Genomic DNA, 102907 nt, shown 5'->3' with positions numbered 1-102907 from the left:
TGGAGGGGGGAGGAGGGGGGCACCTCTGTAGGTTGTGATTGCATCACTACCCTCGTCGCACTTTGAAATGTGCTGGAACAAGCACTGTTCCAGAAGAGCTGTTTAGTCTATCATTAGATGTTGCTGGGAGGCTCCCGACAGGACTTTGCGATCCATTTTTTGCAAGTGTTTAAATTTCCTTTAAACTCCTTTCTCTTGTCTTTTGGCGCTTTCCCCTCCCCTGCGACAATACCTAGCATTTCATTTGTTATTATTCATGATGTAATTATTTCATTGCGTTGTGTCTTCCAAGGCATTTGCTGCTCAGTGGCCTGCATCACTGACCCTAAGGTGGTCGGCTCTTGACAACGGGGCCTCAAAGTGATCCTCGACTGCGGCACCGCATGTTGCGCATCAGTCAACATCGAGCAGGGTGACGTGAATGCCGTTCTCCTGCAATATCAATATCGCAGTGTTGCGCGACACCGGGATGATCGTTTTTCCCACGCAGACTACAAACCGAGTTACATTTTAATCTCGCCCGGCAATCTAACGGCGCTGACTTCAAGTGCATCGAGATGCAATGAAGTGTTACATTCCCACTTTGGTGACGCAAGCACGTCTGACACAGAAGTAACTCAATGCTGAGCAGCGTTATTTATTGTGAATAAAACAAATGCAATTACTCTGAAGAAGTGGGGGTGAGGGGCGGGGTGGGGGGTGGAGAATTGGTGCACCTGAGGGACTTGGACTTAACCACAACAGCTTTTCATGAACTGTTGAATCACAGATAAGCTGTTCTTTAATTGAGTGGGATGCCGCTCCTGCTTATTTGCTCATACAGTACTTGATAATCTGCTCACTAAGTGTTTATCTGTGCTTGCTTAATTCACTAACAATCCTCCGTGGTCATTTAATGGATGTTTTGAAATGGTAAGAAAGTCACCAATGAGTGCCCTCTGCATCTAACTTTGATCATTAGCTTGTGTAAGTCAACACATCGGATGAAAATCATGACAGCAATGGAAGAAGTAGCCGTGATTAAATAAAAGCCAGTCATACAAAAATACGGTATTATTTGAATAGACGCAAATGATTTTAAAGAGGCTCACTACTGTATACACTTCATGCGATGAAAGAGCATAAGATACCGACTACCGACTACCGACTGCTGTCAGGCTGATGAATAAAAAATAACAATCATAATAATAATAATAATTAAATGATGTGAAGGAAAATTGTAAATACTACTGCGATTTATCCATTTGTGTTCATATTGTATTTAATTGAAAAATGTTTGTTGTTTTTTTTTTCTCTTTCTCCTTTCTTCTTTCTACATACATTCTTGCTGCTGGAGGCTGTAAATTTCCCCAGTGTAGGACGAATAAAGGATATCTTATAATTTCCTGTACTGATAAATTGTTAACAGAAAAAAAATATTCAAAAGTTACACATCACTAATATTCTATGACTGAGAGAAGTGGCTCAATATGATATATTTTACAGAGGCAAAAGTGAAGGAAATATGCCATCAGCATGGTTTTAAGGATGGCTTTTTGCATCTACAAACATGTAGAAACTTCAATTTAAATCAAGAATAGTGTACAATAGACACATATTTTAATCTTGAAAAAAGTTAGAGTCATAGAAACATTTTCATTCATCTTTCATCCATCTTCCGAGCCGCTTGATCCTCACTAGGGTCGCGGGGGGTGCTGGAGCCTATCCCAGCTGTCTTCGGGCAGTAGGCGGGGGACACCCTGAATCGGTTGCCAGCCAATCGCAGGGCACACAGAAACGAACAACCATTCGCACTCACACTCACACCTAGGGACAATTCAGAGTGTTCAATCAGCCTGCCACGCATGTTTTTGGAATGTGGGAGGAAACCGGAGCACCCGGAGAAAACCCACGCAGACCCGGGGAGAACATGCAAACTCCACACAGGGAGGCCGGAGCTGGAATCGAACCCGGTACCTCTGCACTGTGAAGCCAACGTGCTAACCACTGGACTACCGGGCCGCCTCATAGAAACATGATATTCTATAATCCTGGCTTTAGGACACAGCAAGCCTTCAAAAAGAGTTCATGCTCTCTCTCTCTCTCTCTCTCACGCACACGCGTATGCACTTGAGCTAGACTTTGGTTGTCAGCAGAGTCATGAGGGCTGTGATGATGGATGTGCTGCATCTCTTCCAGACAGTCTTCTCTGTGGAGTGGACACAGAGACATCGAAGGTCGCGGGTCATCACACATTTTAGCCCCTATTCTACCTTGAATGCGTGTGTGTGTTTATGAGCGTGCTCATCCTGGCCTCCGTCCCGCCTCCCTACCTCAGACTGGCGCTGAAGGAGGATACTATGGTCTCGTCCTCCCTTCCCATCTGCCCCGGCACTGCCCCCCCCCCCCCAAGTTTGCGGCCCTGACAGGCCGGGTTGCCACGGTGATGGATGACCGTGCACACAGTTCTGGTGTCACAGTCCTACACCTTTTCTGCCTGCCACGTGGGTCCACCGGCCCAGACTTCCTTTCGGGTAAGCCACAGTGCTGTCTTGTTTTCTCTTCTTTTGCTTATATGTCCTGTTGCCTGACATCCCGTTTCTTCTTTTTTTTTTTTTTAGCTCGCAAGTGTGACGAAAACTCTGAGAAGAGTCGCAAAATTCTCCCAAGCAAACGTTCATTCTTCTTTTTTTCCTTCCACTTTCATTCTTCTATGTTTTGGCACCCTTGCATTGGTATCAAAAAATGAGCGGTGTTTCCAAATGGGTAGGTTGATGGTTTAAAGATCTTGAAAAGAGACAAGAAGAAACGTAAAAACACAGCATAAGAGAAGATTTTTGTTAACAAGCCTGTCAAATGTAAGTGATTCTAAAAAAAAAAAAAATATGGAAGCTGCCTTCCAGTTTTAGAATATGACTATGACTGTAATCAGCCAATTAGTCCGTTCTTTATTGGAAAGCAACATCTTCCGCTACCGGGGACTCGTTAGTGTCTTCTAATGAGCCTTTAGCTTGCCACCAGAAGCCTCGTCAAGCATTATTAATTAAGAGGCCATTTTCTGTGCAGGCCTCCTAATCTGAACACATTGACATGTATCTATAAGACTATGAAGCGCCCTGCTGTTAATTCAGCCGCGCGCGCAATCTGGCTAAGGCACGTTTGTTGTTGTTTTCCACTAGATCTATCTGCAATATGTAGTAATAAGTCACGCTTGTGCGGCGCGCTGTAAATGTCTTTGGGCTGCTTTTAAAAATCACATCTTCCTAACTGGATTTATCACACTATTAACGTGTCGCTGGGAACAAGGCACATTTAATCGCTTATTCTTTATGAGGAGAGCAGAGGGAGCATATTTAGCACTCGATCAGCACGCCGTAGAAATCCCTGTTTGAGCATCAGCGAATGACTGGGGGAAAAAAAAAAAAACGTGACAGGTCGCTTTAATTGGTGCACAAATTCCCTCAATACTTACAGGAACAAAGTGATGGTGGTGGGGTGAAAAGCACAAGCTGTCAAATAAAAAAAAAATGTTAAACACAAATAGGGGACAAGTGATCCCGCGCATAACAGCCCACAGATCAACACAGATGTAAATATTTGCCTGAGGTGTCGCCTCATGGAACAAAGATCATTTAAACTTGCACTATAATGCACTGAATGGATAAAATAATTTGGAAAACTTACTTTTCAATTGTTCATAAACTAACATGATATATGTGTGAATGTCATCATGGGTCACCAATTGGAGCTTTGAATTTTTCCTTCATGATTTCCTGAAAAACTCACATATCAGGCCAAAACCATGTCTAAATATATTGCTTTCCTTTCGTAGAACCTTTGGGCCAAGGAACTAGATTTATGTCAAGCCATAGCTTCGTCTAATCAAAAATATATATACAAATAAAATGCAATCTGATTCTGAACCTGCAGGTGAAAGGAACATGATTGGATGTCCTAAATAGTACTACAGAAAAGACTGTCAGACTGCCTAGTTGCATCGTAGGTACCTCATGATGGAGAGACTGGGAATCAAACATCCAACTTTGGGTTTGCAGAACATGTTTGGCTTTATGGAGCTCGCTCATCGACGACAGTGTGCTTACCATTTCAGCGTCAAAAGAACACATCTCTGCCGATCGATTAGCCAGTCCCATCGTGTTAATTCCTAGTCTAGTTTTTGAATCAATTTATGACCCCTCCATGCATTTTATCTCTTCAAAACTTTTCTATTCGACTTATACCACAATACAATACAATTAGTGAATAACAGGATGGAGCGGTTTAATCTCATAGAGAAACTTCCAGCTGTTCCCCGCGGCAGATTGGCGTCAAGTATTCCGACTGTATGGAAATTCCGCCTAACAGCAGTCAAGACCTCGGCTTATCTCCGATGCACAACTGTTTAAGGCACCTGAGACTCTTTCACAACCACCCTTCTCCCTCCTTCCCTTCTTGCGCTCACAGCGCAAGCGTGACTGATTCCGTCTCATCGTTGGCGCAGTGCGAATGCCGTCAACACCTCGGCGAGAGCAAGGGAAGACAAACTAGGAGTAACAATGGCAGACGACAAACGGTGACAGTACAGTGTCTCTGACATTGTTTGCAATGATGGCAGTGAACGTAGGAGGCAAATTCACAACGGGATGTGTTGACTGCTTGGAGTCAGAGGAGACACTTCGACTGGAGGCTAAGCTGCTTTTCATCGTAAAATGACAAACCTCCACCTGGGAAGTCCTAAGTTGGATCATTACTAACCTTCCTCTTGCATTGCAGTATTCATTAAAGATGCATGCATTATTACCTGCAAAATTAAGGACACTGATGTCTTCTACTTTCTAATAAACTTCTACAAGAACTAAGGAGAATGAAGAAAATGATAAGCTTTACAAGAGTACATTGACAAATGTTATTAGAGCACAAAAAAAAAGAACTATTACATTAAATCACCAGAGGAGTTTAATTATGATGTAAAGGACCTGGAAGATGATGAATCATAAAAGAGAAGTTTAAGAACGTTATTAGGATAACAGGCTATCAGAGTTGGCTTGTTCATGTGTAACCAGAATGTTTCCTTGACTCACAGAACAACAATAAGGACAGTAAACTGACAAGCGAGCAGTCAGAAAGATGGAGATGAACTTTTGGACAAAAGACATCAAGAAACAATCACAATGGGAATGTATGAACGACACAAAAGAAAGGCTGACAAGCCAAGTGTGCCAGCCTGATATTATTGGCATTGTGTTCTGTGGTAGGATGATGACAGCCCTTGTTTGAGCCCTACAAGCTCTTGCACCCCCACCTATGTCTGCACAATAGCCATCTGATGACTGAGTGATTGGAGGAGGAATGAAGTGAAATGCAAAAGAAAAACAAAAAAAGAAGAACATCTGGTGATGGAGGAGAAAAGGGTGATGAGGAGGCGTGAAGAACACAGCCTTGATGCAGCTGCAATTAAGGCGGCCATTTTGTTCCTTGAATATGGTAATTTGTCCCTTTTTTGTGAGGGCTTGATTGGCCTTTGCAGTGCGCATCACGCCGGCCTGGAAGTTTGCATAATCACAGCGAGATTTTAAGAAAAAATCCATTTTTAAAAATTTTTTGCAGCTACATCTTCTTCACATGCATGACTGACTCATTCACTAAGCAAACACCAGTGAGCTTTACAGCTCTTCCTTTATATGTACACATATGACCTTTAAATACAAGAGAAGAAATTTAGACCTTTATTAGGGTCAGTCATAGCTAGCTGTGACGTTGCTAAAGATAAATAACGATGATTAATCACACACATTATTATCATATCAGTCCCAGTCAGACACAAAATCACTCCCATGGGAAGTTTCATTACATTGCATTGACACACCTGAACTGTTTTTTTTTTTAAGTGGATGAACATGAATGGCCAGTACAGTTTAACCAATTGAAAATATTTTACAGGACACACGCCTACACTACTTTCGTTATTGTATTTAGGCGCTCATATGGACAGCTAGGGGTCCTTTTAGGACGATTGTTTCAGAGTGTCGGAATCTTTTTTAACGATATAGAAAGTGCGTTTTATTTTAGAGTTACTTCAAACACATCTATTTTAAACCAATTAGAAAATATTTTACTGTACATAAACATACACTACTTTTGTTATTTTATTTAGGCGCCGTTATGGACAGCTTGGGGTCCTTTATGGACGATTTTTTCAAAATGGGGCGTGAAAACCCCTGTTAGACCTTAATAGAGAGTGCCATTTTTTAGAGGTGGGTACCTGACACACGACTGTTTTAAAAATACTGTTGTCATATTGAGGTCTGTTTTCTGTATTTTAACAATAGGTGTTGCAATGACTATGTACACTGCTGTTCTTTGCCATTTCAGTGCAAACTAAGCTATTTGTTTTAACTGATGGATATGGATTCCTATTTTTTCTGTTGAATCTGCAGCAATGCTGAAATACGTTAAATTAAGACACATTGATTCAATGAACCAAATATTCAGCTTCAACAGTCCCCACCACATGTACACATTCACGGCCTGTGAAGTAGACCACTCCATTCTGACGCAGAGACAAGTGCAGATTGCTATTGGCAATGGTGGATGTAAACAGGTGATCAGTAGCAAGAAGCTAAATTTTCAATGTAAGGAAGTTCAAAATAAAGGGCTCCAATTTCGTGACCAGTGCAAGTCTTGCGTGAGACTCGCTCTAAATCTGAGCAGTGGCAGGCAAGTCTTTGTCTTGGTGTTTTCACAGATGTACGCAGCTTGGCTCCTCTCATTGCTTTGAAAATCAGTGAACAAGGGAGGCGCACAGTTCTTGACATGGCAAGAGAAACTGATGACATACATTATGTCTACAGTCACCATTATATGTAAATGAATAGCTGTCATGACAAACAAATGTGCCAGTTTGACCCCGATGTACTCGATCAATTAGGACTGAATATGATTAAAATCAATAACTTCCTTGCCCTGACACAGAATAACAAGTGATCTTGTCAATGGGGCTAAGCATGTAGCTGCGAAAAAGCCATATATGCCCCTTGATAGAGAGCTAAAACAGTGATTTGAGAGCTAAAACAGAGCCGAGGGAGGACAGTTCTATTGGACTTCGTGGAGTGACACTTAATCCACACTGAACCGACAACTCAGCATTTTTCATTTCTTGTTGAGGGCGCACAAAAAGTCAGCAATTATAAAGTAATGAGGAACAAGCTAAGACCCACTCAGCAGGATTGGAGCAGACGCATAAATGCCAGGTGATGGAGGAATGATTGTAAAATAATGAGGCAATTCCCAGTGACTACTTATCACCAAGGGTGTGCAAAACGAGTCTAAATCTTGTTTATATACAAGCATGAAAGATTGATTAGTAAGTTTTACTGTTAGTTTTGTATTGTTGTTCTTTTTGTGTGTGTGTGGTTAAGGGGAATGTCCCAGATAGTCCATTCCCAGATTTATGAGCATGTCATTTCTGAAAGCTTCACTTGATGGTAACAATTTGTACGACATCTGCTAGTTCTCAGGCGGCCTTTTAGCACTTAGCCTGCTTAATGCTTTGCATTATGAACATTAATGTGAGTCTTAAAACTTGCTTGGGTTACCTGAAGTGCTTGTGTGCACAGGCTAATAACACGCAATTGGTGCTTATGTTTAATGTTCGGGGTCAAAGTATAGAGTGTGTTATAGTTGTTCGACTGCAGACCCTCAGAGCTCTGAGGGAGACCTGCTTCCCGCTGGGCCACCGTGCAAACGACGAGGCCACGTGGTTTTCATAGCATCGAGTATAATGGAATGAGTCACGTGCTAAAAGCTTTATTAAATAGGCGCACAAGTAACATTGTAAGATTTTAACCATGGTGCTAAGCAAAAAAAAAAAAGGTAATATGGTAAAACACATCGATCCGTTTTCTATGATACTTATTCGGTTCAGGATCCTGGCTGAGCTGGAGTCTAACCCAAGTGACTCTGGGACGAAAGGAGGACCCCACCCTAGAATGGTCAGCGGTCAAGACATAAGGAGACTTACCGAAACAGACTCACAATCACACCATCACTGAGTGCCTACAGACCCCATGATGCCTGTCACTCATGTTCGGTAAGTGGACCACGGCACTATCCGTGTTAAACACCGAAGTTTGTAAAGTTCTCCTTTTTAAAGCTATATAATGAAGCCAGTTGGGAGGGAGGGCAAAGAAAAAGCTAACTTTGGGGTCATTGAAGTGTGCTATCATTTTTTGCTGACATCATGTTTGAAATGGGGACCTTCAATATTTTTTCTTTTTACAAGCAATGCTTAGGTGAGCGATAAAAGTTGTTCAAGGGGAAATGGAACCCCCCCCCCCCCACCCCCCAGAAAATTGTCAATAATTTCAGGGGGGAAAAACTATTATAATTGGCGGCCATTGATACAATGCATTAGGGGCGGAGTATTTTATGCATTTGATATTTTTTAAATTCATCAGCCAATGAATCTGTAATACTTTTTCTGACCAAAATCGACATGAGCCTCAAAAATTCATTTTGTTTGAGCCCTTTTGTGTGACTTACAGGTGACTAGAAGTGCACTTTTCTCTAAAATATGTTAAATTTGAAAGTGTAAGTCCTTAGGAGCTCCTTTAAGGGTCCCACTTTAGTTCTACTTAAGGATGAGCACAGGAGAGGATTAATTGATAGTGAATAATTGCGTCCATAAATTGTGATGAATTGACACAATTAAGGCCAAATGGAGAGCACTGTATGACTGCCACCAAGAGAAGTGCTGCCCTTTCTCAAATAGTTTTTCTTGATTTCTGCAGACAGCAATGTCACTCTTGGGAACTGAACTGCATCAACGCCGTGAGAACAATTTCGGGAAGCATTATTCTGCTCTGTATGACATGAGCATGACAACAGTAGGTCAGAACGGGGGTTCTCCCATGTAATCAATTGATTATTTGAGGGGGGAGTTAAACGCCCATCAATGATTTGTTTAAAAAAAAATAATAATAAAAAAAGAGAAATGGAATTAGGGATGTTTGAGCTCTCTGTTTAAAGACATGCTAACAAGAATTGGGCGCTGCGGCTTTCTCCATCTCCATCTGACAACCAGAGGAAGGAGTCACAGCAGAGGCCTCACGATGCACACCCACTCCACTCTCACCACGCATGCACAGTCACGAACACACACACACACACACATAATCTCAGACTTTGACGTCTTAACTTGAAACGTACTCGAAGTGCTACACTGAAAAAAAAACGTACCGCAAACTAAGCCTGATCAGTCAATTGAAATTAACCAAAAGGTCATTTGCCTTTCATCCTGTCGACAAGACGAGTTGTTTATGGTTGCACATTGCGATCGACTGCCAGCCAATCCGTGTGGTCTTCTTTTTGCTCAAAGTCATCTAAAATAGGCATCAGCTCTCCACAATCCTGAAGAGAATGAGCCGCAATGAAAATGGACGGCCACTTCATTCAGAGAATCCTATGAGCAAACCAAACCTTTGATCGTTTAAGATCAAGAATTTGCAAAATGATATCCGTAAACAAAATGCCTCCCGATTGTTTCGCCAATAAGTGGCACACAAGAAAAGACGTACGTGAACAGCTGTTCCTGTTGCTTCACTCTCACATCAATCTAATTGGAACGCTTAAAAAGCAAAGCGAGGGTATCGGGGATTGCAAATGGAAGAGCGTCCACATTCAACGACGGCCGTTTCACCCTCCGGCTCGCTAAATTAACTCTCAATCCATTTACCAGCATTGCAGCTTAAGTCCTCCGGTTTGGCCGTCGTCTTCCTCCTAATCGAGTTTCTCGTAATTCCCACAAGGCGAAAGCCTTGTAAGAGCCTCCTAATTCAGGGGTGTAAAGATTTTGTTTCAGTGTACAACTGCACCTTGTGATCACGCGCGACAGGATGAAAACAACCTTCATAAATCCAGAGACAAATCTTCCTTCCAAATAAATCAGCCTTGTATCGCTCTTATCTTTCCTTTTGAAACCGAAACTTTGATGCTGGATGTCGAGCGGCGGTAACCTCTCTGAAACCCTTGTTCCGAGCGCTTTGATTCTGGACGTGTGGGCTGCTTGGATAAACACGCGCGCGTGCGCACACAGCCGCTAACCTTGAGGTGAGAGGCGAGGAAGAATGAACTTTTCGAGCCTTTCATGATGCATTTTCCACCTCGACGTTGTTGTGTTGGTCCGTGGAGATCCAGGGAGATCTTTGAAAGGCACAAATAAGCAGCCTCGTCTGAAGACTCCTTTAATTAGGCTTTAATTGCCTTATTAGCTCCTGCTATCGACGGCAAAGGGAGGTGAGGGAATGGGTCAGGCAATGGAGGGAAGCCAGTAGGTAACGAGGTCGAAAATGCACGCAGTGTAAACATCTCGGTTCAAGGGTTGTGCCGTGTATGTCTCGCGCAACAGAGTTGTCTGGTGATAAAAAACATTCGGGTGCAGTGCCGCTGATACAGTGAAGCTCCTCTACAACGAAATCATGTTTGCAGCAAGACATTTTTCACAACAGGGGGGTTTTCACTGTAGCAAATGTGATCTCAGATGTAAACACACACACACAAACGTCTGTGTACACGCACACACAAATTGGAATACGCTTTATTTTTATTCCAATAGTGCATAAGTATGAGCATACACATATTTGACCACTTCATACAGTCAGTGTAGAAAGAAAAAAAGTGAAAGAAATTGCGAAATTTACGATCAGCATTCATTTTCACTTCTTGGATAATGTCTTTTATGTTGTTTCCTCAGTCTTTCATTTTTGATCACTTTTACCCTCTCACTTTTATCTAACCATAACAAATACTTCCTGGACTACTGTGCATGTGTAAACCAGTGTGGTGGTTGATGTTGCCGTTTCCGAACGAAGCAGTAGAGGTCGCTGTTGTATTCGACTTCGTTGTAGTGAATCTCGTCACGAGGCAAGAGCAGAGAAAACGATTTTGTATAAAACAACAGGGTTTTTTTTTGTTGTATGGGGGGGCAGGAAAGTGGGAATGGTGTTAATGCATGAAGATTTTTTACACACTAGGGGGTATTTTCGCCTATGTAGGTTTCATTGTATAGGAGTTTCACTGTAATGACGACACCTATAGATGCGGAATGTGTGGTTGACACAAGATGGACAGTCAATGGTAAGGCGATTTTGAGTGGGCTGGAATAATGCCACCCGAGCTGCAAATGTCTATTGGTTGGCCACAAATAGTAAGATAAGTTACTCTTTGTTCAGCCTGGTAAGCATTAGAGCGTTTTGCCTTTAGATATCACTGCGCAGGAAGGACTAATCCTACGATGACGGGTGTTGGCAAAACAGTTGGCTTGGGAGCAAGTCGCGGGTGGGTCGCTGTTTTACGCTCACTTGAAGAGTGGCGGGGGTGGGGAGTTGAGCTCGAGGGACTAAGATGAAGTGATGACTTATTTCCTTCCTCGGATTGTATTTGTGTTCGCGCAGAAAGGACGACAGTCTTGTTTTTAAATTCCTCATTAAATGAAAAAAAAAGAGGGAGAAAAAAAGAGCATTCCAGTAACAAGTTTTTCCACATGTGTGTGAGACCTGCAGGGTAAAAGTTACAGCTGGCTACCATTGTGGACTGAATGGGTGGCAACATTTTGGCGTGGTTCGCAAATGAGCACCAGAGGTTGTTGTTTGGTGCCCATTTTTTTTCCCCTCCACTGTCCCACCAACCTCATGGAGCAACTTGGTCTTATGGCACATCTGGCCAATGTTTCACGTTAATATGTGTAGGTATGTCATTTTTTTATGGAAACGTGGAGTAAAAATATTTTCACTGGCAAATACGTACTTGGAGTCAAAATGCTACAATTGTAGGCATTGATTTGCACATTGCGCTATGGGGAAAAAATGCCGAACGTAAATCACGTACCGCTGCCATAATAAAACCATAAAATTAAGAATTAACAATCTTTACTTACTGAATTAGGATACGGAACTGAACTGAACTCCTTCACGTTCAAATTTGCAAAATGAACGTTCAGCAAGTTTGCATAGAAATTGAACTTAACCAACACTGGTGTCACAATTCTTGAATTTCCGTCCACACCAGTGCTGTCCCACCTTTGATGATACCGAAGACAGAAAATGGCGACATGACCTTTTTCCTGTCCATTTTAAGTCTGAGCTGTTTATACACAACAGCGAAACGGTGTGTTTTCCAAACACTGATTGTTTTAGGAAAGCGACCGGGCGCTCTGGGCCCGCATCAAACACCGCTCTAGTTTTCCGCGTACATTTTACTGACAATGATCTCGCAAAAGGGTGTCACACACACACAGAAATGGATTTTTTCATGATTAGTCTGTGGCTTTCATAGACAAGTCGGAATGTAATAAAATGATGATTAAAAAAAACAAAAAGGCACCGGCAACAATAACTTTGAAGACGTGAATCTCAATGGAGTCAAAGCGTAGTGAGTAACACATCACAGGACCCAAACTAACATCTGTTGTCGAGGCCCGTCGTTAACATAATGCGCCTTTGTCCCCGTGGATTTTTTTGTTTTTGGGGGTTTTTTTTTGGAAGCAAACCCATCTGTTTTCTATACAACTCCATCTAGTGAAGTGATACTACAAAATGAGGCAAGTAGGAGTGCGGCTTTCTCCTACCAGGAGACGGTATACAGTTTCCACTGCAATGTCGCCACTTCATCTTCCACCCACTACAACAGCACACTGTTTATATTTAGTGTGAGAATCAGCACGCAAGGTTTTCTCCGTTCCATGCATGGTAATGTGATTGCACACCTTTGCACTGTTAAAAGCTCACCAGAACGCGTTTGTACTTTAACGTGTTCGTGTGTGTGTTAGTTTGGCGCCGGTGATTCAATCCATCAATTGGAGTCAGCCGGCGTCGCCCCCTATGTTGTTCGCCAGTGCTCGTTAGAAGCCATTCAGTCAATCAAGCGTGAGTCCCCCAACAGAATGACATGCAAAGTGCTTTGTCGGGGTGTAATTGGCCTTGCTGGAGCTGATTTTTCTCTTTTTGTTGTTGTTTTCTCCATTTGTGCCTGCATCACTTACCTCTCATGGACAGGTGTACCGCTCAAGAAGCTGGAGTTGGCTAAAGGAAGTGGACGCTGAGATAGATTCAAACAAAGAGGGACGGAATTGATAGATTAGACTATTGATTGCACAGCGGGACTTTACTTGTTTGTGCAACTGAATTGAAATGCGTAACAGCGGGGGGGGGGGGGGGGGAATAGATCCACAAATTTGAATACAACTGCAGCCGTACAATTACACATTCAAGCAAACTACTCTATATCCCCTGAAAGACAAACCAAAATTCTTATTTCTGACTTTAGCGGTCCATTTATCTTATGTTACTGTGTGAATCAATATCATATCAAGGTGCCTTCTCGACTTTCCCACTTCACCCTCCAAAAGGTCGAGATTTTGCACAGCACTTCTTCCTCGTCATCAGTACTGTAGATGTCATGATGTTAGAAATGCGTCTGGGTCAAGCAATTTAACTAGAAGCGGACAGTTCTAAAATTTCAAAAGAAAAAGAAGTCCTGGGTATCAGCCGATCTCACTCATGGATGATCGTATCGGAATCGGGAGCCTAAAACCCTGATGAGAGCACCCCGAGTTAGCGGAGCATCCTCTGATCCTCCTACTGCCGTTTAAAGCTTCACATCACCTACGGACTGTACCAGATTAATCATTCCCTTTGAGTGTTGTTTGACAGGCACCGAAATTACCAAAAAAAAAAAAAGACACGGAGAGTAAAAGTCTTGTCCAGTTTAACGTGAATTAAAGTAGCTTCATTTTGAATCAAGCAGATGTGTTGAGATGAATATTAGACTTTGAAAGTTCTCCTCTCCAACTTCTATTTTGCATTTTTTGCACCTGATTTATTCCACTGTCGAGCGGCAGTGAGGATACTGATAAGGACACCAAGTCTTGTCCACTAGAGGGAGCCATTTATTCCTCAAAATTTAACTTGAGGGCGTTGAGCCGCTCATGTAGATAATACTCAATGAAAATTGTCCCCAAATATTTCAAAAACGGCCAATGAAGAGGGAATTGTTCACACGGAAACCGTAAAATGAGCAAAATGCTACTCATCAGATGTTCTGGTTCACTTTGACTCGGGCAATTAATATCATAAAGTGTTTAAATTTGACTTGCATATATTCTCACGACATTTTGTTTGTGCATTAGTCCAGTGTGCGTGTGTGTGTGTGTACACAATACCTGTGTATTTTTGTCTTCTTGGTGTGGCAGTTATTGACATTCCACTTCTTATATTCTGCACATTTTCTTTTGGTGGAAATACCGTGACTCGTCCACACAAGGGTAACACGAGGATATAAAAAAAAAAAAAAACACACACACACACACACAGTAACACACACACAAGCATGTTTTGGGAAAGGAAGTAGTCTCTTTAAAAAACGGCTGTTTGTGCTTGTCATCTAGCAAAGGCACTTTTGTGAGGGCACTGGGATCAAAGTGGCCGTGGAGGGAGGCAGGGAATATAATGAACGGAAAATGTCTGACTTGGCACTTTCAATGATGAAAACCAGCCGAACACGCCAAACTCCTTTTCCGCAGTCAAATGGCGCCATCTAGCGAGAGTCATGCGTTGTTGCAATGGGTGGTGGTTAAAATGTAGTTCTAAGTCGAGAAAATATTCAAAAAGTAAAACAAATGTTCAAAGTCAGTGAGTATTTCCACCAAAAAAACTTTCTAATGTCAGTTTAAAAATGAACGCTTCAACTGCGGACACTTTTTAATGTTCTAGTTTGCAAATTGTACTTTCTTGTTTTGGGTGTGTGGTTTGTTGAGTTTACTGTATTTTGCAATCTGTATCCCTGTCAGTGAAATTTGGACAGAAGCTTCTACCACCCACCGCTTATACTTACCACCCAGTGCTTTCACTTCAGCCTTTCAAAAAATGTGACATTGCGTATTTCTGTGTTCTCAACGTAACCTTATACACACTTGGGTTTGATAGCAGGCGGTAAAATCAAAGGCACATCAGCTCGATTGGCCATGCCAAATGAGTTGAATCCTTTCAGGCTTTGCAGTTTTATTTGTGGAAATTTAATGGAGCACAGATGAGTGACGCCACACGGGATGTACAGTGAGAATAAGAAGTTTTAGTGACGCTCACCGGTCGAATTACCCATAAAAGAGCCTTGAGCTATTTTACAAGTAACATATTATTTTATACACATTTGAAGGATGTGGCATCTGAATGCTACTTTTTGTGCCACAGCACAATATCAAAATGTGTGATATTTATCAATCTTGTAAATCGAAGTGGATGAAGAGCTAAGATTGTAACTTTTCTTTCTCTTTGAAACAGTCTTTACTCATTAATCACAATAAATCAATACCAAAATCAATACTCATAAGTCACCAAGCAATAAAATTCTACCTTTGAGAAAATAGTTGTTTAAATCCTGTGTTTGTTTGTTTTTCCTAGCAATATATTTCAAGTTTGATGGCCTCTGTGGTTACAGTATTCATAAGTCTGTATTTTCCAACCATTTTTAAGTGATGGTAAAATATGGTTGGTATGTCTGAGATATGTAACGATAGTGACATTTCACCAAATAATGCAACTTCATAAGAGGAAATGATGGAGTCATCAGGTAATCAATTTTAAAAACAGACACATGAACCACATTTCTCTTTATATTTATAAATTATCTGGTTATATTGCATCTACTTACAACTTCCCTTTCAAAAAGTCTGAATATACAGAAATAGAAGTTTGTTATTAAATGTATTGTATTGTAAATCAAATAGTGCCTAATGTCATAGTTCAGTTTTTCCTCGTCCACTGGCTCTGACTCATTCCAACACTCCAGAGTTAATGAAAAAATAGAATTGGTTTTCCCGCAAATTCGTTCACACTAAGGGGTAGCTTGCTGCCGTCGCAATTCCGCACTGGTTGCGTTTGTTCCTGCTCATCATGATGTAGCCTTTGTCTCCCCACTGTAGACCCCAGCTGTAAGAAAAACATTTCTCAATCACAGCGACGCTTTTGTCGGCCAAACGGGATCGTAGTCATTGAGTTCACATTGCTTCCAAAGCGAAACGAGATGCAGTTTGTTCATCGTAAAAAAAAAAAAATCAAAATGCGCTTGTGTTCGACGTCCTTCTTTTTGTTGCCAAGTACACACTTTACATTGACTCAACGTTTCAACCAAAGAATAACAATGTCAGAAAGTTTACCTGTTCTTGATCAGCCAGTAGTCACGTCCATTGTCCGTGCCGTAACCTACAGCCAGCACTCCGTGGTCCAACTCAGAGCTGCTGCACTCTGGCTCATCGTAGAGGCCTGTCAACAATTGCAAAAAAAAAAAAAATAAATCTCAGATCGAAGTTTCAGATTTTTTATTTATTTATTTATTTTTAGATCGCTTCGATCGCACTAATGTCTGTCACCTGATTCGTATAGCTGGAAGGACTCATGTGAAGCGTCAATGGCAACAGACACAGGTCCGACTGTAGCCACCGCCTGCTTCAGGGCGCGTTCGTCGCCGGTTTTCACGTCGACGTAACCTGTGCATGTGGCACCGATGTTGGCTGGGTTGTAGCGGCACTTTCCGTCCTATTTTGGAGAAGGAACAAATGACGACTGGTAGATCCCCACGCACCAAGCCCCACTTTGCATAATACGCGGCGATGGTGAGTCGTATTTTTCATGCACTTTGTATTTGCAGTGTATCTTATTTTGAAGGCACGTTTAAATGTTACCATAGTGACCAGAGAGTATTGCGGCCAGATAGGACGTTCCTCGGGTCATGATTCGTGTTTATGGTTGTTTCAAAAACACCAAAGTTTTCATGCAGGTCATATCAAATTATTTTGTCGTATTTATCCGTCACACCTTCACGGCCGGTCCCTGATATTATTGTCTGACATTAAAACGGTCCGTGGGATGAAAAAGGTTGGGGACCGCTGCTTTCAGAGACTATTTCGATTTACCTGAGCCTCATAAGGATAGGACTCCTCTGTGTCGATTCCCCCGTTTTTCTGGATGTACTTGAAGGCGTCATCCATGAGCCCTCCCATGCAGCCCATGTTGCCGAAGTCGCCAGAGCAGTCCACCAACTGCTGCTCGCTCAGAGTCACCAGCTTACCCGTCTTCTTGAAGGTCTGACCCTCCAAAGAGCCCGTCTGGGCAAGGCGGAAAACATTGAAGAGTAAAGTTAATCATCAATGAGGCGACACGAGGGAATTACGGGAGGCACCCGCACGTACTGTGCTGAAGGCCCAACAGGATCCGCACTCCTTCTGATCCTTGACGTTGGTGACGTAGCCCTTGTTCCTCCAGTCCACAGTGTGTGGTAGGTCAGCTCCGAGGGTCAATGGCAGGAACGTGGAACCGCTCCGCGGCGCGGAAGCGTTGAAGTGCAGCAGACATCCCCGGGAAACCAACTGATTGTACTCTTTGTTTTCCTAATCAGGGGGGACACTATTGGCGGTCTCTAAATTTAGTTGTAAGAGTGGCAAAATGGTTTTCTTACCAGATCGGCAAAGAAGGTCATGCCGAGGCGGTAGGACTTCATGCCCTGATCGGCCATGATGTTGTGCACGAGCACCAGTCTTCGATTGTTCAGCCAGATGTTCTTGCGATCAGACTCTTCTGACGGAGAGCTGTAGGACTTCCCTGTCAATCAGAACAGAAAAACGATGAATCCAGCCATGACCTTGAAAAACATGGCTGTTTTTATACAGCAGCCTCTTGTTGCGGATGAAGAGGCTGCTCAACTGTTGCTATGTCCTGATTTTAAATTAAGGGCAAAGATAAATTGCGTTACCCTGGTACTGGTTTTTAATAGTAAATGTCGGAAAAGTTTAGGTGATATTTTTCTGTTTGTATTCTATTGTACAATTTACAGAAAAATATTATATCATTTCCCAATTGAAATAATGGCCAGTCTTTTTTTTTTTTTTTTTTTTTTTTTTTTTTTTTTTTTTTGGAAAGCAGGATAAACATAATCAGAATCAGAATCATCTTTATTGGCCAAGTATGTAGAACACACAAGGAATTTGTCTCCGGTATAACACGCTGCATTAGTATCATCGTAAACAACAAAATCATTGAACCATTCAATAAACCATTAAGCACATTTTGATTCTATTTTCTTTATAAATGAATGTTTTATGTTTGTTAATTTGAAATAAATCTATTGAACTTTAATGTTTGGGGCAAAATAGGCTGTTATATGAAGATACATCAAATAAAGACCAATTGGCGCCTCACCAAACTTGAGCTTCCATGCGTGGAACTCCAGATCCTCCAGAGAGATGCTCGCACAGCTGGCCACAGCCAGAAAGGCAGCAGCAAGCAGCAGCTTCATCCTGTCTGTTATTGGGGGGGAAAAAATCAAACATATTATTTATTTATTTCCTTAAGCTGCTTCAGCTTGCACCACAATTTGGAAACGATTTTATTAGTGCAGCGGTCAGTGGGCCACGGGCACCAGGTTGCCTCCAAAGACCACGTCAGTCGCCCATGCACCGTTTTCTAAAAATGTTACACAAGTAAAATTTCAACTCCCAACATCAGAAAAATAATTAAATCATTGTTGATACTGATTGCAAATGCTCCGATACCACTTTTTTTTTTTTAGAACTACAAATATTTCAGTACTTGCCAATACCAATACTGTCCGACACTTTTTACAGTAAAAAACATACAACTGGCATTTTAACATCCAACTGCATGTTTTTTTTTTGGTTTAAGTCAAACACTTCACTTGAATGAAGCCTGGAACACAAGGCAATGAAATTACGAAGTAAAACAGTTTGCTGGAGAACCGAAAGGCTTCTTTTCTTTTTACTTGATGTGCCACCCCGCGATGCATTTACCACGTGACGGGGGGGGGGAAAACTCACTGCTTGCAGGGTGGCCTACCGCCACAACGCGCGGGAGCAAGCGCAGTTCATCATCCATTTTGCAGAGTATACTTTGCAGTCAGTCGCTCCTGCAAAGTGGACGCTGAACTTCACGGGGGGGATTGACGGGGGTGGCGGCGACTTGCAGCGGTCTGGCAAGCATCAAGTGTTGTCATCCGTGTTTAGCTTCAAGTATGTCCGCACCCGCTTCATGTCAGGCTCGTGAAACGGTATCGGTTTCATCATATTGAATACCATTAATTCATAAAAACATTTCTTTTGTACCAAAAGCTCCCCAAATTCCCTAAACAAGAAACGGCATCAATTTAAATCAAAATTTTGAATCGTCTTATGTTCATTTCATCTTTGTGATTGACAGCACATGAGCTGCTTACCTGCGTCGGAGTTGTGTCGTCGGTGTGTGTGTGTGTGTGTGCGTGCGTGTGTGTGTGTGTGTGTCGCGGGTATGCACCTGTGGATGATGCAGTGCTCGATCTCAGATCTTTGTCTTATATAGCTCCCTCCATATATGGCCTGCATTGTGTCCAGTCAGGTGGCTGTCAGCAGCCTATAAAATGTTGTGCAGTCAATCATTGAAATGGGGAAGTGATGAATCATGACTGGTTTTTATGATGCAATTCGTTTGGGAATCTGGAGTAGTTTCTTAGAAAGTCAGCAGATCTTGAACTCATTGCGGCTATTGATGACTCCTGACTTGTCCTTTTTTTTTGTCTTTTTAAATGTGGTCGGCTAGCGATTATTTTAGCTGGTAGCCCCTCTCATAGGCTAACTCTTCTCTTTAAGGCATCTGTCTTCTTCAGTCAGTTGTATTTTCCTGAATGATTATCATTCAGTTCCTTTGTATTTTTCAATCACAGAGTCCATTACTCCACGACCACAAACGGCAGGAGTTTTTCCCTCTCTGTAATGTCAGGTGTCAACTTTCAGCGAGTAGATTTACTTTATTTTAGTTCGTTATTTTTAATATGTATTGGTTAACTTCTCATATGGGCCATTCCACCAAATTTGTGGATTTTGCTGGGTTGGAACTTTCCAAACTTCAAGTCTTTTGTCAATGTAAAGTTTGATAATACACATTTTAGACTACGGGGAAAGAAGAATCGACATTGGTCCATCGCAGACATCTTTTTTTTGTGTCATTGTTTGACGGAAACGCCTCGTCTGAGTAACAGAATTCAAGAGGGAGATTTTACCACAGAATTTGCAAATAACTACATGAAAAATAGCCATGCAGCATTTTTGCGAATCAAATATTGGCCCTAGGCATATTGCAAATACCAGTAAAATATATAAAATAATAATATTAAAAAATATATAATTTTAATAATTTAGTTTAACATGACCATGCTGAAATTTTAACCTCTCAAGCCACAGTAAAAAAAAATTATTCAACATCGTTTCGGCCTTCACAGTATCCGAATGATGCAACTTCCTGTGCATCATGGACCTCTTGCAATGCTCCAAATTTTTTAGAAGGGATGACGTGTCAGGGTAAACGGGACTGTGTAAAAACTGCAAAGACATGATGAAAGTGTAAATCTAAATTAAACTTTTTTTTAAGACAATAAACTCAAGATATTGGTTGGGATAAAATAATTACATTAATAATAACACAAATGTTAAATCTAAAGCAAATGTAAATCTAAAGGATTTTGGTCCAATTCTTCAGGGGGATTTGAATCCAGTCAAAGGAATTAAAATAAGTGATCATAGAACATGGAAGAGGAAAGTTAAACGGCCATCGGCAATATAGTTTATACTATATTTGTGATGGCACACTGTAAAGTCTTTACCAGCATGGAAAAGTCAAATCAGCAGTTAAATTGAGTCCTAAAACGGGTAACTTTTAGTTTTAGTTTTTCTGAAGGAAAAAAAAAAGAATATGAGCTATGTAGAAAAATTGCAAGATTCACCAAACGTTCCAACCTGATGCTCAATGGTGTGCAATCCCCCCCTAGCCCCCCCTCTATGTTTCTTTTTATTTCTCAGTAAGTTAGTAAGTATAAGTAAGTGTTTCTTCCCACTTGCACATGACAGTCATGGGAACTGAATCATGAGTGTGAAAATGAAACATTAACTTTGTCTGATTTGAGTCGCTAGGCCATTTATGCAATCCTTCTACCCAGAAATGAATCCAGCCAATTTAACGAGCATTGCCGCGGTCCTGATACAGCGTATGTATTGTTTTGTGTTTTTTGTTATTGTAAAGTGTCCTTGGGTGTCTTGAAAGGCGCTTATAAATAAAATGTATTATTATTATTATTGTACATATGCATTTCCACAGCAAATATTGACGGCAATACTAACATTTACTACATAAAAAAACAACAACACTGTTCTAATTTCTCTTTTTTATTTAAAATACACACGCAGTTGCTCACCAACTCGAAAACCACCCATCCTCTTGGAGCTTATTTGAGGCCGGCATGCGCCACTGCAAAATTTAGCAACAGAGGGCAGCATTTTAATGTTGAGCAGAATGCCCCATTCATCATTTAATTTTCAAACGAGTATGACAACCTGCTGTGAGTTTGCAGGGCAATCTCAATCAAAATATTAGTTTTCATCCTTTAGTTTCCATTGGATTGTCTAATAAACATAGCTGCTATGGATGCCATGTTGTGTTTATGGCTATAATGTGATAATAGTCATGGCCGCATAGTAAGCAAAGTACATCCTGGTGTATACAGTACGAACCTCAAGCGCCATGTCAAGTGTGAAACGGCACTAAAAATGCTTGGCCCGAGATAGTTAATTCTTTTAATTTCATTACTGAATGTATTTGCCCATCTTAGAGCCAATCACAAAGTTGGCTGAGTCTTATATGCATGTTAGTGAGCGGGTTAGGATTCACACATAGCAGCCGCTAAATTGTGACAGTGGCCCAGGCGGGCATACCTCAGTGCATAATCTGATTATCGGATCAATAACACAACAACATTGAGCGCATAGCCATCATGCTCGGCGTCCTCTCCAGTTGCGCATTGCTGGCATTCAGCGCTCGTTGCCACTTTATAGGTGACAAAGTGTGAATGCAAGCAGGAATTCAAAATGGAAGGCCTTTTTAAACGAGACTAGTCACATGGCAACTTTCATCAGGTCCACCGGTGCCACTTGTGTGTTGAGAGTTGTCGTCGCTCTTCAAATAGCAGTGTCAATCCACATTTGGAGGACAATTTAGCATTTTTGAACCACGGACCTTTTTTTTTCTTTTAGTTATGTTTTCAGGAAAAGCATGGGTGGGAGGGGGGCATGATCTAATTTGATTTGTCTTGTGTGTTTGGCACAATCCTGTCACAGATACTCAGTTCTCCCAAAAACAATTAAAAAAAATATATTGCAGAGCTGATTTTACAATTAACAACATGAAACTTTTATTTGGCCTCTAATTCAATTTCAGTACTACGCTAATAACTGGTGTTACAATCCGCTCAAGTGTGCATGCTAGCTGTGTTAGCGGCAATGCTATCATTTATTTCATGGAGGTGATATATATTTTCTTGCTTTTAATTGAACACAAATTTGAAGTGAAGGCTTTCTTTTGCAATGTTCCATTTCTGTGCTTATACTGTGATTATAAAGTTCAGTGAACCCCATTTACACACGGTCTGTTTTTTGCCAACTTTTTGAGGGAAACTGTCCCCCTTTATTTGCTTCAAAACTCACATACGTGGTGTTTTTCTGCTTGGAATCTAATCTAAAAACATTGCGTTAGCACCATCTCATGGCATTTATAGACAATTACCAAACTCGTTTGTGGAGTTTCATTGCTGGTCCACATTTGCATTACATTTAACATTTGGGATGCAAATTTTACTGCATTACCCTGATCGACTTAATGGGAAAAGTCCACTACTAAATTTCCATAACAGACGATGGCAAAAGTTAATTCATTGTTATTTTTAAAATATTTTTAATTGTAATGTTCTGAACTCACGTTTCACTGCAAGTCTATATTGAGCAGCATGTAAGGAATTGTGTTCCATTTTGCGTTTTTGTATTCAAGGCTATGAAGTGTTTTCATACAAATATTGACAGGAATTATAACTATGCCTCAGTACTCCATTGTGTTTCAACTTTGGTACTAAATTTAATTCATTTGTTGGAACAAATCTTAAACCAAAAACAAAGGATGAGTGCACTCCATTTTGCCTTGTGATTTAACTGATCAATAAATTGCTGATCATACCCCTCCCCGATTCAACACGCTTGAGAAATGTGGCGCTTTAAAAAAAAATATTTATTGACATCACAATATTTTTGGACACAAAATAAATGGAGAAAGAAATAATACACACGAAAGAGACAGTCCTGATTCAAACAAGGGAGAATTAAAAGCAATCAATCCAGCGAAAGTAATCCCCTGCCCCCCCCCCCTCCAAAAAAAATGTAATTTCTCCCAGAAATGGATAATAAGTGCCACAAAAAAAGTCTTGTGTGGTCACTTTTGTCACATACCTTTGGAAAAAACACAAGAAACCCAACCACAATCATTGCAGAAACACTGGCCTATATAGCAAACAATTCATAAAGTAAACACCAATAAATAGAAACACCATCTTATCAATAACAAAATCTCCATTTTATCGTACTTTTTTGGTGGACGAAGTGACAAACACAAGGCTTGAAATGAAGATAACCAGGCACAATTGAAGTGATTTCCTCCCCAAAATCCATCCCGCGATGAGGTAAAGTCTGTTTTTCTGGGTCCAACATGGCGCGCCCCCCCCCCCCCCTCCATGCCAGGGTCTTCCCCGGGGGAGGGACATGGCGAAGACGGTCCAGATTATTTGTTATCTCCATGGTGCACTCGCATCCACCTGGAGCCAGGCTGTATCCTGTCAGGGGAGGCCAGGAGTGTGTATGTGTCTGTGTGTCGATCTGAATGCGTGTTTGTCTGCGTGCATGCATGGGATAAAGGGGACACACTTTTTCAAAAGCGGAGAAGGTCCAGGGACTAATTGGCTGTGGTCAATGTGACTGCGGGCCTCGTTAGAACCAGTAGAGCTCCTTCCCTTTCTTGTGCTGCTGCAGGCCTGAGAATGCACAATAAAGAAAGAGTGATTAGGAGCACGTCGGCAAACAGCAGAGCGCACGTTGTCATGGAACATGTTTTAGCCAAACGTTCTCTTTATATGAACTGGTGAATTGAAGGTGGTAGTGGGGGTGTTCGCAATGGTGCAGGGACGGGGTATTCGCCACCACAAACAAGTACCATGTGTCAATGTGTGGAATGAGATGGACAGTCACCGCAGAGTGTGTATAAAAGTGTGCGCCTAGAGCCCGAGAAATGTTAATATTAAGGAAAACATCTGTTTAAAAAAGGGGAGTGATGCTCAAAACTCATATACTGCACTTGATGTCTATAACATAACATGAATTAGAAAATAAAAATAAAAATGTGTGACCTTGAACAAACCCTGATGAGAACGCAACGTTCGCTGCTCTTGAAAATCTCCCAATTGTTCACCACTTGTATCTTAAGAGTGCATTTGTGTGTGTGTGTGTGTGTGGGGGGGGGGGGGGGGTTCTTGTGAAGAGGTTTTTTTTGCCATCCTTGAATGGAAATTTTTATGCAAGAGAGCCTTTTGCACTGAAAATAATGGGTGGTTTTATTTTGTTGTTTGTTTTAAACACTTTGTTGTTGGGTTAGGATAGTGGTTCTTTGTCCATATTTAAAATAGCATTTTTGTCATACATCTGGTTGGGAAGTGTGTGGTCCGACATGGCCCGCCACGAGCAGTGATAAAAATTGTGGCTCTCTTCAGCATTGAAGTTGCTCATTCTTGGGCTACATTTTCGGAGAGAAAAACTGTCATTTCATTTACCTGCGTCCATGTTGAGGGCCAATGTCTGGCCGACGTCCCCCGGAGGTAGCAGGCCGGGCCAGGAGGCCGTGGGCTCCAGCTTGCTGACTTCGTAGTGGCTCGGCAAGGTGGGCAGGTGGGCCGGCCGAACAGTGGGCATGAGCAGGGGCCCGTAGTGGGGCTCCAAAGTGGAGGGTGAGTACAGTTCATGGAGGGGCCTCGGGGGACCGTAGGCCTGAGCCTGTGTGTAGCCCCAACTCTCCGCCGGGTGAGGGTGAGGATGCGAGTGAGGGTGAGCGTGCGGGTGCGCGTGCGGGTGCGGCAGACCCGGGTGTAGCCCCGAGGCGTAGGGGTCCATGGAATAGGAAGGAGCCGCCGTCTCGCAGTGCGCACGGCTTTGAGGTGACGAGTAGTTACTGTCCCAGAAGGATGGAGGGAAGCTTCGTCGGCTGCTCGGTGAAGGCGTGTCTGATGGAGAGAACACAGTGGAATGCTAGTGAATGACATCAAGTACAATGACTCAATGGCTCGTGGAGCGTTACTCACGCCACGTGGCTCGGGTGGTGACGAGATCATGTCTCAACCAGAAATATCATCAGTGTGTGAATGAGGCGTTACTTTCCTATCGTCTCTACGTATACAAGTATTTCTTTTCATCTTTGTATAAGGGCGAATGAGGTTACCGTGTAAAACTACTTGAAACTGGATAGAGCAAGTGAAGCCTGTTTAGAATTTTTAAAGGGGAAGTCAACCCACAAATTTTCTTTGCACAAATATGTTCCACGCCGCCCTAATAGTCTCAACATGGCAATCTGATAAATATTGGCTCCGCTCTCGAAAACAGGTGAGCCGTGCTTGGTTGTTACCGGAGCATCTGTGATGTCATTTTCAGTTGCCAGAAAGTGACACAAGAGCCACAAACGGTTGGCTTTGAAAACTTGTTTATTGGTTTGCTACGGTTCGGTCAACAGTGAAAGCTACCGAGCAAGATGACACAAAACCAACATAATGGGTTTTTTACAAAAGTTCAAAAATACATTTTCCCTTTGTACTGGGGCCAAGCTACAATCAGACAGACCTGCAGTTGGGGGGAAAATGGATCAGTTGGCACCCAGTTTGGAATTTGCATTGCGCTCCCCCAAAGGACAGGACAGAAGAAGAATGTTGATTGGACTTTTGTGAAGGTCTGCACCAAATTGTCAAATGTTGCATCATATTTTTTTTTCCGTAAATTTTCTGTTGCGCTTGGATCAGTAGAACGTTCCCCACCCATGATTTGGTGCCTTGCTCAAGGGCACATCTCTTCAACAAGCAATTCCAACTGTCATGCAAGTCAAGTGCTTATGTTTGAACTACAGCCAGTGATTTTCCTCCCATTTACGAACAGCGGAAACGCAGAAAATAGCTGCGTACCAAACTGGACTGTACCGCCTGGTGGAAACGGGGCTTAAAAACGGCAGCGAGCGCGTAGCGAATTGTAGATGGCAGTCACATGACGGCTTAGCCCTCTTGCCCAGATATCTTCCCCATTGGATCATGCTGTCACACTGTGCTAGCTCCAACAAGATACAGAAATAAACACAACCGCATGTAGTGCCGAGAGAGAGAAAAGAGTGGGGCGGAAAGATAGCGCGAGACGTTATATCCCAGAATGCCATCTATTTAAGGCCGACGCTGTGACCTAGAGGCAGCCCAAAGAGTCTTAAATCACTGCCTGCGGTGACATCTCTCACTATCGTGTCGATTCGGCCCTCGTGAAAGTCTTAAAACACACTCGTGTGCGAACACAACAGTGACCCTGTGCGAGAGCTGGCTGCCCCTCTCTTCAGTACCCCGCACCCCCACCTGTTGTTTTTTTTTTTTTTTTTTTGTGCGCCCCTCCCAACCTCCTCCTGCTCCTCCTCGCCCTTGACAGAATGTCAGCAGGCCATTATACGTTTTCAGCAGCAGACTTTTATTTTTAGATATTCTTTTGGAAAAGAGACACCGCATGGCGCACCAAGGGGTAGTGTCTGATCACATGGCGTATAAATCTGACAGCAGCCATTGTGGGTGGTGTGGGGCGGGGGGCGTCTTTGAAGAAGGATACGCCCGCCACGAGGCTGTGTGCTGAGTGCCGTGTACAAACATAGCTTCTGTTGTGAGGCAGGGCGTGTGTTGTACTGACATGACGCGTTTCAAAAGTGTGGTTAGAGAGACCGCATGCAGGTGGACCGATTGGCTTTTTGACGTTGCACCAGTGATGCAATAACGAGCGTGATTTTCAACGTCATTTGGATGTTTGGAAAGGCACAGTTGACTCCCTTGAGAAGAATCTGCATGCGTTGCAGATTTAGAGCATCATGACGAGGAGCTAGAAATTCACAAGGGATCAGGATTCATTGAAGTTGTTTTAGTGATAATATATTTGTTCAATTAGGCCGTGCTAAGTTTTCAATTCTGGGGTATTTTTTTAATGATCATTGATTCTAAAATGATGACCCATTTTAAAGTTTCATTTTGCAATGAAAACTTTGCTTTTTTTTTGGTTGAAAAATAATGCTGTGAAAAAAGATGTTTTCCTTGATGTGATGAATAATAGGGACCAATAATCATGATTACAGTATTGATCAAAATAATTATGATGATCATTTCGGCCATAATCGTGCAGCTGTAATACGAGTGAACTCAACTCAGCTCATCAGGCAGCAGTTTGGCAGATCATTCCTCAAAAAAACAGGCTCCGGGCTGTTTATTGCAACTCCCAGTTGAAGTTTAATGTCAAACTACTAAAGTATATATTCTTTATCAACTGAACTCAACAAAGTGACCCTTGGACTTATATAGCTCACAAGAACTTCATTACCCCCTACTCCTTACACCCAGATGTCTGATGCTCATCCTGCTTGCCTCAAAAGATCTCACAAAGGCAACTCTGCCACCTTTCAAACGCAGCATCAGTTGTGATGTGCCATGTCAAACTGACATTACGCGTTGCAAAAGTGAGATCAGAAAGACCCCATGCAGACTGACCAGCATGATAATATTGCCTCAGTGATACAATTTTAAGATTTGCTTCAAACCTTTGGAAGTTTTTCAGGTACAGTGCCTCAAAATTTGAATGCACTTAAGGTTCTAAAATTTTGAACTGATCAATATTTTGGGGCTAACTATGCTCACAGTCCCTGCAAAGCAAAATGAATCTAAACAATAAAAATAATCATCGAATAAATCCGTTTTCAAAATTCAACACACCATAGAACACCAATAGTGCTGTTGACAACCCTGCCACATTTTAATGATTTAAAAACATATATATCTTCATCTATATAAAACAAAGCTTAAAAAAACGTTGAAAAATCATGTCCGTGTCTCCGCTCACAAAGGTTGTGGGTGTGTCCACCTAGTACGTTGGAACCACACTGCTCTCAGCTGTTGACAGTCAATCAAATGTTTTAACCGTTTTAGCCATGACCACACAAAAAAAAAAACCACAAGCACAAATGGTGAAAAACAGATCGCCACAATTCGGTACTGCATATAGTTCTCAGTCTTTACTTGTTTTCAGCAGTTACTTTCAAGCTTGTTTATTGTGGTGTCCGACAATGGGGAAACATGTCAAGTCCCTGCACTCGCTCAAAGGTACAAATTCCTGCTGAATGTGTCTCTCCATTGTGGGTAACCACACAGATTCGAATCTATCACAAGCGGTCAAAATGGCCGCTATTTGTTGTTTAACCCGTAGGTTTTGGTGTGGCGAGTAAAAGGGACACAACTGTCAATCTACTGACTCCTATTCTCATTATATACCACATCTCCACAGGTTGTATTTAGAAACAAATCTAAATATTTACTTTACAGGGACTTGAATTATATAATTGAAGATTGTGTACATATCGCTCAGCTCTACCGTAAATGTCGAGGTGCATTTTAAGTTCGTTCTGAAATTTGACGCAGATTTTTTTTTTGTGAGTCGTGTGTAATCCGCACGTAGCAAATGACCACCATACCTGGGGTACCAGCCGCCTGTTGCTCCGAAACTTGCCGCTTGCCTTCCCCGTCCATATAGGAGCTGAGGGCCCGAGAGAAGTGCTCATCCACCACGCTGCTGATGTCCCCCTGGTAGTAGGTGAAAAGCACACAGCGCGAGCTCAGGTACTCGGCCTCGGGGCCCTCCTGCTTGTCCTTGGGGCCCTCGTCAGGCCGGGAGGCCGCGGGCGTGTAAGAGGAAGATGAGGAGGCAGAAGAAGAAGATGATGATGATGACGATGCGGACGAAGATGACGAGGTCGTCGATCCGCCAACGGAGCCCTGAACGGCGGACATTCCCTCTGGAGCCCTGGGAGTGTCCATAAAATCCCGGCACAGAGGCGAGGTACTACTCACACCAGTGGGAGTCTGGCAACAAGGAAGAGAGTTGAGGCAGGTGTCATAAATATAGATTGGTAGATAGATTTATATACCGACTATGTTGAAATTGAAGGGAGATAGACTCTGGATGTAGGTTGTTTGGAATTGAAATTGGAAGGCATGATTGTAGATATGAAGATATACTGTACTCTCTACAAGGCTCCAAAAATGAGTTTTGCATCACAGTTTGCTAGGCAAAATTTGCATCTCATCAAAATACATTGAACAGCAAAGCTGAGAATCAACCGCCAAGACTGTCCCGAGAAGCTTGGCTGTGCCGGACTCGCACACATCGCTCACATCACCCGCCACGGGTAGTCGGAGTGTGTGGCAAGCTGGCAACGAGCTTCTGCTTGCTAATAGTGTGATGAAACACCAAGCTAATTTTCTGACTTCTCGTGAAGGAGTGACGAGGAAAGACTGACAGGTCATGCTAATTACTAAGATAACCCAAGATTTAAATGGAATCCAAGACACTGGAATTGAGCGATTGAGTAGCCCTGCAAATTGGCTGACAACCAGTTCAGGGTGTACCCGGCCTACTGCCTGAAGTCAGCTAGGGTAGGCTCCAGCGCGCCCGCGGCCCCTATGAGGAAAAGTGGCTCAGATATTGGATGGCTAGATGCATGGATGGATGAATGGAGTGATCAACGACACTTTTCACAGAGGTCTGGCTCGAACTCGACTGTATTTATAGAGCACTTTAAAAACAACCGCCGCTGTATACAAAGTGCTATACATGGAGCACAAAGAGCAGGCAATTAAAAAGTAGTCTAACTATGTCTTCTTAATTATGCTACACAGCTAACAGGACCTAAACCGGAAATTAATTCTATTTTACGTCAGCCAGGTAGTGCAGCATATAAGATGAAAAATATTAGTTTAAAATATTTTAATATCAGTTGATGTTAGTTGACTTTATTTGTCTGTTTTGACAAAGTTTTGATTTGGAAGTTTTGAGGTCTGCACAGCAAACACAGCTAGGTATCTTTTGAGGTTTGCTAAAACACCATTCAACCCAATCACAAATACGAAGTTCAAACTGAAATTTATAGTTGTGTTTGAAATTGCTGCACTGAAAATATAGTTCGCTGCTGTACACAATGTGAATTGAAGAAAATCAAACAATTGATTTTACATAAAAGAAAACCAATTGCTCATTTGTCATATTGTCACGTTTTTATTGTTTCATAATAATACCTTTGCTTCGGGTCGCTGAGATTAACCTGCAAAAAAAAATTTCCTCATAATTAGGAAGTTGCTCCTCAAATCTAGTCGACGATTAGATGCGGATGAAGATGCAGATGTTCATATATATGATGATTTAAGTACAGATACGTAGCTCAATATATAACATCGAGATATGTTTGTATAACACTGACATTTTTTTTTCTAACATGGTTTTGATTCCAAAGTGTATTTTGTTAATACTCAACATTGTTCTCAGGGTCACCTGCAAAACTAGATTTGAAACTTGGGGGGGTGGGTCATATTTTTTCATCCTTAATACAATCCAGCCTGAAAATACAATAGTGATAAATCACTGCCATTTTATAATGATAATAATAATAATAAAATGAATTGCGTCCTACCTGTAGTGTGTTGATGAAAGCAGGAGCGCTAGCTGCGTATGAGGCGTAATGTCCATAGGCTGGGTACATAACATCCAAACAGCTCATGGTAAATGAGCGCAGTCTTCTTCACTCTTGTGCTGAGTGCCACTTTTCCCAGCAAGACGGCAACAGCATTCCACTTTGCGTGCGTCTGTGTGCGCGTGTGCAGGCCGGCGAGGCAACCCGAGTAGACGTTGGTGGAGCAGAGAGCAGCAGCAGCAGCAGCAGCAGCCTGAATGGACATGAAGTCACCACACAAGGAGCACCCTTAAGTGTGTGCAAATGCGCGTGGGTGTGTGCGGGTGCCGCAACAGCTGCGGCAGCGAAATGTGTTGGGTGCCGAGGGTAAGTAGGACTGCCCTGTACATCTCTGTGTCAACCCCTCCCACTTGGTGGACCACCAACCAACCACCACCACTGATCCGATCCCATTACAAATACCTTGTCCTCATCTTTAATATGGACTGTAATGTCAATTGGTTATGATAACAGTGTGAAATCCAGTATGCAAATTCACCCGTCAACAAATGATACTTTCTTTTTAAAGCAGGGGTCCTAGTAGACTTCTCCAGGTTCATTTTTTGCGCTTCTGAGAATCTTTTTTTTTCTTCATTATAATGAGCAATGCATAAACACTTATCTTCATTAAAAATGTAAGTGTTCTCAATAATCAATGTTCTCTTCAATTCCATCCATCCATCTTCTCTACCGCTTATCCTCACGAGGGCCGCAGGTGTGCTGAGTGATAGGGCACACCCTGGACTGGAAAAATGTATAGAAAGCAACCATTCACACTCACACATAAGGATGATTTTGACTCTTCATTGAACCTAAAATGCAAGTTTCTAGATTGTGAGCGGAAATCTACTTATGCAAAGTCCTCATAGGAAGGTTGTAGCCCAAACTCAAACCGTCAGCCTCAGAACTGTAAGCCGGATGTGCATATTGTTGGTGTTTTGTTTTGGGAAGCTGTTTTTGATAGCACTCCCACCTGGCCTGCCTGCTTCCTTTCAATTAGGTCCTCCTGAGTTAGAAAATTGTTGCCCAAACTCGACCAAGCGTACCGCTTATCATGACATTTCGAGAGTAACTGAAACTTCAAGTCAATTGATATAAATGTTCCCTTTGAACCAATGAAGGGAATATCGATCATGACGCTAAAGACTGTCTGCCTTTTTGTCCCTAGCTTCTCTGCAATCTTGAACTGGGTTAACCGAAAGAAAATGGTTGGATGGACGGTTAAGGGTGAGGTCCGTGTTTTATCAGTCAGGCTCCACTTTTTATACGTGTGACCCTGAAGAGGGCTTTAGCAAAGGGAAGTAGTGTTACATGCTTCACAAGGAACACTTGCACGTTTGTGGCAAAATCATTTTCTCCCTTTTCTTTATGTTGAGGAAATTGAACAACTATATTGTCATGTTTAACATTGGGCAAAATGTAAATTTTAGTCCCCAAAAAATCTGGTTAAATTAATCGGAATTTATAGCTGTCATTTCATCTATTTTAGGTTATGAATGAATATAAAACATCCTCACTTATTACAAGGCAGTATTAATACTAGCACACCACTGATTATGACAAGGACTGCACGGATCAAGCCCTTTATTTCCTTCCGTGCACCCTGGCCACTCTGTTCAAGCTGAAAGTGTATCCACACTCTTAAAACAGCCTATCGGTTGCCAGGTAAACCTTTGAGCCATCTCAAGTATTTAGTGTGTTCCCAGAACAGCACGTAGGTGTCAACTATAGGTTGCATACACTGCTTGTACTGTACCGATACAGAAGGCAAAGGCACTCTGCACTAATCTGCGGCAAATTATAACCCATTAGCAGCACACATTAAATCAGTTTGACCACACACACACACACACACGCACACACACAAACGTGCATGTGTTATGTCAGTGTTGAAATGTATTGCTCAGTTATAAAAATCTCATAAAAAAGCAGCAAGCAGCAGATTTTTGTTGTTGTTGTTGTTGTTGTTGAAAGGGCAACTTTATTAGATAGAGGTCCATCTCCCTTATTTTAACACCGCTGCTTGGGCACGCCAGTCTATTTGACAGGCACTTTAGAATGCCTCGGAGAACAGTGCGGAAAATGTGCAGAATTCCATGGACGAGTGTCAGATGAGGTGGAATGTCTCTGATGTGTGCCAGTGGACAAGCTTCCTTGGGAAGTTACATCGTCCCCCTGCTTGCTTTCCCCGCACTGGAGAACATAACCAACATCTCGCTATGTCCGCGACATGGATTGTATGAATAGCTGGTAGCAGGTTGTCACCACGCTAAGGGAGCAGAATGTGCTCCCAAGACAAATCGTGCACCCAAATCCGATTTTGCTGTGCGTGGTTACAACAGCTAAGGTTTGCTAACCGTAGCCTGATGTACTAAAGGGGCTCCAAATAAGTGCAGACTAAGTGCGAGCATGGCGCTGAAGTCAGGCGAAGTGATGCAATGCTGAAACGCTCAATGTTGTACCAGCGTGATCAACAGCTGCAGCTGACGGAAGACAAGAGACGCCACTAATAGTATACATGGCAATGAGCGTATTACTCACTGTCTCGCTCACTGCCATTTCCTGACCTAGTCCTTGTTACCAACAAGCTCTGTGTCTGGATGGTCAGTCTTTTCATCCGGAAGACACCTTTCCCTAATCTGTTTGCATCTCTGCTGTTTGTTATCAAAAGATCCCAAACCACAATGGCACTTATTCGTGATGGGACAATGAAGCTTCAAAATTGCTTCATGAAGCAGTAGTTATATTTTTCACTCCTCTAGATGGCACTAGTGGTTTAAATAAGGGGCTTTAAGAAGTGGCAAGTCAAAATATACCAGAGGTGTCAAAATATATAACTGGTTAACGCAGCAAATGTGAGCCTTCATTTTTCCATTACTCGTGCTTAGCAAGATCGATCCATCCATGCTGAGTTATCACCGTGCTTTTTAATTTATTTTGTTGATTTTTTTGTATTTCGGACCTCTGTGCGTTTTTCAGACAAATATTTCCTGTCGTCATGTCTTTACTACAGCATTGGTTCCAGTGCCTTCCGATTTCCAACAGATGCAGCTGTTCCGTTTACGGTCTAGGCCTGCCTAAAGAACCAACCCTTGAACAAAAGCGACAAAATTATAGCATGCCGTATTTGTTTGTGTCTGTGTATTTGTACGTTATCACGCTACTTTCTGAGTCATGGAGGTTTAGTTTAGTTATCTGTTTGTTAGATGGCTGGCTGCTCTGTTTCTGGGGGGTTGTTTGCTTGCCTGTTTGTTCATGAGCAAGCAACTTTTGTTCATAATATTCAGAATGGCAGATAGAAGTCTCCCATTTGAATTCTGGGCTGGGGAGGGGGGAATGGATCCAACGTTTGCTAAAAGAAAATTACTGCTGGCTTCAATTTTGTTTGGATTTACAAAATGTTATCCTTTCTTCATACGGCCCCCTCCTCCATAAGGTTTAGTGGAAATCATCGGCGTGCTTGTTGCATGATTCTGCTATAACTTATCAAAACAATGACTTTGGCCTTTAGTTGAGGTAATTTCATCTACAGTTATTGCAGGTAAAGAACGCTATGTTCAACGGTCTGGGTGAGTGTGTGCTCACTTGCGTGTGTCTACATTTACACCTATATGCTGAAAATAAACAGAGGTTGCATCACTCCCAATGACCCCGCCGCACATCTTGGCCCCGCCCCTCTTAAAAGTAGTCTGAACGAACAAACGCTCCCATTGGCTGACGAGTCGCAGGCCAGCTGACACATTAATGGCAACCCGGTTTTATTTAGACCTCCATTTTCATTACGACACCACCATCAATAGTTTAGAATAGAAATGCCGGACGGTGTCAAATACATAGTCAGTTATAGAGACTTGACAAGCATCATAACAATACTGTAAATCCGAAGTCAAAATAACACTAATGGCTAGTGCACTGCAGAGATGAGTTTGCAAGAGACCTGAACTCGAAACCGAGCAGCTAGCTCCTGAAACAACAAGGCCTTTATTAAGGTCTCAGTCCGGCTTAGTCTCAAGGGGGTCAGACGTTGGGATTCCACTGCGTTTTGTGTGCGCGTTTGTGCGTGCGTGCGTGTATGTGTGTAGATATATATGTCCAAGACCGAGATGTACAGCTGCCCGCTTCCACACAAACTCATTTCAGCTGTTCAAAATCATCTCCCGCAGTGTCATCGGAAACACACACATGCGGGACCACCACATATGGACAGGTCTGGCCTCTCTCATGGTTATACACAAATGTTGGTGATAAATCCTCCATGATGTGCAAGTGTGTGGGTATTTTCTTCCCAAGACAACTTCACCATTGTCCACACAGGACATTGGGAAGTCATGGGCTTCAATGAAAGAAAAAAAAAACTAAAGAAGTGTGTGACTGTAATTTTGTTGCATGCTTGAAATATAACGTGCATTTCAGAGGACTTGTGGATTGATGGGGTCCATGTTGTCATTATAAACGCCACGCATTTAACTAACGTAGAATGACTCCTCTTTCACAAAAGGAGTTTTTCAGTCTTGTTGTAAAGATTTCTCCGGAAAGGATTTCTGTGTTTCTTTTTTTGTTTGTTTGTTTTGTTTTAATTCTTATGATAATTAAGCATATAATGGAAAGAAGGAAAAGTGTGCCGACGACCATGGAATCCGAAATAGAAATTACGCTGCTCACTACAATATGGCTAAAGCAGCAAGAATAATAAGAGAGCCAGGGAATTATGAAATGCAGAGTTTAGTCACAAGTCTTTTTCACACAGAGATTTTGCAAAATGACTTCCGAAGACCCGTAACGGAACATCCGCTGTGATTGCCTGTATCGTTTACATAGAAACAGGATATCGCTGCAACTCTTCCACGCAGGCAGTGCCGCACCGCTGTCCCAGGCTTTAATATGCCTCTCGCCCAAAGTTGGCTAGTATCTTCCCCAGCTCACGTACATGCTCTCTGTCTAGAAAGAGCACTGAGTGAAGACGGAGACTTCTACGTGAGCCTCACACGCAAGAATGTGGTTAACTTCTACATTCAATTTGACAGCCTTTGTATAATTCTGTTACCTAATTATCTCATTTTTTTCCCCTTTGTACTCTTTGCAAGTAAAAGAAGCTAAGGAATGCTAAACACACAGACGGCACACACAGTCCTTTTTAAACATCCGGAATGCTTGCAGTTTATTAAAGACTAACCCTTTGAAACGAACAGAATGTGAATTAACAGCATCCTCCGGGAGGCTGACAAGTGCCACATTCCTGACATCTCCTAACCAAAGGTGTACTACCGCCAAAGCGGAGCTGGGTCACTCCAGTCATGCGCGCACACAATCGCAAATTCCCACAAATGCACACCAGGATATCATGGATACACGACCAAGAGGGGAACATATTCAGGCGCATGGACGACATGCACAGAAAAAGCAATCGAGACATGTGGAATTGTCGCCCTCCCGCCTGACATTTGTGCTCAGTGTGCCAGGGGGATCGGGGTGGGGTTGGGTGAGTTGACGGAGATTCGGCATGTCACATGGTCAAAAGAGGGAAGATTTACGACGGATCAGGTTCCGCATGGGCGGCATGGTGTTGTGGCTTCAGAATGCTCGGTATGGCAGTGAGATCAGACTCCGGCTTTAGTTTGCACACGCTTTTTGGCAACTGGCTAAGGATGTGAATGGCCAAAGTGGTCTGTCCGGTTCTATCAATGCAATCGCTGGTGGGCAGAAGTGGCCGCAAAAACAACACAATACTTGGAAAAGTGACTCCAATTCTAGGTGAAAACACAATGCAGATTGACTTATCATGTAAACAGCCATCTATCTGGCACAAATGGCCAAATGACTACTTTCAGGCAACGATCTTGCAAAAATTATATATCAAAGCTGTAAAAAACATTGGGCACTATTTTTGTAAACGGCCCACTTGCGCCGTGGCACGAATACCGGCCTAAATACCCAGTTTTTTGTAACATCGGACCAGTCTGGGGTGAGGGTCGGTCTTCAAGTGCTCATCTCCCGGCGCAGATCTGCTTCTGCCATGTGGAGACTGGCGTGTGTGTGAGACGATTGCACAGCTTTTGATGAAAGGAGCCATTTTGATTGGTGGCGATTGAAATAGACGGCGACTACTCCTACAGCGGCGCAGCCCTCCCTCTTACATGCCCTCATCTGCGAAATTGGGCCTAACCCGCAGTGCAGAGATACACTGCATCCACATCGAATTTACGCTCATCACGAAAATAGAGCCCCTGGTATTTATTCGATTAAGCTTTTTCAATCAAACCTAGCAGAATGGGATAGCTCTGCCACTATGTAACAGTTCACTCACGGCTCTCGGTTTGGTAATGATGAACTTCACGACTAATTGGGCCATGCTGTCTATTAGAGGCGACAACACTATGTAAGTATGAACATTAAAAAAAAAAGTGATTTATTTAGTTCTCCTGAGCTATGGTTTGCTCATGGGTGACATCATGGAGCCCTGCAGTTATTTTTATTGGCTGGTGGCAATCCCGCTCTTCTCTGGGCCATGCCACCTGTCCCACTCCCTAGCAGGCAGCTGCCCTCTAGGGAGGGAGCACAAGTCAAGCACTCAAAAGTGATTGAGAGTTGAAAGGATGAATATGATACATGCATGTCGTGCTCGTGCTTCTTAGTATGTTTAGGAGTCGTAATGTGCAGCAGCAAATTTTGTCGTTCCTCTTTTCCCAAACAAAACCAATAGCCCCACCTGCTATACAATGTAATTTTCAAACGCTTGTTCACTCTTTCAAGGGGGGGTTGAAGCGTGTTTATGTGACTCTGAGGGTGGGGTTATTCCTGGCCCGTGTCATGTGTTCTTAGGTACAATTTACTCGCATGCCATCTGACCAACCTTTGGCCTCGAGCAACGCTTAATAGAGAAGCTACCAGGGGAATAAAGTAACATCATAGCAACAACATTTTGTTCCACATTTCGCCTTTGATGATACCGGTGTCACAGCAGCATAATTCATATCATTTTGTGACCGACATCAATATGGATTGTGGTACCTTAACTTGCGCGTGACCCAGCTTTACAACTTTTCAAGATACAGGTCATTTGAGGACGTAGGGAACAAGCAATACTTATTCAAAACGAAGACTAAGTGCAAGCACACAATTTTGAACAAAAAGAATAAAGTGTTGTCCGTTCAAGCAAACCAAACCTTTCCCTTATAAAAGTCTGCTTACGTAATACTAACACATACTGCTAAATGCAATAAAAGATGTTTAAAAATGTGTTTTGAGTGATATTGCAACTGTCTTCTTCTGTGTTTTTTCCTGTCATGTTTACATTTGGTTTGTCCACATAAAATATGCTGCCCCCTGGTGGCCAAGGCGCGCACACCAGACACCTAAAGCCCATTACTGGATAGTCACCTCATGTGGGTGAAGAAATGAGGCCAGTTTTCTATTTGTGACGGCGATGTACATGTTGCTGGTGCTTTTTGGTCTCTCAAACACTAGCTGAACAACTATGGGCCTTTATTTGATGGAGCCTTGTGCACCTGTGATCTGAAATGAAGGTTCGCAGGGGGGATGAATTCTCACATATTGCCGCGGAGGCACAAAATTGTAGGCTGAGTTTTAAAGTACCGTAGTCAGCTCATTGAATATGATACTTTTACAGGGAGTGGCATGAAAAAATAAGCAACACAGTTTTTTGTATTTTTATTTTGTTTTTATTCTCTATTATCTTTATCTCGGTTAGTGGCTGAAATAAATCAATGTGCATTTTGATTAATTATTATATGTACAATTTGGCATGAAAAGGCCATATGTACAGTACTGCCGTGGCAGACACAGTGACTGTTTTGTGGTGGCCTGTCACGTCCATCGCCCACCGTCATTGTCTGATTCAACGTTTGCTTATTAGCCATAACATGAATGACTGTTAATCTACACCCGCACTGTGGGAGTCAACGATCAAGAACAAAACAAAGTTAACCATGACATGCTGTATGTACTACCATCATAATGAGGAGTAGTGTTCCACCCTGTGGAAAGGACGTGCCATTACAATAAAATTGTTTTGGGTTTACTTAATGAGGTGTCTGATTAGTTTCAGGTTGGCGTTAAATGAATAGAACCCAAGGACAACAATCCCACAAACCTCATATGACATATACAGTACCTAAGGTTTAGTATTTTTGCATTTACGCGCTACGATGTTACTTGACAGTTTCTGAGTAAATGAACTTGCCCTGTGACCAAATCTAAAAATAAAAAAACTAAGAGAAACCAATGTTTTAAAATAATTCTTAAAATATCAAATAAGTCTAGAAATTGCATTTTAAGGGGTACTCTAGACTCTGGAGTACTCCTTAAAATGCAATTTTCTCTTGTCCCACTCATCACCCCTCAATGACCAAATAGCACAATTTTCGACCTTGAATAAAAAGGGGGAGTTCTTTTTTTTTTTTGTTATTTTAAAATGATGTATTGAAAAGTGTCAAATACAATATTGTTTTGCAGAATCTTCCAAAGAGGGCCATCTTGGCCGAAAGACTCCTACAGTACTAGTTCTTCCGCGACTACAGGGGGCGCTCGCCTGTTGTTTCTTAATGTCATCTGCAGGCTGACGAGGCCGTCCAGCCATGTTGAGAAGTCTGTCAAGCAAAGTGCAGCCCGCCATTGTGTAGACACCAAGCAGGCTGTGTAGGGAGATAGGGGCGCTCGGCTCAACATTTCATCCGTCGCGACGCGAAATTCTCCAGCCTGCCGCTCGTAATATATTTAGGCACTCAGCCGGGGGGAATATAACAAAGACATGTCAGCTAGCAGCCTCCTCGAACAGGTAAAGAGAGGTATTTTCTGAAGCAAATTGTCAGCATCGCGCGGCGGCTACGGCTAGTGAGTGATAGCTTAGCTTCGAGAGGCAAAAAGCGGCTGTGGCTAAGTAGTGCAGCAGTAGGCCTTGACCACCTGCTAAACGGAACTGACTGCTCAGCCTAGTATCGGTTCATCAATTTTTTCCCCTTCCTCTTTCCTCATAAATCAAACCTTCATGAATCACCTGGACCCAATCCAGAGACCGAAAGGCCAAGCAAATAAAGGTAAGAGACCCCTTTCGCTTCCGATCACTTATTTGGCACTTGAAAGCTCGGGTTAACGTGTGCTGGTCGCTTTGAAGCGCCGTAGCCACTGGTTGTCGTCCAACACGCCTGCCATGTACGTCGGGGGTGCTAAATGAGGCCTACGGTGAGTCGACTGTAACGCGGGTCCCCACGTTTAAGCCCGAAAGTTGGTTACATGATGCCCGTCCGGATCCCCCTTTTCCTCGCTAACCCGCTTTGTATCGCGATGACACGTGTGCGAGGGAATAGTCCCCCACACGTTCCCCATCCCCTAGCTCACTTTTCGGACATTGAGCTTGTTTGAAAATGTCCGGCAGACTATCTGGTAGCTCGCCGGCTGGGTGAAGTTCATGCGGAAAGCAGCCTTGGCGCTCATTCTGGACACTTGTTTGCTTAGCCTGCTAGCCGCTAGCTGGTTGCTAGGTTAACCCCGAATGACACGTCTTCCGGACATGGTCTTCAAGGAGCACTTTTAGATAGTGAGATAAAAAGATGGACATTTTATTCATCCCCCAAGGGGTAATAAAATGCTACGGCAGCACTACTCGCACGCATAAACTAGTATTTATCCATCAGAAACAAAGTCCAAACAAGAGCAGCATTGGGTAGCAATTAAAAGACATTGAAAACTAATCAGTTCAACATTAACAGTGGCACGGTAGCCCGCGGCCACTGCTTGAATGTGGGGGGCTTGACTGAGCCTGGGCAGATTTTCTAAAAGGGGGCGGGGGTCAACATTTTTTAGCATGTATTGTTCTGTCACCAAATTTGGCATTCATTCACAATTAAAACCAGCAAATAACAATCGTCTTGCACAGAGCAAAAGGTAGAAGGGACCCACTCAAATGACCCTCCGTGTTCGCTGTTAAGTACATACGGACACTTGACATAAATCGTCTTTTAGAACATTATCTGACCATATTTAGCATTTCAAAATTATCATTGGATAATATAGCAGAGCTTTTGAAAATGTATGAGCAGCGCGCACCTCACCGGTCAATTTAATTGAATGCACTGGTGGTCGCAAGGCACGTCTATGTTGACTGCCACTATCTTTTTGTTTTATTAATAAAAAGTCATACCGTGTAACATATTGCATAGGGAGACTCAAAACGCAATCAGGCTGGCATAGTTCATATTGCTGGGGAGTTTACACAGCCCATCGCAATGTAATGTATTAATGTATAGACAACCAACATCATGTGCTAGGCTGAAGAACACATCTATCCACTTTCTGAACCGCTTATCCTTACTACGGTTGTGCATGGACAATTTGGTACAGAACACACAAGTCGATGCCGTTAAAACACACATTTATCATCAAACACCATTGCAGTACATTGTGAATTTTAATTATTTTTAATTTCATGACTGACTGTCAGTGTTTGTAAGACCAGTTTTTTTTCTTGATGCATGTACATGCACAACTTTTGCTGGCTTTTCTACACTGCGACGCTTGCCCCCTGCTGTCACTCAATATTTTCCCAGATTATAGGAGTCGGTCAGTTTGACACCTGATGCCTATGGCATGTTTTAGTTTTATCAACAAAAGTTTGGGTGGAACACTCTACATTCATTTAACAAAACAAATCAAACCAAAGTATTGAGATGTAGAAAACACTTAATTTGTAACATCTTTTGCTTGTCCGCCATGTGTTTTTTTTTTTTTAAAAGACTGTCTGCACGGGTCACAAATTTTCATAGATGTGTGGTGCGGAAAATGTGGGCAATGTGGAAGCCGTGCAGAGGATTTGGTTACTGAAATGACGTACATTTTCCTTTTTCATGGAGCCATGGAGACGCGTCGGCATAAGCGAAGTTGAAAAAGGGCACTCAATCCAGGAATCTAACAAGACCTTAGTTGTTTTGACTTTTAAAAGTCTTACATTTATGGTTTTATGATTGTGAAGGGTCTTAAATCTCAACATTAAGTAACGGTAAATAATTTCTTGAATGAATTGCGGTATCGCGCAACTACAACAGCGGAACCAACAACACAGTGGTGGTTTTAGTCGGGTCACTTGTAGGCAGAGGCATGTTATTTATGGGGCTAGCTTTGGACAACATGGGACATTGGGATCATTCTGAAGTTGGTATTATATTTTAATTTTGAATGTAATTGCATTTAACTTGCCTTAAGATGTAAGAACCCTACATAAAGAAAGATCCAAGCCAGCAAATGTCAAATCTTAAGTATTATTTAATAGTCCCAAAAACCCGGAACATGCAAGAGAAACGGGAATGAGATAGAAGTAATATTTTCTTAGGGTTTAAATCATGTGGTATCAAGACACGAAATATGAAATAATCATTGAAACCTATCATGTTATGTCGTGAATACGCAGGGTTAGTGGCAGGGCAAAAACAATTTGGCTCATGGTGGCCCAGCCCGACAGGGCCACTGCCCAAGAAGGCTTCATGTAGGACCTTGCAAATTAAAGCAGGAAGACAAATGACCCTGAATAAGTAAGTCAAAAATAAAGTGTGGTCATTTTGTGCCAGGTGTTGACTATGATTGAACGTCATTGTCATTTACGATTCCTGATTATAACCCAGCCATTCTTTTTCCTTACCGCTCATCTTCATTTGGGTCAGCTGACTGGTGCCTCTCCCGGCGATGTGCGCCCTGGGCTCGTCTGCAGCCAGTCGCGTGGCGCGTTTTAGGCAACCGCTCACACTAACACGTACACAGAATTGAGAGCAAGGGATGGGCAATTAATTTTCCAAAGTTGTCATGTTAGAAACTGGTTGACGAGCGCCATGCCAACATGCCAATGTCAATTGTGTTCCATATTCATTTAATGTTTATTAGAAGCATTAAATTGTATTGTTTCATGGAGATGTGCCTTGGGTTGTTTTTGCAGGGGTCGCCGTGGGTGCTTAAACGGTTGTAAAAGGCATTGAAACTTGTGAACTTAGTCTTAAGAATGGAACTTAAAAATTTGGGTTTTAACTTGCCTTGATGTTTGGAAAATGCATAATATCAAAATAACAATGGTAAACAAACTTAAAAGCAGTCAATAATAATTGCTTGACCATTACCACTCAAGTTACTCACCCAAAAAGAATCCACAATGTGCACATTTTTTTTCCTCTATTTTTAAAGCAGAGAGTGGCGTCCCGAATACCGCATGGCAAACAAGGAGACCTTTTCTTAAGACCTGGGTGACTTTTTAGGGCGGTAAAGAAAGCATAAAAATATGTAGTGAGGCGTAAATGGATCTATTTTTGGCACATTGAAAAATTTGCCACTAGGCATAATAAGCAATTATTTTGATTGTTATTATGAATGATGAATGCACCTAAAATGTTCTATATTTAGATTATATGTGATGGCCCCTACTTTTGCTGTTCTTTCGATGCACAGATCTGGTGCTGATCAGAAGATAACCAATTCCAAAATTATTATTATTTTTTTTTTTGGTTTGTTTTTGCTCTAGATGCCATAATTCATTCCAGTTGTCACATTATTAATGCTAATATTAATAATGTCTTCAATGCTTAAATGTTGACATTTACCTCTGTTTTATTTGCAGTACAAAACGGAGCTGTGACCCAAAAGGATTCCTTGAATGATGATGAGTTTGAGCCTTATCTGAACACTCAGGCCAGACAGGTAAGCGTTGCCTCTCCTTGTTGAACTTTGACAGCTCATTTAAGAAACTTAAGTGCTCGGAAACACGCGTTGTGTAGCTTCGGATAATCTAACGTCACACCTCGCATGTGGGAAGCTGACGCTCCACAAGAATGGCGATCCCTTTTGCGAATGTAAATCATCAAAAGATTTTCGGAACTCCTGCAGCATTTCCTCCAATAATAGTTTACTGTTTATCTTTGCAATGATATTGGACACATTATACCAATACAGTGGTATCCTGACTTTAGGACCGACTCCCAGCCCCATATTTGCAGTTAGAATCTGCTGCTCATCGATTTTTAAAATTATTATTATTATATACCAAGAAAATTTGCAATATGGGCTCTTGCGGGTGACGGTGAACTTTAACACGTACATTTTGATACGAGTATGCCAGACCGCTGCCTCTACATTTCCTTTCTTTCGTAACTTCCATTATATCCTGTACATGTTGATAATTGCAGAATTGGTGTAAAGCAATACAGTATTCCAACCACTTCAGTTCATGGTAAATGACATGCTTGTCATATTGTTAGAATTTATTTAGATTTTTTTTCCCCCTTTCACTATTGACTGTGGAAGGCTTTGAGGTGGAATATCTTGGACTTCCCAGAACTTTTGATTGCAGGACTCAAATTGAAATGAGGTGGTGTAAGTCACCCATTGAAGTTTTTATTTGCAGGTAACCAAAGGGTGTGGTGGAGACACATTTCATTGACTTTAATGGTTACTAACCAGCCTTCTGCATTTTAAAGATGAGCTAAATTTTCAGGTTGGGGTTGCATTTATTGGCCTCGGATTATTTGTATGTAAAACTATGCTCAATAGGGTTGTGAACTGTGTGTGTGTGTGTGTGTGTGGGGGGGGGGGGGCTCAGCATTGCGCGTTAACAGGGTTCTTAGTTTTTGTATGTAGTTGTTGAGCTATGAATTTCACTAGTGTTTTCTGTACAGTACATTTGATTTGTGCGGCAAGTCCTCGCACAGTAGCAAATGAAATGTTGCCCCGACTAAAACACCTTTGTCTCCCCGTAGAGCAATGCCTATACGGCCATGTCGGACTCCTACATGCCCAGCTATTACAGCCCCTCCATAGGATTTTCCTACTCCCTAAATGAGGCAGCGTGGTCTACCGGCGGGGACCCTCCTATGCCTTACCTGGCCTCCTATGGACAGCTAAGCAACGGGGAGCCCCACTACCTCCCAGATGCCATGTTCGGGCAGCCGGGCCCCTTGGGAAGCAACCCTTTCTTGGGCCAGCACGGTTTCAACTTCTTCCCCAGCGGCATCGACTTCTCGGCATGGGGGAACAGCAGCTCTCAGGGACAGTCGGGTACGCCGCAGAGCTCCGGCTACAGCAGCAGCTATGCGTATGCTCCCAGTTCCCTGGGAGGGGCCATGATTGACGGACAGTCCCCTTTTGCATCTGCTGCCAATGAACCCCTAAACAAGGCGCCCGGTATGAACAGCCTGGACCAGGGCATGGCCGGCTTAAAGATCGGGGCCGTGTCTCCCGGGGGCAACGGGGACATGGCTCCGAAGGTGGTGGGCTCTGGCTTACCAGGAGGGGGTCCTCTGGGACCCGTGTCTTCTGTAGGACCCCCCAGCATGCCGCCCGTCTCGATCACCCCCGCCAAGCCTGCCTCCTGGGCGGACATCGCCAGCAAGCCAGCCAAGCCTCAGCCCAAGCTGAAAACCAAGGGCGGCATGGCCGGGGCGTTTTTGCCGCCTCCGCCCATTAAACACAACATGGACATCGGCACGTGGGACAACAAAGGCTCCGTGCCAAAAGCGGTCACGCCTCAGCAGGTGCTCCCAATTCCGAGCAACGGGCAGCAACCCAATCAGGCGTCCCCCCAGCCTGGAAGTACGGCGGCAGGGAACCCACAGATGCCCCTGAGCAATGGACAGCTGGTACCCCCGGTTTCCCAGATGGGGCACCATCAGCTCCCACCCGGCGGGCAGCCCGGCATCGCTCAAATGCCCCAGCCGCCGCTCTCCCAGGGCCCCCCGCCGCCGAGTCAACAGCAGCAGGCCGCCCAACCCACCCGCTGGGTGCCCCCGCGGAACCGGGCCAACGGATTCGCGGACAGCGGCGGGACCGGAGTGGGCCAGTCGCCTCCCGCCTCCTCCGGGGTGGGTATGGTTGCCGGGGTGTCCTCTGAGCCTCACCCAGTCTTAGAGAAGTTGCGTATGGTCAACAACTACAACCCCAAGGACTTTGACTGGAACCCCAAGCAGGGTCGCGTGTTCATCATCAAGAGCTACTCGGAGGACGACATCCACCGCTCCATTAAGTACAACATCTGGTGCAGTACGGAGCACGGCAACAAGAGGCTGGACGCCGCCTACCGCTCACTGGGCGCCAAGGGGCCGCTCTACCTGCTGTTCAGCGTCAACGGCAGCGGGCACTTCTGCGGCGTGGCCGAGATGCGTTCGGCAGTGGACTACAACACGTCCGCCGGCGTGTGGTCGCAGGACAAGTGGAAGGGGCGCTTTGACGTGCGCTGGATTTTTGTCAAAGACGTTCCCAACAGTCAGCTGAGACACATCAGGCTAGAGAACAACGAGAACAAGCCGGTGACCAACTCTCGGGACACGCAGGAGGTGCCGCTTGACAAGGCCTGGCTGGTGCTCAAGATCATCGCCGGCTACAAACACACCACCTCCATCTTTGATGACTTTTCACACTACGAGAAGCGTCAGGAGGAGGAGGAGTGTGTGAAAAAGGTAATGTTGACCCCTGGAAAACACTGAAACGTGAACTTATGTGGAAGCTTAGCTGTTAGAAGCAGGTGTGTGCAAGTGTAGCATGTTACCTCGCATTGGCTAATCGGTACTCCTCAGTCGTTTGAGCGGTCAGTCATTATGATCAAGTCCAATCTTTGTCAATGAAATAAAAGGTACTCGGATCATTTTTAAATTTGTATGTCAAATGAACTCCAGTGAAACCTCGCTTGTTCACTCTTTGAGAATTTCCCTATTCACCTGTCTACCTGGAAGCGTAGCCTGGGTTGTTGACACGATGGATCGTGTTCACGGCATGTGCATGCAGATTTGCGGTGCATTTTAAATCAAGTCATCAGTTTGTTTTTCAGGCTTATGTTATGGGTTTGTAATGATAGTGTTTTGGTGTCATAGTTTGTAAAAAATATTTCCCATAATGTCAACTACTACAGACAGCAGTACTGTACATCCATATAGTAACAGACTCATAATTGGAGCCCCTATGTTCGAATGCAGTGGAAATGTTTGAACATAGGAAACAAAGTTCATAAAGCATACCTGAGTTCTGAATAGTTTATAATAGGCAGGGTTGTCAAACTCAACTTATGTGCTTGCCGCTGGAGTTATTCTGGGCTGCATTGAATCATGCCCCCCCCCCTTTTTTTGGTTGCATTATTAAATAAAGTCATTAGGGTTGCAACTATCATGTTTTGGAAAATCAACTTTTTTTTTAAAGTCACGTTTTCTTCAGAGACTGAGATTTTGGGCTATTTTATGAGACAAAATGATGTCACAACCGCAGTAACGAGTTTGTCAGCTTGAAACAGCATATTTGAGTAAGCCCGGTTTGTTGGGGGGGGGGAAAGTCAGGACTGCAGCGGTGTCAGACTCTCGGTGCAGAGTAATTTTTGGCTATTAACCAGACTTTGAAATTGAAAAGATGTCCAACTTTTCTTGCTTGCCTATATTAGGTACTTGATTAGCGGCTAAACGCTAACACTGGCAGCCAGCACTGTATGTCACTGTCGGTGTTTATTTATTTACGAGTGCCCTTAATTAGCAATTGAACATGATTTTGTGTTGACATCGGTGTGCAACAGTGTTTGACGTCAATATTAGCTACTGTCGGGAATATGAGTCAAGACGGCAGCCACGCCAGCATTCGCTACCAGGCACAACTTCAAAATAAAAGCTTACCAAGACATTGATGTCCATGTATTCCTTGGTGAGCTCAGATTTATTTTGAAGTTATCCTCATCGCATGCTTCCGTCATGCATAGCAAAAACAAATAATGACTGCCTTCCCGAAGGTGGCCACAAAATAAACGGATTCGTGGGAGGCAATGGAAAAAAAAATTGCGAGCATTTGTTTTCATTGAGGGACTCGACAATTGCACATTTCACCGCTACAGTTAATCCGGTCTTCTCAATTCTTTCAGAACAGTTTAAACATTGGTTGAAGAAGATTGGTGACCCAGTTCTCTCGCTCATCTCCCCGATACTTTGCATACTCCTAGTCGAGTGATGGCATCCAATTTCTTGAGCACTGCAACTTCCTCTGTTCATTCAAGACACGTTGAGGAGCCAATGTACTCCACAAGCACTCTTGTCCTCTTTGCCACCAACCACGTCATGGCATGTTTTGAACAAGACATGACTGGGGATTGAGTGACAGAATAACTTTTTCTGCCACATGGTGTCACTTCAGAATTATGTTTCGCAAAGTTGTCATGAGCCCGAGCTATAGTATCCTATAAGGGGGGGGGGGGCAAATGTTCCCCAGGCTGGCAGTGGCAGTCGGCTGAAAGTATGAAACTTATACAGTTGGCATCAGTTGATCCAAGTTCCTTGCAGCTGACATTTTGAGGTTACAAAATGTGCGCAATGAGTAACTTGGCACATTGGCGTAAGAATGTCCTCACGAGGCATACGTTCCAAGTGACTTTTTGAATGGGCTAGGAGTGCTCTTCACACAAAATATTTACTGTAATTATGACTTGACTACTTTGTTCCCGATCGAAATTCAGGTTTCGCTGCTGTTGTAATAGCAGGGCTTCTTTGGAAATTGCAGACACATTTTTCAATGAAATATTCCATTTTTACATCACAACTTCATAATTAGCATCTTGGAGATGGTTCGGGGACAAAGGCATACTGTCAATGTTGCTTGGTGCTATTTTGACACTTCAAGGGGTGATGTCAAGTTTAAATATTAAGTGGCCTTGAGTGAAAACCAGAAATGGCTTGCGGTGTTCATTTCAGGCTCAAAAATGAAAATGGGGGGTAAAAAGAAAACATTGATGGAAATTGTTTTGGTTATGTTGTGAATCACTCGGCATTAGCTTCACATTAACCAAGGAGTCGTGGTTCCACTCGTCATATTTTGTCCATCCCGCAATGTTTCTTCCGGGCAGCTTCATGATGCAGATTTAGTACGCCATTTTGATATCATAAAGTAATGCTCAATGGAGTTTTGTATCTGTTTGTTTCTCGATAACGCTTGAAGGCCATAAATCAACAATATGAGGCTTCAATTTTCAAATACAAAAGTTTTATTTGTATTTTCTGGTGAACGTCGCCGCCCCAAAGCAAATGCAGTGACCGAATTCGTTCCATACACACTCCACAATTCAACATCTACAAGTTGACATCCAGCACAAATGGTCAACTAATGCTACATTTCATTTTGGATTGCTGATATGATTGGCAACATAATCGAAACCGCCCTCATGAAGCGTTGCAAACTCACCCCACCACCACTATTAAAATAGCACCTTGCATCAAAATGTTTAATTGTGGTTTGTCTAAAATATTATGAGATGTGGCTTTTGTTGAAAAAAATTTTTTGGGGTATATTCGAGCGGTATGTTACTGATGCATGCTACCAATTTTATTGTGAATGTATTGATGACATGCTTGAAGAGTTCCTCAGTTTTATTGTGATTGGCATTTATCGTCAAAGTCTAGCATTTTCAGGTTTAAAAATAGGAGCAATTTTTTGAAAGATTTGAATTCACATCCTAAATTTGCACAAATTACTAACGCTTTTAGTCGAGCTTTGTCGAATGTGCGCTGGAGTTTTATTTATTTATCATCCCCTGGAAGTTTGGCTTACTTCAAATATGATGGGATACGAATTTACTGGACACATCAAGCTTTGCTCGGTTTCATTGAGTTTTGAATTGTGAGCCAGTGATCAAAGTGGTCATCTGTTTTCCACTTGGTGTGTTTTTATGGCAGGTGGAGGTCCAAGGCAGCGAGCCATATCCCAGCAACCCAAACAGGAGTCATTACAGGCTGCAGGTAAAATCATTGGCTGATGTTACACTTGTCCCAGAAGAACTGTTGAAACGATACGTTCCGAGAGGCTGCTCAACCTCAACTTTTTGTCCTCTGTGGAAATAAAAGCAAGAATTCAAACCGTCGCCATCATTTTGTTGTGCCATCAACGTTACATCATTGAAGAGAACACAATTTCAGTACTTTTCTTATTATTTTTATTATTTTGTATGTAAAAATGCCGTGTTTGGCCTGACCAATAGTACAGATTTGTGAACATCCAGCCATCCCATTTTCTGAGCCGCTTAGAAAATGGATGGATGGATATTTACAGACTTTTGCCACTAGTGGTTTTGCCTAACTCCAGCAATATATTGACTGCCGGTATGACCTGAAGTTTACGTGCGATTTTAGGCATATTTTTCATGACAAATTGTGTGGCAACATTAGAAGTTGACGTTTTGTTTGTCCTTCCAGGATCGCCAGGGACGGATCAAGTAACAGTTGGTGCTTTTGTCAAAAGACTGCAAAGCCCCCCTCCCCTCGCCCCCCCCCCCATCCATCCCCCCTCACGCACCTCCCCGCAAGCCCCCACCTTCCCCTCCCTTCCCGCCAGCCATTGCATCATCACATCCAACATGTCTCTTTAAGAAATTCTGAAACTGAAGAAGGCTGAAGAATTAACAGAGGATGAGAATTAAAAACACAATGAAGACTTTCTTGATTTCTTTTGACTTTAAAGACTTACTTGGAACTTGTAGTTTAAAAAAACAAAACGAAACTAAAAGAGACAAACTATTATTCCTAGGACTACAACTTAATGCATAGCATCCTTAGGTGAACTCTTGTTTTGCCATTCCACTGCATATGCTTCTCTGACCTTTTTTTTTTTTTTTTAACGAAAGCATCATCTTTTTGTTTTTGTTTTTTTTTTTTTTACGGTCCAAGAGCAGGTCTGTCACATTTAAATCAACATTTGCTTAAAATGGTCTCGCAAGTGGGACTTCTCCTGTCATTTTTGCATCATGTTTTCTGAGGACACATGGAGACACACGCACATTTTTCCCCCCTATTCAGGAGGTCTTTCGTCACAGACGACCATTTTCTTAAAATGTCTGCCTCCCCCCTCCTTTTTTGGGAGGGGGGCTACCGTCCCTCTTCATCTATCTTATCCCTTGTTCTTTCTCCAGGAGGTGACGTACAGAATAGCTCTCATCTGTTTTGCATGCGTCAGGATGAATTGTGTCGAGGATGTTGTAAAGGGAGATGACAAAATGGGGGAGTGTGAAAGCAGCAGAAGAAAACCCGTTAAGTTGAGCTTTGCTCAGAGTATCTTTTAAAAGGGGCCCCGCTAACAGCCTTCATTGGATTTAATTTGCCCGCCTTTTCTTTCCCTTGGACAGCTTGATTCATTGTTGCAATGGGCTGCTTTCTTTTTGGGGTTGTTTTGTTTGTTTTTGTTTTCTCCCTTTTCTAACGACAGTGATGCGAGTGGCTTTGCCGCCACTCTTTCTATTAATCAGTTCCAAAGTAATAAATGTGGTATATTAAGCAGAACTGGTGTGGATTCCCCTTGTTTAATTCTTAAAAACTGAAGAATGTCTTTGATCTACTATACCCGTGCAGCCCAAACATGACTTTTACCACCTTTCTCTACTTACCTGACCTACAGTATCTATACCACAACATTCTCCGCTTTCCATTTCTGACTGCTTACATAAGCCAATCGTAATGAAATTAGATTGTATTGTTTTGTTTTTTCTTCAGAATGGCGGTTTTGGGGAAGTTTCAACACAAAAAGCCAACATGCAAAGGTCCTCTTTCAAAACTACTGGCTTTTATTTGTGGTCTAAATAAAGATGCTCCACAAAATGTGTACCTTTTTGATTTCTTCACTCTCTTACCTTTTGACTTGGCTCATAACATACTGACGGGCCTGCTATCGCGCAAACGCCGGTAATTTAATCCACAGAAATGTCTGTTCCTCTGCAATCCTCCATATTTTTCCTGCCATTAAAGTTGCAGTTCATAAACTCACCTCAAGGTGGCAATATAGTATCAGACTATTGAAGCTCTCAAATGGACTTCAGCCTCAAACAACTTTAAGCTAATTTGACAATGCTTGTTCTGTATTTGGGCCATGTGGTATCGCGAAAAAAATTGTCAAGTTAACCATTTAATGCTCTAAGGTTTTTGGCTCAAAGTCATAGAGTATTCTATATCAGTGGTTCCCAACCGCCGGGCCGCGGACCGGGACCGATCTTCGGGGCATTTGGTACCGGGCCACACAATAAGAACTTAATTTAGTTAGTTATTATTTCCGTCGTATTTATTTTGGAATACGAAAGATTTTATTTTGAAAAATCGCCGGATTCTCCGTTACATCCGGCTGTGTCACTTGACACACGTCAAACCACGCTTCTCCGTCACGTGACCGATTACGCTAAAAACAAAACACCAGAGCTTGTTAAAATGAGTAAAATAAACTGCTGGAGATGCAAATGACGGCGGCCTCAAAAGTACGTTCGAGACAACAACTCTGCCGGTGTTCTGGATTCAAGTTATGGCTGAACACTCTGAGATAGCCACAATAGCACTGTTGCCATTTCCGACATGCTACCTGTGTTCTGCGGGGGGTTTGTGCAGCAACGGCGACTAAAACAAAATGACGAAGTAGATTCGACATGAAGCACACACTTCAGGTGTCATTGTCTCCTATTACCCCGAGATGGGACCGCCCGCTTGCAGAAAATCAAGCTCGGCGCTCGCACTGATTCATCATTGTGGTGAGTTAAGATTTTCATGCACTTTGAACTTGTGTTGTATCGTATTTTGAAGGCATTAAGGCCGTAGCGATCAGAGTGTTGCGGCCAAATTTCTCGACCCCCCAGTGTTCATGCAGCTCTTAACACATTATTTTACAGTATTTATGCGCCACACCTTAAATGCCGGTCCATGAAAATATCGTCTGACGTAAACCGGTCCGTGGGGCAAAAAAGGTTGAGGACCCCGGTTCTATACTACTAAACTATAAATGTGTGTGAAATATTTTATGAAGACTAAATGTGCTTCTCCTTGAGAAAGAACAGCCATTTCAGGATGATTCCTGATGCAAAACCCTCAAGTTGAGTAATTGGTTTTGATTTATCTTGTTCAATTTGAACCTTCTTTTTATATATGTACTTTATTGTAACATTACGAATGAATTGTAATCAAATAGTTTTTTTCTGTTGTAATTGTTTCTATTGAATGGCCCGATTCAAAGAACAAGCGGCCATCATTTTTCCGGGTTTGTAATTAAGACAACCGTATCGCCAGCTGGCCACTGTTTTTTTTTTTTTTGACAAACGTTGTTTCAGCACACTGGTAACGCGTTTTTAAAGTGGACCTCGACGAATCACTTTTCATTCATTTTTGCCATTACTTGTATCGAAAGTCAATTCTAATCGTGATCAACATGGCAGGATCGATGTGGTTTTTTTTTAAATCGTGGTGGCGAATATCGCTTATGACAGCTCACACTTACTGGATATCTTCTCACACAACGGGTAAGTTCGAACTCTTTTTTTGGGTCCACGGGAGGGGTTATCTGAGGACGCTGACGTGTGTATTGGGGTGGGGGGGAGTCTGGGGCGACGGCACGTGTCGCGTGTGCGTGGCAAGCACGCTGCCTCGAGGGGATCTCCCATGACTCTTATCTCAGGGTCTCCAGGGACTCCATTTTGGCTCCTCGTTTCTCTTTGGGTCAGGGGGGGCAGGGTGTTAAATTAATAAAATTCGTTAGGCGACCTACAGAAGACGAGGCAAACGCAAATTAGCATTCTTTTTTTACCATTCAAGATGAAATGCATTTGTATATATTTGCGTTTGATGTGCATTAAACATTTTTGTACTTTCCATTAATAACTTAATACATAATTCTCACCTACTCGGTCATAAAGATTTACATGTAATACTGTTATCTTGTGTTAACCCACTTCCCAAATATATATATGATCATTGTGTGTGTCCATTATAACGATCTTTGGTTGTAACCATTTCCAGTAAAATGGCCGCCAATTGCAATGCATAATTGCATTCATCTTTGCATAAGCTCTTAAAATCATCCAGCGACCGAGGTCCTCTCCTCTGCACACTGCTCTTTAGCTGACTTCACTGATTTTCAATTGTGTTCAAGTCTGGGGACTGACATGGCCATAGAAGGAGCCAGATTCTCTGTCTGCCGAACCATTTGTACAATTTTCAGTGTGAGACTATGCTTCTGCGATTTAAAAAAAATGCATGTATTTTAACTTTTCACACAGGGCTTCCTTTAATTGTGTAGGGCACTATGTGTTTCTCACCGCAATAAATGTGAACGTCTAGAACACTTGAGTCCAACGTAATGCTCACTTTTGATTGGCTCTTGTGTTGTTGTGCTCAGAGTTGGCCCGCTGTCAAGTTGAGAGGTGTACTTCATATTTTGGTTACGCCAGTTATAATGAGCATCTCTCGATATTTTGCTTGGCATTGTTCCAGCCAGATAGTGTGTGTCTGTGTGACAAGAAAATGTCCATGTCTTTTTGAGCGTGTGTGTACGAGGTACAGCCCTAAGTTAGTGATCACACTTTTATATTGGGGATGTTTGTTTTTCCGACGACATTTTAACGCCGCATAAAAGAAAAATGCTAGGATGAGCTCCTTTCACCCTGTTAATATTAGTTGTTGTACACACAAAGGTGTGTGTGTGTGTGCGTGCGCGGTTCCAGACTTGGCGCGCCGCAAGGTCATGCTTGTGCTTCATTGTGCCTTCATTATCATAAGGCATCCATCTCTTTCTTCCATTAGTGATGCTTCGCCATGTCGCCTGCGCCGACCTCTATTTACATGACTAAATTAGATTGATTTGACTCTGCTGTGTGTGTGTGTGTGTGTGTGAGTGTGTGCAAACATAGGTCTTCCAACAAATAAATAATACTGATAATTGATGTCAATAGTAATTAAATATGTATTATTTATTTTTTTCCAGAGAGAGTTGAGAAGTACTTTAAGTGGTTAGTTTTAAATGTGTCAAGTATTGTGTGTGTGTGGGTGGGGGGTGGGGGGGGGCATAATATTTTACTAAAATTCAGTTACTGCATATAACCACGCAAATCTTTTCTTTTTTGGAACATCAGTAGTTTATTGTCTTTTGAGTAAACGAAGAATGCAGAAAAATCCAACACTTTGAATAGTTCGGAACTATGCTACAAAAACACCAACGTTAGGCTATGTTATTGCGATATACAGTGGTACCTTGACGTATTGATGTTGTCCAAATCATTATTCTCAATTGAAATGAATTGAAATTCAATTAATCCGTTCCTTTCCACCCAAAACACAAAATTATAAAAGATTTCTTTTAAATGAAGAAAACCAACACTCTATTGTGTAAAAACCTAACCAAAGAGAATACAGTGTAAATAAATAAGATGGTCTTATAAAGCGTGTGTGAACCCGAGCCCTGCACATTTACAGGGGGCGTGGCCCAGCAGGTGCCGCGGGCGTGAATTTTTTAATTTGTGTTTAACTGTTTGCACTGTTTAATAAATGTAAAGCATGACAACGATGAAGCAATGACAGTCAAAATAGTCTTTACGTTTTATTCCTTTTGAGGAAGAATGTTTACATTGGACGCTATTTTAATGGTAACGTCATGGATGCAGTTCATTTCGCTGTATTTTTCTAGCTCTAAAGGTTTTTTCTGCCGACATTACTAGAAAGATTGCGATGCATCATAAATGGTTTTCCTTTAATATATCATTATGTTACAAGGCAATGTGTTAAGAGCCCCAAAAGTCAGGTTATTTCCCCATATGGACAATATTTGCATTATATTATGCAAAACATCAGTGCTCCTTAACAATGGTAATAATAATGTGTCATTATGATTTATGGTAGTAGTGGGGGGGGGGGGGGTGCTGTATATATTATTACATATGGGGTCACCTGCTGTCTAACAACACCCCCCCCACCCGCCTCCACTTTTCATTTCAACAGAGAAGAGGTGGGGGTGCCCCAATTCTATAGAGCTGCTGTGCATAATGCGCAGACAGTGAGCAAGATGGCGGCTTGGGGGGGGGGGAAGCAGTTGATGACCTCGACGTACTTGCCCTTCCGCACGCGCTCATTGTGTGCGCCTCAAAAGGGGCGTCAGGAAATCACAACATAAAGGCCAAAGCGCTGCAGTGAATGCAAGCGCACCGCTCCATTGTGCGTTGAATGCTTTCGTGTTAGAGGATTGACGGCAAAGTGCAAAGCTGCTTGGCCCATTTCCTTAAAAAAAGAAAAAAAAAGTAGTAACTGTATTCTACTCAAAACATGGCATATTGAATTGATTTAAAATAGATTGGGGGAGGGTTAAAATTATTGTAGGATCAATAAAAAAAATGTTGTTGCTATTTTTAGAAGAGTTCCGCCAAAGTTGGATTTCATTTTAGGTGGGCAAGTTGGCCACATCAAACGCTACTGCGGGCTGAGTGTGGTCCACCGACCGTAGGTTCAAAGAGCATGCTAATGAGCACTATAATTGTTCAAATTAACAAACTAAATGCATTTTTGCTTTAACTGCTTCTCTTTTTTTGCATTAAAAAACAAAGAAATGGAAATTTGATGCATGAAATGATTTCTTTATTGGGATTTTCTTTTTACATCAAACCACAAAAAAATATGAAATGACAAAAGTGCGTACACAAAAAAAGTCAAATAAAAAGCATGTATCTTTAAATTCTTAAATTTTTTAAAATTTTGTTAAACATGGATTGAAATGCATTGAAATTAGTCAAAATCTATTTTTTAATTGTTGAATTACTTCAAATATTCTCAATTTTATTGTTTATTAGAAATACATTTTTTATTTTACATATATTCTTAGCATTTTCTTTCATTTATTAAATATTCTTAGCATTTTCTCTCAATTAAAACTGAAAACTCACAAAATTTGGAGGTGCATTTTTTTTCCCTTGCCACAATTTACATTTTTGCGCATGTAACAAATAAACCGGCCTAATTTTTTTTCTCGTAGCGTTCAATTTTTATTTTTTTTTTAAATCCTCTTTCCCACTTCTAACCTTGTGTTGTCATGACAAGTCCAGCAGGCATTGGCAGACCTTCAAACTGTCCCGCTGTCACCACATGCCACCCCGCTCTCACCCCTACCTGCGACCCCTCTGCCCACTTGGCCCGAACTGCTAACCTGGTTCTGACGGCAACATGACCATTTCAGTGTCTTTCGCGGTACCGACCGGTATTCCCGCGTCAAAGCCGCTTAACCTTCACTGCGCCTTTTGTGTGCCGTGTCCCGTGGGCGGCCGATACGGACGTGACTTCCCGCCGTCAGGTGAGCGAAGACTGTGGCTTCTCTCTTGGCATTCACCGCGTGCCTTAATTGTATTGAAATTAAATCAAGGTCCACTGTGAACACAAAGAGCTCAAACCAAACACCGGAACCTCGTTGACGTTACTCGCCGTTGATCCATCGGGACGACGTACATGAGCAAGTACGGTGGGGACGGGAGGTGGGGGATAGAGCGGGGGGGTAACAAAAGACATGCATCCATGCAAGATATCGCGAGCTACCTATTGGCGGCTGGAGATGGCCGAGGCTGCCTGCTCCCATTCCTGCACACGACGCCATCATCTCCTCCCTCGCCCCCCCCCACAACCGCCGCTTAACATCTTTATGCGTCGCATCGTTACAGCCGGTAAAGCCGCGTCGTTATCTCCCTCATCCGCCTCCCTCCCTCCCTTACGTCCTCCCACTCTCCCAGTCACATCTCAGCCGCTAACAAGCTGGAAATAAACAGAGGGCAATGCTGGCGTTTTAAGCAAAAAAATGTCAGTCCACTGAACTTTACAACTTTTTTTTTTTTAAACGATTAATCGGTTTACCTAGAAAAAAAATAACAAATGCACTTGTTGTCATATCCCAGATGAGAGCAGGAGAGGAGGCTGCAGTATTTCCTCTCGTTTTTGGCACATCCGTGGTCCCGATTCCGCATCCCGAGGTTCCTCTTGCTCGATTAAACGGATGCTGGGATGGTGGACAACAAGGGATGGGAGGCATGCAAAAAAACAAAACATGTAAGGGAGGTTTAAAAAAAATGACGTGTATATATACATATACACCATTGTGTAGGAAAAAATCCATTCAGGGAAGGGAAAAAAAAGCCCAAAAGGATACATATATAAGCCGAGAAGGTATATATGTATGCGCATCCGAGGGAAGAGGAGATAAAGGGATGGAGGTGGAGGAGGAGGAGGAAGAAGAAGAGGAGGAGGAGGAAGAGGCGACTGGCTCGCGCACAGACACACTGCGCCGAGGCGAAGGCACGAGCGGCAATTTATGCTTTCTGGTCGACACTACCCCCCACCTCATCAACACACACACACACATTCACACATAGACAGGAGCGTCCCGCCCCTATCTGCCCCTGTCCCGTACTGGATGCGTGGCCTATCTGATCAGTGCAGAGGGATTAACCAACGAGGCCAGCTGGCAGGGATTACACAGGAAAAACTGGGCTGGGGGCGGGGTGGGGTGCAAGTGACTATGCGATGGGGTAGCACCGTCTTGTGTCTTTACATGCACATATATGTGGCGAGGTACATGCGCGGCGTTCATACCTGCAATTGTCGCGCAACGATGTTGATGGAAAGGGGGTTCGGTCGGGGAAGTTCACGTACTGCACGTCATCCATGTGAGGGCAACGTCGTCATCGGTAAATGAAGGAAAGGACGTATTGGCTTCGCCGCGTAAGAGGTCGCACAGTACAAGAACATGTTGGGTTATATGTCGAAGAACACGTCGGGTTCTCTGTGTGACAACGTGGGAGGTTGACAAATGGATGAGAAGTCATTAGGTCCACTCTATGTGAAGATGCATCGCTCTAGATGCACGGCACGAGATGAGAGGAATTTCACCGCGAAATAGACGCGATGCACCGTATGAGCGCATAGGAGGTTCATTCTTTTTGGCAAAAAAAAAAAAAGTGCTGGGTTTACATTGCGAGAACGTCCTCGTTTCAGTGGAGGCGGACGTCGGGTTCACCGCAGGAGAGCGATGAAGTGATTCATTGCACTGTGCGATGACGTGAGCTGCGCGCTAAAGATCCGGAGAACATACAAGGTTCGTCTTAGGAAAAAAATCGTAGGTTTTTTTTGGGGGGGGGGTGCTTTTATTTTGTATGTGGAATGATTGGGTTCACTGTACAAGCGTAAACTTGGTTCACTGCATGAGGAGCCATACGCACGAAAACACACCAAAAAAAACCCTTTTCTCCTCACTTGTTTATAGTACAGTTTGCCCCCGATTTGCTGTTATCACAGTGAATGAATATCAAGATTCAAAACACCCCACCTCAAAAAAAAGAACTTCGTTCACGGGATTTTTGCAGTATTACGTTTACTTAAGAAATATGCAAGGTTCAAAGCATTTATTTTGGTGATTCATCAATTAATTCTGTTCAATGATCCTTCTGTTCAAAAAGAGGACATCATTTCAAATTTTCAGCGGCGAAAACACTCAAAAATATCATTTTAATTCCGTTTCTACTTGGGTCCCTTAAATATTAGTAAATATCCTAAAATGATTAGCATTATTACTGTCCAAAATAAAAGCGGATGTTTGCAAATGTCTTACTTGGTTCTGCTTCCATATGGCACACAACATAAAGCTGAGAAGGTTTCCCGTCCGGATCATTTGGACAATTTCAAATTAAAGGCTTCTGAACAATAAATCGGTTATCCACGATAGTTATTGATTAATTTGGTCACCGATTAGTTGTTGATCATAATGTATGCAGCAGCAACAACAACATATTCGGTTCATCGTATAAGAACCTGAGAATGTATGAGGTGCAAGGAGTGATTTGTGTTATTATTATTTTTTTTTTGCATGTGACAATGCTTGAAGGAACATTGAAGCAATTGCCCACAGCCATGAATGTCGAAACTGCCGGCAACAAAAGTGAGAACGCCCCAACGTGAAACCGGGGCCCAGTTAGCATACGTACGCAAGTACGTTCACGTCCAAGTGTCATACATGTCAGTGCAACGGCCGCCCTTTTGCACAGCACGCTTGATAAATGGATATAAATGCGGCAGGAGGCAGCACCCGAAAGGGGAGGGGACGGTTGGGGTGGGGGAGGGGGGGGGGGTACAGTGAAGGGAGGAGAACCCCCCATGGGAGATGGGTTGGGGGTGGAAATGGGACGGTGGGCGGCTGGGCTGACAATGCAAGGTTTTGCCCCCTGACCCCTTCCACGCTCCATCATCCGTCAGCTGATCGCGGGAAACCGCACAGCCGCAGGAACAAAAGCCCCCTCAAGCACCCCCCCTCCCACCGCTAACGTCGAATCGAACGTACCTCCATCTCATGCTTCACTTCCCAAACCTTTACAACCGTATTGCATCCATCTGTTATGTTAACGCAGGGCGCCGGATTTGTGTTTTATCCCCTCCACCTTTTTTATTATTTTTTTTAAATCAAGTAATCAAGGACGGTAGTAAATTTATGAAAAAATATGATTTAAATTCCATGCATTTTGTTTTCGGCTTGTACTGCACACACAAGCTCCTGATTTGTTGTTTTTTGTTGAGGGTTTTTTCATGGCATCCGTATCGGTCGTTTGAATTTTAGTGCTGCTGCTCAGACCGCATTTTGACACAGACACACACACACACACACACACACACACACACACACCGTTTTACCTCCATTTTAGTCAAGGCGTTAAAAATGTCTGTTTCGGTGTGGTGCAGCCAAAATTGTCCAAATTGATCATATTGTTTTATAAGCGCAAATAACATCGAGGTGCAATTTTTCGCTCGATCTGTGTCGAGTGCTACTATGTCGCTAAGCATTGTTGCAGGCTGTCGACTGCAGTTTGAGCTACAGTGCATAGGGCGGACACACACACATGCAGGGGCAGGCATCCAAGTGCTTCTGTAAAATCAAAGCGACATTTTTAGGCCCTCAAAGACGACACAAAATGGCGGTTTTCTATAGCGCGTTTAAAGAATAGGACATGGTGGAGCAGTAAAATTAGCTTAGCTCTCCGGCGTCAAATAACAGGGGAAAAAAAGTCCTGACCCGTCCTTTGATGAAGGGTGTTACATTTTTTTTTCCTTTAATTTGGTAAGAACGATGAATGGATTTCTTTTGATTCTCCTTATATGCTTTTTTCTGGATTACACTTTCTTCCTTCACCTTTAGAAGACACTCATTAGAATATTTATATTTTAATCCAAAAATACTACTAGCCCCACAATATAATTGTAGTGCATTACCAGACTTGTTTTACTCAACTTTGCCTTTTTTTTTTTTAACCTCACTGTCATCGTATATGGAATTATACACAAATGATATTTCATTGCATGTCCGTGTAATTTTCACCCATACACTCTAATCATTGCCTTTTGATGCTAATGGAAGGGAGAAATGACAAGGTGTTACTGCTTTATAACGTGAGCGATGGTGTCCAGTTTAATTTCGCCAGATGTGGTTAATTTTCCTATGTGGGGCTAGAGCCGAGCACGGGAGGGTTCACCACGTGAGAATGTCCCAGGTTCACTGTCGGAAAACGTACGCTGTTCACGCCATATGAAATATTGAGACAGACATTTAATGAGGACGTATTAGCTTCAGAGAATAGGCGAGCTTGATTGTGTGAGAATCGATTTGGATGACAATGCACAGGGGTGCAATGTATGAGAGCATTTTAGGATCTGTGTAAGGGAATGTTATGCGAGGTTCCATTTCGGGCTCCAGATTTACCGTGCTGAGTTTTCATGTTCTCCCCGTGTCTGCGCGGGTATTCTCCGGGTACTTCGCTTTCTTCCCACGTTTCCAAAAACATGTATGGTAGCTTCATTGAACACTCAAAATTGTCCTTACGTGCGACGGACAGTGTAAATGGTTGCTTGTTGACGTGTTCCATACAACTAGCCGGCGACCAGTTCAGGGTGTAACCCCCATTAGTGCTCCAGAACGCCCGCGACCCTGGTGAGAATAAGCGGATCACAAAATGGATGGATGGATGGATAGATAGATGAATATATATGAGTGACATGCAAACTTTATTAAAATATGTACGAAAGTAACGCAGTGTGGCACCTGCATCGAACCATTGCGTCAGGCAGCGCTACGAGGATTGCGCAGTGCTGAGTCGCATCGCGTTGATCATCCCGATAAATGCACAATTATATACTAATGGTTCAACGATTCTCTTATACTCCTGTGCGGTGTGCTCAAATAGTTTCATTGATCGATGTTATTAGCCCACATAACTTTATTTTTTTATTTTTTTATTTTTTTTGTGCGTTGTTGTGAAAGTGACATTTTGTTGACTGGAACTTTTTCCATGTTCAGTTCACTTGTAAATCATAACTCCCACCATATGGTGTTGCAGGATATGTGTGTGTGTGTATATGTGTATATATACCTACAGTGTATATATATATACCTACACACATATATACATATGTATATATATACACACACACATTAGTTTAACTGTAGGACAACACCCTTGGTTCTCTCCATGAGAACACGCAAGCTTGACCATTTTGAGGATTCCCATGCAGGAAGAAGTCGGCGCTTCGGACTCGAGCCGGGTGGAGATGAATAGAGCGCAGGGTTCGTCCCCACTTGGGTAATCCGATGGAGAGATTAGCAAACAGGCAGCATTTGGACGGGATTACGGAGTCATTAGAGAAGGCTGGTGCTCCAGAGCCTCACTCATGTGTTAATGTGGCTTTGCGCATCCTCCGTCTGCACAGATTGTCTCCCACATCGGCCGCTAAATACTCTCACAATATTAAAACGGGTCCCGCGTCCCGATTCGTGTTCCGTGTTATTAATTTGGATTCAAATCAATGTTTAAAACGCCACAAGTAATTTGTTTCTGGTCATTGGAATGACTCTCGTCCTACGGCAAAATGGACACAAAATATGAATTTGACTTATTACAAATGTACAGAGAAAATATATGGGAAGAGATTATAATTCTTTTGTGCTGCAACACTGAATTGAATTCACGGGGTTGTTTTTCATGCGATGAAAACAAAATGTCTTATTTCATTCAGTGTACTTTTAAAGAGTTATATTACAAGGTATATAGCCATTGATTATTTTGATCTTCTCCACCCCCCCCCCAAGGGAGTTTCTGTAATATATTTAAATATATGACTCAAAAATGTCCTCCGTACGTGTGCACTACCTATGAGTGCAAGCCATATTTTCTGCATATTTATCCCATCCATCCACCTCAAATAGCATTCTCCAGTCCACCGAGAATCACTGCACTGGATTAATATGTGAAAAAAAATGCTATATGTAACGCGTTTGGTGTATAGCATCCCATCTGCAGCAGTTTTAATACAAGATGAGATGTTTAATAATGCCAATAAACAATATCGTTCTTTGAGCCTGCACAGCTGATATAGGATGTAGCGTGATTGGGATGCCGCCATTTACATGATGATGACGAGCAGGTTTAATCAGGATTGCAGAGTGTTTGTGCGTGTATTCTCTTGTGTGTGTGTATGTGTAAATGTGTGCGATGAATAGCTACAGTCTGGTACATGGATTTCTTGTTGTTATTCGTTGTGTAAATATTAGTGCGAGTATGTAGTGGGATGCTTTGTTCATTGATAGCCGATCATTTCAGTCAGCACTGTGTGTGTGTGTGTGTGTGGGGGGGGGGGGTCACCAGTGTCCATGTGCTGCGAGGACCACAATATCATCACTCTTACATACCCCTCCCCAAATAAAATCGGCACCTTTGGTGAGCCTTTCTGCAACTTTCCTTTCCGCAACAGACACAAAAAAATAATCTGCCAGGTTCTCCCCCAAAATAACAAAAATCATGCCGCCTCTGCACACACCGTGCCCCACTTCCCTCTCCACCATCCCCCTTCCAGCCTCCCTCCCTTTTTTTTTTGTCAAATAAATTGCTATGTGACCTACTTCCCGTTTTTGCACAGTTCCTCTCATGTTCACATGTTATTGTTTGACACACGACTGATTCGCTTTGGGGTGTACAGTGGAGAGGAAGCAATAATGACGTCAAGTGTCAAGAAAAAAAAAAAAGAAATAAAATATGCAGTGCTGTGTAAAACTCTACTTGACCTTTTTCACCCCACCCCCTCAAAAAAAAATCTGTGTTAGGGCAAAAGTACCGCTAAACCATTACAAATGTATGTTGCATCTCATGAATAGTGGACAGTGCTGGTCGTCACATTGAGTGCTTCTTAAAATGATCACCACTCGCCTTTTTAGTTTTTAATTGTGCTTGTAAATAATGAAACTACATGGCTGACATAGTCCGTGATGAACAATAACGCTCCCGGAATGTCGTGCAGGCAAATCAATTTTGCAGCCTAGTTAAGCAGAAAGCACGGCGCTCTGTTTATTTATTTATTTGCTTGCGTACTTACGTACTTACTAACACTAATAAGCGCAACTCATTTATAGAATTACGATGCATTTTGGGAACTTCGTTAAGTTCGGTGTCACCGTACATTAATAGACGGTGAGCTCAGAATGTTTCTGTTGTCCACTGTAGGTTTAATATCTGATTAATTGTACGAGAAATGTACTCTCTTAGACCATGTAAGTTTCATTCCATGTGAACATAAGAGGTCGGCTAGATGAGAATAAACACGATACGACATGGAGTTCACTGCATGAGAGCATCTGAGGTTTACAGAGAACACCGATGACAACATAACACAACTAGTACCCAAAATCTTCCGTTCGCTAATCGCGTTGACTTTTTGTGAATCACTGCCAATTTCTTGCCTCTGGCGTTCATGCACTAAAAGTTGATGCGAACCTCAAAAATGAAAGTGGGTGAATAAATTGAAGCCATAGAAGAGCTAGAAAATGAAGAACTGTAGTCGTGACAACCAATCTTGAGACGTAACTCTGCTGTCGCTGCTAGCATACGGTGTCCACCGCAACAAAAATTTATTGTTTACTACAGCAGAAGATGAAATAACCAAACAGAATTCTACCTTTGACCGCACTGAGGTGTGGGCTTCTCGTTAAAGTAAGTCATTTTAAGCTAAAAAGAAAAACTTTTTCGTCGTTGGAATAAGAAGTTTAATCTAATCGGAACTCTTTCGCTACCATCACCAATCGGTACGTTCGGAAATTCACTCTGATGCCGTGACGCCACTTTGAGACTGGGTGTGTTCGGAGAGCCAGAACAGGCTCTCATGAAACTCCCATGAATTTCTGAATGCAGCCTACATGATAAACCAATCAACAGCTGGTGCTTGACCCATTTCCTTTCCTTGTAACACCTGACGCCTCGGGCTCCGACACTCTGAATAACCCGACGACACGTGAACAACGATCCATTCGAAGTTTTCGAATGGTCAGAGTTAAGAAGTGCGTTCTCTGAGAGTATTTCCAATTGCACCCGTGATTATGAAACTGGGATTTTTAGTGTGAGTCCAAGCTCTACTCTCCTTGGTCTCTCTCTCTTTTTTTTTTTTTGTCATATAAGTGCCCTCCTCCAAAATGTAACTAACATACAAGACTCCGGGAGAGTGACTGATATGTTTTTTTTCTTCTTCTTCTGTGATGCATTTTTGACTGGTATGACTTACCGCATACTCTGTATACTCAGTTCGTAGTGTGAGAAGATATTTGACATCACCATGAGCGAGGTGGCTCTTTCTGTGCGATACACCACTTGCCTCCACCATATTGGAGGCGGCCATGGTGTTAGCTAGAAAATATTTTGATGCGCTGTATGGGAACCTGAGGTTTTGCATGAGAATTTATTCAGTGCACAGTATGATAAAATATACCATAAAACGAAAATAGAGATATGAGAGCATATGACTTTCACTGTGAGAAAAAAAAAACAGCACAGTGTATGCGACTATAGGAGGGATGAAGTATTTCTTTTGGGTGAAGTTCTTTCAATGGACTTCTAATGTGTTAGCCACAGCTAACTAGCTTACCGCCAAGTGGCTAATTGCCTCTCCCGTCATTGCTTGATATCACGGATCGAATTTATTTTTTGCAGTGGTTGACAATGTGTGTGACAATTAAGAATGCTTTGAATGCCTGAGCAACCGTTTAAAGCGCCACCACATCACGGCAGTCCATTTCCTATCGCCGCGCTAAGAGCGGCCGGGGCTAAGCCACTCTTGGCCTACATACGAGCCTAAAACAGCAGATTAGGGACCTGTCCTTCTAATCCCATGCACCAGGGCATGTGCCACTGTCGCCATGCAGGCAGCAACCAATCGGCTTGCCACTAGCCCCGCCCCCGCCAATCCAAACCATCGTTTCTTTTCTTTTTTGTGGTGATATCTCTATCAAAATAAAAGCATGCTGAGATTAACACCCCCCCCAGTCCCACCCCACCCCCACGTTCCCCCTTTCTCCTCCTCTTCCTACCATTTTTAACCACCTGTCTTCCCCCATGCACTCCCTCACCTAAAGCACCAGTCCTGAGATTAGGGTTAATCTGGACCTTGTGTCATCCCGCATTCATCCATCCATCCATGCATCCCTCCATTCATCCAGCAGCAACCCCCACACGGCTCCCTCTTTTCCAAAGAGGCTTTGCTTTTCAAATCCTTTATGCCTCCATCCTCCCCTTGCGGTCTCTTTTCCGCCAAGATTTTTTTCCTCCCGTTGCAGCCAATCAACGAGCAGAGGATGTGTCCCCAAGCTACGCTGCTAAAGACACGCGAGCGAACTGATTCATTGTTTCCGCCGCTTTCAATGCATTCGCAATTGGCCACCGCCGCAGTGGAAAGTGGGTTGCACGCACTGCAATGAAGGGGCTTTTAAGTGATTTCGATGGAAGTCTCGAGGAGTCATCCTAAAAATAAAAAAAAATCGGCCATTAAAACAGCCGGGTCCTCGCTCAATCCGAGCCCTCGGGGTCAAAATGAGGGTTCCACAATGGTGGCGTCAGCAAACATATTGTTCCCTCGCGTCCTTTTCATCCGTTTGGCTTTGTCTCAGGACATAAATGGCATCTTCTCCCCCAAGCAAAGTCTCTTCAGGAATAATAATGATTTTAAAAAAAAAAGAGGATGGTGAGACAGAGATTTAGCAAAAGATGTAGGCCAGAAATAGTTCGTAAATGGAGGAGGGGTGATTGTAGGGGAAGAAGACCCTCAAGCGTAAGATGCTCAAATGAGGAAAAAGACTGCAGACCGCCATAAAAATGTAAAGAGTCAGCATGCGTTTTTGCCATTGGAAATTCACTGGCGCCTCAACTGAGCGGTTCCGTGATCGCGCTCGGAAAAAATACTAAATAATTACTTTTTTTTTTTCTTCAACGATATATAAATAAGCGATGCCTCTTGAAAACATATCCTTTTAGTCAAAACGTACCTAGTGTAATGACAACCTGTAACCTGATGACATGACATGCTGCCCACTGCACTAACCGCTGTCTGAAAGGGTTAAAATATCCGTCAGCAAAATGTTCAAGCAAACTGGATCATAATAAAAGCTGAATGCTAAAATTTAACGTGAACGCCACAGACGGGCAAAGAAAAAGCATTGTTGATGTCCTTGTATTTGTAAAAACCTTCAAACGACTGCTAAAACACAAACGGAGCAGCAACACAGACAAACAGCCGACAACCATACACACATAATGTGCTGTGTGAACGACTTGAGTATCTATTACGCTTATGGTACCGCCACTGAAGGCGCGCAGTACTAAATTCCAAATTGTACAGTACACAGTAAAAGGCATGAAAAGAAGGATCGCTTGAAAATCACCTTTTTAGCCGTGGTTCACTGTTATCGAAGTGGTCTTCCAACACTGAATGTACGTTTTAGGACAATAATCAAACTTTTGGCGCATGAGGGATGGGCCTAAGTATGACTCCAAATTTTTCATGTTGTCTCCTTATGAATACGAATCCCCCGTGGAGCGTCACGCTGCTTTTAACCGACCGTGGCGGAGCAATCAAACGCTTTTGTTTTCCACACCGTCCCACCTGCTCGCCGCCACGTCGGAGGGCTCTTTTGAAGCGGCGCGAGGCGGCGTGATTTATTATTCTAATTAGCGCAAAGTGAGACTCAAGCAACAGTGCGATTACACGCCCCCCCCCCAAAAAAAAAAAACCCCCGCCCGAAAACGCTCATCAGACTTGCGAGTCACACGGTTGCTTCCTAACAAACAAACGGCCAAGTTCCCGCTTCCCGGATGACAACGCAGCGGCCGCGCGCCGCGTTCTCAATGCACCGCGCTGCGTGTGTTTATTCATTTCTAGGTCACTTGATAATCTCTTTGATACTTAAAGCACATCTGCACGTCGCTCTGCTCTCGTTGGCTCACAATGAAACAGCTGCAAGCTGGCGTTCGCATGAAATCCTGCGGCAGAACACACACGCACACATGCACGGGCATACGCAGCCATGTACACACACAAGTGCCCATTAGAGGGCATGAGCAAAATTGTGCACACTTGCTCATATACATACTAGATTTAAACATGCAATATCAAGATAGGAACGAGGCGTGTGTATATTTGTATGTATTAATGTGTGTGTGTGTATGTATGTATATATACTGTATACATACACACACACTCTCACTCATAATTAACCTTTTATAGGTCAAGGAACCACAGTTGGTTAATGTTCCAGATGGACGCTCAATGGAGGCACATTGCTAAGTTAAGAGAAATAATAACATAATGAATGCAGCATCTAAAACATAGCAGTAATTGAAAATAATATTACAAATAAGGCATCATGATAAATTTGTGAAACATATTTCTGTACTAAGTTTTAAAAAAAAACTGTTCGATTCCGTCTACGGTCTTCCTGTTTGGGGGTTGCATGTTCTCCCCGTGCCGATGTGGGTTTTCTACGGGTACTCTGGTTTCCTCCCACATTCCAAACGCATACATGGCAGGTTTAATGGAACACTAAATTGTTGCTCGTTGTGAGTGTGAACGCAAATGGTTGTTCGTCTATGTCTGCCCAGTGATTGGCTGGTGACCAGTTCAGGGTGTACCCCGCCTACTGCCGGATGACAACTGGGATCGGCTCCAGCACACCCGCGACCCTCGTGAGGATAAGGAGGTTAGAAAATGGATGGTGGATGATATGAATTCATTTACATTGCAATATTACCCAAAAGGTAAAAGATAATTTATCATGTTATACTCGTGTATGTATTATAAACGGGGGTGCACAAATGCGCATGCATACTGAAAATAGTCATGTGCACGCAAGATTCGATTGCCTCATTGCGCATTTGCGTTCCATGCATATTGCAGCCAGGCTTCTACGATTCCAGCTGGTTGCCCACAGTCGAAATGTCGAAGTCAAGCTAAAAGCCATAACATTTTGCTTCTAAGGGGCAGCTTCAGAATAAAAGATTCTTAGGTCATCACCGTCCAGGTAGCGTCCGTTGTGATGCTTTTATTTTGAAGTTGGCATTGCAGCGCGCTGCAGAGTATGAACGACCGTTTTAGTGGCTGCCTTGACTTTGCTTGGTGCTCACGGAAACGGCAGCTTGACTCGAGCGGTAGCGGCGAATGCCGCAGTCACTTGTCTCGCCGTGATATAGCTCGCCGTCAATAGAAAATTACATTTCAAAACGATTGAGAAAATTTTAATTCAGTTACGTCTCCGCATTTTAACATGAAATCACAAATACACATTCACGCAAAATGCCTACATCAGTGGCATATTTTCTTATCATATTTTTAAAGTGTGTGTTCTTGTCACGACCAAATCATTGGAAGTGCAAATTCCTCTCTTTCCTCCACTACGCAGGAAATAAGATGCGATTGTTGCGAACATTGTTTTTAATATGTTGCGAGAATGGTCAGAGAAGTCACTGATTACAGCGACAGTATATTTAGGTTGTTCGCTTGCGCTGCTGACACACCTGCAAATCAAAATAACATCGGCGCATACTTGATGCTTCAGTTAGACCTCCGAAAGGCTGCAGAGGGTGAAGACAGATCGACTGTGGCCCGCGGGCACTACTTTGCCCAGATTAATGTAAATCTCGAGCTTTATGAGTCAGGGGGAAAAAATGGCTCTTAACAACCTCCGGTGCTCATTTGAGAACCACACCAACAGTTTTATGCATATTGCTGATTATTAACCCTTTCATGCACCCTGTAACCTGATAACACGATAAGCTGTCCACTGTAGTAACCACTTGAAAGCATAATTGCAGTGTGCTGCAGCATACTGATGATGTAACAAAAAAAAAAAAAGGTTCCGTTGTTAATTCAGTTTCAAAACAATTATCGGGCACGTTCTTTATCTGGCATTATTTGAATTAAGTCAAGTCAACAGTATTTATAGAGGACTTATAGAGAATTATAACCATATATGGGAAATATCGCTTTGGTTTTCATGACGTTCAGTTTTAGTCAAACTTCCTAGAACCGAATTCTCATGAAAACCGCAGTTGTGATATGTTTTTGTTTGGTTTCCGTTTGGTTTTGTTCCCTCGTGTGCCCCTTTTTTGTCACCACCAGTTCTCGTCATATGTGTCCCCTTGTGTTGAACCAATCAGCCGAGTTCTGTCGATCTTTGTTGAGTCATTGTGAGCTGTGAGCGTCCGTATGCTCTTATCACCTGTTGTTTTCTGTGTTTTGGGGTATTTGAGCGAGTTTTCTTCCAATGTACTCCTGCTTGTATGTTTTTTCAAATACATCTTGGTCGGTCCACCTCTGCCTCCCTGATTTTTGGGGTCCTCCAACGACCACCTCGCAAAAGGTGACAGGTTGCGCTCTAAATTACAACTTGCGTCAAGTGGACCATGAACATGGATCCACAACATTGCGGCGCGACCGCATGTCTTTGTCGACTGCACGAGAATGCTAATGGCCATTCAGGAAATGGTCTCCACATAAGCGTAAGATCATTTCCAATTTGGACTCTCTCTCCACACTAGGGGACTGCTTAGGTGCTGCTGTTTTTGTTAGCAACGGGGCTGCTACAAAACGTATTGGGCAAAGATGTTATTTGGAATCGTACAGGTCCAAACAGATATGCATTGTTTTACTCTACCTAGTTGCAAACGGCGATGCCGCAGACAACCAGACATGGCCTGGTAGTGTTTGCATCAACTCCCTCACTTGCCCCCCCCCCCCACACACACACATTCTCCCGACACCCCAATCATCTCGCATCAACAGGCAGCTGAACCCGCCGCTTGGTTCATCTCTTTCTCCATTTCCTGCTCTCTTTCTCTGCTTTTTTTTCTTTCTCACCCCCCCCCCACCCCACTCTGCTCCATTTCCATACGTGCACTTGCACTCCCCTCGTGTTGGGGTAATTACCTGGCATTTGCATTGCAAAGTCGCCCGCGCCGCCCTCAGCTCCTCCGCAGGTGATTGAGCTTCATTTCCCCGCCAGATAAGAGAGCCAGGAAGAGGAAGAGAGGGAGTTTTAAAAGAGAGAGAAAGCGAGAGAGAGAGAGTTGCAGCAGGGTGTGATGTTATTCTGGCTTGCGGTACACGCGCAGAAACGGCACCCTGGTTTTTCCGTCACTTGTAGAGCGTATAGGAGGGAGGCATTTGGCGCCCACACATAAATAATCATCCTTATTGCCGTCCTAGAGCTCCGCTTCGCAGTCCCAAGTCACGGCACTGAAATCAAACAGGACCATCAGCGTGATCATCGGTTCGCCGCTTAATGCGCTAAATGTTGAGCAGCTCTAATGATGAAGTGGGCCCGAAGGCAACCGATTGGAAATGTATATAATCATAGGTTGATTTCTGTGTATTCTGCCATGACTGCGGACCTCATGCTTGCCGGGTTTGCTGGCGAGCTTAATATTGACTAAAAACTGATTAGTTGGGGTGTGCATCCCTCCATAAATTCCTATTCGACATGCATTTTATTTTGGTTTGGTTTGGTTTGAAAGTGGAGCCATTTGATTCAGTTTGACCGAGTAGGAACCTGGAAGTAGCCTACTCATTTAACAAAAATAAAATATAAATGCATCAACAATTCAGAAGGCCCCCCCAACCCCCCCACACACACACACTTTCTTTTTGTTAAAGGGTTGTCATGTTGATGTTTTTTTGGCGGGGGGCATTTTTATAAGGAGCGATGACCCGTGTTATGGCTAAATGTCAGTCGCTTTCAAGGAGGGGGGTTGGCAAATCACCCAATACGATCCACTCATTTTGCTTCTCACCCCTACAAGAACAAAATACCCTCGCGTTTGCCAACCAGCTTTCTTATATCTCAAATCACCAAGATGGCCTGAGGTGGAGAAGGGGCAGGAACAGCAAAGAAAATTCAAACAAATGTATCCCCCAATGCAGATTTGACAAATTCAAGTCATTATTATTACCTTAATAATGATGTGCAATTATCCAATCATTAATACATGATCAATATTCTCCAATGAACCATTTCCGTCACCAACAATACAAAATGGTCACGTCCCATCCATTTGTTACTCGCATCCGGTACAAATAGTCACGTCTCGAAGCAAACAAATTATTTGTTGAATGAAAGCGACATCTGCTTTTAAAATGTTACAAGCGACAACATTGTCATTCGCGCCGATCACATGCTTACAAGTTTTAATCTGGCTGTTGGCGCGCATCATAGCGATGCTACAGTGATTTAAACATAACCAGCGAAATGGCTTGTTTACAGACAATTTACTGTATTTGCATTATTCGGGACACCCCCCCGCCACCATTTATTTTGCATGCGCTTTAACACAAGCAATTATTCCCCCTTTCCGGATTAACGCCTCTGAAACGGCAAGGGGGACTAATTTCTTTATTTTTTTAAACAAGCCACAGCAGCAGGCCGTGCTCCAACCTGCGAAGAGGCCTCTGAGCGCCATCGAATGGCGCGAGCTCATTTACATGCACACCAACGCCGATATTTATTGAAATTTAATTTCATTCCCGCACGCGGTGTGGCGTAGGCTTTTGTGCCAGAGTCATATTAACCCCTTGACTAGTTATTATGCGGTGCACGGCGTAGCCCACGCGCCATGAATATTCATATCCGTGGTGGTTTCCACCGGCCCTCTTCTCTATCCGCCCCCCTCGCCCCCTCCACACACACACACACACATCCTACAACGCCCTCCTCCTCATCCTCTTGCTGTGGTGGCTTGCAAGTGTGCCACACTCCGCCATTTGTCTCTCCCCACCTTCTCTCTCTCTCTCTCTCCCAAATCTTAAACTACATTTGCGTCGGTGTCCGCTGAGGCTTGAGAACATGCCTGGTAAGACTCAGATGCCGAGCAGGGAGTGCGCCCTCGCCGGACGGCAGGAGAAAATGGCTGTCGCAGGTAATTAATGTCATGTCAAGGTGAAGTCATGGTGGTGGGCTTTGTTGTGCTTCAACTTTGGCAGCCGAACAAGAGCGGGCACTCAACACGCTGCCATTATGAATAAGCTGTCAAGTGTCCGGGAATTTATGGGAAATAAAAGTGGACGCACAAATATGGGAGCGGGACCGACGGTGCAGAAACTGGGGTTCAACAATAAGATGTAATGAAAGAAGAAATATAAAATTAAAGGTGAACAAAATTGTGTTCACACCCGTGGAACAAAATTTGGCTTTGTGAGATTTGGTCTTATAACTAGTGTCATTTTACAAGCAACACTGGCAGGATAAAATTCGAGCACCAATTCATTAGCCATTTAATTGAAAAAAAAATCTATATTAAATTCAATAACTTTACGGAGGTACCAAAATGCTTACAACACTAAAAATAAGAATTGCAGGCAGAATATGTGACTGTTTGACATGACTTTGTCCTTTTGTGTTTAACTTTGCAACATAGAAAAAAAAATAAAAGCAGCAGAAATTGATCATTTTTTAATTTGTATTTTTTGGGGGGGGGGTTGGTATGTTTCAATGTCTTAATGTGTTTTAAAAATTAAAATATTGTCAAAAATTAGGCGATTTTATTGTTGTTTTTCCCCCTGGTCCCCATCCTGCAAATATTTACGTATTATCAGCCGATGGAATTTGCCGGTCAAACAAGCCCTAAAATGATGCTCAGTTACCACATTTTTTTTCCAGTCGGTTGTGTTATTTTTACGGCTATCTTTTATGTCATATTTTTGTCTGTACGTATGACTTTTTGTAAGACAAATACATTGCGATTGATATTTCGTCCACTTCCCACAATACTTAACATGGCCTGTTTTTTTTTTTTTTCTAAACTCTGTTGCTCCTCATCATTACCTGCCTTTCTTCTTGCCAAAGTGCATCATGGGACGATGGGTCCAGAGGGCCCATCTGGGCATTACGCGCATGAAGGCTCCGCCCCATCATAAGTTCCTGCTCCGTCTGTCCAAGCAGCTCGGAGACACCGCATGGCACAAATCTGTTCCACCCTCTTTTCACGGCAGGGGCGATTTGAGGGGCAGCTTAGTTTGTTTGAGTGTGCTCAGAGCGTGAGTGGGGGGGGGGGGCGCATGTTTGCAAGCACCTTCGCCATTAGCTTTGCGTACATGTCCTCTTTAAAATCAAGACCCCTTTGTATTGAATACGCCCCTTGTTCTCCCCTCTCCCTTCCTTGCCTCTCTACTGCCGTTCTAATGTACGCACTGACCTTGGCGCAAACGATCCAGTGGCAGATTGCTACGTGGTAGGGGCACACCAGCGATTATTTTCAGCGCGGATTAGTTTGCCAATATTTCTTCCGGGCAGAGTAGCACAGGCGTTGAGCCTCAGCTGACCAGTACCGATGTCACTGCTTCATTCTTTGTCATAATTCTTAAAAGCAGCTCAATGCTCTAAGTGCATTTCCAGGACGTGTTTTAGAAATTTCAACATCCGTAGGACTGAGAAACAATAGAGAAAAAATGCACGTCAGAGATTGGCTCCGAGGCCACGAGTTCAATATAATGCCTTCAGATCGCGATGATGTGTCTTCGTATTTTCCTCTTTCATCTGATCCCATGAGGCCTTTCATTTGTTGTTCCTGAAAGCATACGATTCTGAAAGTCGGGAAAACTTCACAAGTCGTGGAATTTGTCAAATAAGCCACAACATGCAAGACAACAGCCACATTGTTTTGTTCATTTGGATGTTATTGGCTGTCTTGGAACGGCTCCCCAGCCAGCCTTGCTTCCACTTGTTTTGCGCTGTTCTACCTTGGGCACTCAAAATGCTTTCGCAATTTCCTCATTCACCTCCTGATTGTCACGGTTGATTTGTTTGGGACCAACAGCGGCACACCTGTTGGTCATCATGTCAGTAGGTTTTCTTTTCAAAGGACTATCGGCCCGACCACTCTGTGTCGGGTCGTTGTTTCTGTCAATGTTGCCGTTACTGCTTCTGTTGGTTTGTCTTCATCATGTCATACGTTTTGCGTATGCCATGGTTTTTGTTGTTACTTTGAATTATTGTTTTTGTAGGACTTTGCTTGTTTTGGATTTGGTTTTCCCAGTGTTTGATTCATACATTTGGTCAAGCCCACCCTGCTTCTCCCTCCTGCCTGCTTTTTGGGGACCTCCATCGCCACGACCATGATGCTGATGACGCAACCAGGGGTTCAATATCTTGCTCAAGGACACTTCAACACGGTCACAGTGGCTGTGGATAGAACCCCCAACCTGTAGGTTGGGAGACAACCATTGAGCCACGCCCCCCACCCTGCCTGCATACAACCCTGCTACCAGAGCAAAGAGGTATTCTCTCCAAATCAAGAAAACTTCACATGACACGGAGTTTGATGAATGAGCCACAACATGCAAGACGTAGCAACATTGTTTTGTTCATTTGGCTGTTAGGTGTAGCCGTCTTGGAACCATCTCTCCAGCAGCCATGCTTCCACTTGTTTTCTGCTTTTCTGCCTTGGGCACTCAAAATGCTTTCGCAGTTCCCTCATTCACCTCCCGATGACGCGGCATCGGGAGCAACCAGGGGTTCAATATCTTGCTCAAGGACCACCTCAACGTGGTCGCAGTGGCCGTGAATCAAACTCTCAACCTCTGGGCTGGGAGACGACCATTGAGCCCCCCCACCCCCCATTGCCCACATACAACCTGCTACCAGAGCAGACAGATATTCTTTCAGAGTCAAGAAAACTTCCAAGGCATGGAATTTGATGAATGAGCCACGACGGCCATAAGCACAGCCACATTGTTTTGTTCGTTTGGCTGTTAGCAGTGTTGGAACACCTCCCCGCCAGCCTTGCTTCCCCTCCCCCGATACCCCAACTCCTCCTCACCCCCTTCCCATCCCTCCCATACAGCAGAGGGTAGTTGGCACCAGTATAAAGCTTCAGCCTCCTCCGACGACTCGTGCCTAGCTTTTGCTGCCAAAAGGGGGGGGGGCAACAAAATGAGCAGCCTGGAAATCGACCTTGCCCGTCGCAGGTTTTGGCATCCATGGATAGCGTTCCTTCCACGCATTGCCGCCTGGACTCCAGTCACAGCAAAGGCTGTTGTTGCAACAATCGGCTCGTACGCTTGTGTCGGGTGGAAGAGCGTAAGGCATGATGGGAAAGCTGCGCCAAGTGAAGATGATGACGGCCCAGCTCGCAAACGGCATCGTTCGGTTGCATTTTTCCCACATGCCATCACTTCGCCTCTTGTTTGAGTCAATGTGTATGTCTTTGCTTGATTTGACTTTCGCCAAAATACCATTGGAGTATGGGTAGAATTTCTTCTGTCGTCTCCCACCTACGGGGTGAATTTTAGTCTTCATGAATGAGGAGGTTGAGCAAAAATCAGTCGTCACATGTCGGTTGCAACGGACAGAGCACTTTCATGTAGCCTAGCAATGCTGCCGGAAAGACCCAAGAGGGCTGCCTGAGAGCCACAGCTGACGCTTTAGGAGTTTGTTATTCTTCTGGAAGATGCGCGCTGTCGTTTACAAGTCTTGTGCTTGACACTAGACACTTTAGATTCGACACACAGAGTTGATAGCGAAGGTGTGTGATAGGAAGTGGTGTCAACTGAGCCGTAGTGCGGTAGGACTGACAGGTCGCCCAGACGGGCGGCGTGCAGATTTCTTTGATGAGTAAAAGAGGGAACAAAAGGGAGCATGGTGGGTGGGTGGGGGGGGGGGGGGGGCACCCCGCAAACTATGCTCCTACATTCTTTCGGAGGGCAATGCATCGAGAGTCTCCGGTTGATAGTTTTAGACAAAGAACCGCATAAAACAAAAGTTAGCAAGCCGGTGAAGATAAATCTGACAGGGAGAAGAAAAATTTGTTGAGAGCCAGAGAAAGAACAAAGCCAAAACCCCAAGCACAGCGTTTGTCCGTCAAGACTCGACCCACAACAAAGTCTCAAAAGACCCACGCCTAAAAAGAAACGAGTCTGCCATTTTGTTTGAACGTGGCCATGCTCGCCCCTTGAGATTTTATATGATTGCCACCAGATTTGATGCGCAAAAGAAAAGAAGAAACAAAACAGGGTGTATGGGTAAAAGAAACCCCTGAAGGCTTCAGGCTCTAATATGATGCAATACCCTTTGAGAAAGAAAGTGCTTTTGCGAAACAAGACAGTCAGTGTGTCCGCTTTTTTCAGTCATCTTTGCCTTCCACCAGACTGGACCGCAAAAAAAAAAGAATTGTAATGCTTGGAGTAATCTTTTCATCTGAAATGTAGTGCGGGTAAGCACAAGTCTTTGGCCTGCTGTTTCAGGATAAAAAACGTCCAGGAAATGAACTCTTTTATCTTCCCGATGCAACTTTGTGTTCCCGGTCATCGTCCCACATCACGTCTCTCTAAGCAGCTCGAAGAGTTATCTGGCGTTGACCTTGGGCGCAAGCGTCCATTTTTGGTGTGTGCCTAAGCTCTTGGTGTACCCATTGGCCTGTTTATCTGTGGACTAACATTAGTGGTTGCTTTACCAACCAGCCTTGCTTAGCTGAGATTTGCACGATAAGTCACCTCAGTCCTCTTAGTGAAGTCTAATCCCCCCCTCGCACATCTGTGGGCTGCGCCGACGTCACATGAACTCCTACTTTGCACAAACGGACTTACTTTTTCGCGCGCTAACGCCATGTAGCATCGGGAGAAGTTCAAGTGCCAACACTGTGCCACCCTTCTCGGCATTCTACCCCCAACCCCCCCGCCCCTGATTTCCTTGCTACTTGATAGATTTACACACAAATTGTTGTGAAAACTTGAGCTGCAAAACGGATTTTTATTATTTTGCCTTAACAACGAAACGCATACTGTAACCGACATGAGGCTAAGCTAATATTTCACTAGCTAAGTTGTAAGGTAAACCTAGCTTATTTGCCAATGTGTTTAACCCTTGGGTCCTTCAAATGAAAAATACGTTACGCATTTTACAATTTTTGTAATGATGTATTTTGTGTTATACAAACATTCTTCTTTTTTTTCTCAAACACTCAAAATGTTCAGAGGCATCTGTACTATCCATACATATATATTTTTATTAGTTCTTTGGGATTTTTTTTATTCTTTATTTTTTGCAAAAGGAAAAAAAAATTGTCTGGAGGTCCCAACCAAGCCCTACTAACGATCCCGACCGGACGTCTTCATGTAAAATGCATCGGTTTGAAGCCTCCTGCAAAAAGGCAAACTCATTTGCGATCCTCTGGCGCCACCTAAAAGTTGCACAATTGGAATGACCTCAACCCAACAATGTGGCATGCATACGTCTGTCCAAGCGAAAACAAAGCGATTGACGTAAAAATCGCGTGAAATGCATGTTTACACATTAGGTTTACGATGCATTCAAAAATATGAATTATAATGGGTCTCTATGGTGCAAAATATGTAAATTGTGAAGATTACAGAATCAAAACCTTTTTTATTTTTGCTGCAATGCCTGAGAATTATCAGCCGGTGACGTCATGAAATTTAGGCCATTTTAGAACCCCCCCATACGTTTCAGCTCTCTCGTGTTTTTCTGAATGCCTTTGCCTTTAATTCAAAGACATAATTTTACATTTATCGCAAGCGGTGGACTACGAGGGTTAATACTGATGGACGAGGGCCAGAGTGTTTGGTTGTGTTGTTCATCTTTGTGTTCCAAACCCTGCATGTAGTCCTTTTTTTACCAACATTTTTTTTCCCCAAAAACATGGGTGCGAATGGTCGTTTGTTTCTATATGTGCCCTGCGACTGACTGCCGACCAGTTCAGGGTTGAGTCTGCCTTCCACTCAGTCAGCTGGGATAGGCTCCAGCAACTCCGCGCGACTCTGTTCAGGATAAGCAGTGTTGAAAATGGACGGATGGATAAGCTTTAGTTCCATCCTCTGCAAACCGAATCCTAACCTACTGTTGTGTTCACAAGTGTCACCAAGCAAGTCCCAAATCCCTCAAAACTGGCGACCGGAGTCAAGTCAGGTCATGCGAGTCCCCCACCAATTGTAACCCCCTTTAAAGGGACTTTTATTTTGGGTGCAAAAGCACCTTTAGTATGCCTCTTTGGATGCATATTGTCACTTGTAATCTTTTCACACTTGTTTTCCAACGCAGTCAAGCATGCGGTCAACCAGAACACCACCGTGGAGCCTTTTCCCGAAGGCATGGGAACCATCATGTTTGGTAAGTGCTTCAATCACAGTTTTTATACGTTCGGTAATCGCCCCGAGATTGAATGGCGTCGCAGCAATAATGACTGTTTCTGCGCAGGTATGGGTTGTTTCTGGGGCGCCGAGAAGTTTTTCTGGAAGGTTTCCGGTGTCTTCTCCACCCAGGTGGGATATGCCGGCGGCTTTACACCCAACCCCACCTACGAAGAGGTCTGCACAGGTATTCAACTCCACCCTTGACCTTTTGCTTCCGAGTACTGCGCCGGCGAGACGCGGCGCCGCTTTCTATCCGCGGTTCGACACGACGCACCAGAAAAAAAGTACCACGGTCGCGCTCATTACAGCTCTGGCGTCGTCTCTTTCCCTTCATCTGCAGGCAAACTCAGAATGCACTGCTCCAGATGGGCTGCATATACCAATACCCCCCCCCCCCCCCCAAACCCACCCATCTCCTCCTTCTACCATCCCCACCCACCCATGACCTACTTGTACGGATTGGGCTGCGTTATGTGCCGTATTGCGGCGTTTCTCAGCAGAGGTTACCCGCATGTGAAGCGCCATCAGTGGGCTCTGTGATTTGGCACGAGCTTCAATTTCAAAGCCCTCAAACCTCCTTACCTGTGCCGAGTGGGCGTATGTGTGTTTTTGCGCGTCTTTCCTCATCAAGATTCTAATAGATCCATGTAGGGCATTGATATATAATTCAAATGAAGATGTCTGGCTCTCTTTGCTGCGCTTTAATTATGGACTCCTCGTGCTTTCCAAAAGGCGCGTAGAGAGAGCGAACGTGGCGCTCCAGTGGCGGGCGAAGCAGGATCGGACACGGTGAGAGGCCCAAGAAGAAAACGCATTGGGCTTTGGCTGGCAGACATTCTGAGCGAAAGCCCTTCAAGGGATTGTGCGTCAGCTATAGGATGGAGCTGGATGACGGCTAAAGCTTGAGAAAAGGGGGGTTGGGTGGGTGGGGAGGGAATAAACTTTCTGACGGGAAAATACATCCGAAGGAAAGAAAGGCTGAAAGAGAAGGTGCAGGCGTCGCTCCAGTGGCCGTGACGGAGCAGAACGTCGGCCACGGCATCGCAGTGAAGAGCTGTCAACACAACGGGGTCGGAGCGGTCAAAGAGGCGGACAGAACTGATGGAGGCGCGAGGAACGCAACACGAGGATTAAAGGGCAGGCTGAAAAGTGCTCATGTGACAAAAGAGGTTTAAGTCGTCGTCATGCAATTGCATGCGTTATCAGCGGGGCCCGAAGACCAGGCAGCACAAAGGCGGCCCTCTTGGAATCTTTGGGGTCATCAGCAAAACCAAAAACTCACCAGTTTTGCAACTGTGTGTAGCCTGGTGAACGCGTATGCACAGTATACGGTTTGGAAAAATTCACCCGTGTCCCCAATTTCACAGATGAGCACCCAATTGGGCGGGTATGTCTAAAATGAATCCAATCATCGATTAATCTGCGTTGTTTTTCCAGGTAAGGTAATTGAGAACAGTTTTTCATTCCCTTCAGTCTGTTTCGGTTTTCCTATCAAAAGAGGACACACCTAAAGGGCCCCATGCTCAAAGTTGAACAGGAAGGTGGACATTTGAATTTTGGGTTTGAAGCAGCCCTACAGGTCATCGTGCAATGAATAAATGAATCATCTTTTAGGGGGCCTCAACGTTCCCAAAAATCTCACCAAGGACATGTGTCCTGGTGTTCATGTATTTTAGGGGTGCTAAAAAAAAGAACCCCCCCCCCCCCAAAAAAAAACAAAAAATCACTCAAAGGACCCCATGCCAGACATTGAAGAAGTGCCCATTTTGTTTCTGCTCAGGAAATCGGCCAAATAAGCCCCAATTGGAAGTCAGACCAATTATCCAGCGGTTTGGAGGCCTCAAGATTAATTTCAGTTTTCCCCGCATTATTATCGCCATTGAAATGTTTTGATCCCGTCGTGCCGGTTGTATCACATTTTGCCAAGTAACTTGCACAAAACTGGCTGGAGTGCGTTTAAGAATATGAGCACATATGAATTAAGATTGGGAACACGTCTGCGCTCACAAGCTCCTACAGAGTTGCAACAAAAAGAACGGAGCACATAAAGCCTACTGTTCGATAGTTTGAAGTAGAAAAAAAAACTTTTTTTTTGACTGCAGGGGGTTCAGAGGACAGGATACTTTGTCAAAGTCACAGCGGCATGCATCCCGACGCGTGTCTCCCTCAAGGCAGGTTTTTCGCACCTGCCTTGTACAGTTGGCTCGTATTGAACGCTTCATTTAGCCACTCGCTAGAGTTTGTTTGGACAGGTGCGAATGCAGCGATCGCACGCGGCCGATCAAAACAACTGGATGGAGACCGTGTTGAAGAGGGACGCTCGGTTGGGACAAAGTCAAAGGTTTGCGGTGTCAAACCTGCGACCTACGATGCGGTATAGAGCTGCAACATCTAATCAGCAGCTACCGGTAATCGATTATCAATTTAACGGACAATTATTTTGATAATCGATTTTATCACTGAGAGGCCTTGTTTAATATAACCATTTTGGATGAATGTCCCCTTTTTTTTCAATCTACGGATGGAATTTGCAAATTGTTTCATTTTAACCATTTGATCGCGTCATCGACACATTAATTAATTAATCATCGGTTGCAGCTCAAAATTCATTTATCTTCTGTCCTGCAGGCATGACTGGACACACCGAGGTGGTGAGGGTGGTGTTCTCTCCCAAAGACTTAAGCGTGGAGGAGCTGCTGAAACTCTTCTGGGAGAACCACAATCCAACACAAGGTAGTTGCACTCGCATGCAAAAAAGAATAATAATAATTAAAAAATAATAATAATCCCGAAGGGGCACAGGAAAGGGTGTATTGGAGCAGAAGGATGCTGCCCAGACGTGTACGTTGTGGAGTGGGGTGGGTCTCGTGGGTGTATGTCAATGGCAGACAGTGTTAATGTGTCTGACATCCAGGCATCCATGGAGAGACGTGCCGGTGTGGTGGGTGACACCCCCCCCCCCCCCCAAAAAAAAAGAACTTGCCACACGTTGGGAGTCCGTTTCCTGTGTGCGCTGTAAAATGCCAAATTGTGTAACCTTTAACGTCATATTTATTTGTAGCCAGACTGGCAATTTGTTCTGCGTCCAACTTCAATCATCCCCACTGAAATGAACTACAATTGACATTCATCCATTCTAGCCCCCAAAACCCACCAAATTAAAAAAAAAAAAAGTTTTAAATAAATAAAAATAGCTCTGTCTTGTCAAATAGAAAAATATAATAAGAATAAACAATATGAAGAAATAAACGGCTTTTAATGAAGTGGTGAACTCAATGTCTTACCAGCATTTTCATTTTGTATTTTGGTTTGACTGTCACATCCAAAAAAATGGCTGAAAGTAGCTTGTGTATCTAAAGAGTTCGTAATTTACAGTCAATTTTGGCAGCAACGCAAAGCAAAAAAAAAAAAAGAATCACAACATGAAAAAGTTGAAAGCAATGAACAGAAATGCCATTCATCTTTTCCAGCCCCTGCCCCCCCCCCCCCCCAAAAAAAATTGTGATAATGTGAATGCTCATCAGTACGCCTCTAATATTAGTCATTCTACGTGAAGGACAGAGTAGATGACTGACAGTACTTTAAATTGTCTGGCTGCATGATGTAGAGTGTTAGCATTAAACGAGGCTGTTGTTCTGCTGTTTGAAATATACAAAGTGCGTTTCTCTTTGTTTTATGTTTAGTTTGACAGTAAACTGGGACCGGCATCAAACAGCGTTTGATGATTGCTCCATTCTTTTCCAAATTCTTCCTTGTTGCAACGTGTGTTGAGTTCACCAGCAAAGCACGTAGCTCAAATCTGTGCTCATAAATTAAAGCAAAAAATAAATAAACAATCTCAAGCCAGTGACGCACCACTGAATTGTCCTGTGCCACACCCGTGTACAATTTCCCGTTCATATGTTATCATTGCACTTGGCCTCTTTGCCATTGTAGGTCCTCTTCCGTAATGCAGTTCCAAATAGAGCCAAAGAAAAAGAACTAATGGCGTTAATGTTCCCAAGATTTTTGGTGACTTTTGGTCAAAAAACTCCTAATTGTTCTCCATCTGCCGTTGAATTTCCTGTTTGGCCTGCTCATTGGACGAGGTGATGTAAGATCATTAATGCACCAGGAGGACTGTGGATGAGGGAGCAAGAGGATAGGCAAAGAGCTACTCTGCTCACTCGCATGGAATGGAAAGGCAAAAAGGGAATGGAGGGTATGACAAGTTGGGAGGAGGCGAATCAAAGATTTATAGGCCTGCTTGTCACCACCATACACACACACACACACACACACACACACACCACATGTACTCACTGACATTACTTTAGTTCACGCCGTCATGTTTTGCATCCGTCATGACTGCACTTGTATATTCAGGGTGACCTAAATACAGCGGCGCGTCAACTGTGGAATGCCTTAAAGCCGGTAAAATGAAAAAGAATTTCTGTAAAAATATTCTTTTAAAGTCATAGAAAAGGACATGGAGTTATTGTGGTTCAAAGTCATTAGGCGTCACTTCAGCCAGTACACCGTGCAACCATTTGACTTTTAAGTTTGGCTTTATGGAGTCCTTTTTTTTTTTTTGGAAAGAGGGTAAGATCAAAAGGAAGAGGGGGAAAAAAAATTGAAAACGGAAAGACTGGCGATGGCCGGGCCGTTTGAGGTTTATCAGCTCTGCGTCGCATCGCAACTGAAGATGGGGAAAAAAAGGGCGAGGAAATGAAGGGGTCGTCAAGGTCATCCGAAAAGCAGCGGAGCTACGCCGGAGCTGTAGGTCGTGTTGTGTGTCGGCACCGTGGGCAAAGGCGCACCAAGGGGGCCGCGCCGATGTAGTCATGCGTTTCCCCTGACTCACAGCCCTGTCTTCCTCTCATGTTTTATTTACGGCCAGTGCCGTTTGTTGTCCATGCGCAGTTAAGAACACCGTCCAGAATAATTTTTTAGATATTCTTTGATTTCCCGGCCGTTGCGGCCCCACATCCATTCGCTCACCCCACTAACTTTACCCTTTACCCTCCCACCACCCCCCCAAAAAAAAAAAAAAAAAAAAGAGACTCAGATTTGACAAATGTGGCGTGATGTGGCCCGCTGGCTGTGCCTTCACGCGTGCTTAAGCTCCAATTTATTCCGTCCACCTTACAGTGATGCACTCGGAAGAGAATGGCGGCGTGGAGAAAGTTCATCACTTATATATAGAAAGACAGGAGTTTGGGATTTTTTAAAGCGTGAGGGGGAGTGGGGGGGCGGTGAGCCCACCCTTGCACACTTTGTTGGGGGCGGCTGTCACGTATGCATGCGCGTTTTGAGATGCGCGGCTCTCCGCTTTGCCTCTAGTTCAAAGGGGTTTAGTCCCGACAACGTGATGTCGGGGCTCGCGTCGGCTCCACCAATCCCGGCCCGGATAGCAACATTAGCAGCCAATCAGAAACTCCCAGCAGCCTTTGCCGTGTGCCCTCTTTCCATATTCAGCAACGCTAGTCTCAATCTGCCGTCGTCTATGGAATATTGCATAAAGACGCCCCCCCACCCCACACACACACACACACACACACATCCACCTTCTACTTCCACCCCACCTCCCTCCGACAAAAGAAAAAAAAAATTCAACGCTCCCCTTATGTCTCGTGTTATGACGACTCTTCAATAATGCAACCTCACACATGAGCGCACGGGTTACAAACTCGCAAAAGTGACATCGGTGTGACGAGGTGCAACGGCGGTGGAGGCAGGAAACGCAAGTTTACGATGAGACGCCGAACACTCCCAACTTCCTGGCACTTTAATTGCTCATACTTCATAAGAAGGCCTTGATTTAGTTCCCCCCCCCCCCCCCCCCACCCCGCCTTCATGTTTTCCCCCATGGTACTTCTTTTCTCGCTGCTCCAACACATCTCACCCCCCCCCCTCCTCCCCTTCTGCGTTAAGCTCCACCATCATCTCTTTATTCCCAAATCCAACCAAACATGTTCCAATTCGACTTTTTTTTCTTTTAAACGCATGCTTTCGTTCCCAGTGCAACCTTTCCTCACCCGTCTCACCTGCCCCCTTTTTCCTTCTTTGGGGGCGGGGGCCCAAAAGTCAAGCGACCGAGGGAACGTGCGGCCCGTCAGCACATCCGCAGTGAGTCGACGGCTCCCCGAGGCCATCCGCTCACCACATAAACACTCTCGCATCCCCTCGCTCTTCTTTTATCTCTTAGTCATTCTCTCCTCCCAGCTCCTCATCCAACCTCCCCCCACCCCCTCCACCGCCCCCCCCAACATCATCCCTGCTCTTCCTCAGCTCCCCTCCTCCACACCCGCACCCGCCGCTGTTCATCTTAACAACCGAGGCCTTTACCCCGCTCCTCCTCCCCCCTCCCTCCTTCCTCTTTGTCTCCCTTCCTCCTTCTTCCCTCCATCCTTCCTCTTTTTTTGAGGCCACGTACTATTTCTGATATGACTTAGCGATGCTGTGTCAGTGAACGTACGTCGCCGTTCTTTGAGAGTGCGCGCACTATCCGTGCACACTGAGGCCAATTAATAAAACAATCTGGGTAGCTTTGGGTTGTGAAGGAGATTTTGTTTCTCAGCTTGAGTTATTGTGACTTCTATTTTGTTAGATGACTGCAAAAACACGGGGAAGCGCCAAGGGAATGCTTTATGAAAAGTTTGCATGTGCTTGATTGGTCACTGGAATACAAGGTAATCTGTCGGTTTGGCATATTTGAAAGGTGTTCAATTTGAATTTCCAAAATAAAGGCCTTCGTGATCCTTTCTTATGGTGTACAAAATATTCTGGCTGATTTGGCGCAAATCCAAATGTTTCGGACTAAGAGGAGGGCTGCGATTACAAGTTATCCACTTTTTCGAGACCTTATAACTGTCGAGTCTGAGTTAGAGATGATGTTGACTTTTTTTTTTTTGGAAGAGGTACAAATGCATAAAAAAAGAAAAGACATTCCAGTTTAGCTTTTTTTTTTTAAGGCAATGAGATCCACTCCCAAAATAGAAGCCCATCTGCTCGGTCAGACTGGTGGTCGTTGGTCCCGGACAAATGAGCATGAATATTCCCCAATAATCATATCTTCACCCCAGCTGTCTCCGACACACGCCAATTCCCTTTTGAGGGTACTCCCGTGTCTCCCCGAGTCACCGCATTGCCTCAATTTAGGGGGTGTCTTCCCCCATCTTCTTTAAAAAAAAAGCAAAGAAAAAATGGAAAACCCCACAGGAGATCACCTTGAACTCTGACCCTGACCCTTGCCAACCCCACACTACCCCCCACATGGTGTGCTCATTACCAGGTGTCACTTATTACACCCCGACGCATGCTTGGCGGACGTAATTTATGGAGATTGCCCGGCGTGTGTGTGTGTGTGTGTGTGTGTGTGTGTGTGTGTGTGTGTGTGTGTGTGTGTGTGTGTGTGTGTTTGTGTGTTCTTCCTCGTGTCCTTTTGATTATGTTCAACTTATAAAGACATCAGTTTGTAAGACAAACAACAACAAAAATATCTCATTAGAGGACACGGCAGCAAAAAAAAAACTGATTACGATGGAATGGAAGGTATGTGTTTGAGAAAATGGAAGGAAAGGTCAAATTAACAGTGACTGTTGCCGCGTTCGCAGTCGGCTCTATACGTCTTTGCTTTTTATGCCCTTGAAGAAAACAGAAACATCAGGGGCCTTGGTAGCTGGAGAATTAATTGTATCCCGTCGGAATACATTAATACACTTGATTGTCTTCCACCGCAGAGAGAGAGAGATACTGTATATATATATTCCTTTTTCTTTATGCAGTATTTGTGCTCAAAATCCAGATACATTGTGTTTAGGTGTAGGTCAATATATTTCAATATTTTATCATTATCTCTTACAGTATCGGTACTGCCATTTTGTGGTTCTGAACAATGCGCACTATGCTCATTTGCGCCGCTTCCAATATGCAAGCTAACCGCAGTAATAAGGGGATTTGTTTCTGGGTTTTTTTTCAGTCTTGCATTTACATTTGAAAAGTTTGTCGTCATCCCAGAAAATGGAATACAATATAACGTAAAATGATGTGGCGGGCCAGATCTGGCCCGCGGGCCTTGAGTTTGACACCCGTAGACTAGTGCTTAGCACATCCTTCTCACAAGCGCCACAAGATGCACTCCAAAGCGATTTTTTTGTATTATATATCCATCCATTATCTGAACCGCTTAATCCTCACTAGGGTCGCGGGGGGTGCTGGAGCCCTATCCCAGCCGTCTTCGGGCAGTAGGCGGGGGACACCCTGGATCAGTTGCCAGCCAATCGCAGGGCACACAGAGACGAACAACCATCCACGCTCACATTCACACCTAGGGACAATTTAGAGTGTCCAATCAGCCTACCATGCATGTTTTTGGAATGTGGGAGGAAACCGGAGCACCCGGAGAAAACCCACGCAGGCCGGGGGAGAACATGCAAACTCCACACAGGGAGGCCGGAGCTGGGATCGAACCCGGTACCTTTGCACTGTGAAGCCGACGTGCTAACCACTGGACTACCGGGCCGCCTTTGTATTACATAAGAGATCAAAATGATTTTTAATAGACATAGACAGTAAATAAACATATATACAATATACAGTATATACTGTATATATGTTGTTGTTTTTTTTTTAGGTGCAACTGTATGTTCTCTGTTGGAAGTGTTCTTTTTTTTTAATATGGAAAATAAGTAGCGATGTGTGCTTATTTGCACTCATTGGCGGAGAGCAAGAATAATGTGTTAGATTGGATGCAGCTAAAAATAAATAGCGAAAGGGTCACTGGACCCTGACAGCATGCCCAGAACCATGTAGTCACGTTTGAGAGCCCCAGGCGTGGAAAATGCACACACGTAACCATGATGTAGACATGCACTTCATTCTCCCATCACACACACACACACACACACACACGACGTGATTTCGCCAGCCGTGCATCACGTTTCTGTTTGACTCTGAATGTTGTCACACATTCGCTCCCCTTAAAAAGAGACGTGCGTGCGTGCGCGCGCATCCACGGGGGATGCTCTCACTATCCCAAACTCTGCCTCTGTCTCCAGCGCATCAGCGGCGGCTTACATAAGATGAGGGCAAAAATAGCAGCTGAGAGAGAGAAGAGCGAGAGAGCGAAGGCTGTGCTGGCACGCATACACGGTCGTAGTGGGACCGCAGGGCACGCCACAACCTACTAGCACGAACGCACCACCATAAAAGAAACTTGAAAATTAAAAAAAAAAAAAGCAGAGGAGAGGTTGCTGTCGTCGGCCATTTGTCCCCATCGTTTATTTGGTTTGTGCCATAGTGCAAATGACGGTGGAATAGAATCAGCTTTTATTAGTCCCTCAAATGGGAAAACAGTGGTTTTGCAGCAGCAAAGTGGGCAGGAGCAGCACACAAGGACCATATCAAGGAATCAAAAATGAATGTCGATGTACATTTACAACATCATGTAAAAGGAATAGTGTCTGTATGCAGGGGGGTGCAAATGTAGGTACGCATTTTTTCGTGTGAAGAAACTCAAACAAAAGCCCAATTAGCTCAACATACAAATTAACAATAAGCACCTCTTTGTTTCTTATATGCGTTTTATGCGTCGTTTAATTTTTACAATCAAACACGAGGTCTTTAGCACTTTCGCGGCTTGCCTTTCCGTCTTATGAAGTTTACACATCATCAGCAGTGTGAGGTTTTCTCAAAGAGCAGAATCGGATATATTGGCCATGTATGCAACATTGGGGAGACTGAACGAGAAGCCTGGCGGGTAGCTGTTAAGTGCTGCGATATTTTAGATGTGAACGGAGGGGAAAAAAACCCCAACCATATACTTAAACACCCCAAAATGTTTTTCAAACAAATTTGAGAGCATAACAAAAATACTTGTCTCAGTTATCTTGAAAGAAATGTCGAAAATAAATAAATAAAAATGGTTAATAATATAAGTGTCCCCAACCCCCGGGCAAAAAGCAGTTCAAAATAAAGCTCCGGTTTCTTCCCACATTCCAAAAATATGCATGGCAGGCTGATTGAACACTCTAAATTGTCCCTAGGTGTGAGTGTGAGGGTGGATGGTTGTTCGTTTCTGTGTGCCCTGCGATTGGCTGGCAACCGATTCAGGGTGTCCCCCGCCTACTGCCCGAAGACAGCTGGGATAGGCTCCAGCACCCCCCGCGACCCTAGTGAGGATCAAGCGGTTAGGAAGATGAATGAATGAATAAGCAATACTAAGAGTGGATTGGAAAGTTTAAATATAACAGGATTCAATGCAAGCGACAGGTATTAGACTGTTGGGATTTGGTCCCGCTCCAACAACCGTTGATCCCTTCCAGGGCCTGGTTGTGACTCTTGTTACGGCACTAAATGTGACTTCTCGCTTAGATTTTTCAATCAGGCCTCATTTTTGCAAAAAATATATTTATCTAATCCCTGCCAAGTCCTGTTTCCTGGGGTGTACAGCCTTTCGACTCCATGGCTGATTGTTCACTTTTAACCCATTTCCACCATTAAGATCGAGCTCGTACTGCACCTGCTTAGCGCAGCCATTAGAGTTGTTGTTTTAGCAATTATGTGGTGACCATAAATATCTGGAATGTCACCTGAAAAAAAAAAGTGCACAAAAGTGAAGCAAAAAAAATGCTCAAACCTAAAGTCATTTCTCCATTGAAATGAATTGAAAATTAGTCCATCCACCCCCCCCCCCATCCCCTCAAAAAACAACAACTTCAACCTAAATGTTGATTTTATTTACAGGGTCAAGGGGGATTCAACATTGTATTAGGGAAAGGCCTTGATGAAAAGGTGTGTTTTGACGCCTGCTTTGAATATGTTCAAGGGTGGGGCTCTGTGGACATTAGGAGGGAGGTTTGTGAAACGCTTCTTCTTTTTTTGTTGCCATTATTGTACTATAGTGCCCCCGATGGCCAGGTTGAGGAACCGCAATCATTTCATTCCGATGCCCAAACATTCTTTCTCCTTATGTTGTCGCCTTTTATTTTCATATACATGATACAGTGCTGTGTTTTTTTTAATGGAGGAACATATTACAATATTTGTGGGTGGGGTGAAGCGGGGGGGGCAAAGCTGGTACAGTTGAATAGAGTTGTCACGGAATGAATTGAACTTGTATCTCAAAGCACCAGGCAAAACATTTTGAGGAATGGCAATTATGCTTTTTTCTTCTGCTATTAACGGCCTCTACACAAACATGGTGGAATCATCTTTCGTCCAAGGTCAGCCTAGGATAAGCGGTCTAGAAAACGGATGCTTGATTGTGTTCAATTATGAAGGCAAGTGGTAGCTACTCTCGGTGACCCAGCTATCAGCATTCCGCATGAGCTCCCCACGGTGGAAAGGAACCAAACTGAACATCACCAGCTCTAGCTTCTCTTGGCGGCCGTTACGTAAGGCAACCCCTTCGCGTTTTTATTCTTATTTTTTAATTTGCCTCATTTGCAGTCTTCTCGTGTTCTACATCCGTGCGAGCGCTGGATGTGGCCCTCTTGGAAATCCAGAGGCGGGAGGAGGCCCCAGGGTCAGTGCGTGGCGAGATGAGGCTAATCCCCGCTCCGGCACTTGTTAGCGGATGAAGGCTCGTTACGTAAAGATACATCGGATGTGGGGGGGGGGGGGGGGGGGGTTGCAATGAAAGAGGGTCAAAGCAGCGGTGAAGGCTCTGGAAGAAAGGCGCACCCTGCCAGTGCATCAACAAGGCGGCCTCGCGCTTGATCCCCCTTCCGCTCTTTATATTTTGGGGGAGTTCAAACGTGCACATGCTTTAAAGTGTGAGCAGGAAATGAGCGAGAGGCGGGGTGCGGTGGTACGAAAGATTAAAAAGCCCCCTGAAGAAAAGAGTGAAGGATGAGGATAAACAATGAGAACCATCTTGCAGAGCCGCCGCTACCAATCCCAGCAGGTTCAAATGCGGAGCGCGTGCTCTTTAAGACGTCTGTCTGATTCCGCATTCCGTTTGTCTGTCAACCGTTTAAAAGGGGGCCACTTTGGAACGCTCTTGTTTTCGGCTCCTCCTCTTGGCGTGGGTTAATTAATATTTCCACGGGGTGCAGGTCAGCGACCCCCGCGAGGCGGCGCCGTTTGTGCGAGTGGGCACGTGTGACCCCGGGAGCCCCTCCCCCTTTCGGTCCAACCCCCCCATTACCCCGTGCTTTCAAGAAGCAAGGCTCTCTCATGCATAATTCAGAGAGAACAGGGAGGCTCTCATTAATAATTACTGTTGGCTTTGACGGATGGAAAAAATAACGAAAGGGGGCCGTTAAAAATGGAGAAAGTGCATGAGAGATGGCTGAGTTGGGGTTTTTGGGGGGGGGGTGCTTGTGTTTGTTGCCGTTGTTTCTTTGAGGACTCAATTCTTTTGGGATTGGTTCTACAGTTGGAATAATCAAAAGCAAGGTTGGCACTGTGAGTGGGCGGAGCTAACGGCGAGCTGCTTTGATTGGGAGGGTAACCGCACTGATGATCGACTGAAGTAGAAAACGGCTTTCTAAATTCTGGTTTTGACAGTTGCAGCCCACACAAAAAAAAAGTGAATTAAATTGTAAAAGAGTAGAACAGTTTATCATGAGTTTATCATTTGAGTACAAACTTAGTCACATTGCACACAAAATTAATTGCCAGCATAATTTGGACAGAAGATACATATTGTAATGTCTGTTTTAGTAAAACCTTTTCAGAGGCGGGGCCTGGTTGGGTGACATGTAACTGTGCGTTAGTTACTGTATGTAGCGTGATTGTTACTGTCAGTGTGGACCGCAGTGGTACCGTTACTTATAAGTGGCCTATGGACCTTAAGGATTTTTCAGCCGTTACTGTTTTATTTTGTGGTTTGTCTTGAGTGGCAAGTAAACATTAAAGATAGTAATACTAAATGGAGACAGCAAACCTCACAACAAGGGGCAGATAGTAATCAAATCTTTAAAAAATAAAAAAGACTATTCATGCTTAATATAAAACAAACTGAATTTACATGATGTGTGTTTAACCAAAACACATAATTTTGCCTTACGAAAGTCCGTGACTACACAATGCTAAACGCTATGGACCGGCTAACGAAATGAGCATCGACGACGCAGCAGTTAGCCTTTAAGCAGGTTGGTTATTTGAACACGAATGTCAATAGCGACAGACGTTATAACGGGCATATATTCTTTATCCTCCATAAAAAAATCTGCTCATTTTACTGATTTTAAATGATTTCATCTATTATACCTCCCTGAGCTCTGTGAAGCCATTGCTAAAGTGGGCTAAGTATGGCAACAGGAAGTGGAGGTTGATTCTAGCATGAGAGTGGGCAAGTTAGCGGGTACGTTATCTGTTAGCTGTTGCTATACATGCTGAGCAAAGCATTGTGATACGATTGATTAGGTGAGCCGAGTATCCCAATCCTGTGATTGTTCTCGATTTTAATATTATTGTGGCTGCTGTGTTGCAATACCCAACAACAGTGAAGATAGACGGGAAGGACGCGTAAAGAAAAGAATGATATGGAGGAGAATAAAGAGTGAGAAATAAAGCGCGGAGGCTTTCACGGACGTCAAACCTGCTCAGTGACGTCGCTTGTGAAGCGCGCACAAGTCGCGGCAGCTCTTTGGCCTCCTTATTCACGCAAACTTTGCTTCGGTCCTCAAAGGAAAAAAAACACACTCTGATGAAAAGCTGATGAAAATGTTGACTATACAGACAAAGAAAAATGAACAGGCACCCACCTACACCGGCAGACGCCGCAGATGCTGCAAGCGATCGCCTGAATACATTTGGCTCTGTGAATTCAAGATGCGGGATGATGACATAATTGGGGGAAACCTTTTAGATGCAAATGGCGAAAATGTGTACTCCGCGATTGTGGCGCTCACCCTCGCTTTTGTGTTTCCGCGTACGCAGGTATGAAGCAGCACGCTGACGTCGGGACTCAGTACCGTTCGGCCATTTACACTTCCAGCGCCGCACAGCAGGAGCTCGCACTGAACAGCAAAGTGGCCTACCAGAAGGTATGCGGGAAATACAAACTGTACCTTTCTCTGCATCGCTTTGATAAGGTTACCACTCAGCCGCCTCCGGCATCAACCTCACAAGGGGCCTGTTGAACCTCTTCTTGAATCTTTTGTCACAGAAAGGTCATCTCCGGAATGGCAGACCTTTCTATCAGCATTACCCGTCATAATTCTCTGCCGATTTGACCAAATATTGAGACATGTGGCAACCATTCTTTTCGTCAGCGCATGAATCACATTCTGTTTGATTTGGTGAGCTGCAATTTCTTTTCGAGAGATTTGCAGTCTTCCACGTCACTATTTGGTTTTACCCTATTGATTTTAAATGATTTTTTTTTCATTTGACCCGTAAATGGTCGGGTCAAAGGTCTTTTCGCTTATTCTCTCTCCCCCCCCCCCCCCCCACCATTTCCAAGCGTTCTTTGATTACTAAGCTGTCTCAAAGAAAGACTGTGATCGATTTTTAAATGGTATCTGTCCCAAGATTTCTGATTTAGGTGAGATCACGTCGTGTCTCACGTCACATCTTGACTGGTCACAGCTTTCCAAGGATCCATTTCAAAACGTTCCTGCGTCAGAGAGAGAGAGAGGGCGAGCGCCTTATTGATTTTTAAATTCATGATATTCCACCTGGGATAACAGCGGTAGCTGAAGTCCACTTTTTCATCAAATGTCTTTTAAAAAGATATTTGATGAAAGCTAACAGTGGTAGCTCGGGTCTCTGTATGCTCTCACTTCATTGAAAATGTTAAATTAACCCTTTCATGTAACCTGATAACATGATAAGCTGTCCGCTGTAGTGACCCCTGTCCCTGAAAGGGGTAAATAATATATCGAATAATATCCAGCACAAGGTCAAATCGGCGCCCCGGCCATCAAAAAGTCTGTTTCCTCCTCTCCAAATATTGTTCATGTCAAAGAACGTTTGACCATCAATGAAAGGAAATTCAACCTCTGTGGGCCATGTTAGAGTTCAGTGCGGTTTCCATTAAGAGACGTTGCGAAATGATGCCGTCCACATCCTCACTGCTTAAATGAAGTCGCACTTTAATTTGAATGTGTAGCAGCTCCCCCATTGAGCACATTTTCCAGGTCTCAAGTGTGCTTGTCGAGCCGCTAAACCTCACGTGTGGAGTTGGCCCATTTGTTTGAATAACAATGGAGGGGTGCGGGCGACCTCTTTGAGCCGCGCGCCGTTTAGTTAAGCAAAGCCACCTGTGTTCGCTTGATCGCATCTCCGTCCTCGCTCTCCACAGCCCTCTGGCTGAAAGAACACGAGAGGGCGCGTAGGTCATTGCAGTGGCACACGTGGGGTTCGCCCACCCCACCCCCTTTTGTTCGCTCCATCCATCTGTCCATCGGGTCCGTCTTTCCGTTGATCCTCCCATCAGCTTGCCGTAAAAGCCATTCAGCCGCCATCAGTGGGGAGCGAATTATGATTGTCCTTTTTAGGGGTCAGCCGTCACAGTCCGAGGGCTTGGAGGGTGAGGGTGGGGGTTACCATGACGACAACCTCCCAACCTTGGCCTTGGGCAGGGGTCGGAGGTGAGAGAGGGCTGGCAGCTGAGACCATGGAGGTGGGAGGTGATGGAAGGCGAATAAATACAGCAACGTAATAAGATCAGAGAGATGGTGAAGCCCCCGCTTAACACCACCACTGACAATCAGCTGACTGTGACCCATCCTCACACTCGGCGCGTTTAGAGACCTCGATTACAGGCATGAAACGAAAACGAGCCAAATGAGCAATAAATAAAAGCTGAGAAAACTTTTACTTTTTGTATTGGGGAAAAAAAAATCAACAAAAAAAAACAAGGTGGCGGTCAGTAGTTAGAGATGTGGTAACCGCCGACAAAACTTCTCTGACCCCAGGCAGCATTTTATGTGGCCCCCGAAGGCAAGTCGTTTGCATCGACTTCATGTTTGTTGCAAATGTTTTCACTTTGAACAGCAAAGAGATTTAAAAAAAAAAAATTGCAGGCAACTTTAAAGTGATTTACTGATGAATTTGTTGCGTGCGTGTTGCGACAATATAAGGCGAGCTTCCATTTATACGGGCTCACAGTCATCACGGCCCTTAAAGGCACACCACAACTACAATGTGGCCCGCGACAAAAAATCAATTTGACACCTCCGCTTTAAAATGCTTTACATTTTATTGTCCGTAATTTGTTTTATGAGGTGACGTAATCTTTCGAGCCACTATTCAAGGGTCTCGGATGATTTGAATTTCAGTGTAACGGAGATCCGAGTAAGATTCACCAACAATCAGTCGGTAATGCAATTTAAAAAACAGTCAGGTAAAAGTTTAAAAACAATTCGTGTTGGAAAATGAAATGGATTGTAGTAACAAGTTTTAAAAAGTTCAATAGAACCGAACTGTACTTTGGCAGTGATTCTGTCAAGTACCACTAGAGGGAGCTGGCATGCAACAGTGGACCGCCGTGTCGCATTTGGTCTTGAATCCAGTTCATATTTTTCTTTTTAAAGTAGGTCACTTTAAATTGTGGATTTTTAACTGTAACGTATCCCTCACAATGAATGAGATTTTACGACATATATACAGTGACGCCTCAACTGTAGCTTTAGATCAAAAATCCAAAGTACTGCTAATAGAGTATACCGTACTTGCAAGAAAAGGCCGCTCGTGTGGAGCATATCGTCCTGTCAGCTCCCCAGTTGACGTCTGAGATTCTCTAACCTACTTCGCACTCACAAAACACACATTTACAAACATCTGACAGTCTCTCCGTCTCTCTCTGCCACCGACGACGACGCTGCTGACACCGCCGATCTGTCAGCGACTTCAGTGGCACCGCAGTTTTCAACCGGGGATCCGCCGGGAACGCAAATCTGACGCGCACGCAACCAAAATGGTCGTCTTGCCGCATTGGCGCCTCCCACCCGTCTCCGAAATGGCACTCGAAAACTAAGAGTGAAAAGGCCATCCGCTTGTTTCGGTTGGGGGGGGGGGGGGGGATAAAAAGCATTCAATGGAGTGACAAGAGCGAGTGGGTGAGGCCAGAGATAAGACAGGCGTGGCAAACACACAAAAAAAAATCCCAGACACACACACACACGTGCAGACATACATTTGGCACATACCCTTCCAGCCCGATGAATAATTAACCCATATGAAAAGTCTCTTCTGCAGGGCTTTCAGTTTCTTAACTTCAGCATTGGGGTTGGGTAGGGGTGGGGGCATGGAAGGGGGGGGGAGGGGTTGAAAAGCTAGTTTAAGTACAAGGGTGGGGGGAGGGGAGAAGAGGGTTCTTCTGTAATGAAATTTGAAATTTGCAGAACATCAAAGGCTTCTAGAGCCAAGCGCAGAGGAGGAGAGCATCCCCCCCCCCTCCACCACCACCCCCAACCCCACCTCACTCGCGTCGCACCACCCTTTTCCAGCTTCCCTCCCTTCGACTCATCCTCATCCTCACCCCTCGACTTCGCCCTCCAGGCCCAGGGAGAGGAGCCATGCGAAGGGTTGATTCGGAGGAGGGCAGGGTGGTGGCATGAAGTTGGCCCGTGTGTGTGTGTGTGTGTGTGTGTGTGTGTGTGTGTGTGTGTGTGTGTGTGTGTGTGTGTAAACAAACAATAGGTTTAATCCTGCCAACCTGCACGTTGTGTGTGAGTGTATGTGTGGTGTGTGTGTGTGTAAGGCCTCGGAGGGGTGAGTGTATCCTCTGATAAGGCAACTTAATAAGCCTGAAAGATGGAAAGGAGGTTGTGGGGGGTTGGGAATGAGTTTTTTGGGGTGGGTCGGGGGGTTGGGGGGGTATTGAAATGGTGCATAAATGTGCGCGCGGAGTGTTCCAGTTGCACAAGGTCATATGAAGACACCCCCTACCCCCGAAAGTTCTCACGTTGGTTAAGCACGGGCGTTGAAAAGGGGACGATGGAATCGTATGCGTCTTTTTTTTTGTTTTTTTTTTTTTTTGGTCTTCAAATGTGAGTGCGGCGGCATTTTCACAAAATGTAGGAGCCCTCGCTGAAAATGGATGCCAGACCCCCACACTGTAGAAGCGAGGGGGTGAATATCCACACGCACACGCACGCTCACAAAGATGGAATTTCATGTTCTACTTTTTCCGACATATCTGAATTTTACAAGCAAGCGATGCGACGTCTGACTCCCCCCACCCCCACCTTCGCTCATGCTTTGCTACAAAATCTAAGCTCTTCTCGTTTTTCAACCTCGTAGGCGCCGATCGAAAATTCAAAGATTTTAGGGGTGACAGCAGACGTTTCTAAGTAATTGTTTTTAATTCTCTTATTTTTTCCATTTCCCCTCCGGATGGTTTTATTTATTTAAGGGGATGCTGTACAGACATCTATCAAGCAACCTTTGAAAAAAATATATACATTCATTTTAGGTTATAGGAAATACTGTAACTCCTAAAATAATAAGAGTCCCTCATATTATGCACCAAAAAAAAAAAAAGAACGATCGCAGTCCATATCGCGATGAACCAAAAAATATGCGACATCTCGGTAAGCGTCTGCGTTGGGATTAGACTAAGCGCGATTACATAAATCGGCAAATTGAGGTCACATCCGTCTTCAAATGTCTCCGCCATGAGTCATCGGGTGTCACAAAGTCGATGTCAAAGCGTGGCCGCCGGCCTTACGAAGGCGGGCGGGGAGGGAGGTTGGGGGGCCGGGCGGTGGGTGGGGTGGGGGCGACGGCACAGTGGGGTATTGGACCTGCGTACATTTCCACTCTCCCCTCCGCAACCTCCGCCCTCTCTCGGGGTGTCACGTCCGATTTGTGTTGCGCCGGGCCCGTGTGTCTTTGGTCGTGCTGAAAGGGGAGGGGGGCTCGAATTCTCACTGCCGTTCTCATTTTCTTTTGCTTGGCTGGAGAGCGGCGAGGACTCGGTCGCACGAAGCGGTTGTCTAAGCGAGGGGGAACGCGGGTAGAAAGACGCCCGTTCGGCCCGTGTCGATGATGGGGGAGCCTTTCCGACAGGCATGAAGGAGGCTGGAGTGGGCGCGGACGAGCTCGGAAACGCGCGTTTAGTCACAAACAGACACACGACCTTATCGGGCTGAACAATGAATCGAGTTCCAACATTATGACATCGCAGTGTAGAAGAATTTTCACATGGCAGTCTACTGGGTTGGTGATCTTTATTTTATATACTGTGTCTGTATGTACAGTATTAATGTCGCTAGATCGTGTCTAGCAAAGAGCGTTTGGTGCTTAAGTGCAATTCACGCTTCCATATTGTTTATTTAAACTACATGCGCAGCAAAACTGTGTTTTTAACCATTCATTCATTCATCTTCCGAGCCGCTTGATCCTCACTAGGGTTGCGGGGGTGCTGGAGCCCATCCCAGCCGTCTCCGGGCAGTAGGCGGGTGACACCCTGAATCGGTTGCCAGCCAATCGCAGGGCACACAGAAACGAACAACCATTCGCACTCACACTCACACCTCGGGACAATTTAGAGTGTTCAATCAGCCTGCCATGCATATTTTTGGAATGTGGGAGGAAACCGGAGCACCCGGAGAAAACCCACGCAGGCCCGGGGAGAACATGCAAACTCCACACAGGGAGGCCGGAGCTGGAATCGAACCCGGTACCTCTGCACTGTGAAGCCCACGTGCTAACCACTGGACTACCGGGCCGCCTGTTTTTAACCAGTCAGACTTCATTTTTGTTCTAACAGGGCCGATGGCAGCAGCAGAATTTTTCTGCCTCTGATTGGTTGGCCAGAAAAAAAAAACTTGATCCAGCTAACTTCAGCTAGCAAAAACATCGATAGCGATCTGTGCACCTGAATATGTTAATCAACATCTATGGTGAGCATGATGCCATTTTTTAATTTATTTTTTGGTCCCATTTTTTAATTTATTTTTTGGTCATGTTAGTTGATACATATTGATTCTGACCTGCTTCAAGTCAAGTATGTGACACAATCACATGCGCTCATATTGGATTTTTATACCGCTATCGGCCAACTACTCTTATGAAGAGGTTGATTAAGTCGGGCAAGTTCCCAATGAAGGCCTCGCTACCAATCTATATCTGTTCTGCATGTTCATTTCACACTCAAGAGGTCACAACTTGTCAAAAAAATGTGACGTTAATGTACACACTTTTATGCTTTTGTCACGCCGAGATCTCAAGGTCTCGTTGACACGGAATCGTTCGCCCTCCTCCGGCGCGCTGCCGCTGCAATGGAGCGCGAAGAGCCCCCGTCAGGTTAGCCACGGCGGCGTGACGCCCTGCATTCTGATTTATAGATCTAAAATGGCTGCCGTGTTGTGACTGCCGTCGGATGGAACGTGCGTGAGGGAGGCTAGGTGAGGGGGGGGGGGGGGGGGGTGTTCGTTGGTGTAGCGTGGATGTTGTGTTCTCCCCATCCCCACCCTGCTGCCCCGAAGGGTTCGCTACCACCGTGGTTCCGTGGTGATGAGTGATTAATTAGGCCACGGCGAGCCGAGCGGCGCTTGTGCTAGCACGCTGTTTAATGTAGCGCATGCTGCTGTGTCACGCCGCTTAAAAAAAAACAAAACAAAAAAAACGCTAAATGCGCGTCCCTTCTAATATTCCATGCGCTGGGATTTGGCCGGCGGATGCTCCTGCAGGGGGATTAAAGCCTTCACATTGTAGCAGGCAGCTGCCGAGGACTTGGAGGTCAGCTGCTGCCTCAGCCTCTCTGCAGGGTGCACAGCTTTTGATTGAGAGAACCCGCTGCGGCTGCACCCCCCCCGCATGTCAAGTACCACGCTGCCCCCGTGTGGGCAACCCTAGTTGGTGACGAACTTCAAGCCTGTGCGATCGCTTTCCCCTACTTTTAAGATCTGGTGTCCATCTATGCATTTTCAATACTACTTATCAGCTTGTGGGTCACATGCGGGGGTGCCAAAAGATACTTCTGTACCATTTTAAAATCGAAACCGAACCGAAAATCTACGGGTATTTGACGCTTGCCCTCAAAGATGGATTTGTACTGTGCCTTGATGCCACCAGATGGCGCCAAAGAAGAGTTATTGCTCGAGCACAGAAACATCAATTGCGTCGAGTTGTCGCCAAATAACAGAAGCCAGGTTAAGAAAAATTGTGAATTGGTCTGGGGTTCCTAGATACAGAGAGGATATGTTTGGATTTGGAATTGTTTTGTCCCAATTTTCATTTCAAATTCCAAACGAGAGCTTTATTTGGGCTTCTCAAAGTTTGCTTGATAAGCGGATTATTTGAATCGGGTGTGTTGGAGGAGGGAGACGTCGAAAACATTCTGGACCAGGGCCCACAAGGGATTTTCATGTACCCCACCCCCTGCCCCCCGTGCCTGCGTGGGTTTTCTCCGGGTACTCTGGTCTTCACTGTATTGCTTTTTTCCCCTCTCCATTTTCAAAAAGTCTGCACCTCTTTTGAGTTGCAAAAATCTTACTCCAGGCTACATTAGCGCAAAGGTCCCGACTGTGTGGAAGAAAACGGACTCTGATAAACACAAATTCTGGCAACAATTCCTCCCCAGCTCACAGCGGGCGAACCTCCTTTGTATCCGCAGATTTCTAATGAGCGAAGACCTCGACTCTGGCTACTTGTTGCCCGCAGCAAGTCCCACCGCGCCTTTTTGATCCGCCGATGCCCAGACACCGTGAATATACAGCGGAGAAAAATCACACGGCCCTCTTAAGTGAGACTATGAAAGCGTTTGAAGCCTCCTCTCAAGGTGTTTAGGAAAGTGTTAGCGCCAACGTGCGTCACAACAAAGAGAGCCGATGATGCGTCGTCCCACAGCGGGGAAACCCGCTGCACTAGAAAGAGGACCGTGCTCCTTTCTTCTGTCACTCAGCGCAAACTCTTACGGGCACTCACTGACATGGAAAGTTCACGTGATGTGCTGCAGATTTGAAATGTAAAAATGTTTGTGTGGGGCGTAGATTTTTTTTTAAGTCAAATGTGACCCTTAAAGAAGGAAGTCAAAACAAAAAACTAACAAACAAAAAAAAAACATCTTTGCCAAAATGTGTTCTAAGTGCCCACACTAATCTAAACATGATATGCTGCTTAATATTTTGTTTGTGGAAAAGTAATTCATCAGATTAATCCACCCACTTTCATCCATCTCAGGCAGCGGCCATTTTATCCCGCACCGGCCCCTGCCCTTGACTGACAGTGACGTAAAAGTGCCTTTGGGCTCGCATTGCTCACCTGTTTTATGGATTTGGTCTCATGTCGCCTGTTGATTGACGGCTCCTCTGCTGTCTTGGTTTGGTCATGTGATGTTTACAAGTCAAACCGGAGGGGACTTTGACATGAGATCAATTCCAGTCGACAGACGAATGAAAGCAGATGGATGAATCTGCTTAATTCTTATTCCACAAATACACTATTAATCTGAATATGATATTTAGATTAGTGGCGTCACATGGAGGATATTGAAAAGAAAATAATTGACTTCACTTCTACTTCAGGGACCAAAGTTATTCTAGCCCTGCTGTGAACCCACTCTAATTTTTAAAAAAGTGGCTATAACACACAGTTTTGCATTTTCATTCACAATATTTCTAGCATTTTTTTCCACCCAATATTTTTGTGAGGACTGCACTGGTGTCACACTTCCACCCGTGTTTTATCCACAGGAGCTGGAGGCAAAGGGCATGGGCGCCATCACGACAGAAATTGTGGAGTTACAGCAGTTCTACTATGCCGAGGACTACCACCAGCAGTACCTGAAGAAAAATCCTAAAGGTTATTGCGGCCTCAAAGGCACCGGCATTTCATGCCCTATCGGAGCAGACAAAACCGAGGTATAAGGATTACTACGGAAGATCGGTTAACATTAATTGAGTCGAGATCGAGGCCTTTCCTGAAACAGTCAATTCTGCGATTAGCAAACCAGGTGTGGGTTTTTTTCTCATAAATTAATCATGTTTAATCGTGAGAATTTCTCCATTGTGAGACAAATAAACGTGATCTCATGTTTAATCATCTCGTACTGTAATCGCGAGAATCTACAGCCTTCAACAATCAGCGTTTACTTTTTCCCTCAATAAACAAGTGTACTAGATGAGACAAATCGTGAAAGAGTCCATCTCGTTTTTTCCGAACTAACAAACCGATCACGTTTTTTTTTTTTTGAGTTTGGACATGTGATATTTGCAAGCTGAGCCCTAATTGGTCATCACCCGAGCAACTTTGATGTCATTTTTTTTTGTCGACGGCAATTGGTAAAATGTCCGTCCCTGACGTGGGTAAAAATCAGTGGATTTTGGAGCTAAATTCATTATTTACACAACCAAATAGTCATTAAAATGCTGTTAAACTTGTTGGCACATATCGAAGTACACACAAAAATTACAGTGAGTTGAAAAGTATTTTCCTTTTACTTTTTTCATCAAAAGAAATGCTTTTTCGATTTTAGTGTTAGTTATTTCATCCATTTTTGTTAACTAACTGTTCACCCTGTCGTGGTGTCTTTTTTCATGTGGGAAGCCCCACGCAAATGAGATGTTGCATCTCAAGGGATCGGAGAGACTTGCCACGCATTCAGGTAAATAAATAATCCCCGTGGCATTTAAGAGTTCACATTTCAGTCATGATTACTTGATTACAGTTATGATTAAAATGGGAAAATAAAATCTCACGCGCACAAAAACTTTGGGAACACCTGTTAAAAAAAGAGGGGGGGAAAACTATTCGCAGCTGTAGTGAAATCATTAGGGGTGCAGTAACACTTTTATTCCACATGATGGCGTCATATGTTTTGATGACCGACGGTAACCTGTTTGAGTCAACAATTGAATTCCGTAATTGCATTTAAATAGACAATGAAAATAGAGTGTTTTCAATAAAGCAATAATGCAGGAAGTATTGATTGTATTGTATCAGGTAATAGGTAGAAGGTGGGACATTACAATAACAGATGTCTATTTTATCCAAATTGCGTAATGGTTGACTGTTATCATTTACATAAATTGAACTTTGGAAATGACACGTTGTTGCGTGTGTTTT

At 43.9% G+C, this 102907-nt stretch overlaps 4 protein-coding genes and 1 long non-coding RNA gene across 5 annotated transcripts in view; 3 read left to right on the top strand and 2 right to left on the bottom strand.

The window, feature by feature from the left end:
- LOC127614248 (uncharacterized) overlaps positions 1–5859 on the top strand; it is a 6607-nt gene extending 748 nt beyond the window's left edge. The window contains exons 1-3 of the long non-coding RNA XR_007966431.1: positions 1–412; positions 2318–2513; positions 2601–5859. The exon at positions 1–412 is cut by the window's left edge and continues 748 nt beyond it. This is a non-coding gene — a long non-coding RNA (uncharacterized LOC127614248). The remainder of the gene's footprint in view (positions 413–2317; positions 2514–2600) is intronic.
- A 9771-nt stretch (positions 5860–15630) lies between these two features.
- On the bottom strand, positions 15631–19293 carry ctsl.1 (cathepsin L.1). Its single transcript, XM_052085422.1, has 8 exons — positions 19255–19293; positions 18225–18326; positions 17485–17627; positions 17219–17416; positions 16943–17134; positions 16400–16565; positions 16187–16292; positions 15631–15959 (listed from the first exon to the last, which is right to left on the bottom strand). Exons 2-8 carry the CDS (start codon positions 18319–18321, stop codon positions 15860–15862), a joined length of 1002 nt encoding a protein of 333 aa, XP_051941382.1. The 5' UTR covers positions 18322–18326; positions 19255–19293; the 3' UTR covers positions 15631–15859.
- A 3808-nt stretch (positions 19294–23101) lies between these two features.
- vgll2b (vestigial-like family member 2b) lies at positions 23102–30865 on the bottom strand. The gene is made up of 4 exons (XM_052085424.1): positions 30669–30865; positions 28677–29064; positions 24709–25155; positions 23102–23916 (listed from the first exon to the last, which is right to left on the bottom strand). The coding sequence occupies exons 1-4, from the start codon at positions 30753–30755 to the stop codon at positions 23873–23875; spliced, it is 966 nt and encodes a 321-aa protein (XP_051941384.1). The 5' UTR covers positions 30756–30865; the 3' UTR covers positions 23102–23872.
- Positions 30866–39284: 8419 nt separating this feature from the next.
- ythdf2 (YTH N6-methyladenosine RNA binding protein F2) lies at positions 39285–51295 on the top strand. Its single transcript, XM_052085378.1, has 6 exons — positions 39285–39501; positions 39736–39760; positions 43318–43397; positions 44453–46147; positions 49385–49447; positions 49901–51295. The coding sequence occupies exons 1-6, from the start codon at positions 39475–39477 to the stop codon at positions 49922–49924; spliced, it is 1914 nt and encodes a 637-aa protein (XP_051941338.1). The 5' UTR covers positions 39285–39474; the 3' UTR covers positions 49925–51295.
- Positions 51296–51917: 622 nt separating this feature from the next.
- On the top strand, positions 51918–102211 carry msrab (methionine sulfoxide reductase Ab). Its single transcript, XM_052085439.1, has 6 exons — positions 51918–52209; positions 78867–78935; positions 79023–79142; positions 81587–81691; positions 92828–92934; positions 101536–102211. The coding sequence occupies exons 1-6, from the start codon at positions 52152–52154 to the stop codon at positions 101707–101709; spliced, it is 633 nt and encodes a 210-aa protein (XP_051941399.1). The 5' UTR covers positions 51918–52151; the 3' UTR covers positions 101710–102211.
- Positions 102212–102907: the final 696 nt, after the last annotated feature.

This window comes from Hippocampus zosterae, chromosome 14, assembly GCF_025434085.1.
Source record: "Hippocampus zosterae strain Florida chromosome 14, ASM2543408v3, whole genome shotgun sequence".
Lineage (NCBI taxonomy): Eukaryota > Metazoa > Chordata > Actinopteri > Syngnathiformes > Syngnathidae > Hippocampus > Hippocampus zosterae.
This window is presented reverse-complemented; position numbering and strand designations above follow the sequence as displayed.

Excerpts from the sequence above, each read along its gene's own strand:
- vgll2b (XM_052085424.1), bottom strand. The coding sequence starts at position 30,755 with ATGAGCTGTTTGGATGTTATGTACCCAGCCTATGGACATTACGCCTCA. Across the intron at positions 29,065-30,668 it reads CTTTCATCAACACACTACAG|ACTCCCACTGGTGTGAGTAG; the intron begins GTAGGACGCAAT and ends CCTTGTTGCCAG. Across the intron at positions 25,156-28,676 it reads ACAGGCGGCTGGTACCCCAG|ACACGCCTTCACCGAGCAGC; the intron begins GTATGGTGGTCA and ends TCTCTCCATCAG.
- ctsl.1 (XM_052085422.1), bottom strand. The coding sequence starts at position 18,321 with ATGAAGCTGCTGCTTGCTGCTGCCTTTCTGGCTGTGGCCAGCTGTGCG. Across the intron at positions 16,566-16,942 it reads CCTATCCTTATGAGGCTCAG|GACGGAAAGTGCCGCTACAA; the intron begins GTAAATCGAAAT and ends TCTCCAAAATAG. Across the intron at positions 15,960-16,186 it reads TACTGGCTGATCAAGAACAG|CTGGGGTCTACAGTGGGGAG; the intron begins GTAAACTTTCTG and ends TTTTTCTTACAG.
- msrab (XM_052085439.1), top strand. The coding sequence starts at position 52,152 with ATGGGACCGCCCGCTTGCAGAAAATCAAGCTCGGCGCTCGCACTGATT. Across the intron at positions 78,936-79,022 it reads CATGGGAACCATCATGTTTG|GTATGGGTTGTTTCTGGGGC; the intron begins GTAAGTGCTTCA and ends GTTTCTGCGCAG. Across the intron at positions 79,143-81,586 it reads CTACGAAGAGGTCTGCACAG|GCATGACTGGACACACCGAG; the intron begins GTATTCAACTCC and ends TCTGTCCTGCAG.
- ythdf2 (XM_052085378.1), top strand. The coding sequence starts at position 39,475 with ATGTCAGCTAGCAGCCTCCTCGAACAG. Across the intron at positions 39,761-43,317 it reads GAAAGGCCAAGCAAATAAAG|TACAAAACGGAGCTGTGACC; the intron begins GTAAGAGACCCC and ends TTTTATTTGCAG. Across the intron at positions 46,148-49,384 it reads AGGAGGAGTGTGTGAAAAAG|GTGGAGGTCCAAGGCAGCGA; the intron begins GTAATGTTGACC and ends TTTTTATGGCAG.